This window comes from Bos javanicus, chromosome 14 (genome assembly GCF_032452875.1).
Source record: "Bos javanicus breed banteng chromosome 14, ARS-OSU_banteng_1.0, whole genome shotgun sequence".
Classification (NCBI taxonomy): Eukaryota; Metazoa; Chordata; class Mammalia; order Artiodactyla; family Bovidae; genus Bos; species Bos javanicus.
In genome coordinates, this window is record NC_083881.1 from 23,589,621 (window position 1) to 23,711,516 (window position 121,896).

At 43.2% G+C, this 121,896-nt stretch overlaps 1 protein-coding gene, 1 long non-coding RNA gene and 1 other non-coding gene across 3 annotated transcripts; 1 reads left to right on the forward strand and 2 right to left on the reverse strand.

Annotated features, from left to right (window-relative positions):
* Window positions 1–14,190: 14,190 nt before the first annotated feature.
* Window positions 14,191–33,371, reverse strand: SDR16C5 (short chain dehydrogenase/reductase family 16C member 5). The gene is made up of 8 exons (XM_061438785.1): window positions 33,189–33,371; window positions 31,156–31,852; window positions 26,371–26,717; window positions 22,473–22,604; window positions 20,302–20,401; window positions 17,044–17,188; window positions 15,883–16,008; window positions 14,191–14,490 (listed from the first exon to the last, which is right to left on the reverse strand). The coding sequence occupies exons 3-8, from the start codon at window positions 26,713–26,715 to the stop codon at window positions 14,397–14,399; spliced, it is 942 nt and encodes a 313-aa protein (XP_061294769.1). The 5' UTR covers window positions 26,716–26,717; window positions 31,156–31,852; window positions 33,189–33,371; the 3' UTR covers window positions 14,191–14,396.
* A 299-nt stretch (window positions 33,372–33,670) lies between these two features.
* Window positions 33,671–121,594, forward strand: LOC133260441 (uncharacterized). Its single transcript, XR_009740813.1, has 4 exons — window positions 33,671–33,750; window positions 49,981–50,193; window positions 50,346–50,461; window positions 121,533–121,594. It is a non-coding gene; the product is annotated as an uncharacterized LOC133260441 (long non-coding RNA).
* Window positions 55,115–55,186, reverse strand: TRNAC-ACA (transfer RNA cysteine (anticodon ACA)). The gene has a single exon. It is a non-coding gene; the product is annotated as a tRNA-Cys (tRNA).
* Window positions 121,595–121,896: the final 302 nt, after the last annotated feature.

The following is a 121,896-nucleotide window of genomic DNA, read 5'->3' on the forward strand; positions in this document are numbered from 1 at the left end:
TCATGCAATGCAAGAGATGGAAGATACTCGTTTAGGATCCCTGGTTGGGGAAGATTCCTTGGAGGAGGGCATGGCAACCCACTCCAGTATTATTGCCTGGAGAATCCCATGGACAGAGGAGCATGGTTGGCTCCTTTGGGGTCCATGGGGTCACAGAGCGTTGGACATTACTGAGTGATTAATCCCTTATGGATCATATCATTTGCAAATATTTTCTCCTATTCAGTAGGTTGACTTTTCGTTTTGTCAGTGGTTTCCTTTGCTGTGCAATGTTTTTAGGTTAATTAGGTCCCATTTGTTTTTCTTTTGTTTCTTTTGCCCTTAGGAGACCAGCCAGGGGGTGTGTGTCATGGTGAGAAAGGAGTTAAAGATGGGCTGCTGAGAACAGCAACATGTAGTGAGATAGTGTTTTAGGGACTGAGTGTGTCTCTCCTGGCTCCCAATTCATATGTTGAAATTCTGACTTCTCCCAAATGTGATGATGTTGGAAGTGGGGCCTTTGGGAGGTGACTAGGTCATGACGATGGTGCTCCCATGAATGAGATTAGTGCCCTTAAAAGAACAGACACAGGGAACCCCCCTACCCCACCCTCTCTTTCTATCTTCCTCTCCCACTCCAGGATTATTATTTTTCTTTAATAGTTGTAGAATGGTATCCCACTAGGTTGTTTTTTTTTTTTAATTGTAGGGTAATTACTTTACAATATTGTGATAGTTTTTTGCCATACATCAACATCAAACAGCCATAGGTATACATAGGTCCCCTCCCTCTTATACCCCCCTCCCACCCCTCTAGGTTGTCACAGAGCACTGGGCTTGAGCTCTCTGTGTCATACATGAAACTTCCACTGCCTATCTATTTTGTATATGGTAATGTGTATGTTTCAATGCTATTCTCTCAAATCATCCTACCCTCTCCTTCCCCTACTGCGTCCAAAAGTTTGTTCTTTATTGTCTGTGTCTCCTTTGCTGCCTTGCACATAGGATTGTCAGTACCATCTTTCTAGATTCCATATATATACGTTAATATATGATATTTGTCTTTCTCTTTCTAACTTCAGTATGTATAATAGGCTCTAGGTTCATCCACCTCATTAGAACTGATTCAAACGTGTTCCTTTTTATAGCCCACTCCAGTACTTTTGCCTGAAAAATCCCATGGACAGAGGAGCCTGGTGGGCTACAGTCCATGGGGGTCATAAACAGTTGGATATGACTGAACGCGCACACACACATCACTCTTTCTACCCTGAATCAAACAAACCCAGGCCCTGAAGATGTGGATTGGCTCAGTCAGGCAGGAAGGAGCCTGGGCTGAAGATTCCAAGTATCAGCTGCTAGGAATCCCTTGCAACAGCTAGGGTGGGTATATCAGGGCAAAAGGGATCTGAGTGGACTCCACTAGCATGTATGATATCCTCATTACCATTTGAGAGACACAGGAGAGAGAAGTAAAAAAGCATCACTGCGGTCACATTACCTGTGAAGGCTTACGGACATAAGCTTTTCTCCATATGATTTTAAATTGTTTTAAGTTTCCCTTTATGTAGTTATGATTCTGAACAATTTGTTTCCATGCTTTTTAAAGCCCTGGATCAATTGTGAGAAGCACTTCTCAATCATCATAAGAGTTTTTAGAAACATAATTTTTAATGTAATACAAACATAACACTTCTCATCATGATGAAAAATTTAAGAGTAAGTAGTACATATCTGATTTCATGTGCTATTTAAAAAAATAAAAGTCTGGATAGGGCTTGAATGAGTATCCAGGTTGACAGCTGTCACTGGTCAGGGGTGAGCAGAGAGCAGTGGTGCTGGGTTGGTAGGTCCAGATCTGTGGGACATGGAGGGTTTGTGCAGAGAACCTTACATTCTTTGGTGATGCATCCATCAAGACATCAAAGTGACTATATTCACAGGCAATATGACTCAGATGGTAAAGAATTTGCCTGCAATGCAGGAAGCCGGGGTTCAACCCTTGGGTTGGGAAGATCCCCTGGAGAAGGGAATGGCAACCCACTCCAGTATTCTTGCCTGGGAAAATCCCATGGACAGAGGAGCCTTGTGGGCAACAGTCCAAGGAGTCACTAAGAGTCGGACATGACTGAGCGACTGACATACACGTATGCCATCAGAATCCAAATTTGCATGTTTATATGGGAAGGCAGGTAACACAAACAGATAAATATCAGGTGAAGGGAATGGGTCCATGCCCAAAAGGGGAATTGCCAAAGCATATTATCATGCAACACCTTCTTACTGCTTCAGCAAGAATCCAGAAGAGAGAGTCCGTGTGTGTTTAATCCTAGTAAAAGAAAGTTTTGGAAAATTAGGAATAAGAAGCTCTTTCTTTACCTTCTGGTATTCCAGTTATGCATATGATACACATTTGAAATTGCCCCACAGTTCTTTAATGTTCTGTTCTGTTTTCTCCCCTCATCTTTTCCTCTTTGCATTTCAATTTGGGAACTTTCCATTGAATTGTCTTTTAAAAATCAATTTATTTTTAATTGGAGGATAATTGCTTCACATATTGTGTTGGTTTCTGCCATACATCAACATGAATCATCCATAGGTGTACATATGTCCCCTCCCTCCCACCTCCCACCCCATCTTACTTCTCTAGGTTGTACTGATCCATCTTTAATTTCATTGATTCTTTCCTTGGCTATATCTAGTCTATTAATGAGCCCATCAAAGACATTCATTTCTGTTATGGTACTTTGAAGTTCTATCTTTTTTTTTTTTTATCGATTCTTTCTTAGAGTTTCCATCTTTCTGTCTGCATCACTCTGATGAGTGTTTTCCAACACCACCAACTGCGTTGGGAAGACTTCCACACTCATAACGCTTCCAACATCAGATGTGTGTGTGTGTGTGTGTGTGTGTGTGTTTTATCCCCACATAAAGCAGTTTTCCAGTTCTCAGTGGACACTGACCGAGTGTCTTATAAATAGACACGTTCTGACACTATCTACCTGGAGCTAGCATCTGATTCTACAGGTTAGGGCTCAGTCCCATAAGACTGACCCCGCTTCAGATGCCAGTTGTAAGCACAGGTTGTCACCAGTGTTTCTGACCTACTGGCTTGAAATAAGAAGTTATTTGCTAGAATGGCTCACAGAAGTCAGAGAAACATTGACTTACATTTATGAGTTTATTATAAAGTGAAAGTGAAGTGAAAGTGTTAGTTGTTCAGCTGTGTTTGACTCTTTTGTGACCCCATGGACTGTAGCCCGCCAGACTCCTCTGTCCATGGGATTCTCCAGGCAAGAATATTGGAGTGGGTTGCCATTTTCTTCTCCAGAGGATCTTCCCAACCCAGGGACTGAACCTGGTTCTACTACATTGCAGGCAGATTCTTTACCATCTGAGCCACCAGGGAAGCCCTACAGAAGTCAGAGAAACACTTACACATTTAAGTTTATTATAAAGGATGTTATAAAGGTTACAGATGAAAAGCCAGAATAAGAGATGAATTGGGTAGAGGTGGGAAAGGTTCTGAGTGCAGGAGCTTCTGTGCCCTTGGGACTGGGGGTGCCCATCCTCCAGCCATGGGAAGCATTCACCAACAGGGACACTTTCTGAAGCCTGTCCTTCAGGTTTTACAGAAACTTCATTACATGGGCATGATTGATTGCATCATTGGCCATTGGTGACTGATTCAGCCTCCAGCCACTCTTCCCTTCCCAGAGGTTGAAAGTTCCAACCCTGTAATCATGATTGGCTCCCCTGGCAACCAGCCTGGACCCTCGGGGACTTTCCAAAACCCCCCCCATTAATCTAAACTCAGGTGTGAGTGAAAGGGACTTGTCAGGTGAGTACTAGGACATCCATTTTATCTTATCGCTCATCACTTAGGAGTTGCGAGAGTTTTGGGAACTCCATGCCAGCACTGGGGAAGAGGAATGTGTATGTCTTAATACAAATCACAGTATCACAATTACCTGTCTATTTGTGCATGTTATCTACTATTTCCATGAGAGCCCTTAATATATTAATGTATTTATTGTAAATTTCTTGCCTGCTAATGTGAATATCTGTGTCATATGTGAGTCTGGTTTCAATGATTACTATGTCTCTTCAGACTGTGTTTTTTCAAAAAGCATGCTTTGCAATTTTTGGTTGAAAGCCAAACATGTTTTATTGGGTTCTGGGAATGGGAATAAATAGGCTTTTGGTGTGAGGGTCTTTCCCAATGATCCCTCTTCCCAGAGCCAGGAAGGGATCTTTCTCAGACCTTTACTGTGAGAACCTACTGGGATTCCTGGAGAAAAAGCCCATTGAAGTGTGGGGGTCTTTAAAGATTTTAGTTTTCAAAAGTTTCTTGTTGTCATGCTAGTTCATCATCGTGGTTTAGTTGCTTGGTCGTGTCTTTCTCTTTGCAACTCCATGGACTATAGCCCACCAGGGTCCTCTGTCCATGGGATTCCCAGGCAAGAATACTGGAGCGGATTGCCATTTTCTCCTCCAGGAGACCTTCCTGAACCAGGCACCGAACCCACATCTCCTGCATTGCAGGCCAATTCTTTATTATCTGAGCCATCAGGGAGGCATATCTATAACTACCTATATCGTTCTTTTTTTTAGATTCTTTTCCTTTATAGGTATTACAAAATACTCAGTGTAGTGCCCTGTGCTGTACACTAGGTCCTTGTTGGCTATTTATTTTATATATGCTGCTAAGTCTCTTCAGTCGTGTCCGACTCTGGGCGACCCCAGAGACAGCAGCCCACCAGCATCCCCCATGCCTGGGATTCTCCAGGCAAGAATTCTGGAGTGGGTTGCCATTGCCTTCTCCATTTATTTTATATATAGTTGTGTGTATATGTTAAACTTCTAGGTTGTAGCAATGTGTCTGGTACCCTTGAAATTCTTTATAACCCATTTGCAATGACATTTTTAAAATATACATTTATTTATTTTAATTGGAGGCTAATTACTTTACAATATTGTATTGGTTTTGCCATACATCAACATGAATCTGCCACGGGTGTACACGTGTTCGCCATCCTGAACCCCCCTCCCACCTCCATCCCCATCCCATCCCTCTGGGTCATCCCAGTGCACCAGCCCCGAGCATCCTGTATCATGCATCGAACCTGGACTGGTGATTCATTTCACATATGATATTACACATGTTTCAATGCCATTCTCCCAAATCATCCCACCTTCGCCCTCACCCGCAGAGTCTAAAAGACTGTTCTATACATCTGTGTCTCTTTTGCTGTTTCGCATACAGGGTTATCATTACCATCTTTCTAAATTCCATATATATGTGTTAGTATACTGTATTGGTGTTTTTCTTTCTGGCTTACTTCATTCTGTATAATAGGCTCCAGTTGCATCCACCTCATTAGAACTGAATCAAATGTATTCTTTTTAATGGCTTGGTAATACTCCATTGTGTATATGTACCACAGCTTTCTTATCCATTCATCTGCTGATGGACATCTAGGTTGCTTCCATGTCCTGGCTATTATAAACAGTGCTGTGATGAACACTGGGGTACACGTGTCTCTTTCAATTCTGGTTTCCTTGGTGTGTATGCCCAGCAGTGGGATTGCTGGGTCGTATGGCAATTCTATTTCCAGTTTTTTAAGGAATCTCCACACTGTTCTCCATAGTGGCTGTACTAGTTTGCATTCCCACCAACAGTGTAAGAGGGTTCCCTTTTCTCCACACCCTCTCCAGCATTTATTGCTTGTAGACTTTTGGATAGCAGCCAAAGAATTAATCTCAAAAATATACAAGCAACTCCTGCAGCTCAATTCCAGAAAAATAAACAACCCAATCAAAAAATGGACCAAAGAACTAAACAGACATTTCTCCAAAGAAGACATACAGATGGCTAACAAACACATGAAAAGATGCTCAACATCACTCATTACCAGAGAAATGCAAATCAAAACAACAATGAGGTACCATCTCATGCCAGTCAGAATGGCTGCAATGACATTTTAAAACTTATATGTAAAGGGTATCTTAGTATTTCACTGCAGAAAGTAGAGTTATTTACAGATATGGATTTCTACAGAATATTCTTTTTCAAACTTTTAAGTTTTTACTTTGTATTGGAGTATAGCTGATTAACAATTTTGTGATAGTTTCAGGTGAACAGCAAGGGGACTCAGCCATACCTACACCTTTATCCACTCTCCCCCCAACCCCCATCTCATCCAGGCTGCCACATAATATTGAGTAGAGTTCCCTGTGCTGTACAGTAGGTCCTTGTTGGTTATCTATTTTGAATATAGCAGCATGTACCCAACCTTCCCCAAACTCCCTAACTCTCCCTTCCCCCCAGCAACCATTAGCTTGTTTTCTAAATATATGAGACTCTTTCTGTTTTGTAAGTTTGTTTGTACCATTTCTGTTTAGATTCCACATATAAAGGATATAGTGTGATATTTCTCCTTCTCTGTCTGACTTACTTCCCTCAGTATAAAACTCTCTAGGTCCATCCATGATGCTGCAAATGGCATTATTTCATTCATTTTTATGGCTTAGTAATATTCCATGGTATATACATACCACATTTTTTTAATCCATTCCTCTTCTCAGTGGACATTTAGGTATAGAATGTTCTTTTAATTCTTTGTAATCTAAAAGAATTTGCTATCTTTTGGACTACACACACACACACAAAGAAAACATAATGTTCTACTTTGATGTTTTTACTCATGTTACTATTCACTATACTCTATGTAGGCCACTTATATTGATATAATTTTGGATAAACTTTGGATCTTGACTATCTTATGGTTCCTATTTGTTCTCTCTTTCCTCCTTTCTCCTTTCTAACTTCTGTCTCTATCTCTTCCTGTCTTCCTTTCAAAAATATGTCCTGAATGTCCATTTTGTTTCACTTTGCAAAGTACTGTGTGTACAAAATGTATTAGGTGTGCAAATGTATGCTATAGGCTCTTTAAAAAAATTATTGATTTATTTATTTTTGGCTGTGCTGAGTCTTCTTTGCGGCACAGACCTTTCTTCAGTAGCGGCAGGCAGGGCTACTCTCTAATTGTGTTCTGTGGGCTTCTCATTGCAGTGGTTTCTCGTGTTGTGGAGCACAGGCTCTAGGGCCCATGGACTTCAGTAGTTGTGGCGCGTGGGCTCAGTAACAGGCTCAACAGTTGTGGCATATGGGCTTAGTTGCCCTACAACATGTGGGATCTTCCTGGATCAGGGATCAAACCAGTGTTTCCTGCACTGGCAGATAGATTCTTTACCAATGAACTGCCAGAGAAGCCCCAGTTACAGGCTCTCAAGTGGAACATTTTCTTGATACCTTGAACTTCTGGCAGAAGCCACAACGCTGAGGATGATAAGGATCTTTATATTCTGAAAAACCATGTTAAACTTAAGCATGCAGAACTAGCTGATAGATGCTAACTTCTGGTTTCAGATTTCATCTTCTAAACATCAGGTTTCATCTCTGACATAAAGTCATCATTCCAATCTTAAACAACAAAATCTAGATAAACCGAAAACAAATTACTTTTCTTTGACCCATCAGAAAACTGAAGGCAATAAATTAGGTGTTTGGGATTAACATAGGGGACACAGTAAAAATCTGGTGTGTATTGGGCATTGTGTGTGGGTGTTTTCATTGTGCAGTTGTGTCCGACTCTGCGATCCCGTGGACTGTAGCCTGCCAGGCTCCTCTGTCCATGGGATTCTGGAGTATTAAGCATTAGTAGGTACCAAACCATATGTTGGGCATTTAACTAACTGTCAGCTCATTTACTCCTTATGAGGAATTCAGTTCAGTTCAGTCGCTCAGTCATGTCCGACTCCTTGTGACCCCCATGGACCATGGCACACCAGGCTTTCCTGTCTTTCACTATCTCCCAGAATTTACTCAAACTCATGTCCATTGAGTTGGTGATGCCATCCAACCATCTCATCCTCTGTTGTCCCCTTCTCCTCCCACCTTCAATCTTTCCCAGCATCCGGGTCTTTCCAATGAGTCAGTTCTTTGCATCAGGTGGCCAAAGTATTGAAGTTTCAGCTTCAGCATCAGTCCTTCCCATGAATATTCAGGACTGATTTCCTTTAGGATGGACTGGTTGGATCTCCTTGTAGTCCAAGGGACTCTTCAAGAGTCTTCTCCAACACCACAGTTCAAAAGCATCAATTCTTCAGTGCTCAGCTTTCTTTATTGTCCAACTCTCACATCCATACATGACTACTGGAAAAACCATAGCTTTGACTAGACGGACCTTCTTTGGTAAAGTAACATCTCTGCTTCTTACTAGGCTCTCTAGGTTGGTCGTAGCTTTTCTTCCAAGGAGCAAGCGTCTTTTAATTTCATGGCTGCAGTCACCATCTGCAGTGATTTTGGAGCCCCACCAAAATAAAGTCTCTCACTGTTTCCACGGTTTCCCCATCTATTTGCCATGAAGTGATGGGATAGGATGCTGTGATCTTAGTTTTCTGAATGTTGAGTTTTAAGCCAACTTTTTCACTCTCCTCTTTCACTTTTATCAAGAGGCTGTTTATGAGGAATTACACCTGAGTAATTACAGTCATTTGCAGCATTGCAAAAGGGTTTCAGAAAGCCCACATCACTTGACCTAAGTTGCATAACTCAACTGATTTGAATTCCCATCTATGATCTGAGATAGCCTGTGGCCAAGATCACTGAGGCCCAGTTTCCCATGTTTAGAAATCTCTGCAGTTATGAAATGGAATCATTGCTGCTATAGTAAAAGCAACAACCCTCAGTCTCACTTGCATCTGACTAATAATGTTTGAGGAGTGTGTTGTGTGGCTGTTTCTAGAAATATTCTTAAAAGGCAAACTGTGCCTGTGTCTTTTTCATCCTTATTCCTTCCTACATCTGCTGCCTGGAGGGCTCTATGACAGCTGCCATCTTGCTGGAGATGCTATTGCCACACTATGGGCATGACCAAGTGAGGAGCTGTCTGTGGCCCAGATCACTGGAACTTCATGGAGCAGAGCCCACATGGAAGGAAGGCATGCTCCACTTACCTTCGGACTTTCCCGTGACAGAATACACTTATAGTTCCTAACTCTCTGTTATTTACAGTCACTGTTACAGCTGAACCTTATTTTAATTTTTTTGTACTTTATTTGTTATACATAATCTTGTTTGAGTTATATTCATTGTCTTAATATCACCCCCCCTTTTTTTTTCTCATGAAGCATCTAGGAAATAAATGTGAAAGCTGAAGTCCTAAAAATTTAACAATTGACTTACAAAGAAGTTTTGTTTTCAAACTTTAGAATTATCTAAACCCACTGATAGGCTTCCCTGGTGGCTCAGATGATAAAGAATATGCCTGCAATGTAGGAGACCCGAGTTTGATCCCTGGTTTGGGAAGATCCCCTGGAGAAAGGAATGTCTACCCACTCCAGTGGGCTTCCCATGGGGTGCTAGTGGTAAAGAACCCACCTGCCAATGCAGGAGACATAGGAGATGTGGGTTGAATCACTGGGTCACTGAACCTTGTTTTTAAACTAATTTATAACTCAATACCTTGCTCCTTGGAGGAAAATCTATGACAAACCTAGACAGCATATCAAAAAGCAGAGACATCACTTTGCTGACAAATGTCCATCTAGTCAGAGCTGTGGTTTTTCTGGTAGTCATGTACAGATGTGAGAGTTGGACCATAAAGAAGACTGAGGGCCAAAGAACTGATGCTTTTGAATTTTAGTGCTGGAGAAGACTCTTGAGAGTCTCCTGGACAGTAGGGAGATCAAACCAGTCAATCCTAAAGGAAGTAAACCCTGAATATCATTGGAAGGACTGATGCTGAAACTGAAGCTCTAATACTTTGTCCACGATGCAAACAGCCGACTCATTGGAAAAGACCCAACTCATTGAAAAAGACCCTGATGCTGGGAAAGATTGAGGGCAAGAAGAGAAGAGGACCACAGAGAATGAGATGGTTGGATAGCATCACCAACTCAATGGACATAAATTTGAGCAAACTCTGGGAGAGAGTGAAGGACAGGGAAGCCTGGTGTGCTGCAGTCCATGGGGTCACAAAGAGTTGGACATGACTTAGCAACTGAACAACAAACAATAACTCAATACCATGTTGAGCAATGCTTTGTATGGCAGAGATGAAAATATGTAAGTTCAAGTTCTCATGGGGGAGGTGGCAAGGGCTCATAATCATAGGGACTAGAAATCTGGTGATCCTTGTTTGGCATATGGGAACATTGGGTTCACATTGACCTTACTCTACCTTGAAAGTTCTGTCACCCACTAAGGGAGACTGCAGTGTGAGGAGGAAAGCTACTAAGACAAATTCATAACTTTGCTACAACTTGGATGTTTCTGCTGCTTTCAGCAATCTTCTGGAATTGAAGACTGGAGAACACCCATATGCAAGTGGAGGTTTAAGAAGATGAAAATCTGTTCCAGGAGGCCCTCTCTACATGCAGAGCAGAGCCTGGAATGGTTGAAGCAACCAGCACTCTCTGTGTCTGATGAGAAGTCCTGGGAAGTGTGGATTCAAGACAGTGGCCTTAGCAGAAATAAGACTGTGGTCCTAAGCCTTTCCCCAGCAGCTTCCATTAAAGCTTGTTTTCTAGACCATAGAATCCAGCATGGCAGCAAATATTACCTTTTACCTTCTTGGTCATCAGACTGAGAAGAGCCATTTCTGGACCTGATGCAGAGTGCTGCCCTGGTCCAGATGTCCTGGACTTTGCCTGAGATGCAGAGTGGGAAGGTCTTGAAGGCAGAGTGGGTCTGTGGTTTCCATCTGAGAAGAGGATACATAGCCATTTGGGGAAGCAGACTGTGACAGAGCTGTAAGTTGACATCAACAGGTGTCTTTATCTTTTTCCATAGTGCTATAACCCCTGATGTTTAGCTGGCTCATGCAGTGCAAGTCAGGGACCACACTCAGCCTCCATTGCAGGCTAGTTCAGTCATGTGACTAATTCTGGCTGATAGCATGTGGTGTTGGAAACCCTAATTCCTAGTGTGATGATATGTGGAGATGGAGCCTTGGGGAGGTAAGTAGGGTCAATTAGGTTGTGAGGATGGGGCCCTCGTGATAGCATTAGTGCCCTTATGGGAAGAGCATGGCCTCTCCCTCTCAGTGGTCACACACAGGGGAAGGCCATGTGAGGATGGGGAGAAGAGGGCTGACTGCATGCCAGGAAGAGCCTTCACCAGAAACTGAACCCACTGGCACCTTGGTCTTGGACTTTCAGCCTCCAGAACTGTGAGAAAATACACGTCTGATATTTAAGCCCTTCAGTCTCTGCTATTTTGTCATGGTGGGCCAGTCTGAGCTGACGAATACAGCTTCACAATATAAACTCCAAGCCAGGGACTTCCCTGGTGGTCCATTGGCTAAGACTCCATGCTCCCAGTGCAGGGGGCTGGAGTTTGATTCTTGGTCAGGGAACTAGATCTCACATGTCCCAACTAAAGATCCACCACAGCCAAACAAATAAAAAATAAAAGTAAATATTAAAATAATAATAATAAAAAAAACAAGCCAAAAAGCTGCCCCCAAACCATGGTGGTACGTATCTTCCCCAGCCAAACTCCTCCCAAGATCAAGAGTTCTTCCTCATTCTTGAGCGGTATGCTGACTACAGGATGTGAGGTGACGTAATCTGGAGGGCAGGGTGCCCATTCCTGGGGACAACTCTTGTCTCTGGCCTTTTGAGTCTTGAGGCCTCTTTGGGTGTTGGGCTTCATTAGGATTAAATTTCAGGTGGAAGCTTCCAGGAAACACTCTCTGAAGATGTTTGTTCCCCCATGGCGTTAATTCACCTTGTTATTTATCACCCTCTGGAATTCTCTAATTTACACGTGGTCTCTTCCCCTCTGAGTGCTTCGAGTAGATCCAAATTCATTTAGACAATTGTACAGGTACTGTAAAACCACAATTGAATTTCGGGCCTCTGTAGTCGTCCAGCCAAGATGCACTCCAATTAGAAATAATTGCTGTTAATGCTGTTATGAGGTGGTGGGTGTCCGCTATGCCCCAGACCCTTGTTCTACAAAATCCCCTTAGAGTCTCTTCTTTATTCTTCAGTTAAAAGACAGGCCCCTAGAATCTACGTGTTTGGAATCGTAATATGGGAGCAATATTGTGCCTCACTCTTAATTAACCTTGTTAGCCAAGGATTTGGCACAGGAGTTGGTCGATGTAAGTGGGTCTTTGATCCTCTGAATGCAGGTCCCTGGTTGAGGAGGATGTCACCCTTGTGAAATAAATGCCGTTTCTTCTTCAGCATCCATCAGATACCTTTAGGATTCTCATTTAATGAAATCGTGTGTGTAAGTGGCAAGCTTTGTGCCAGGCACAACAAATATAAGCTATTGTTTTTATGATCATAAAATAAGTTTTTAAAAAATACATAATACCTATATTGTTCAGGCCTATATTTCTTCAAAATCCTTACTTTGTTGAAGAATTTTCTTCTTCTCCAAAAAAAAAAAAAAGTAAAAAACAAAATATTTTAGCCCAGCACTTTTGCAGTTTACATAATCACTGACATATGTGTGTGCGTGCTCAGTCGGGTCCAACTCTTTGCAATCCCATGGACTCTAGCCTGCCAGGCTCCTCTGTCCATGGGATTTCCCAGGCAAGAATACTGGAGTGGGTTGCCATTTCTTTCTCCAGGGGATCTTCCTGACCCAAGGATTGAATCCACGTCTCTTACATCTCCTGCATTGGCAGGTGGATTCTTTACCACTAGTGCCTCCTGGGAAGCCCAAACAAAGTATTTTAAATAAGGAAGATACAGTTGCTTTGGAATATTGAAAATAATCACCCATTTTTGCAAAAAGAAAACATATTTTCAAATGTCTTTGTGGGCTAATTTTATGAAAAACGAGTTTTTTTAAAAAAGGCTTTCTGAAGGGAAAGGAAATACAGGGGCAAAATTGTCAGAATCCTACAGGCAGCTCAGGAGAAATCAGTCCCTAATAGATTCTAGATGCCACATTTCCTGAGATGGCCGTCCCTCTAAGAGCATTTTACCCACAAAATGACTCTCACAGGGACTCCCAAGGTGCTCCTCCCCATTCCCCACTCTCCAGTGACAGAGACAGAAGACAAAGGCTGCTGTTTCTCTGGCAAGGCAGGTGCTTCCTCCCACCCGGGGAAGGACCTCTGGGGTTATGGTAATTAACATATTTCTTTTAATCTTGCTTTTGTAGTTAATCTCCAAAGCGTGAAAAGAGTTGGCCAGTCGATTAAACCCTAAGCATGCAATACAAATGAAATGAAGGCAGCCCTGATGAATATAAATGGATAAATTTGTTCCTTCTGTAAAAAAAAAGTACCTTATGAGAAACCCAGTTTGAACTACTAAATGAAACACTTGAAATTACCCACAGGAATGGTTTCTGGTTTAATAGGGAACAGTTCATCTAACTCTGGAGAAGGTCATTTCTTCAGGGTCATAAGCAACCGCTCTTTGGTATCTTCTAGGAAAGCAATGTGATCCTATTTAAAGTTTGGTCCAGGATCACTAAGCCTTCCCAGATGGTGCTAGTGGTAAAGAACTCACCTGCCAATGCAGGAGATGTAGGAGATGCAGGTTAGATCCCTGGGTCAGGAAGATCCCCTGGAGGAGGGCATGGCAATCCTGCTCCAGTATTCTTGCCTAGAGAATCCCATAGACAGAGGAGCCTGGTGGGCTACAGTCCATGGGGTCTCAAAAGAGTCAGACACAACTGAAGTAACTTAGCACGCACTCCAGTATCACTGGCCCTTGGTTATGCAGGAATGTGCAGGAAAGCTCCCTGACACTGTGCCCCTGGGGAACCTTCAGCAGGTCTGGCACTTGCTCTCTGAATACCCACGGCTGTAGAAACAAGCATCTTTGTGGGGAGGAGGACGAGCAACTGTGTGGGGAGAAGGATGCGGGAGGCTGACCTTTCCATGCTAGATGGCACAGTTTCAACAAGTCCAAGTCTGAGAACAAGGTGATGGGGAACGAGCTCTGTGTCCTCAGGACACCCCACCTCCACATGCTGGGTGCTTCTTCTCAGCCCTCACTTCCCCTGTCCAGTGTATGTTCAGCCACAGACCCCCAACCAAAATGATGGGCAATTCACAAGAGAGAGAGATGATCTTACTTCCATACATGGGGTCACAAAAGGTCGGATGTGATTTAGTAACTAAAACAACAGCAACAATCACTTCCACAGCAGTTGCAAGCAAACACCAAACATGGACTTTTTTTTTTTAATTAAAAAAAACTCAACAGAAAAACAGAGCGCAACATTATTTTCAGAGGCACTGGTTGCAAATACTAGTCTAGACAGCAGACTGGTGCTTGTGGTCTCCAGGTACATTCTGTCAACAAAGACACTTCTTCATTGAAATAGATGTTGTGTAACTGTGGGTACCTGGGGATGTCAGCCACAGAATCGGTCTTCAGTTTTTCTTCTTGGCGCCAGTGAAGCCATCCATTAAATTAAAGGCCCCCAGGTACTCACCCAAAAGCAGCCCCAGCTTGAGGGGCAAGAAGCTAAAGAGAACACAAGAGGGAACATCTTGGTTATCATTCATGGAACATCTTTACGAGCTCCACTGAAAAGCAGGGCCGTTGACTTGCTGCAGAAGGCGTCAGTCACTCACGCCCACCTGAACGTCCCTGTCCTGTGGTCACTTGGGGCTCGTCCATCATGTGTGAGGACACCAGCCCAGGATCTCTGTGTTTCTCTTTGCTTTATTTACATTATTCACTCACTTCCGTGTCAGTCTCAAGGCCTGACTGCATTCTGTAATGATGGACAGGAAGCATGCAGCCTTGAGGAGTCTTGATCCTGCCTTGCAACCTCGCCCTGTTGCTCACAGTGCTACTGGGCTCTCAACACTCCGTTCCTCCCACTGTCCAAAGAGGTCATTGACCTTTCTTTCCTGGACAACAGAGAGAAGTCCATGCAATAGCCCCTCAGAGCTTTGGCAAGACCCAACTAAGACTGTCCATCTTCTCCATCCTGCTCGCCCCTCCTGACACTTTGATCCTGTCCATCATGACGTTCACACTGCAGGACGAGGAAGGGTACAGTCAGCCAACTGGAGACTTGTCCTAGGAGTGGGGACAAGAGAAGGGCCCTGGGCTCACGGTCCCTCTGGAGGCAGCCTGAGATATCCAGGGGGTTCCTGCCCTTCACAGGTTCAGGTCTCTGGTCAAACATTATCTTCTCCATGTGGCCATCCTGACGCTTAAATCAGGATGCATACTAGAGCCCTTGCTCCACAACAGGAAGAGCCACAGCAGTGGGAAGCCTGCTCACCCCAACTACAGAGTAGTCCCCACTCGCTGCAACTAGAGAAGCGCCCACGCAGCATGAAGACCCAGCACTGACAAAAACAAAGTAAATAAATAAACAAACATACAAAAAATGGTTATCTTCCCCACCCTGCCCCCAACACTGCCAGTTATCTTCTAAATGGCTCCTCTCATTCCACAGGGTTCCTTCCTTCCTGTCCTTGTCCTGAAATCCCCACCCCAAGGCTGGGCAGAGTTCCCCATTCTATGTGGACCCCAGAGAGTGCTGCCTTCTAACCGAAGAAGGAAGCCCTACTGCATCGTCTTCCATAGGAAATGTTTGCCCCACTAGAGGTTTCAACAGACTATTTATTGAACATATTTCCCTAATAAAGAAACAGCTATCATTATTGGCCCTGGGAGTTCCAATCAGAAAACTTGCTCATGTTGAGGAACGCACACCTGTTTTTTCAAATATGAAGACACTGTTTAATTTGAAACCAACCTCTGTGCATTATTATATATAAAGTAAGTGCTCCCAACCAGATTTTATTAAAAAAAAAAAAATGGCTCCTCTCTGTTGGCTGTGGAGTAAGCTGTTGACTGGACTGGCACGTTGAGAATTAATAGGAGCAGAAACATTACCTTTTTAAAAACACGATGAAGTATATAAACTTGGGCATATACAGGTACATGTTTTCTTGCAGGATAGCATCTACTATCTTCCTGACTGCATATTCTGGCTCCAGAATCGGTAAGAGAGAAGGACAGCTTGGGGAGGGGGAGGAGGGTTAAAAAAAAAAAAAGAAATTAGAGAAAGCAATTCTTAAAAAGGACAATAAAACAGTTGTGAGCTTCCCAGATGGAGCTAGTGGTATTGAACCTGCCTGCCAATGCAGGAGACATAAGAGACACAGGTTCCATCCCTGGGTCAGGAAGATCCCCTGGAGGAGGAAATGGCAACCCACTCTAGTATTCTTGCCTGGAGAATCCCACGGACAGAGGAGCCTGGCAGGCTATGGTCCATAGGGTCACAAAGAGTCGGACACGACTGAAATGACTTAGCAAGCATGCACACACAAGACATTATCGTTTATTGGCTTCTTTTCCTTCCAGATTTGATATTTTTCTGTACTTGCTGTCTTATTATCAATATGGTGAGTAATAACTAGAATTTGAAGTGGAAAACAGGGATTCTAATTAATACAATGATGTTATACTAGGCACATGTGGTGAAACCAAATTAAACAAATGGCCTAAATGTTGCAAAGCGCATCTTTGAAAAGTAACTGCCTGTCATCTGATGAGTGCAGACTGGATATTTATGCCTCTTCAACAACTTCTCGTTCTTCTGTGGAATCGGGATGAGAGCAGGATGGAGTTGGTGGCAGAAAGGGGGTGTGTGACAGCAGCGCCAAGGAGATGGGGGAGCAGGTTGAGGCCACAGGGTGGCCTTGAAGACGTGGGTATAGCCTTGATGTTTGTGTGTGGTGCTCATGCTTGTTTGAGTCTGACTCTTTTCAACCCCATGGACTGCAGCCCACCAGGCTGCTCTGTCCATGACATCTCCCAGGCAAGAATACTGGAGTGGGTTGCCATTTCCTTCTCCAAGCCTTGATAAACCATCACTATTAAACCCAGTGTCTTAATCACTAACACATCTAAGGAAATAAATTCTAAAACTGTTTATAAAGCAGGCTGAATGCTGGAAAAGTCTTTTTAAATAACTTCAGCCAGAACAAAATAAAATCGATGGTCAATCATTTTTCAAAATACAGTTCCTTTTTAATCAAACGACATGCTTACCCAGTAGTACATCCATCAAACATTCCGGTTTTTATAAAAAATGGACACACGATAGTGGTTTTGATCCCGTTCTGTCCCTTGGTAAATGATTCTAAAAATATCGATTCAGCAAATCCATAGGCTGCAAATTTACTTGCACAGTAATCTGAAAAGACAAACGATACTATTATATAGTGCAAAGTTTTAAAATGGCTTTATAGGAAGATTTCCTCATAACACGAATACCGGCAGAGACAAGCCATTTCAGAGTTCTTGTTTTGCATGATCTTGGTCTTCTCTGCCTGGAAGAGGTGATGTGTGAGTGGGAAGGTCAGTGATCACGTCAAGGTCAGATGACAATGGCCATGTGGGCTTGAGGAAGAGCAGGGCTGCTGGGAGTCACACAGTCGAACTTTACTCCCATGGCAGTGATGGTAAGGCACTTGTGCCCTGACATGGGGCACCAGATGTGGGTTCTGTCCCAAAGAACTCTGGCCCAAATGGGCAGAAGGACACATAGAAGAAGAAATAAAATAATAAGTCAAGGGACTTCCCTGGTGGTCCAGTGGTCAAGAATCTGCTTTCCAATGCAGGGGATGCAGGTTGGATCCCTGGTCAGGGAACTAAGATCCTACATGTCTTGGAGGTACTAAGCCCACCAGCCACAACTATGGAGCCCATGCACTCTAGAGCCCTTACTCTGTGACAAGAGAAGCCCTTCCATGCCAAAACTAGAGAAAAGCTCAAGTACCACCATGAAGACCCAGGGCAGGCAAAAAAAAAAAAAAAAAATACACTAATAATAAGTCAAGTGGGAGTCTAGGCGGTAGAGATCAGTGTTGGTCATGATACCTGTCAGAGCCAGTTTTCTTCCAACTCAAATTCTTCCACTTCCAGAAGGAAAATAAGGTTTTTCTTATTTGGGCTTCCCTGGTGGCTTAGACAGTAAAGAATTCACCTGCAATGCAGGAGACTGGGGTTTGATCCCTGGGTTGGGAAGATCAGGGCATGGCAACCCACTCCAGTATTCTTGCCTGGAGAAACCCATGGACAGAGGAGCCTGGTGGGCTATATTCCATGGGGTTGCAAAGAACACACTGCCCCTTCAACCTCGACTGCTTGACTATCTTCAAATGCAGGGGAAGTGGTATCTGGGTCAGTTTTGAGCTTTCTGTCCTCTGTTACACTCACTTCAAGTCAAAACCTGGGCATTCGGTTTGCTGAATGGAAATGTCAGGAGAAGAAAAGGCATTTAGGTGACTTATCCTTCCCTCTGCCTCACACAGCAGAAGACATACACCTTGGTGCTCTGCTGGGAAGCAGCTACTCCAACCAGCAAGAACCAGGCTGCACGTGCCAGGCATGGGATATCAGGCAGTTGCTGCCCCAGACGCTGGGAAAGACACAGAAGAAGTGGCAAGGGGTGCAGGGAGGTGACAGGAGGGGTCCTGAGCCGCCTCTGGGATCATATGAGTCGTCTGGTAGAACTATAGCTCACTGAGCTCCTCTACTCCCGAGACTGGCCAGGGAACCTGCATTCCAAGTAGCAGCTCCAGTGGTTCTGATTCTGGGGAGTTGCTGCCCATGCTGGGAATACTTGTTTCTAAGGGAGCCAGGGAGGAGAGACCTGCATTTGAAGACAGAGATGCTGTGTCTAACAAAAGGATTCACAGGCCCTCTAAATACACCTGTGGTATGTCAAGGACCTGTGACTTCTCAGATTTATGAGAGAGAGGGGTAATAATAATACCTGATGGATTCTAAGGAGGACAGAGGCAGGGAGACCCAGGCTATAGGGAGACATGTACAGACTGCTAATATTGGGGTGACAAGTGGTTCTGGAATCCTATCCGGCAGCTGAGAGGTACTTGCTGAGACCAGTGTTATGAAACTGGAACCAGCTATGAGTCAGCCAAGCTGGCTGGTCTGCTACCTGAGTGTTGCAATTAGGGTTCTGATGGATGAGCCTCCGGGGGGCACCCCAAGGGGAAGGGCAGGACTTCCTAGAGCCAGCTCCCCAGTGGGCCCTCTTCACTGAAGATCTTGTATGTCTCATCCTCTCCCCACTGCTAATGTCAAGTCGGTTGCAAGGGACATGGAAGTGACAACAAATTCCTGCCAGTCTCCAACCAATGGAACAGCAAAAGAAAGTTAATTTTAGGTTTCCTGGGGTGAAGATATTTTCTCCAAGCTGCCAGCCAGGGGAGACCACTTACGGAAAATTCATAGAGCAGAAGGGTCCTCTCTCTTTTTTGGGTACGCTGGATCTCATTGTAGTGTGCAGGCTTTCTCTACTTGCAGTGTGCTGGGGCTTCTCTAGTTGTGGAGCACAGGCTCTAGAGCGTGGGCTCCGTAGTTGTGGTGCATGGACTTAGTTGCCCTGAAAAGACTCTTGATAGTCCCTTGGGCAGCAAGGAGATAAAACCAGTCAATACTAAAGGAAATCAACCCCGAATATGCATTGGAAGGACTGATGCTGAAGCTGAAACTCTAATACTTTGGGCACATGATGCGAAGAGCTGACTCACTGGAAAAGACCCTGATGCTGGGAAAGACGGAGGGGGTGACAGAGGATGAGATGGTTGGATGGCATCACTGAATCAGTGGCCATGAGTTTGAGTAAACTCTGGGAAATTGTGGAGGACAGGGAAGCCTGGTGTGCTGTGGTCCATGGGGTCACAAAGAGTCAGACACGACTGAGCAACTAAACAGCATATGAGATCTTAGTTCCCTGACCAGGGATGAACCTGCAGCCCCTGCATTGGAAGGCAGATTCTCATTCATTGGACCACAAGGAAGTCCCAGAAGGATCCTCCTTAACACCCTGATTACAGTGTCAGGTGAGTCTGGGGGAAGGTGACTATGCTAATCACTTATGTAAGGAATTTATAAGTAGGGTCTCTTTCTTTTTTTTTTTTTAAATTGGAGGATAATTGCTTTACAATGTTGTGTTAGTTTCTGCTGTACAACATGAATCAGCTATATGTATATATATACTCCCTCCCTCCTGAGCTTCTCTCCCACCTCCTTATCCCACCCATCTAGGTCTTTTATTAATTCCAAGTGATTGCATAAGACCTAATGATTCTAAAGTGCCCAGTTCAACTTCGTGTAAGTATAGCAGCTGGGCAGTTTCGCTGGATGATAAAGTTCTCAACAACTTACCTTACTGAATATATGTCCTCATCTATTACCATTTATTGTTAATGCACCAAGTCAGTGCTGATTATTCAGAGCTGTTGCTCAAGCTGCGGTTGTGAAATACCATATTTCTCTTACCTGCCAGTCCATTCATTCCAATTAATCCAGCTGAACTTGAAATGCACACCAAATGTCCATGGTTATTAGCAATCATAGCAGGTAGAAAGGCTTTATAAGTCTAAGAAGATCAAGGTAAAATATTTAACATTTTATAGCACATTATATTTTTTTTCAGATGTTTATATAATCATCATGATTGAAAACAGTTGTTCAAGTTCAAAAAAATACCTGAAGGAAATGGGACATTCAAACTTAAATATCTGGCAAGTAACCATCTTAACTTGTTTAAACTGTGGATCAATATTTTGCTGGTGGTTATTCCAGTATTTTAATGGGAATTTAAATTATTAAAAATAATTTACTCAAACTTACATTTGCTCATATTTGACTTTTAAAAACACAACAAAAACAATAATTGAAACAGTACAGGAAAATCTTAATTGTGGTATCCACAGTCCACAAACCAGTAAGACCACTCAAAGATATGGTTATTTAGATTTATGGTGACTTTTTTCCTACCTTGGCTTATATTTGAATTTCAAATTTTTCCTGAACTTTGTTCACAGGACATGTGGCTGTTGGTTTCAGTTTTAAAATATCAGTTTGTTTTGAAACTCATCTGGCCTGTCAGGGAGACGTGGTCATGAGCAAGAGCCAGGAGGGGCAGAACGAGGGTGTGTGCGTGGCTGGAGAGGCTAATGTGACTGGTCTGTGCAAAGGCCAGGACAATGCAACTTGAGTGTGGGCACCTCTCCTTGAGAGTCAGGACCATGCCTTTTAATGTTCAAGGCACATAGTTATCAGGCTGCTGGTGGGCACGCTGTCCCTGGAAGAAAAGCTATGACAAACCTAGACAGTATATTGAAAGGCAGAGACATCACTTTGCTAACAAAGGTCCGCATAGCCAAAGCTATGGATTTTCCAGTAGGCATGTATAGATGTAAGAGCTGGATCACAAAGAAGGCTGAGGGCTGAAGAATTGATGCTTTTGAACTCTGGTGCTGGAGAAGACTCTTGAGAGTCCTAAAGGATCTCTGTGCTGCCCTTGATCCATCCAATCAATCCTAAAGGACAACAACCCTGAATATGAATTGGAAGGACTGATGCTGAAGCTGAAATTCCAATACTTTGGGGACCTGTTGTGAAGATCTGACTCACTGGAAAAGACCCTGATGCTGGGAAAGATTGAAGGCAGGAGGAGAAGGGGGCAAAAGAAGATGAGATGGTTGCATGGAATCACTCAATCAATGGACATGAGTTCAAGCAAACTCTGGGAGATAATGAAGGACAGAAAAGCCTGGAGTGTTACAGTTCATGGGGTTGCAGAGTCAGACATGACTTAGCAAATGAACAGCAACAACAAAGTTGACTGTGCATCTTCGTGTGCCCCCAAACAGACCTGCTGGATGTTTGCTTGTTAATTATGCCTCCTTTCACTTCAAGGGAGTTCCTGCCTTAGGCAAATGATGAGGTCACCTGGTCGTGTCTAAGCATGGTCACTTTTAACTTCTGTGAGCCCTTATCTCACTGGGCTGTTTGAAGGCTTATTCACAAGGTGCCTGGGATGGTACCAGACAGGACGCTGGCTGTCAGTACATGATTAGGACACAAGAGCAGCTGTGTCTTTGCAGGATTCCCTGAGCAGAGGTGTGGGGAGGTAGAGCTTAAGTTGGATCAGGAGAGGACAGCTTGAGCTAGAACTGAGAAGTCTGTGCTTTAAGACCAGTACTGCTGTAAGAGTCCACTCTGCAGTGGATTCTGTAAGAATCTGCCTGCAATGCAGGAGACCTGGGTTCAACCCCTGGGTCAGGAAGATCCCTTGGAGAAGAGAATGGCAACTCACTCCAGTATTCTTGCCTAGAGAATCCCACGGGCAGAGGAGCCTGGCAAAGAGTCAGACATGACTGAGTGACCAACACTTTCATTACTGTAAGAGAACAAGAGGAAGCCTAAGTCGCTTCAGTCGTGCCCAGCTCTTTGTGGCCCCATGGACTGTAGCCTGCCAGGCTCCTCTGTCCGTGGGATTCTCCAGGCAAGAGTACTGGAGTGGGTTGCTATTCCTTTTCCAGGGATCTTCCTGACCCAGGGATCTAACCCACATCTCTTATGTCTCCTGCACTGGCAGGTGAGTTCTTCACCACTGGCGCCACCTGGGAATGACATTTATAACGAGAAGAAAAAGTACTTACCCATATATGTGATTTGAAATTCACGTCAAGAGACTTTTCTATAAGCTCATCCGGGCAGTCCATGAACTTTCTGCCTGTTACGATTCCGGCATTGTTGATCAGGATGGAAACATCACCAACTTCTTTCTTCATCTGAATTGAATAAGGAAATCAGCACCACCAGGGCGGCGCAGGCAGACCCTGGAGATACACAGGTTCAGTGCCAGACACCCCTCGCAGTAAAGCTGACACTACAACATATTGAGTCATACAAATGTTTTGGTTTCCTGGTGCATATAAAAGGTATGTTTACACTATACTGTCATCTATTGAGCGTGCAAGAGCTTTAGGTTTAAAAAACAAGTTGCCTTAATGAAAAATGGTTTTTTTTGCTAAAAATGCCAACCATCATTTAAGCCTTGACTGATCTGTAGTAACAAAGATCACTGATGACAGCTCACCAGAACAAATATAATAATGGAAGTGTGAAGTATCATGAGAAACAATGTGATGCTGAGACACGAAGTGAGCAAATGCTGTCGAAAGAAGGGTGCCGTTAAGAGTTGCTCAAGGCAGGATTGCCACAAATGTTCAATTTGCAAAAAAAAATCTTCAGATGGTAGAAAAAATGCAATGTCTGTGAAGTGCCATAAAATGAGGTGTGCCCATAATTCTTTATGTGAACTGGATTTATTTTCCTGTGGTTTTAGATGCTTCTGTCCTTGTTAACTCAGACTGAGCTGCTGCTTGCTGCAAGGCACTCTAAGAACAAAGCATGTCTATTTCCTTTGCAGAGTTCATGGCACATCAGAGATCTAAGTCTAATGCCTTTCTACTCATCTTCCCCTCTTCTTATGATGGTTGCAACACCTGTAACACTACTTTCCTACAGGGAGAGTTATTCTGATACTCAGTAGTGACATGGTTAGTGACTTTGTCTTATGCTAAAATGAAGCATGCCAACAAAGGTCCGTCTAGTCAAGGCTATGGTTTTTCCAGTGGTCAGGTATGGATGTGAGAGTTGGACTGTGAAGAAAGCTGAGTGCCGAAGAATTGATGCTTTTGAACTGTGGTGTTGGGGGACTCTTGAGAGTCCCTTGGACTGCAAGGAGATCCAACCAGTCCATTCTAAAGGAGATCAGTCCTGGATGTTCATTGGAAGGACTGATGCTAAAGCTGAAACTCCAATACTTTGGCCACCTCATGTGAAGAGTTGACCCATTGGAAAAGACTCTGATGTTGGGAGGGATTGGGGGCAGGAGGAGAAGGGGACAACAGAGGATGAGATGGCTGGATGGCATCACCGACTCGATGGACATGAGTTTGAGTGAACTTCGGGAGTTGGTGATGGACAGGGAGGCCTGACGTGCTGCGATTCATGGGGTCGCAAAGAGTCAGACACGACTGAGCGACTGAACTGAACTGAAAATGAAGCATGAGCAGCACAGCCTTTTAATGAATGTGGTGATATGTCAGGCATGATACCATGCCATGTAAATCAAGCCCTGGCACTTGTAGCAACGAGGGTGGGACAGGGAGGGAACGAGGGAGTATAATAGTCATATGAATGTTTCAAACATACAGGAGCTCAGAACCTGTCTGTCCTGTTTTCATCCCTTGACTGATTCTCTTCTCCCCAGCACCAACGTTTAGGTGTAAGGTCTGTGAAGGGAGGATCAGAGGGGCTCCCGCCTGTTGCTGTTGCACCAGCACCAGCCAGACTAGATACTTAATAACTTTAATTTAAGAAATAAAAATCCTGGGAGTACCACTGGAGCCTTCCCTTTAGAGCAAACCGTCAGCAAGTGACCCGGGCTTGGTCAGATTTCTTTTTTGTTTTTGAGCACCGGGTTTTCCAGGCTTGATGGCAGGTGGGGCTGTCCCTTGGCTTGCCTTCGTTTGCACTTTCATTCCTGTAATTTGTATCACATAGCAGGGGCCCTGTGTCCCCCGAATCAGAGGGAACTGCTGGCCGCAGCACCACGTGCATCTGTCTCTGGCTCTGTGTGTTGTGCGCACTCGTGTGGGTGTGCAGATGTGGGTGTGAGCCTGCCTGTGTGGGTGGTGCAGCGGGGGAGAGGGGCTGGATTACTGACAGCAGACACCGCCACTCTTGCTCTCTCAGAAGGCATGAGTCCCAGCAAGGAAGGTGACGTGCTCGGTGTCCACTAGCCAATGAGATCCGTAGCCTCGGCGAAGTTTAGGATTGCAATAGACACCAAGGAAACCTCACGTTTCATGTTGAAGTTTTCGGATAGAAGTGCTGGAAACAATCTAACTTAAAGTCTGATATGGAGAGTGGCTAAAATATTAAGTCAAATCAAAGCTGAACAGCAGTCAAGGTACTCTTCCTGGGGCAAAATCACACGCTGAATGGGACTGTGTGATTTGAACAACAAACGACTCAACCGGATGCCAGTTGGCAAGGATGGACTTTCTGAAATTAGTCCCAAGCTATGATCTAGGGACACAAGATTTCAGTTACTGGGTTCTGTGGAAATAAAACACTGTCATATCAGCTCTAAAAATCCACGCCTTGATTATTCCTCTATGGGATAAAAATTTCCTGGTTACCTTTCTTCTATCAAGAACAAGAGGTGGAAATGGCTGGTTTATAGTAGGAACATCTTAAGGTCTTTTCTCTTTAAATGTGAACCAGTCACTGCTTAAGAGTGGCTCATAGCCAGAGAAGTGGCTCATAGCCAGGGGAAGTCAACCTGGCAGGAGATTGTGTTCCAAGTGCAAAGGGCTTAGTTTGCAAAAGTAGCTGCAGCAGACCCGCCCGCCCCCACCCACACACACACACTTTGAAAGGTGGTCCCCACACAAGCCCATGCCAGCTTGTCTGGTCTGGATCCCCAGACTTGCCGGGCAGCCTGCGATTGGTGATGGTGGTGGTAACGCATGTATAAGATGTAAAGACAAAAGTCACAACTTAAAAAAACTCACTGGCCAGAGACTGGCACACCCCTCCACTGGGAAGTCAGATGAGAAGCTGCAAGCAGAACCCAGTTAGAGCCTACAAGCTGGGCAGGAACCTTCCAGCAGGCACATCTACTTTCTTCCTTCTCCTGAAACCAGGGAACTCCGAGAGCCACAAAAAAGTGGTCCAGGAGAGTGATGTGTACAGTGCTTGTGCAACGAGCGGTTAGAGAAATCCTTCTGAGGGAAGACCAAGTGGCCACCGCAGAGGCGTGTGTCTCCTCAGGCCCTGCAAAATCCACTGGAGCTCTGGGCTCCTGAAAGTGTTCTTTATACATACTTCTCTACCATCACCAAAGGGGCAGCTGCAGTTAAGAGTCTTTAGGATGAATAACATACTCGCTTTTCATATGACCACGTGAGAGAAATGCAGGTTGAATAGAAATCACTGTTGGGGGTGGGGGAAACAGCTGGACTTGCGATCAGGCTAGATACGGCTTCACCTCCTGGCATGGTCCTCCCCTAGCTCTGTGACTCCCAGCAGGTTATTTAATAGCCCTGCTTCTCAGTTTTTGTTATGCCTCCATGAAGGGTGCTATGGCCTTTCTCTTACATGGCAACAGGGGGCCTGGACAACCAGCACATGAGCTGGCCAGAGGGCGTTCTTCAGAGTCAAGAGACTCGCATCCCACCTGCAGCTCTGCTACTTATTACCTAAACTTCTCAGTTAAGTCACCTGAGAAACTCACCTGCACTAAGTCTCCATTTTCTTATTTGTGAAGTGGAGATAATAAGAGGCCTGACTTTCCAGGAGTATAATTCAGAGGGTGCCAAGCATGGTGTGTGGCACATAGCAAGAACTCAAAAATGCTAATTCCCACACCCTGATATTTTTTAAAGAGAGGCAAATTAGCACTGAGGAAGGCAAATATGGATGGACATCAGAGACTACATCAAGTCCTTACTGCCCATAGGAAGAGCAAACACACAGGTTTACCTGATTGGCCACTCTGTATATCTCCTCCTTCCGGCTGCAGTCACAGGTATAGGCATAGACCCTCGTGGCTCCAGCTTCCACAGCCATCTTGCAGGTCTCCTCATTACTCTCCTGACTGATATCCCAGAGCACAAGCACCGACCCAAGCTGGGCAAATTTGAGGGCTAGGAGCCTTCCGAGTCCACTTCCAGCGCCTGTTATAAGTACGATTTCACCAGCAACATTCTTCCGTGGTTTTGGGATTATAGCAAAAACTACAGCCTCCACAAGAGCCAACACTGATTTTCCTAAGAAAATGAGCAATTTCTTGGCTGCCTTCGGCTTGAGCGCCATGTTCTGGCTCATACCTATAAAGCAAGAGGGACTCATGTAAGGACCTTATTCCATGGGGCCCATACTCCCTTGCAGAAGTGAAAGAAACTAAGAATCGTGATGTAAACATCCCTGTTGGTGGCAGACTCTGAGCTGAGAAAGGGGGGAGGGGGTCCACAGGGACCATCTTGACCAACTTGCATCACAGTGCCAAGCTCATCACATCCCTGAATGCCTGTTATGTGTTCTAGGTGACAGAAATGCTCGTTACCCAGAAACTGTAACCACGGCTACATTTAACCCAAAGCAGAAGCTCACTCTTTCTTATAGCTGGTTTTGCTCCATAATATGTCCTGTAGGTTGATTTCACCTTTAAGGTCTTGACCCTATCGTGTTGACACAACTGTTCCCTTCTGGTTTTATTTTTTGCCTCCTTTGAGGTTTCTGTTTTCTCATTGCACTGTTGTTATTTAAAATCTGAGATTCAAGAGAAAAATGTGAAATCCTGCTTGTATTAATGTACCTGAAGAGGAGTAATTAGACATTCTAAACCTTGGCCCCTACAACTTGCCGTCAGCACAGGGTACCCATTTTCCAGGCTCTGAGGCCCCCACGCCACATCCCTTACTACTTGGCCCTGCAATTGTATGACATCTGGGGAAGGGGTGAGATAGCTAGGCCCTGCCCCTGTCTGGCTGTGGAGCCTGCGGCAGGCCACGCCGGGCCTCGGTCTCCTTACTTCCTGGTCCTGTGCTCTAGGGTGGTTTTGCAAGTATAATGAGAATGTTTGCGCATGTGTGACCACAATGCTGCCTTGCAGCTAGCGCTTTATGATGTTACCTTGTTTCTCAGACTCACAGCACTACCCACAGGAAGGTACCCGACAAGTTTATCGAATGAATAAAAGGCAAACTTAAACAGGGCTCAATGCCTCCACCCTATCAGTCACTCACATTTTAGTGAGAATGAGCTTATAACATGCTTTCCTAACAAGCACCTGAGAAAGAAGGGAAGGTCTTATTCCCTCCAGACGAGGAGAGAAGGGGCATACTGTGCTGTGGGCTGGGGTTTCCCTGAATGGGGTGGCCAGCTGAGAGTTGGACGTGAGGACAGAAGATGGACTTCGTTAGTGAAGTGAAGCAGTTCCACACTGACTTTGAAGCTTGGCTGAGGACACACTAGTTCTCATAGATTCATTAAAGGATGGCTTGAAGCGTGGTCAGACCCTTAGGAAGTGGCAAACTAAATTGCTGCTTCTTGGCTTTCTCTACAGATGGAGTCTGGCAGGTTATAGTCCATGAGGTTGCAAAGAGTCAGACACGACTGAGTGAGCGTGCAAGCATGTGTAGATGGGACCAAGGACCAGAAAGAATGTGTGTGTGGCTTAGCCAGGATCCCTGTCTAGTTTGTGTAGGCCAGGTGAGCTCATTGTCACATTTCCTTGGCATGGATACTGTGCAGGTACAATGCTGGGCCATGGGGCTGAGTGAGTGGGTAGTCTCCCATAATCTCTGCCCTGGGGAGATAAGAATCTAATGAAAGAATGAATATACCAGTAAGAGCTGCAGTGTTATAAAGAAAAGTGTGTGTGTGTGGTGGGGGGCACTCTAGAGAGTAGCCAGGAGACCTGCTTTAGATGGGAGTCAACAGAGGAGGCAACAGGCGAGATCTGTGGAAAGTGACCTTTGATTGGACGTGCAAATGATGAACGGGGCAAGGGAGGGCTTGGGAGCAGCTTCCATCCAGCACAGGGATGGAAGAGTGTGAGCCTTGAGGTAGGTTTGCTCTATGTGTCCAGGAAACAGGCATGCTAGTGGGGGTGGGGGTGTGGGAGCTGGATGTTCCAGTCCAATGAGTGCTTCCTGCTGTGGAGCACGCAGCTTTACCACACTTTGGATGAAATGGCTCTCAGACTCTCTGTCGTCTTTGCTTCTGGATGATTGATAGAATCTCCCAGGCCCAAAGGACTTGGAGAGAAGGTACCTTAATGGGTGAACAGTGGTCTTCAGATTCTCATTTTAAACACACAGTCAGGGGATGGATTCCTTCAGACCTGAAGGAAGAGGATCAGACTTTGCACAGGGATGCCAACACCTTGGGCACCCTCCCTAGGAGGAGGCAGCCTTGGCATCATCCGCACTACTTCCATGAGAAAACCCACATCAGCTGGCTGTGCATGAAACACTCCTTCTGTGAGAAAACCCACACTGGCCGGCTGTGGACAACTCCTTTCAGGGACACCATGATGTATGTCCTCGCCAGGAGGACAATGCTCCACCTCTCTCCTCAGCGTCTCCAGCACCCTGAAGATAGCTGGAAGCCTCACCACTCTCCTGGTTGACGTGAAAGTTATTCGTTTCAGGGGTTCTAGACTTCAGTTTTCCCTTGTCTCCATGCTGGCGTGACACAAGCCCTAGGACAAGCCACTTCTTAACCGGATCCAGCAGATGCTTCCCAGGTTCTCTAGAGTTGGGCTTCCTGAGGCCCCCTCATTTGGGGTTTAGGGTGTCTGTGGGGTACCGGCACAGGTAGTGAGATCTAGAGACTGTGGGTTGGAAATCTCGATCTGCCACCGACCTCTCTGCATCCTTGGTAAGAACTGTTGCATCTCTTGTGTTTCAGTTTCCTTCTCTGAACAGGGGGATTCTACTAGTACAAGTTAACATATATGAAATTTGGAAGGTGTGGAAGTTATATGAGGTTAATGCATGCTGCATTCTAAGTCGCTTCAGTCGTGTCTCACTCTGTGTGGCCCCTTGGACTGCAGCCCGCCAGGCTCCTCTTGTCCATGGGATTCTCCAGGCAAGAATTCTGGTGCGGGTTGCCATGCCCTCCTCCAGGGGATCTTCCTGACCCAGGGATCGAATCCTCGATTCTTATGTTTCTTGCATTGGCAGGCAGGTTCTTTACCACTAGCACCACTGGTATTGAGGTGTGTAATATGATCTCTACGGCTCCTTATAAAGGGCTTCCCAGAAAATAATCTGTTACACTGCAGGAGACACAGGTTCGACCCCTGGGTTGGGAAGATCCTCTAGAGAAGGAAATAACAACCCACTCCAGTATTCTTTTTTCCCCCCCAAACTTCATTGTTGTCTTATTTTAAGAAATTGCCACAGCCACCCCAACCTTCAGCAGCTATCACCCTGATCAGTCAGCAGCGATCAACATCAATGCAATATTCTTTACCAGCAAAAGGACTATAGCTTGCTGAAGCCTAGGATGATGGTTACATTTTTTAGCAATAAAGTATTTTTTTTTGATTGACACTCCAGTATTCTTGCCTGGGAAATCTCATGGACAGAGGATCTTGGTGTGCTGCAGTCCACAGGGTGGCACACAACTTGAGTCATAAAAATTGGCGACTAAACAACAACAAACCCATGTGAAACTTCTGAGCAGACTGGAGGGAAAAAAAAGGTCCCTATTGTGCCACAGAGCACAGCCCTCTCCAGGAGGCAGAGAGTGAGGGTGAGGGTGGAAGGAGAGGAGTTGGGCTAGATCTGAGTGCTGCCAGGTTTATCTCCCATCCACACCCACCTACAATGTGCCAGAAGAGTGCCAGGCGCATAGTGACAGCAAAATAAATACCAGCTAAGGTTGTGATTGGTGTTCCAGCTAGCATATGAATTGTGATAATCGGCTATGCCAGAGAAAGAGGCTAATAGTAACTTTACTGAGGAACACAGGTAAATGTCTGGCTCTCTTTTAGTGTAAAGACTGCTCCTTAGGAAGTCAGGGAACATATGTGTTAAATTTCATCAGGCTAAGACTTCTTTGGTGTCTTCATTCCATGGCTTACCCACTTAGTCCTGCTGCTAAGTCACTTCAGTCGTGTCCGACTCTGTGCAACCCCATAGATGGGAGCCCACCAGGCTCCCCGGTCCCTGGGATTCTCCAGGCAAGAACACTGGAGTGGGTTGCAATTTCCTTCTCCAATGCATGAAAGTGAAAAGCGAAAGTGAAGACGCTCAGTCATATCCGACTTTTAGCCACCCCATGGACTGCAGGCTACCAGGCTCCTCCATCCATGAGATTTTTTTTCCAGGCAAAAGTACTGGAGTAGGGTGCCACTGCTAACTTGGTGCAGCATAAACAGATGAGGCCTGCCTCCCAGGCCAGGGCTCTGCTGCCCTGCTAAGGGGGCACGGGGTGAATTGTGTGTGTGTGTGTGGGGGGAGTCTGGAGAGGGGCAGCGACAGACTAAGGTGGGTGCACAGAGCAGGGGAGAGTGGGGCACCTGGGCACAATGTCCAGAAGAAAACGAGGACACCCGGGTGGGGTGGGAGGCTGGCAGCTCGGTTCTCGGGGACCGGGGAGCGCGGATCGCCGACGCAGTGCGGGCCTCTGGGGCCCTGCACCCAGCCGCCGGGTATCCCCAAACGCGCACGCTCATCGCCGCCACCCCCATTAACCTTAACGCCGCGGGCTGGCCTCGCATGACCCTGGCCTCCCGGAGACCTCGGTACTCACCCGGGACAGCTGCCGAAGAGAAGCCAGCCTGTTCCGCCGCGGGCACCTCGTCTCTGGCTTCAGCTCGGTGAGGTTCGGGGTTTATCCCTGGCGCCACCTGGAGACCAAGGCCAAGGGCGGGACGGCCGCGCCCGCGCGGGGGTGGGGCGCCCGCGGGCCTCTGCGAGCCCGGGGGGCGCGTGCCTTCCTATTTTTTTCTTCCCAGGCTGCTATATTTGGAAGCTGACAATTCTGTCTGGTGGACCCGACGTATACCTAGATTCCGGGCAAGTGCATCCCCCGGGGACGTTTAACATTTGCGATGCCCATGACTGCAGCTTGGATTATCAAGTCAGAATGGCTGGGTTGACAGGGGGCCCTGGCACCAACAATTAAAAAATTCCCCAAGCGTTTCATAAACGCACATCGAGGCTGGGACCCTTGGAGAGAACACGGGGGAGGCAGATGCCGGGTCCGTGCGGAGAAGGAACCAGGTACTGTCCTGTGGCCTGCAGTGTGGAGCAGAGAGGCGAGAACTGGGCTGTGTTTGGCTGCTCAGATTCCGGCCTGGGCCTTGGCATGTGGGCATGGCACAGCTCAGGAAGCTGGTGGTTGCAGAGCTGGCAGGGGGCCTGGAGAAGTCCGAGAAGTTAACAAACGCTGACCCCTGTTTATTGAACATCTTCTCTGTGTACAAAGATCCAGAGACATAGCAATGCTACATATGTTGGGAAGAAATAAGAGATAATAATCAGCGAATAACCTTTGGTCATCATTTACTAGGTCACCAGTGCAATGAGTGGGGGTGTGGAGTTTCATGAATGGCATGAGAAGGAATATCAGATTATAGGGTGCTAAAGGAAGAACTGGGAGTCAGGACAAGATTGCGTTTGGAGTTTACTGAGGGTTAAGTGGGACACCCAGGAGTGCCCAAGGTGCACAGGAGAGCTGCTTAGCCAACATGTATCTGGGACAAACCTGGCAGTGTGATTAACTCAAGTCCGTGTGCTGGGTGCACGGTGAGGCCAGACACACTGGCATGTTGGAGTCTGGAGCAGAGAAGTGTTTACTGCAGGGCCCTGCGAGGAGATAAGGAGGCTCATGCCCTGAAATGTTCCAGCAGCTGGAAGGGTTTTGGCAAAAATTTTCTTTTAATATATATAATTATATTTCTTAATATTTAATTGGTTGATGGTTGCTTTACAATATTGGCTTGATTTCTGTCATGCATCTGTTGAGGGAGTTTGTAATTTCTTTGGTTCTGTCTCACTGACATGACAGACGGACTGGTGTTATTGCCCTCGGAGGGACCAGGGTCACTGTTGTACCCACGCGTTCTGGGAAACAAACTCACTCAGAAGGACAATGCAGATAGTGGACTGCTGTTTATAACACCATTTACACCAGAGAGCCCAAGGCAGAATCTCCTCTTAGCCAAGGACCCCGACCAGTTTTTGTGAAAACCTTATATACCCTAAGTGTACGTGCCCAAACCCACCTCCCCAAATTCCCTGAAACTAGTCTGAACAATTGAAAAGAAAGATATAATCAAAGTTAACCCGTGATTCATATGCCTTAAGCCTAGGTAGTTAACAGTGGACAATTATCAATAGGCCTGTGGTCATACTCCAATAAGCATAATAGAATGTATCATTCTATTCTGTTACACAGATAACTAGGGTATTCTTTTAGGCAATGGAGAGTCTAGGTAGGAGCCCTGGGGCTCTTCCTTCTGGGGACCTGGTTTTCCAGCTGGTATGTCGTTTCCATAGATACTGGGCATATAGCTCAAAGTCCACATTCTGGCCAAGATGGAGTCCTGCTTTCAAGACAGAGCCTGTTCTGTCTATTTCTTCCTTCATTATGGCTGTGTGTTACAGCTCAGTTTTATTTGGAAAGCAAAGGGAACTATATCCTTGAGTCATGAGGGCGGGCCAACCCTAAAGATGTGAAAAGAAGCCAGACCAATTTTGGCTCCTCTTTTTATGTTTTTTCTCCTCCCCCTGAGCCTACCCTGTGTAAACTGGGCTAGCCAGGAGGGCTGTTTGTTTTACCTGAGGTTCTCACTCCGGTCCTTGGACCTTCCTTTGTTCTGTTTTCCTGGACTTTCCCCTTCTTTGTCTTTTAGCCACCGCCCTTCTGGACTCCTTTTTCCTATTCTACTACCTAACACATCAACATGAGTTAACCATAGGTGTACATATGTCCTCTCCCTCTTGAATCTCCCTCCCACCTCCCAGCCTTTCCCACCCCTCTAGGTTACTGTGGAGCCCCAATTTGAGTTTCCATTGGCTATCTATAAAGGCTGGTGGGGAGAGGGGTCCCAGGATGATCAGCTTGAGCACAGTTCTCTGATGGGCTAATGGTGAGGTCACAGGGTCGTGTCACAGAGGTTAGCGAGATCAGTCCTTGGGTTCCAGGAGGCCTGAGGCTTGTGTGCTCATGGTGGTTAGGTACTTAACATCTATTTGGTGGGGATTTTCACAAATGCAAAACAGCTCAGAAAATTTGCATCCAATACTGTAGTCTGGGTCCTTCAGACGGAGCTACAGCAGAGGATATGGGGGAAGGCCTGTTCCAGGCAGGCTTCATAGGGTCCTGCTGGGTTACAATGTGGTGAGGAACTGCACATTTGTTCTTTATTTGGCTGTGAGAAGAGTCAGGCGGGTGGTTGAAACCTGGAGGAGTAGATGTAGGGGAGAGCCTTGAATGCCTTTTCAGTGCTTAGGGGGGAATGGTGTGTTCTGGAGGTGGTGAGGAGCTGTTCTATGTGAGGGTGAATAGGGCAGGTGTGTGTGTTGGTTTCATGTTGGCAGGCGTCACCCAAGGACATGTGCTGTAGGGGGCTCTATGTGGCTGGGGGAACCACAGAGCTTTTGGGGGGGCAGTGAGACACAGTTAGGAAGTACACATGTGCAGGTGATAGAGACAGGCAGGGAGGTGTCCCAAGTGCATGGAAGGGGGGGGTCCCCTCAGCCTGGATGAGGAGACGGAGTTGGCCAGAAGAGCCTTCCTAACTCAGAGACAGAACCCATCAAATGAGGAGCTGACTCAGTGGGGAGTGAGAGCGGGCTGTTACCAAGTCCAAGCTTGCTCTGCTTACTGCATGGGAAGTCAGTGATTCTGAGACGAGGCATTGGGACTAGGAAGAGACTTTATATGGGAGCCAGTTGACTGAGAAGATGGTAGGCTAGTGCCTCAAAATAACCATCTTGTTGGGGCTTGGTTGCCAGGATTTTTATGGATCAGAGATGGAGGGGTGAGGGAACAAAGTAAAAAGACTATTCAGTCCTTGCCAATATCCCCTAGAATGGCAAGCTTCAGGCAGGGGAATGTGTTAGTTTCATTTCCTAACAGTCCTTCACAGGTGAGTGGCTTAGGTTATCTCCCTGCCATTATGTATGCTTGCAGTGACAAAAGTGGCAAGATGAGGGTAAAGGTCATAGAGACAGATCCAACATAAATTCAAAATTAACCCTTCCGGCTTACAGACCAGGGCACAGAAAAGTTGGGTGATGGACTCCAGGTCACATAGCCGGCCTGCAAAAGTTCAGAGGTGGGGTGAAACCATTGGATGACATTTCAGAAGACTATGAAGAGCCCTTGGTCCTCTATGTCTCAGCACAGAAAAAATTTGGCAAGAGGCAAAGTGATAGATAAGAAGCAATTTATTAGAATAGGACGCTTGAGAGGCCTACAAGTAGGTGGAAGAAAAGGTATCAGGCTGAGAACTTACTGGGCTATAGTTCTATAATCAAAGGAAAAGGGAAGGGGGGAGACTTTTTTGACTTTCTTGAATAGATGTCATGCTTCCATCATCAGCTTCTCCTCCGGGTTGGGCAGGGAAGATTTCTTGCACCTACATGGTCAGGCTAGGGCTGCAAATGATTGTTTTTTAATGTGTGCAGGGAGCATGTCCTAGCTTACTGAGCTCACTGGGCAGGATGTGGGGCTCATGTCATCATCGTTTTATTGTTTGGAGGTACAGCCTGTGCTTCTGTGTCATGGTTTTGTTGCTAAGCAAGCCTGCTTGGTTTTGTTGTTAAACTAACCTGCTTTTGTTGAGTAATCATTAACTTAAAGGTGTCTCCCGTATCTTTTCTACTGCCAATCCCCTAGTGGGATCACTTGTGTGTGTTAGTTGCTCAGTCGTGTCCAACTTTTTGCGACCCCACGGACTGTAGACTGCCAGGCTTCTCTGTCCATGGAATTCTCCAGTCAAGAAGACTGGAGGGGATTGCCATTCCCTTCTCCAGAGGAACTGCCCAACCCAGGGATCGAATCCTGGTCTCCTGTATCACAGGCAGATTCTTTACCATTTGAGCTACAGGGAAGTCCATAAGTGGGATCACTTACTTTGCCCCTTTACTCTGTCCCTATCAGGGGGACATTGGGAAACGCCAGCCTTCTATCATCTTCATGGTTTCTCTGCACTGTCCCTCTTCTTTCTGGTCAGTAGTTCACAGTAGACCTCAAGAAAAAGTCTGCAGCATTATTAGAAAGCTCATTAAAACAATATGAATGTGAAGCAGTGGGCTCCCCTGATGATGCCTTCCAGGGAACTAGAGGCGCTGCCTTTGGAAACGGCCTCCTTTTGACTTGGTATGGGGAGCACTCATAGGTGACTGGAAGCCTGAAAACTATAATTACCTTTAAAGGGTCCTTCATGCCAAAGTCTAGGAACAGACAGTTTCTGATGGTGGATGTAGAATGGCTGATGAACACATGAAAGAAAATGCTCTAACTTTATTCTTCAAAAAATGCATATTAAGTTATTTCTTGCCTGCCAAATTGACAAATATTTGAAAAAAAGAGAGAATGTCTTCATATGGCAGTAATGTAAATGAAACATTTCTGGAGAGCAAGTATGTATCAGGAGCTAGAAATATATGAACCTCTCATCCCATTCCATCCATGACATTAATCTTTACAGAATAATTGGATGTAATTTGTTGATTCCAGGAAGGAAAACTGGCCACTGGGAAGAGCATTTTGACTGCTTTGACTCATGGAAATATATTACTTTTTCTGGAAACACATATATTATTAAAAATAAATCGATCTTTAATTTCTAAGAAATATGTGCAGATGGAGTACTTATAGTCATTTAAAAAAATAAAATCCTACTCTCAAGGATATAGAAAAATACTCTTCATGTGATATAAGTTTAAATATCATAGTATAAGACTCAATATATGATATGATCCTATTTTTCTATGAAAACTTTATCTACATGCATTAGAAATGCTGGTAGTGAATTCACCAATGTCTTCACATTATTTTTATTATTATTATTGAATAGTGGAATTTTGGTTGATTTTATTTTTTCTTTGTGTCTTTTTGTATTTTCCAAATTTTCTATTATGTGCTTTTATTTCACAGTAAAAATTTTTCTTAGAACAGACACACACAGATGTTTCCATTCAAGATGGCAGGATAAGTATAGGCATTTATCCCTATTTTCTTCCAAAATTCCTGTGAAATGAAGGGGAAGATGTTAAAGTGAATTTGAACATAATAGTGTTAGAAAAAAAGAAAGGCTGTCTCAGTGGGAACTGACTAGAGGTCAGTAAGCAGATGGATCCTATTTCCAGAAACCAGAGCGAAAGATACCTTAAACACACTCAGGGAAGGCACTGGAGAAATGAGTCATTCTTCCCAACAAAATCCCTGAGTAACTGCAATCCAGTAAATAAACACAAAGAGTGGAAATAGGATATAGATCATCCAGATGGAGTATGAGTCTTGATATAACAAGAAAAACAAAGCACTAAAAGTACTGAAATAAAATATACAAACATTGTTTTGTTACTTCTGCCACTGGAAACTAACAATTTTTTATCTGACTCCATAAAGAGTATGAACTATCATACAGTAAAAAAATATCATAAGCAAAGTAAAATAGCAAGCAACAGACTATGGAAAAATATTTTCACATAAAGAATTGACAATTAGCCATAATTTATAGACTTTGTATAAACCACTCTGAGTAAGGCAGTAGAAAAAAATGGGTAAAGATATGCACAGAAAACTCATAGGCAATGAATACAAGTGACTGAAAACTTCTGAAAAGATGCTACATTTCACTAGTATTCAGGAAAATGCACGTTGAAAAAGAATATCCTTTTGATTCATCCATTGATATGGAGACATTACAAAGTTAGGTGGAAACCCAGAAATGATGCTGGTATAGGAACACAGGTATGCTTATGGATTTGCTTTGAGGGCAGATGCTGATGTATCCTTTCCAGAAGGCAACTGGGCAGCAGCTTTCATGCCTCTGACCCTGTTCTTTCACATCTATGGATCAATCACATAGGAGTATTGACACTTGCTCAGAAGGAATTCTCAGTGAAGCTTGTTTGCAGTGGCAAAAAACAGAAACTCCTTAAATACACATCTTTTCCAATAATTATAGCATAGTCATATAATTGGAGAAGGCAATGGCACCCCACTCCAGTACTTTTGCCTGGAAAATCCCATGGACAGAGGAGCCTGGTAGGCTGCAGTCCATGGGGTCGCTAGAGTTGGACACGACTGAGCGACTTCACTTTCACTTTTCACTTTCATGCACTGGAGGAGGAAATGGCAACCCACTCCAGTATTGTTGCCTGGAGAATCCCAGGGACGGGGAGCCTGGTGGGCTGCCGTCTATGGGGTCGCACAGAGTCGGACATGACTGAAGCGACTTAGCAGCAGCAGCAGCAGTCATATAATAGAATTCTTTGAGGCAGACAAAAAGAATGAAGTTATCTTTGAAAAGATAAACAAAATTGACAAACCTCTAGCCAGACTCATCAAGAAAAAAAGGGAAAAGGATCAACAAGATTAGAAATGAAAAAGGAGAGGTTACAACAGACAAGGAAGAAATACAAAGGATTATAAGAGACCATTATGAAAACTATATGGCAATAAAATGGATAACCTGGAAGAAAATGGATAGATTCTTAGAAAAGTTCAGTCTTCCAAGACTGAACTAGGAAGAAATAGAAATTATGAACAACCCAATTACAAGCACTGAAATTGAAGCTGTGATTAAAAAAAATCTCCCCAAAGCAAAAGCCCAGGACCAGATAGCTTCACAGGAAAATTCTGTCAAACATTTAGAGAAGAGCTAATGCCTATCCTTCTAAAACTCTTTCAAAAAATTGCACAGAAAGGAATACTTCCAAACTCATCTGTGAGGCAACCATCACCCTGACACCAAAACCAAAGACAACACACAAAAAAAGAAAATTACAGGCGAATATCACTGATGAACATAGATGCAAAGATCCTCAACAAAATTTTAGCAAACAGACTTCAGCAACACATCAAAAAGCGTATATACTGTGATCAAGTTGGGTTTATTCCAGGGATGCAAGGATTCTTCAGTATACATAAATCAATCAATGTGATATACCATATTAACAAATTGAAAGATAAAAACCATATGATGATCTCAATAGATGCAGAAAAAGCCTTTGACAAAATTCAGCACCCATTTATGATCAAAACTCTTTAGAAAATGGGCATAGAAGGAACCTACCTCAACACAGTAAAGGCCATATATGACAGGCCTACAGCAAACCTTATTCTCAATGGTGAGAAACTGAGAGCATTACCTCTAAGACGAGGAATAAGACAAGGGTGTCCACTTTGACCACTATTATTCAACATAGTTCTAGAAGTCCTAGCTACAGCAATCAGAGAAGAAAAAGAAATAAAAGGAATCCAGATCAGAAAAGAAGAAGTAAAGCTTTCACTGTTTGCAGATGATATGACACTCTACATAGGAAACCCTAAAGATAGTATCAGAAAATTTCTAGAGCTAAAATTTAGCAAAGTTGCAGGATACAAAATCAATACACAGAAATCATTTGTATTTCTATATACTAACAATGAAAAATCAGAAAGAGAAATGAAGGAATCAATCCCATTCACCACTGCAACAAAAAGAATTAAATATCTAGGAATAAACTTACCTAAGGAGACAAAAGAATTGTACATAGAAAATTATAAGACACTGATGAAAGAAATCGAAGATGACATAAACAGAGAGATACTCCATGTTCCTTGGTAGGAAGAATCAATATTGTGAAAATGACTAAACTATCAAACACAATCTACAGATTCAATATGATCCCTATCAAATTACCAATGGCATTTTTCGCAGAACTAGAACAAAAAATTTCACAATTCATATGGAAACACAAAAGACCCCGAATAGCCAAAGCAGTCTTGAGAAAGAAGAATGGAAATGGAGGAAGGAATCAATCTTCCTGACTGCAGATTATACTACAAAGCTACAGTCATCAAGACAGTATGCTACTGTCATAAAAACAGAAATATAGACCAATGGAACAAGATAGAAAGCCCAGAAATAAACCCATGCAACTATGGGTACCTTATTTTTGACAAAGGAGGCAAGATTATACAATGGGGCAAAGACAGCCTCTTCAATAAATGGTGCTGGGAAAACTGGACAGCTACATGTAAAAGAATGAAATTAGAACACTTCCTAACACCATACACAAAGATAAACTCCAAATGGATTAAAGACCTAAATGTAACATAGGGAGAACACTCGATGACATAAATCAAAGCAAGATTGTCTATGACCCACCTCCTAGAGTAATGGAAATAAAAACAAAAGTAAAATGTGGGACCTGATTAAGCTTAAAATCTTTTGCACAGCAAAGGAAACTATAAGCAAGGTGAAAAGACGGCCTTCAGAGTGGGAGAAAATAATAGCAAATGAAACAACTGACAAAGGATTAATTTCCAAAATATATAAGCAGCCCATACAACTCAATGACAGAAAAACAACCCAATCAAAAAGTGGGAAAAGGCCTAAACAGACATTTCTCCAAAGAAGACATACAGATGGCTTACAAACACATGAAAAGATGCTCAACATAGCTCATTATTAGAGAAATGCAAATCAAAACAACAATTAGATCACCTCACACCAGTCACAGTGGCCATCATCAAAAAGTCTACAAACAATAAATGCTGTTTATTTATTGTGTGGAGAAAAGGGAATGCTCTTGAACTGTTGGTGGGAATGTAAATTGATATAGCCACTATGGAAGACAGTATGGAGACTCCTTAAAAAACTAGGAATAAAACCACCATATGACCCAGCAACCCCACTCCTAGGCATATACCCTGAGGAAATCAAAATTGAAAAAGTCACATGTATCCCATCATTCATTGCAGCACTATTCACAATAGCTAGAATATGGAAGCAACCTAGATGTCCATTGACAGATGAATGGATAAAGAAGTTGTAGTACATATACACAATGGGATATTACTCAGCCATAAAAGGGAATGCATTTGAGTTAGTTCTGATGAGTTGGATGAACCTAGAACCTATTATACAGAGTGAAGTGAGTCAGAAAGAGAAAGATAAATGTCATATTCTCATGCATATATATGGAATCTAGAAAAATGGTACTGAAGAATTTATTTGTAGGACAGCATTGGAGAAACAGACATAGTGGATAGACTTATGGACATGGGGAGAGGAGAGGGTAAGATATATGGAGAGAGTAAAATGGAAACTTACATCACCATATGTAAAATAGATAGCCAATGGGAATTTGCTGTATGTCTTAGGAAACTCGAACAGGGGCTCTGTATCAACCTAGAGAGGTGGGATGGGGAAGAAGATGGGAGGGAGGTTCAAAAAGGAGGGGATATATGTATATCTATGGCTGATTCATGTTGAGGTTAGACAGAAAACAACAAAATTCTGTAAAGCAATTATCCTTCAATTAAAAAATAAGTTAAAAGAAAGAAAAAAATTGGGAAAAAAAGCATGCACCAATTTCATATCTCAAAAATTTCTGCTAGGGTAATTCTCCTCTCCACACACAAAGATATTTATTTCAGCCTAGGTTAACAGGAGAAAACTGGAAACAAACTAAAATATCCAATAGAAAGAAAAATGCAATTTGAAAGAATGCAGGAAAACCTACACATAATGATGTATAAATATTTCCATGATATATTGTTGAATAAAAAAGTGATGTAAAGATAAAAAAAAAAGAATGAAGTTAGAACTCTATATAGGAGAAGGTGATGGCACCCCACTCCAGTACTTTTGCCTGGAAAATCCCATGGACGGAGGAGCCTGGTGGGCTACAGTCCATGGGGTCGTGAAGAGTCAGACACGACTGAGCGACTTCACTTTCACTTTTCACTTTCATGCATTGGAGAAGGAAATGGCAACCCACTCCAGTGTTCTTGCCTGGAGAATCCCAGGGGCGGGGAGCCTGGTGGGCTGCCGTCTATGGGCTCACAGAGAGTCGGACACGACTGAAGCGACTTAGCAGCAGCAGCAGAACTCTATATCCTGGCAGGGAGAGATCTCCAGGGTATGTTACATGAAAAAAAAAAATACAGTCTTATTCCATGAAATTCAAATTTAAGATGGCACTGTTTGTGTGCACGTGTGTGTGTATAAATACAGATGGAAACACATACAGGAATGCGTCTGAGAAGAAGCACCAAACTGTTCACAGTGGTTACCCCTAGGAGGGGACCAAATCAAGTGAGGGCCATTAAGGGAGGTTTCCTGAGTCAGGGTATATGTTTCTTTCTTTTTTTAAATTACTTCTTAGTGGCGTATAGTTGATTTACAATGTTGCATTAGTTTCTGCTATTCAGCAAAGTGACTCAGTTATATATCCTTCTATATCCACGCTTCTTTAGATTCTCTTCCCATAAAAGTCATTACAGAGTACTGAGTAGAGTTCCCGGGGCTATACACTATGTTCTCATTAGTTATCTATGTTATATAGATAGCTATATATGTATATATCTCATTATATATCTATGTCTATGTAGTAGTGTGTATATGTCAATCCCAATCTCCCAATTTATCCTCCTGCACTTCTCCCTTGATAACCACAAGTTTGTTTTCTACATCTGTATGTTTCTTATCATTAGACCTTCTACAAATGCCATGCATTATTTTGTAATCTTAAAAACCAAAATAGTGACTGAAATGGACATACTTTCTGTTTAGAAAAGACTCATTTTAAGAACAGATTGTCAACTGAACATTGTAAATCAACTATGAGAGAGAGAGTGATAGTGTTGGTCATTCAATTGTGTCTGACTCTTTGCAACCTCGTAGACTATAACCTACCAGGCTCCTCTGTCCATGGGATTTCCCAGGCGAGAATACTGGAATGGGTAGCCATTTCCTCCTCCAGAAGATCTTCCTGACTCAGGGATCAAACCTGGGTCTCCTGCATTGTAGACAGATTCTTTACCATCTGAGCCACCAGAGAAGCCCCAAATCAACTAAAATTTGAAAAAAAGTTTTAATTCCAAATCTCCAAAAAGAGAGATAAGAGATTGCCTTTGGAGATTAGGTGACACATTCAAAATATATTAGTATTGCCAAAATGTACTATTTTGGGATACTGCCTGGAGTTGGTCGAAGGAAATTATAAAATTCTCAGAGAACAAAATTAGCTTCTAAATACATTGGCTTGTTCCATGAAGAGAGAAAAGCAGTGTCAGCCAAGACCGAAGTAGGCAACAAGTACGTTTGACTCAGTGAATGAGTAGGAAGAACAATACATGTGGATAAGCATCCCAAGATGGAAGGAGGTGGGGGACAGTTGTGCTGGCTTCTGGCTGGGCAGAGGAACTGTACACCACAGAAAGTCAGAAGTTCCAGAGAGCCAGGACTGGGAAAAAAAGACGGTGATAGAACAGACACAGGACTGGAATCCCCTGGTGCCACGTTTCTCAGAAGGGCTGATCACACAGCCAAACGCTCCTCAGACCCCTCTCACAGAAAAAAACAAAGAGGTGAGTTGATACCAGTTTGTTTTTGCCCTTCTATTTATCCCAAGATCATAATCACCTCCATCCTGCCCCTTCTTTTCCTCTGAGTAAACATGGTATGGGTGGCATTGTGATGAGTTTATGTGGGTTTGACCTGGTTTGCAATAATAAGGCTTCTTGTGTCATGTTGGAAGGCAGTTCAGACACAGTCAATGTCTCATGACACTGATACGTCTTCTCCTCTTCATTTTGCCGTTCTCTTCTTGGATTTCTTTCCCCTTTTGATTCTATCTGTGGTCAGGAAACTGCTAGTGAAGGGCATTAGCTGCCTGTATTGGCTATAGATGGCTCCCCAAGTGGCTTAGTGGTGAAGAATCGCCCTTCAATGCGGGAGACCCGGGTTCGCTATCTGGGTTAGGAAGATCTCCAGGAGAAGGGAACGGTTACCCCCTCCAGTATTCTTGCCTGGAGAATTCCATGGACAGAGGAGCCTGGCAGGCTACAGTCCATGGGGTCACAAAGAGTTGGCATGACTGAACAACTGAAGTTGCACGCAACTCTTTCCTAAATCAATCTGCCCCAGACTAGCCTGTGCTCTGTTGGTTCTCTCAAATCAAGCTGGCCCTACTGCATGAAAAGTGGGGGTGCTTCTCACCCTCTCTGAATTTTACTCATGTTTTGCCCTGGGATGCTGGCCCTTCTGGGCTGACAGTTGGATAATTCTAGAATGGATAGCCCCAGAGGAGGAGATGCTCAAGGGCATAGGAATGCTAGCACAGTGCGGAAGGGGGCAGTGCCTCTTTATCCAGGTGCCTGACTCCTGATAATGGTTACTGCCTTCTCTACCTTAGTGCTAGAATTTAGAAGTGAGGTTTTGTTTTTTAATTTTAGTTTCGTATTGGAGTATAGTTGGTTAACAATGTTGTGTTAGTTTCAGGTGTACAGCAAAGTGATTCAGTTACACATATACAAGTATCTATTCTTATTCAAATCCTTTCCCATTTAAGTTATTACAGAATATGGAGCAGAGCTCCTTGTGCTGTATATCAGGCCCTTGTTGGCTATCTGTTTAAATATAATGATGTGTACATGTCAACCCCAAACTCCCAATCTATCCCTCCCCCTATCTTTTTCCCTCTGGTAAGCATAAGTTCAGTCTCTGAGTCTATGAGTCAGTTTCTGTTTTTTTAAAATAAGTTGATTTGTGTGTGTGTGTGTATGTGTGTGTGTGTGTGTGTGTATATATATTTAGATTCTGCATATAAGTAATATCACATGATATTTGTCTTTCTTTATCTGACTTCACTTAGGATGATAATTGCCATTATCATCTATCATCATAATCTCCATTATCATCCTAAGTGAAGTAAGTCCCTTCAAGGCTGTATATTGTCACTCATTTATGTGACTCATATGCAGAGTACATCATGTGAAATGTCGGGCTGGATGAATCACAGGTGGAATCAAGATTGCCGAGAGAAATATCAACAACCTCAGATATTCAGATGATACCACTCTTATGGGAGAAAGTGAAGAGGAACTAAAGAGTCTCTTGATGAGAGTGAAAGAGGAGAATGAAAAGTTGGCTTAAAACTCAACATTCAAAAAACGAAGATCATGGTATCTGGTCCCATCATTTCATGGCAAATAGATGAGAAAACAATGAAAACAGTGACAGACTTTGTTTTCTTGGGGTCTAAAATCACTGCAGATGGTGACTGCAGCCATGAAATTAAAAGACACTTGCTCCTTGGAAGGAAAGTTATGACAAACCTAGACAGCACAGTAAAAAGCAGAGACATCACTTTGCTGACAAAGTTCCATCTAGTCAAAGCTATGGCTTTTCCAATAGTCATGTACAGATGTGAGAGTTGGACCTTAAAGAAGGCTTGGTTTTAAATTGTGGTGCTGGAGAAGACTCTTGAGAGTCTTCTGACACTTGAAAGTCAGCAGGGAGATCAAGCCAGTTAATCCTAAAGGAAATCAATCCTGAATATTTATTGGAAGGACTGATGCTGAAGCTCTAATACTTTGGCCCCCTGATATGAAGAGCTGACTCACTGGAAAAGACCCTGATGTTGGGAAAGATTGAGGGCATGAGGAGAAGGGAGTCACAGAGGATAAGGTAGTTAGATTGCATTACTGGTGGATGTGAGTTTGAGCAAACTCTGGGAGATGGTGAAGGACAGGAAAGCCTGGGTGCTGCAGTCCATGGGGTTGCAAAGAGTCAGACACAACTTAGTGACTGAACAACAATCTCCAGGTCCATCTGTGTTGCTGCAAATGGCATTCTTTTATTCATTAAAATGGTTTAATACTATTCCACTATATATATGTACCACATCTTCTTTATCCATTCCTCTGCTGATGGACATTTAAGTTGCTTCCATGTCTTAGCTCTGGTAAACAGTGCTGCAATGAACATTGGGGTGTGTGTATCATTTTGGACAATGTTTTTCTCCAGATATACGCCCAGGAGTCAGTCTGAAGGATCGTAACTCTATTTTTAGTTTTTTGAGGAACCTCCATACTGTTCTCCATAGTGGCCACACTGATTTATGTTCCCACGAATAGTGTAGGAGGGGTCCCTTTTCTCCACACCCTCTCTAGCATTTATTGTTTATAGATTTTTTTTATGCCCATTCTGATTGAAGTGAGGTGATATCTCATTGTAGTTTTGAATTGCATTTCTCTAATGATTAGCAGTGTTGAACATCTTTTCATGTGCCTCTTGGCCATCTGTATGTCTTCCTTGGGGAAATATCTATTTAGGTCTACTGCCCATTTACCTGAATGATAACCTTGCCAAACAGAGTATTCTTGGTTGTAGGTTTTTCCCTTTCTTCACTTTATTATTATTTTTTTTCTTTCATCACTTTAAATATTACATGTCACTCCCTTCTGGCCTGCAGATTTTTGCTGAAAAGTCAGCTGAGAGTCTTATGGAAGTTCCCTTATATGAAACTTATTTTTCCCTTGCTGATTTTAACATCCTGTCTTTATTTTTAATTTTTGCCATTTTGATTACAGTGTGTCTTGTTGTGATCTTCTTTGGCACTCTTTGTGCTTCTTGGACCTGGATGTCTGTTTTCTTTTCTTTCCCAGGTTAGATAAGTTTTCACCTATTACGTCTTCAAATATGTTCTCTGCCCCTTTCTCTCTCTCCTCTCCTTCTGGAATCTCTGCAATGTGCATGTTAGTATGCATGATGTTGTCCCAGAGGGCTTTTAAATTGTTGCCATTTCTTTTTATTCTTTTCTGTATTTTCAGTTCAACGTGAGTGATTTCCACTACTCCATCTTCCAGTTCATCGATCCATTCCTCTCTATCATCCAATCACTACTGATTCCTTCTGGTGCATTTTTCATTTTGGTTATTGTATTCTTCATCTTTGGTTCCTCTATTTTATAACTCTTTGTTAGAAACATAACTTCTCACTCTGCTCATCCCTTGTTCTCAGGAGTTCTTTGAGCACCTTTACTATCATTGCCTTGAACTGTTTGTCAGGTAGATTGTTTACTCCATTTAGTTCTTCTGTGGTTTTATCTTGTCCCTTCTCTTGGAACATATTCCTCTGTTGCCTCCCTTTGCCTAATTCTCTGTATTTGGTAAGTTGGTTATCTTGATCTTGGAGAAGTGGCTGAATGTAGATGTCCTTTGGGGCCCAGTGGTGCATTTCTCTCTGGTCATCAGAGCTATATGCTCTAGGGGTGTCCTCTGTATGGGCTGTGTGGACCCTTCTGTTGTGACAGGCTGACTACTGTGAACATGCTGGTAGGTGTTGGTGTTGGTCTGGTTAGTTGTCAGGTCCTGACTAGTGCAGAGGCCACTGGTCGACCAGTGGGTGGGACTGGATCACTTGCTATGAAGCCTGCGTCATCCTAGGGCTAGTGCTGATCTATTGGCTGGTGAAGCCAGGTCCCAGAGTGACTGACTGTGGGGCAAGGGGTCCTGAAGCTAGTGTTGGCCTGCTAATGGGTGGGCAGGGTCCAGACATAGCTGGCTGCTGGGCTGCTATAGTCCTGGACTGATGCTCACCCACTGATAGGTGAGTCTGGATCCTGGGGCCTCTGGCTATGGGGCCCAAGAGGTCCCTGAGCTACTGTCAAGCTGCTGGCAGGTGGGACCTGTCCTGGCAGTAATGAATTAGAGGAAGGGTTCCAATATTGTGCTTGCTTGCTTCCATGTCCTTGTGATAGAATGAGCTCTGCTGCCAGAACTTGTGTCCCCAGTGGGAGTTGCAGTTGCCCCCTGCCTGTCCAGGAAGCCCTCCAGGATCAACAGGTGAGTCTGACTCAGGCTCCTGTCAACTGACTGCTTCTGCCCTGGGTCCTGGAGCATCTGAAATTTTACATTTGCCCTTTAAGAGCGGAGTTTCTATTTCCCAAACCCTTTGGCTCTCCCAGAAGTAAGCCCTGCCGGTCTTCAAATCCAAACATTCCAGGGGCTCATCTTGGTACAGGACCCTAGATCTGGGGAGTCTGATGCAGACAGGACTCCGACCTCTTGGTCTATAGGGAGAACCTCCACAACTATTATTATAATTATACTGCATGTCCACCACTCCTACCCATCTCCTTGTGGTTCCTTCTTTATGTCTTTAGTTGTAAATCTTTTCTGCTAGTCTTCAGGTTGGGCTCCTGATGGTTGCTCTATAAATAGTTGTAATTTTGGTGTACCCATGGGAGGAAGTGAGATCCTCCTCCTGTGTAAGGAGGGTCTTACCACTGTGCCATCTTGACCACTTCTCAGGATAAATAATTTAAAAAGTTTTTGTTGTTATTGAGTTGCTTAGTCATGTCTGACTCTTTGGGACCCCGTGGATTGTCGCCCAGCAGGCTTCTCTGTCCATGGGATTCTCCAGGCAAGAATACTGGAGTGGGTTGCTGTGCTGTCCTCCAGGGAATCTTCCTGACCCGGGGATCGAACCTGAGTCTCCTGTGTCCTGCCTTGGAAGGCAGATTCTTTACCACTGAGCCAAATGGGAAGCCTTTAAAAGTTTTAGGGGTTGTTCAAGCAAGTTTGAAGACCATTGACTTATACCAATCTTTCTTTCTTAATGTTTTAGTATTGTCAAAACCAGCAATACTTATCTTTGGTGTTAAAGGTCATAATGGTGGTTACCTAACTGGAGTAAAAACAGAAATGGCTTGAAGGCGATTCTAGAGTGCACTCTATTGTCTACAACATCATGATCTGGATGGAGGTCACACAGGCGCATTCACTATGAAAATATATGTCAAGCTATATGCACTGGCTGTACCTTGCTGAATATATGTTCTATTTCAAGAAAAAGTTTACTTAAAAAAATATTGTGATTCTTTCACCCAACTAAAACCATGGCAACTCTTTTATGTTATATATGCATTCTCTTTTTATTGTTGCTGATAATAGTGACGATGTTCAGGGGAATATTTTGTCACTTATCAGGGGTGCCCAACCTCCGGGATCTAATGCCTGATGATCTGAGGTGGAGTTAATCTGATGATAATAGAGATAAAGTAAATGTAATGTGCCTGAATCAGCCTGAAACCACTCCCTGTCTCTGGTCTGTGGAAAAATTGTCTTCCACAAAACCAGTCCCTGGTGCCAAAAAGGTTGGGGACCACTGAGTAGCTTTTAGACTTTAGCCTGTGGAGAAGACGCAGCTTGGTGTTATTCTTTACCGGGTTCTATCTTGTTAAGGATTCATAATCTGCAGTTTTTTTGGCTGACGAAATCGCTGAGAAGCAGGAGAATTCTGAATCTCATCATATGTCGCAAGCTTTCACTTGTGCTCGGTTTCTTGCAGTATTTCTTATTTTTGGCAGGACTGAGGCAGGGTATGAAATGCCAGGTGCACAGGAGGATTTTTTCATCAAATTGCAAAACCCGGTGCTTGACAGGGACCCTGTGAACCTTCCCTGTGGGCCCGCCCACTGGCTTCCAGAGGTGCACAGACGGCGCCCCCATGCAGGGGCACTAGGGAGCCCCAGCTGATTATGTGATGTCTCTAATTGCACCCACACCCAGGCTTTCACCACCCCCATCCCATGTCATTCCATCCTCCACACCCATTCCCACCATCTCCCAGGTATACCCCTCACACATAGACAGAACCTCAAGTTCCAAGACAGGCAGTCATTTCGGCTTTAGGCTTAACTGACTCTTTGAAAGTTTATCAGTAGATTCACATGTTCTTCAAGAAAGTCATTCACAGGCAGCTTCCATGTTATCCAATTCATACTTGTGGGTTTTACACATTGGCTGCTACAATTTTGTCTCTACAGTGTGAAAAATGACAATAAAATGTGGAGAAGCACCTTTTAGGTTTACTAGGTGGAGAGCCCTCTCTCCCAGAGTGGGGACATCCTAGCTCCTGTGAGGACCAGCTGTTGATGTGAACCTGACTTCTCTCCCACCCTAAGGGGCCTTCCTTTATCCTATCTCTGTTCCCAGCCACTGGCCGCTTCTAGGTACACTAGGAGCCCAGCCTGGCCTCTGCCGCAATATGGCTGTTTCCGAGGAGGGGGTTTCCAGGGAAGGAGAGGGAGCAGAGCAGTGGGTACAAGTGACCCTGGACCCCGGCTCCACAGAAACAGAGGAGGAAATGGACTTCTTCCTCTGGTTTGCGTACAGAGACTGACATTGTGTGACAACAGCACAGATCACCACATGTTTGTTGATCTGTTTCCTTGGTCTGGACCAGTTCAGGGATGTCAGCCTATATGGTGGAAACTGCAGTGAAATTAGATAGCAGAAAAGTCCACAGGTGATGTTATCCAGTTTTGACCTGGGTTTATAAGATGTTGGACTTCCCTGGTGGCTCACACTGTAAAGAATCTGCCTGTAATGTGGAGATCTGAGTTCGATCCCTGGCTGGGGAAGATCCGTTGGAGAAGAGAATGGCTACCCACTCCAGTATTCTTGTCTGAGAAATCCCATGACAGAGGAGTCTGGCGGGATACAGTCCATGGGGTCACAAAGAGTTGGACGTGACTGAGTGACTAACACACTAGCTGGGAAGGATGTTGGAAATCAGTTAAATCCAAAAGTTTTTGACTTCTGGTTTTGCAGATATAACTTAGGGGCTGTGGGCCCCTCACCATCCACTCAGCAAGGTCAGATATGCATTGTATTCATTCGGGAACAGTAAGTGTTTTTGAGTTTGGGCCTTGAAATCAGAAGGGCCACAGCCAGGCTGAGACCCCTGTCCACCCCTCTGTGGCAGTGTGATATTGGGTGAGCTGCTGCTGAACCTACTGGAGCTTCAGTTTTCTTCTCTGTAAGGTGAGCATCATAACACGTACCTGTCCTGGTTGTTGTAAGAAATAAATAATGGTAATGAGAGATATTCAAAGCTAACACTCATGCAATGCTTGCAACTTGCTGCGTGTTTGTCTAAGATCTTTCCGTGTATTAATTGAGGACTTGTGTTACAGACAGGACACCTGCAGCCTAAGAGGAGGACTTGCCAAGAGTTACAGTTGCAATCGGTGGCACCAGGGCCAGACTCCACACAGGGCCACCATCTTGACAACAGTGTCTGCCTCTCGTCGTGAGTAATAAACTATGGAGAGCTGGAATTAACTGAGCTTTAACTGTGTTCTAGGTGCTGTGCTAAGAACTCTCCATGCGTTATTGCAATGTAGTTCTTCCAGCAGTGTGTGGAGATGTGCTGTGTTACTACACTCGTCTTTGTTGTTATTGTTTAGTCTCTCAGTCGTGTCCAACTCTTTGTGACCACATGGACTATAGCCTGCCAGGCTCCTCTGTCCATAGGATTTCCCAGGCAACAATACTGGAGCAGGTCACCAGGCTCTCCTTCAGAGGAATTTTCTGACTCAGGGATCAAACCCGAGTTACCTGCATTGCAGGTGGGTTCTTTACCCTCAGAGTCTCTTATTTTCTTTTTCTCATCAAGTCTTAATTGTGAGTCAAAAGTATGCTCAGTAATTTGACAAATATTTGTGCTTTGCACATAGGATCTCAATAAAGATTAATTATGAGTCCTAACTAGAGATTTATTTTTTTTAGAATTGGAAGGGATCCAGATAATTTAGTCATTATCTTTCTCTGGTTTTCAGAAATGGGAAACTCCATCTTTCAGGAGTCACACTGAAGTCGTTTTTATCTCAATCCACTGTTATTATTATATAGTTCTTTGTTATGTTAAGTCAAAATCTACCTCCTTTCCAATATCAAGGAGAATAAATGGCTACTTTAAAAAATAAACTTATGAAAAAGAAAATGCTTTCATTTTCCAAACCCATGGAGGATTCTAGCTATCTATTTTAGAATATCAAAACTTCCATCTCTTCAGCCTGTAAATTTTCTCAAGCATTTAATCTGTGCTGTTTCAAATCACTTCAGTCATGCCTGACTCTTTGTGACCCCATGGTCTGTAGCCCGCCAAGCTCCTCTGTCCATGGGATTCTCCAGGCAAGAATACTGGAGTGGGTTGCCATGTCCTCCTCCAGGGGATCTTCCACACCCAGGGATGAAACTCGTGTCTCCTATTTCTCCTGCATTGACAGGTGGATTCTTTACCACTGGTGCCACCAGGGAAGCCCCAAGCATTTAATTTTAAAATGGCTAATTCATAATTAACACTGTTTTCATATATATATATATATTTAACATTTTAACATAACTATTTTTATTGCCTTGGATTAGGAAAACTTTTCTTCCTTGATGGCTCAGATGGTAATAAATCCACTTGCATGGCACAAAGACAGAAATATAGATCAATGGAACAAAATGGATAACCCAGAGATGAATCCATGCACCTATGGACACCTTATCTTTGACAAAGGAGGCAAAAATATACAATGGAGAAAAGACAATCTCTTTAACAAGTGGTGCTGGGTAAACTGGTCAACCACCTGTAAAAGAATGAAACTAGAACACTTTCTAACACCATACACAAAAATAAACTCAAAATGGATTAAAGATGTAAATGTAAGACCAGAAACTATAAAACTCCCAGAGGGAAAAATAGGCAGAATGCACTCTGACATAAATCACAGCAAGATCCTTTATGACCCATCTCCCAGAGTAATGGATATAAAAGCAAAAATAAACAAATGGGACCTAATTAAACTTAAAAACTTTTGCACAACAAAGGAAACTATAAGTAAGGTGAAAAGACAGCCTTCAGAATGGGAGAAAATAATAGCAAATGAAGCAACTGACAAATAATTAATATCAAAAATATATAAGCAGCTCAAGCAGTTCAATACTAGAAAAATAAATGACCCAATCAAAAAATTAGCCAAAGAACTAAACAGATATTTCTCCAAAGAAGACATACAGATGACCAACAAACACATGAAAAGATGCTCAACATTGCTCATTATCACAGAAATGCAAATCAAAAACCACAATGAGGTACCATCTCAAGCCAGTCAGAATGGCCACTATCAAAAAGTCTACAAACAATAAATCCTGGAGATGGTGTGCAGAAAAGAGAACACTCTTACACTATTGGTGGGAATGCAAACTAGTAGAGCCGCTATGGAGAAGAGTGTGGAGATTTCTTAACAAACTGGAAATAGAACTGCCATACGACCCAGCAATCCCACTGCTGGGCATACACACCAAGGAAATCAGAATTTAAAGAGACTCATGTACCCCAATGTTCATCACAGCACTGTTTACAATAAACGACCTAGATGTCCATCAACAAATGAGTGGATTAGAAAGCTGTGGTATGTATACAAAATGAAATATTACTCAGCCATTAAAAAGAACACATTTGAATCAGTTCTAATGAGGTGGATGAAACTGGAGTCTATTATACAGAGTGAAGTAAGTCAGAAAGAAAAACACCAATACTACTGTATATATAACAGTATATATATACTAACCCAAAGAAAGGCAATGCCAAAGAATGCTCAAACTACCTCACAATTGCACTCATCTCGCTAGTAAAGTAATGCTTAAAATTCTCCAAGCCAGGCTTCAGCAGTATGTGAACCGTGAACTTACAGATGTTCAAGCTGGTTTTAGAAAAGGCAGAGGAACCAGAGATCAAATTGCCAACATCCACTGGATCATGGAAAAAGCAAGAGAGTTCCAGAAAAACATCTATTTCTGCTTTATTGACTATGCCAAAGCCTTTGACTGTGTGGATCACAATAAACTGTGGAAAATTATGAAAGAGATGGGAAATACCAGACCACCTGAACTTCCTCTTGAGAAACCTATATGCAGGTCAGGAAGAAACAGTTAGAACTGGACGTGGAACAACAGACTGATTCCAAATAGGAAAAGGAGTACGTCAAGGCTGTATATTGTCACCCTGCTTATTTAACTTCTATACAGAGTACATCATGAGAAACGCTGAGCTGGAAGAAGCACAAGCTGGAATCAAGATTGCCGGGAGAAATATCAATAACCTCAGATATGCAGATGACACCACCCTTATGGCAGAAAGTGAAGAGGAACTCAAAAGCCTCTTGATGAAAGTGAAAGAGGAGAGTGAAAAAGTTGGCTTAAAGCTCAACATTCAGAAAACCAAGATCATGGCATCTGGCCCCATCACTTCATGGGAAATAGATGGGGAAACAGTGGAAACAGTGTCAGACTTTATTTTTTTGGGCTCCAAAATCACTACAGATGGTGACTGCAGCCATGAAATTAAAAGACGCTTACTCCTTGGAAGGAAAGTTATGACCAACCTAGATAGTATATTGAAAAGCCAACAAAGGCTATGGTTTTTCCTGTGGTCATGTATGGATGTGAGAGTTGGACTGTGAAGAAAGCTGAGCACTGAAAAATTGATGCTTTTGAACTATGGTATTGGAGAAGACTCTTGAGAGTCCCTTGGACTGCAAGGAGATCCAACCAGTCCATTCTAAAGGAGATAAGTCCTGGGTGTTCATTGGAAGGACTGATGCTGAAGATGAAACTCCAATACTTTGGCCACCTCATTCGAAGAGTTGACTCATTGGAAAAGACCCTGATGCTAGGAGGGATTGGGGGCAGGAGGACAAGGGGACAACAGAAGATGAGATGGCTGGATGGTATCACTGACTTGATGGACATGAGTCTGAGTGAACTCCAGGAGTTGGTGATGGACAGGGAGGCCTGGTGTGCTGCAATTCATGGGGTTGCAAAGAGTTGGACACAACTGAGCGACTGAACTGAACTGAACGTATATATATGGAATTTAGAAAGATTGCAATGATGATCCTATATTCGAGACAGCAAAAGAGACACAGATTTAAAGAACAGTTTTGGACTCTGTGGGAGAAGGTGAGGGTGGGATGATTTGAAAGGGTAGCGTTGAAATGTGTATATTATCATATGTGAAGCAGATCGCCAGTCCAGGTTCAATGCATGAGACAGGGTACTCAAAGCCAGTGCACTGGGACAACCCAGAGGAATGGGATGGGGAAGGAGGTGGGAGGGAGGTTCAGGACGGGGTGACACATGTGCACCCATGGCTAATTCATGTCAGTGTATGGCAAAAACCACCACAATATTGTAAAGTAATTACTGCTAAGTCACTTCAGTCTTGTCCGACTCTGTGCAACCCCATAGATGGCAGCCCACCAGGCTCCCTCGTCCCTGGGATTCTCCAGGCAAGAACACTGGAGTGGGTTGCCATTTCCTTCTCCAATGCATGAAAGTGAAAAGTAAAAGTGAAGTCACTCAGTCGTGTCCGAGCCTCAGCGACCCCATGGACTGCAGCCTTCCAGGCTCCTCCATCCATGGGATTTTCCAGGCAAGAGTACTGAAGTGGGGTGCCATTGCCTTCTCCAGTAAAGTAATTAGCCTCCAAAAAAAAAAAAAAAGAATCTACCTGTGATGCTGGAGACTTGGGTTCAATCCCTGGGTTGAGAAGATCCCTGGAGAAGGGCAGACAGCCCATTCCAGTATTCTGTCTGGAGAGTCCCATGGGCAGAGGAGCCTGGCAGGCTACAGTTAATGGAGTCTCAGATGACTGAGTGACTTTCACTTTGCAAGGAGAGAGTAACTATCAATTATAAAATTTTCCTGTTGCAAAAATGAATCTTCACTTCTCAAAGAAAGTAAGTGCTCAGTCGTGTCCAACTCTTTGCAACCCCATGGACTGTAGCTTGCCAGCTCAATTGTGGCTGACTCTTTGCGACCCCCTGGATTGTAGCCTACCAGGTTCCTCTGTCCATGGGATTTTCCAGGCAAGAATACTGGAGTGGGTTGCCATTTCCTTCTACAGGAGATCTTCTCAACCCAGGGATTGAACCTGGGTCTCCTGCATTGTAGGCAGATGCTTTACCAACTGAGCCACCAGGGAAGTCCATTGGCAGGTTGGTATAAACCTGTCAGGATTTCTGCCATAAGCTGTATGAGGTCACCGTGGAACCGCAATGCAGGGTTCCTCACTTGCTTCCCTCATTTGCAGGGCGTGTCATTCATTCACACAGGCACACTGTAGAGTTAGTAAAGTACAGCAGAAAGCATGTTTGCTAGGAGAACAAAGAACTAGAGCTCCTAGCATCCTTACCTTGTCCTGAAGAATCCCGGATGAGCCCCTAACATGAAAGGTTGCTGCTGAACCACAAAAGACGCCAGGATTCTTGGCCTCTGGAGAAGAAGAGTTCAATCTGAGGTCAGTGATGAGGCTTGATCGCTCAGACCTTTTGTGTAATAAAGTTTTATTAAATTATAAAAGAGATAGAGAAGGCTTCTGACACAGACATCAGAAGGGGATGACATGCTTACATGAATCTTCACTTCCCAAAACATCCCGATGAAGTGTTTTAAGTACAGGGAAAGGGTGAGGGGAGCCATCATGTGAAAAGGGCTAGGGTAACTGTGGTTTTTGAGAACTTGGTGGAAGGAAATAATAGATGTGACCAAATTTCAGACTCAGTAATCTATTCAGTTTTGTTGCTTCTACTGGACAGATTTCATTGCTCTATTTGAAAATGTGGAACATAGTTACATGAACAATTGTTATATATTCTCACGTTTCAGAAAGCAATGAAATAGGAAGAGAAAGTTCAGTGCCTGACCCCACCCCCCATGCCCCCAGAGAATCCTTTAGTTTCAACTCCACCTTCAGACTCAGGGGACAGGGGTCCACTCTGAGGCTGAGAGGAGGAGTGGGAAAGGGGTGGCAGTCCCCCAGTCCAGACAGCCTTGAGCACAGACATCAATAATCTTGTGGGGCCAGCTCTGGGGTGGGGAGATGCAGACAGGGTGAGTATAGGACTTAACAAGGTCTTTGCCCCACAAGAGCCGACATGGGCACTGCCTACAGCATCCCACATACCAGATTCCCCTACTCAGCCTCAGGGAGTCATCCCTCCCCATCACGCCCTTAGGATGCATTCACAGCTCCTCTCAGTCTGCTGCAAGTTACCAATCGGTGATCCTTTTCCTCATAAGCAACATTGCTTAGAAACATATATGACATTTGACTCTTAACCAGGTTGCCAGGGGAACAGAGCTAGGATGTCAACCTCAGGGAATAGTTTCTTGAAGAAAAACAAAACATAGGTTAGCATTTACCCACAACCTAAATGCAAGAGCACAGAGAAACAGACTCTGCAGTTTCTAAACCTTGTCAACCTACAAGATGAGAAGCTAGATTTCCGACAACTAGGAAACAGGCAAGACCAAGCAAAACCGAAGCCCCTGTGTGGCTGAAAGTTGTCACAAAGATCTCATCCCTGACTAAGTGACTGCCTTATTTGCTGCTGTGTTTCTAGTGCCACACAGAATGTGTGTGGGGTGTGTGTGTGTGCTCAGTCACGTCCAACTCTTTGTGACCCCATGGACTGTAGCCCACCAGGCTTCTCTGTCCACGGAATTTTCCAGGCAAGAATACTGGAGTGACTTGCCATTTTCTTCCCCAGGGATTGAATTTGTGTCTCCTGCACTGGCAGGTGGGTTCTTTATCACCGTGCCACTGGGGAAGCCTGCCGCACAGAGTAGGTACTCAGTGAACGAGGCAGAATAAATGAACAAGAGAACTCATAAAAGACCCTCCTGAAGCTTGACAACTGAAAATAAGAGGAGCCCGATTAGAAGTAGCAGGACCCTTCCTCGCTGAGTGAAGTGGAAGGTGATGCCCAGTAGGGGTGTGGGGACTAGTTTACTTAGAGATAAGTGCCATTCAAAAGCCACTCCCGGGGTCAACCCAGATAGACAGAAATATGTTAATTCTCCTTAGGCATTAAGGAAAATTAGTGGAAATTTATGACAAGGAAAATGTATATAGTTGTTTGAATACTTGGTTTAAGAAAGCAGAGATGTCAAAAATTTGTGAAGATTTTTACCTACAGAACTGTTAAAATATAACTCATTTCCTGAAAACTATTGCATTTTGGAATTTTTATTCTTTTAGTTCAAAAATTTCCTCTAGTTTATTGCAAATTAAACTTTCTTTGCATAAATGTAGAAATCAGATCAGATCAGTCACTCAGTTGTGTCCGATTCTTTGCGACCCCAGGAATCGCAGCACGCCAGGCCTCCCTGTCCATCACCAACTCCTGGAATTCACTCAGACTCACGTCCATCGAGTCAGTGATGCCATCCAGCCATCTCATCCTCTGTCGTCCCCTTCTCCTCCTGCCCCAAATCCCTCCCAGCATCAGAGTCTTTTCCAATGAGTCAACTCTTCGCATGAGGTGGCCAAAGTACTGGAGTTTCAGCTCTAGCATCATTCCTTCCAAAGAAATCCCAGGGCTGATCTCCTTCAGAATGGACTGGTTGGATCTCCTTGCAGTCCAAGGGACTCTCAAGAGTCTTCTCCAACACCACAGTTCAAAAGCATCAATTCTTTGGTGCTCAGCCTTCTTCACAGTCCAACTCTCACATCCATACATGACCACAGGAAAAACCATAGCCTTGACTAGATGAACCTTTGTTGGCAAAGTAATGTCTCTGCTTTTGAATATGCTATCTAGGTTGGTCATAACTTACCTTCCAAGGAGTAAGCATCTTTTAACTTCATGGCTGCAGTCACCATCTGTAGTGATTTTGGAGCCCAGAAAAATAAAGTCTGACACTGTTTCCACTGTTTCCCCATCTATTTCCCATGAAGTGATGGGGCCAGATGCCATGATCTTGGTTTTCTGAATGTTGAGCTTTAAGCCAACTTTTTCACTCTCCTCTTTCACTTTCATCAAGAGGCTTTTGAGTTCCTCTTCACTTTCTGCCATAAGGGTGGTGTCATCTGCATATCTGAGGTTATTGATATTTCTCCCGGCAATCTTGATTCCAGTTTGTGTTTCTTCCAGTCCAGTGTTTCTCATGATGTACTCTGTATAGAAGTTAAATAAGCAGGGTGACAATATACAGCCTTGAAGAACTCCTTTTCCTATTTGGAACCAGTCTGTTGTTCCATGTCCAGTTCTAACTGTTGCTCCCTGACCTGCATATAGGTTTCTCAAGAGACAGATCAGGTGGTCTGGTATTCCCATCTCTTTCATAATTTTCCACAGTTTATTGTGATCCACACAGTCAAAGGCTTTGGCATAGTCAATAAAGCAGAAATAGAAGTTTTTCTGGAACTCTCTTGATTTTTCCATGATCCAGCGGATCTGCAATTTGATCTCTGGTTCCTCTGCCTTTTCTAAAACCAGCTTGAACATCAGGAAGTTCACAGTTCACATATTGCTGAAGCCTGGCTTGGAGAATTTTGAGCATTACTTTACTAGCGTGTGAGATGAGTGCAATTGTGCGGTAGTTTGAGCATTCTTTGGCATTGCCTTTCTTTGAGATTGGAATGAAAACTGACCTTTTCCAGTCCTGTGGCCACTGCTGAGTTTTCCAAATTTGCTGGCATATTCAGTACAGCACTTTCACAGCATCATCTTTCAGGATTTGAAATAGCTCAACTGGAATTCCATCACCTCCACTAGCTTTGTTCGTAGTGATGCTTTCTAAGGCCCACTTGACTTCACATTCCAGGATGTCTGGCTCTAGGTCAGTGAGCACACCATCGTGATTATCTGGGTCGTGAAGATCTTTTTTGTACAGTTCTTCTGTGTATTCTTGCCACCTCTTCTTAATATCTTCTGCTTCTGTTAGGTCCATACCATTTCTGTCCTTTATCGAGCTCATCTTTGCATGAAATGTTCCTTGGGTATCTCTGATTTTCTTGAAGAGATCCCTAGTCTTTCCCATTCTGTTGTTTTCCTCTATTTCTTTGCATTGATCGCTGAAGAAGGCTTTCTTATTTCTTCTTGGTATTCTTTGGAACTCTGCATTCAGATGCTTATATCTTTCCTTTTCTCCTTTGCTTTTCACTTCTCTTCTTTTCACAGCTATTTGTAAGGCTTCCCCAGACAGCCATTTTGCTTTTTTGCATTTCTTTTCCATGGGAATGGTCTTGATCCCTGTCTCCTGTACAATGTCACGAACCTCATTCCATAGTTCATCAGGCACTCTATCTATCAGATCTAGTCCCTTAAATCTATTCCTCAGTTCCACTGTATAATCATAAGGGATTTGATTTAGGTCATACCTGAATGGTCTAGTGGTTTTCCCTACTTTCTTCAGTTTAAGTCTGAAATTGGCAACAAGGAGTTCATGGTCTGAGCCACAGTCAGCTCCTGGTCTTGTTTTTGCTGACTGTATAGAGCTTCTCCATCTTTGGCTGCAAAGAATATAATCAATCTGATTTTGGTGTTGACCATCTGGTGATGTCCATGTATAAAGTCTTCTCTTGTGTTGTTGGAAGAGGGTGTTTGTTATGACCATTGCATTTTCTTGGCAAAACGCTATTAGTCTTTGCCCTGCTTCATTCCGTATTCCAAGGCCAAATTTGCCTGTTACTCCAGGTGTTTCTTGACTTCCTACTTTTGCATTCCAGTCCCCTATAATGAAAAGGACATCTTTTTTGGGTGTTAGTTCTAAAAGGTCTTGTAGGTCTTCATAGAACCATTCAACTTCAGCTTCTTCAGCATTACTGGTTGGGGCATAGACTTGGATTACTGTGATATTGAATGGTTTGCCTTGGAAACGAACAGAGATCATTCTGTCGTTTTTGAGATTGCATCCAAGTACTGCATTTCGGACTCTTTTGTTGACCATGATGGCCACTCCATTCCTTCTGAGGGATTCCTGCCCACAGTAGTAGATATAATGGTCATCTGAGTTAAATTCACCCATTCCAGTCCATTTCAGTTCGCTGATTCCTAGAATGTCGACATTCACTCTTGCCATCTCTTGTTTGACCACTTGCAATTTGCCTTGATTCATGGACCTGACATTCCAGATTCCTATGCAATATTGCTCTTTACAGCATCGGACCTTGCTTCTATCACCAGTCACATCCACAGCTGGGTATTGTTTTTGCTTTGGCTCCATCCCTTCATTCTTTCTGGAGTTATTTCTCCACTGATCTCCAGTAGCATATTGGGCACCTACTGACCTGGGGAGTTCCTCTTTCAGTATCCTATCATTTTGCCTTTTATGTTCCAAATAATAGGATGTGCATGCATGCTAAGTCTCTTCAGTCATGTCTGATACTTTTTGACCCTATGGACTTTCACTTGCTAGGCTCCTCTGCCCATGGGAGTCTCCATGTGAGAATACTGGAGTGGGTTGACATTCCCTCCTCCAGGGAGGCTTCCCCACTCAGGGGTCAAACCCACAACTCTTATGTTTCCTGCATTGGCAGGTGGATTCTTTACCACTAATGCCACCTGGGAAGCCCCAAATAATAGGATAGATTTTATATATTGAATGCTCCCTTGTTGGTTAACAAATAAAGGTGAAAGTCACTCAGTCATGTCTGACTCCTTGTGACCCCACGGACTATACAGTCCATGGGATTCTCCAGGCCAGAATACTGGAGTGGATAGCCTTTCTCTTTTCCAGGGGATCTCCTTAACCCAGGTCTCCCGTTGTGGGCAGATTCTTTACCAGCTGAGCCACAAGAGAAGCCCAAGAATACTGGGATGAGTAGCCTATCCCTTCACTAGTGGATCTTCCCGACCTAGGAATCAAACCGGGGTCTTCTGCATTGCAGGCAGATTCTTTACCAACTGAGCTATGAGGGAAATATATACTTGATATTTCTTTTTTTTTCTTTTTTTGGTTTTGCTGTTATCACTAGCTCTTGACCCATCAGAGATAAAGCTAGGTTACTATCCTGTGATTCAGCTCAATCAAGTACATTTCTGAACTCACAGAGTCACTTGGGAGTGTTTGCCGGGGCTGTCAGGTGAGGTGCACATTTGAATTAGTACATACATTTTTAACAGGGTTGGCTCATGTCGTGTATGCAAACCCATCATAGTTAAGGTTAATTTATTGACTGAATTATAAAAATAAGTCTCTTCTTCAAACCAGCAATACAGAGTCTAATATGTACTTTTTTTTTCCTTATGGAGTAAGGAAGAAGAGGGCTTCCTAGCTGGCACTAGTGATAAAGAATCCGCCTGCCAGTGCAGGAGATGTGGGTTTGTTCCCTGGATTGGGAAGATTCCCTGGAGAAGGAAATGCAACCCACTCCAGTATTCTGGCCTGGAGAATCCCATGGGCAGAGGAGCCTGGCAGGCTACAGTCCACTGGGTCACAAGAGTCAGACATGACTGAGCACATGTGCGTGCTGTATGCTAAATCACTTCAGTCGTGTCTGACTCTTTGTGATCCTGTGGACTGTAGCCTGCCAGGGCTACATGGAATGGTTTGCCATGACCTTCTCCAGGGGATCTTCCTGACCCAGGGATTGAACCTGAGTCTCTTATGTCTCCTGCATTGGCAGACGGGTTCTTTACTGCTGGTGCCACTAGGAAACATCATAACACAAAAAAGCTAAGAATTACAGGCATATTCAGATACAAACAAACATGATTAGTTGTGGACTTATTTTATTGAATAAACAGATTCAGTGCCTCCCTAAGGATCTTGATATGGTCATCCAGCTCCAGTAGGAATTAATAAGCACACAGAAAAGTGTTATTTTTCTTAACAGCTGTACTAAAAATTTTCTTTACATATAATATTTAAAAATTATCAGCCTAAAACTGCAATTTAAAAAGTCTATTTGTAGTTACTCTTTTTCTAAAAGTATCATCTACTCTATTTAAAAATTAAATTAAGGTTAATTTGCATTAATATGTTTTTATTAATACACTGTATTCTCTGAGTTCTCTGACATTGGAACAGCTGCAGTGTTGTTTTTTTTTTTTAATCAAACTAAAAAGTGACAGGAAACTTGAGTATGTAATGTGAATGCCTAGGGAGGTTGTGAGAGTGTCAGCTATGTCCCAGTGAGCACTTCTGGAAGCCTCGGTCATTGCTGGAAGTCTGGAGTGCTCTGAGCATGAACAAGACTTCCGGTGGCTGCTCCTCATGACACTTATTACCACGTCTGGAGCTTTAGCTACTGTTGTTTCCTCTCGGTTTTGGTCTGAACTTCCCCTGATTTCTCTCGTTCTATAAATGAAGTCAGGGAAATGTCCATTCCAAGGTACTCAGCCATGGTCATCATCATGTTTGTAGATATTATTCTAGAGAAAAGCAGAGGGAAAAAATTCAGAATGCTTTAGAAGGAGTCAAAGAGACATCTTCAGGGAATTCCCTGGCGGCACAATGGTTAGGGCTCCGGGTTTCCACTGCAGGAGGCATGGGTTCCATCCCTGGAGGGGGAACTAAGATCCCGCATAACACGTAGTGCGGCCAAACAAATAAATAAATGAACAAAAGAGAAATATCTTTGTAAAGATTACTTGTGAATTCTCGTGGCTCACACTGTGTGCTTGTCACTGCTGAGAGGGACGAATGTGGAAATGTTGCATCACGGGCACTGAATGCTGTCTACAGAGCTTTGAACAGTCCCAGTGCTCAGGCCACAAAGTGTGTGTTCGTTGTTCGGTTGTGTCCAACTCTTTGCGACCTCTTGGACTGGGGCCTGAGGGCTCCTGTATCCATAGGATTCTCCAGCAAGAATACTGGGAGTGGGTTGCATACCCTTCTTCAGGGAATCTTCCTGACCTAGGGATCAAATCCGGGTCTCCTGCCTTGCAGGCAGATTCTTTACCATCTAAGCCACCATGGAAACCCCATTAGTGGTTTAATCCTGCAAAAATGACTAATGGTCTTTAAGCCTCAGTTACTTGAAGTGTGATAAACCACGCAAGGCTGTCATGCAGAGTCTGGCCCAGGTAGACACTTGATGAATCTTACACGTTGTTCTCTCTTCTCTTCAGAGAAGATAGTGGGCCTGGCCTAAATGCACTCACAAAAACTCTGGAACTTTAAGCGTGAAGTTACAGGTCCTCTTTCACCAGAGGAAGTGAGAAACTTGTCAAAAATCCTTAATATTTTTCTGGCAATGCACTCGGGTTTATTGGCCCTTTGTTTTCAAAATAGAATTTTGTGTCAGCTGAACTGATAGAATTCACCTCCCGTCATTGAGGTTCTATTTGTTTTTCTTGAAATTAATAACTTTTATTCTCTAAGAGGGCTTCCCAGGTGGCACTAGTGGTAAAGAATCCACCTGCCGACATAAGAGATGTGTGTTTGGTCCCTGGGTCAGGAAGATTCCCCTGGAGAAGGGAATGGCAACTCACCCCAGAGTTCTTACCTGGAAAATCCCATGGACAGAGGAGACTGGCAGGCTATAACTATGTGGTTATAAACAGTCAGACACGACTGGAGCAACTTAGCACTCTGTAAGAACCAACAGTTTCTGAATTTTCTCAGGGTCTGGAATAACCAAGCACAGCTAGAATTAGTCCAATAAGTTGCCCTGGCATTGTTTAGATATTATTCTTCCTTCAACCTTAAGAAAGATACAAGGTTGCTTTCTGGTAAAAGAGGTAGCAATGATGAGAGCAATTTGTTCACAAACAACCAAAATGATAGAGAAGTCATTATTCACTTACTGTTTCAGGAACAATGCAACATGCGAGAATCTGGGCATTATCAAGTACAACTGCTCCTCTAAAATAGCATTTAAAATACTTTGGGCAGCATACTCCTGATTCAGCATGGGCAACAAAAGTGGATACCTGGAATAAAAAAAATCACAAAAAGTTATATTGTTAAAGTGGTATTTTTTTGCTGCCATCAGTCAGTTCAGTTCAGTTCAGTTGCTCAGTCATGTCCGACTCTTTGCAACCCCATGATTAGCAGCACGCCAGGCCTCCCCGTCCATCACCATCTCCTGGAGTTCACTCAGACTCACGTCCATCGAGTCGGTGATGCCATCCAGCCATCTCACCCTCTGTTGTCCCCTTCTCCTCCTGCCCCCAATCCCTCCCAGCATCATAGTCTTTTCCAATGAGTCAACTCTTTGCATGAGGTGGCCAAAGTACTGGAGTTTCAGCTTTAGCATCATTCCTTCCAAAGAACATCCAGGGCTGATCTCCTTTAGAATGGACTGATTGGATCTCCTTTCAGTCCAAGGGACTCTCAAGAGTCTTCTCCAACACCACAGTTCAAAAGCATCAATTCTTCGGCACTCAGCTTTCTTCACAGTCCAACTCTCATATCCATACATGACCACAGGAAAAACCATAGCCTTGACTAGACGGACCTTTGTTGGCAAAGTAACATCTCTGCTTTTCAATATGGTGAGCACTAATTATTAAATTTTAGATATCAAGTCATCAACATATGTCTATAAATATGCAAATCATGTGTAAATATTAGAAAAAGCCTTGTGTTTTCTCTCGTGATCATATTGGGACCAGTGCTAACACGTTTCCAGCTTCCCCAGTGGCTCAGTGGCAAAGAATCCGCTGGCAATGCAGGAGCCCCAGGAGATGCATGTTCAATCCCTGGGTCGCAAAGATCACCTGGATAAGGAAATGGGTACTCATTCTAGTATTCTTCCCTGGGAGATGTAATGGATGGAGCAGCCTGGTGGGCTACAGTCTGTGGGGTCACAAGAGTCAGACATGACTTAGCGAGTAAACAAAAGCTAACGTATTTCATTTCCTGGAGTGAACTCCTGGCCTTTATTGATTTTCTCCTCTTTGATGGTCTAGATCTATGGAAGGAAGTGCTTTGAGATTTTTTTCCATATTTTTCTTTTCTGTCTTTCAGCCCAAACATCAGATAGCTGTATACTATTAAGAAGTGAAACTGCAAAATTATTTTACCCAAAGGAAAGCGCTCCTGAGCATGTATAATGTGGCTTTATTTTAGGCACATTATTGTTACTACAGTAAGCAAACTCAGATGTTTGCAAAATCAATTGGAGTTGAAATGGGATGAGCATGTAATGAAGCTCCCATTAGACATTATTTTGACATTTTATACTTTTATATTATGCTTCTGCGTTTCTTGAACCACACCTCTTCAAAAATTCTATTTTTGTGTGTGGGCTCAATCACTTAGTTGTGTCTAGCTCTTTGCAACTCCATTGGCTGTAGCCTGGCAGGCTCCTCTGTCCATGGGATTTTCCAGGCAAGAATACTGGAGTGGGTAGTCATTTATATGTAAATAATGTTTTTCATTAAATTTGGGAGGTTTTCAGCATCATTACTTTAAATGTTTTATTTTATTTTATTTTTAAACTTTATATAATTGTATTAGTTTTGCCAAATATCAAAATGAATCCGCCACAGGTATACATGTGTTCCCCATCCTGAACCCTCCTCCCTCCTCCCTCCCCATACCATCCCTCTGCGTCGTCCCAGTGCTCTAGCCCCAAGCATCCAGTATCGTGCATCGATCCTGGACTGGCATCTCGTTTCATACATGATATTTTACATGTTTCAATGCCATTCTCCCAAATCTTCCCACCCTCTCCCTCTCCCACAGAGTCCATAAGACTGTTCTATACATCAGTGTCTCTTTTGCTGTCTCGTACACAGGGTTATTGTTACCATCTTTCTAAATTCCATATATATGCATTAGTATACTGTATTGGTGTTTTTCCTTCTGGCTTACTTCACTCTGTATAATATTTAAATGGTTTTTTTGACCATTTCTCTTATTTCTTTGTTACTCTCCTTGTGTATATGTTGATGTGATTAAAGGTGTCCCAGCATTCTCTGAGGATCTGTTCCTTTTTTTCCATTTATGTTTTCTCTTCCTTCTGGTTGCATATTCTCTGTTCATTTGTCTTGAGGTTCACTTTTTTTTTTCTACCAGCCAAAATCTACTGTTGAGCTGCTCTAGTGTATCTTCCTTTTCATTTACTCTTCTTTTCCAATCCCAAAGTTACATTTGCTTAAAAAAATCTGTATTTATTTATTAATATTTGATGAAACATCTCCATTCTAAAAATATGGATTTATTTAGCTCTTTGAATGGATTTAAAATAGCTTGCTTTGAAGTTTGTCTGCTAAGTCCAACACCTGGGTCCTTTTCAAAGCAATTTCCATTGCCTATGGGTTTTTCTCATGTATGGGTCACACTTTTCTGTGTATTTGCCTATCTTACTTTTTTATTAAAAACTGAACATTTTAGATGATATATGGTAGCAACTCTGGATAACTGTCCTCTGCAATTGTTTGCTTGTTTATTTCCTCAGTCACTTGGCTGAAACTAGTTCCATGAGGTCTATCTCTCCTCCAAGGTGTGGCTTCTGATGTCATTCCTTGAAGGACTCCATCCAGGGAAACTGTGTTTTTAACCAGGCAATCTTTGACTGCCTCTTTCTCTTAAGCCTCTAGCTGGTCTGCCTCTATTTGTATCGTATCTACCTCTTATGCTGTAGTTTGCTAGCTGGTGGTGCTATGTTTTTTTTGAAGATGCTCTGATTTATGGTTTTATCCAATGGCAGAGGGAGAAAGATGCCAGTCTTTGCTGCTGACTGTGACCTTGTCTGTCAGAACCTCTGTTATGAAGCAGGAGTTGGGTGATGATAAAATGACTCTTTACTGGGTTTCTCACCCTACTTATCAAACAGAGTCTGGGGGAATGGTAGGAAGTAATGCTGCCACCCAGCTGCTGTTACTAGCCTGTATGGATCTTCCAGCACCCAGAACCTGGGGCTTGGGGTCTGCTCATTTTTACTGTCGGGTAAGTCTACCACACATAGGTTTTTTTGCCACATGACTGCTGCTCCAACAACAAAGAGCTGTGGAAAGAGGAATTGGCTTTCTTCAACAATAGCCTCTCCCCAGGTCTTTCCTACCTTGGAGGTGGAGGAGCAAGCACTGTCTGACTGAGTCTATCCATTCATTATAGGCCTTCTACAGAAATCGGGATCTTTGAGTATTCACCTGTTGCCAAACTGCCCAGCGGAGTTCTCCTTCTCTGGGGACTGGTGTGTGTGTGCACGCTGCATGCTCGGTTGCTTTTTGTGACCCTACAGACTTTAGCCCACCAGGTTCCTTTGTCCATGGGATTCTCCAGGCAAGAATACTGGAGTGGGTTGCACTTCCTCCTCCAGAGGATCTTCCCTACCCAGCGATCGAACTCGAGTTTCTTGTGGCTCTTGCATTGGCAGGCGGGTTCTCTACCACCGAGCCACCTGGTAAGCCCCTCCAGAGACTGGGGGACATGGGAATTACCACTGGTTTGCCAAGCCCCTGAAACAGCTGTTCTGCAAGGCAGAGCTGTTGTGTGGAGGATGAGTGTAGTTCCTGGTTCCAATGCCAAGGCCTCTCAGAGTTCTTACCGAATTTCTGTAGGTTTTGTTAAATAAATACTTCTCAATGGATTGCATGCTCTTTGGTCAATCTCCAAATATTTTAAATGATTGTCTTTGCTAATGTTGACTTGCATGGTAGATGTTTCTTTGTGAGAGTTTTTCCCCTGCAGTACTGTCAACTCCATCACCTGTTTTGACACTTTAAATTTAATCTTACGATTTCCCTAGACTCTAAATAGCCTCATTGCTTTTTAGACAGGCTTTTTGTTGGCTGTCTCTCTTTCCTACAGATATAGCTGATCATAGCATTTGGTTCCTGTCAATCCCCTTTTTAGCAATTGTAATGACTACACTGGCCCTAGACCATGTCTATATTTCTCAGTATACTCTACTGATTGGCTCCTTTGTATAAAAGTCTTCGTATTTCACTTGTTTCTTCCTTGGTCTATTCTACCAAATATAAACGTATATCATCCTCCAATACTTCCCCACATATATTAGTCAGTCTTTCAAAATATTTTATCTTTTGGATGATTTTTACTTCACTATTCTTTTTAGAAAGGAAATTATCTTCTCAACACAACAATGCTAAAGATTTTAATAACTTCTCACTACCAAGTTTTCTGTTATATTGTAATATTCTGATTAGCAATTTAAGTTTATGTTTTCACTATACCATATGCTCATAACCATATTATTATCCTTAAATGGTGTAAACTCATTAATTTAATGCAGGTTGAAAGTTTTCTTTGACTAACTCAGGCATTCTACCGATGTCTTTTGTTTTACTTTTCATATTTCAAAACTTCAAAATGAAAGATGATAATTACCTATATGGAAGATTATCATAAGAGTGACGATTACTGTAAGATTTCACTTACTTGGTTGAACAGCCCTCAAACATTCCAGTTTTGATAAAATATGGGCAAACAATGGTGGTGTTAATTTTGCTTTTTAGTAGTAGCTTTAATTCAAAGTGGAGAGACTCCGCAAAGCCATAAGCTGCAAACTTGCTGGCACAGTAATCTGAAACAGAGTGAGGAGCTGTTAGCAACAGACTTTGACAAGTTAATTCATGGAATTGTTTTGAAAATGGAAACTCCCTTCCCTTTCTTTGGCTTATTCTGGGGGCAAAGTGAAAGTGTCAGTCACTCAGTCATGTCCTAAGTGCGTGATTCTCCACGCAAGAATACTGGAGTGGGCTGCCATGCCCTCCTCCAGGGGATCTTTCTGACCCAGGTATCAAACCTGAGTCTCCTGCATTTGCAGGCGGATTCTTTACCATCTAAGCTACCAGGGAAAGCATCACTTAAAGTCATTTTCTGTGGCCACTCCACTTCTATAGCTCTATACAGCATACCAACAACAAAATGAAAATGATTTCAATTTCTCTTAACCCAAGAAGACTACAAAGCCAACTGGTTCTTTTTTTCTCTTTGTGTTATTTTTTATTAAGAAGAGAGTGATTTTATTATTTTAAAATATATGTATTTGGCTGCCTCAGGTTGCAGTTACATCATGCAGGATCTTTCCTTGTGGACTCTCTAATTGTGGTGCATGGGCTTAGTTGCTCCATGGCATGTGGGATGTTAGTTCCCTGACCAGGGATCCAACCCACATCGCCTGAATTGCAAGGCAGATTCTTAACCACTGCACCACCAGGGAAGTCCCACCACTGTTATTTTATATAGAGGAGGGGAGCAGCAATATGAATGGACCTAGAGATGGGCATACTAAGTGAAGTAAGCCAGACAAAGACTAATACCATACGATATCACTTATGTGTGGAATTCAAATTTGGGAAATGGGAAGGAATCCTGGCGTTACAAACAGAGCCAAATGTACTAGAGACTTCCCCTTGGTGCAGAAGAGTTTTCCATGCCTTAGAAGAGTCCTGACTTCTGGGTGCTGTGAGCTGGAGATACAAAGTCACGGGTGGAGCACTCACCTGACAGTCCGTTGATCCCAACGATTCCTGCAAAACTTGAAATGCAGACTAAGTGACCATGGTTAGCTTCAAGCATGGCAGGAAGGAAGGCTTTATAAGTCTGGAAGATATAAACACACTGTGTCAATATTCATTACTCATTTATTACTCTTTCTGCTCAAGTATGTGATTAACTTATAAGCTTACTTAATAAATATTTATTTAACACCTGATGTTTGCATGTTGGACTCTTTGCGGCCCCATGGACTGCAGCCTGCCAGGCTCCTCTGTCCATGGGATTTCCCAGGCAAAAATAGTGGAATGGGTTGCCATTTCCTTTCTCCAGGGAATCTTCCTGACCCAGGGATCCAACTGGCATCTCTTATGTTGCTAACATTTTTCTGTTTCCAGTTGAAAATAATGTTTTCCTCACAGGGAAAAGGTGACTGGATATTTCAAGGGTCTGTTTGTATTTCTAGCCCTATGTGTCAGTGGAGGGCTTTTTAAAGACATTCTAGAAGATAAATTTATATTATAAAGACATTATTTGTTCTGGATGTACAGATTCCCAGCATTAAAGGGAAGAGAAAGGAATGCAAGTATGTGTTGAGGAAGCATTTAGTCATCAAAAACATATCAATGAAACTTTGGGAATATAATTTAAACCAGAGACATACATACGAATCCAGGTTTACATATATGTACAATCAAGGTAACTCTGAAATAATGACATGTGTTTGATAAATAGGTATATCTATTTTCCCTGATTTGATCACATGTGGGGTGTAATACAAACAAGTGTCAGATTTGCTTGTCTTTATTTTATTGTATTTGTTGTAAGATTCCATTTTTCTTATGCAAAAGTTCAATGACTGAATTTCCTAAATGTTTTCCCCCTGGTTATAGATTAAATCAGTTATCACTATTTCCATAAAATAGCTCAGTTTATGAAGATGGCAAATATGTGTTCAGTTGAATTGCAACAAATGATGACTTTATTGTTAAAAAAAAAAAAAAGAACTAGTATTTTTGAACTTTGGACAGGTTTCCAGTTACTTGGACTTTGTTTCTCTACCTGCATTGCCTTTTGCAATTTAAAAAAATTACCTTTTGGACAATCTTTTAATATCAACAGAAACTGTGTTACTCTGTAGTGTCAACTTAAAAGACTTCAATACTTTAGAAGAATATTCAGTTGGGTCAATTTACAAGAAATATTTGGCTCCCCATAAAATTTTAAAAGAAGTTCAAAGTCATAAGCAAAAGCATGGAGGCACCTAGCAGACTGTGGTGTGGACAAGGAATGCTGCCTTCCACCCTTGGACATCAAGGAGATCAAGCCAGTCAATCTGAAAGGAAATCAAACCTAAATATTCATTGGAAGGATTGATGTTGCAGCTGAAGCTCCAACACTTTGACCACCTGATGCAAAGAATGGACTCATTGGAAAAGACTTCATTGCTGGGAAAGATTGAAGGCAGGAGGAGGAGGAGGAGGTGACAGAGGAGGAGGAGGAGGCGACAGAGGATGAGATGGTTGGATGGCGTCACCAACTCAGTGGACATGAGTTTGAGCAAGCCACCAACTCAGTGGACATGAGTTTGAGCAAGCTGCGGGAGATGGTGAGGTACAGGAAAGCCTGGCATGCTGCAGTCCATGGGATCGCAGAGAGTCAGACATGACTCAGCAATTGAACAATAATACCAGTAAACAAAGGATGTTTTGGCCATCAAGCCCATAACCACCTCTGCCTCCAACTCTGGATAGGCCAAGAGTTCTGCTTAGTCTATCAATGGGAACTCACAAATGGTCTATCAACAGATAAATGGTTGACTAATTGTTTATAGAATTCGGGCTTCCCTTGTGGCTCAGCTGGTAAACAAGCTGCCTGCAATGCGGGAGATCTGGGTTTGATCCTTGGGTTGGGAAGATCCAGTGGAGAAGGGAAAGGCTACCAACTCCAGTATTCTGGCCTGGAGAGGCCAGAATTCACATGGACTATAGTCCATGGGGTCACAAAGAGTTGGACACGACTGAGTGACTCTCACTTATAGAGCTACATGAAATTCTCATATTCACCAACAAAACAAAATGAAAAAGAAAGAAGACTTACCCAGAAGTGAGACATGACGTTGACAAGAAATGATCTTTCCACCATGTGGTCTGGAGTTTTGAGGAACTCTCTTCCTGTCACGACCCCTGCATTGTTAATGAGGATGGTCACATTGCCCACTTCCTTCTTAACCTGTGCAGAAGTGAGGCAAATAATTCATTTACGTTAGGTTACTTATTTTTCCATGCCATTATTATTATTATTTTTTTTTTTTAACTTTATTCAGGTAGTTTCTTTAAACATAGCTATTTTATCTCTCTCATAGAAATTCAGCAAGTTTAAAGTAGCTTTATGATTGATTGTGTAAAAAAACACATTGATTTGCCAGTTTTGCTTATCTTTGTGTGTGTGCAGAGAGGACTGGGTGTTGCAGTGTGTTTTCTCTGCCTCTATTTTTGTCATGTTACCGTCCCTTTTTGCCAGAGGTGAATGCCAGGGGTACTGCAGAGTGCTGTCTCTATTTCCCTGTGTGGCTCTCAATGTCTCCCTTTGGATGGTGCTTGTGTCTTTCTTCAACCAGGTGTGTGTGGCAGTTACTTCTGTAGGTGCCCTCTTCCTGACTCCTCTGTGACAGGGTGCAGGAGCTCATCCCATCCCTGTAGGGCATGGCCAGTCCTGAGCACAAAGACATCCCAAACACAGGTATGTTGGATCCCACCTGTGGGATCACAGGTGTCTGTGGGCCTGTGACCTCTGTCAAAAAGACCTCCCCAGGTCTGATAATTGTCTATGCCCAATTACTTCCCTGAGTTTCCAGCTGTGCTACCACTGCTGCATCCTGAGGGTCTTCCTTCACCCTTCCTTCTGAATTGCTTACCTCATCTACTTACAGAACCTACTACCACCAGCCCTGCTCGGAGGAAGCTAGGCTCCAGGAAACACTGCAGTGACCTTGATAAAGCTGGTTTGGGGTAAAATATGATGTAAAGCATGATGTATGTTCAAACGACGATTTGAAGATGTTTTTGCCCTGAACTGTATCTTTGGTGCTGTCATGACAATCTGTTCTTTTTTCCAAACAGGAAGTTTGGAAAAAACTTGACTTGGTTGTCCTGGTCCCACCTACTGCTCTGTGTGGAGGCTTCCAGATCACATGGTGGGAGATATTAGGGAAAAACTGCTCCTGATGTCATCAAGTTGAACAGGCTCTGAAAGGAAGAATTACTGTTGCTGCACCGATGTTGTGCAGAGGGAGTAGGCCCTTCTGCTTTGGAGAGGGGCAGTACAGGGACAAACACCCAAGAGATGTGAGCTTTTGGCTTGATGAGGGAGCCAGTGTGAGCAAGTGCTTGATCTTAGACCAACTTGGGGAGGAACTTGGGTCTCTGGAGGATGGGAAATCTTTGGTGTAAGGCATTCTTAAATATTTAAGAAAAATTCTTTGCAGCCAAAGATGGAGAAGCTCTATACAGTCAGCAAAAACAAGACCAGGAGCTGACTGTGGCTCAGATCATGAACTCCTTATTGCCAATTTCAGACTTAAATTGAAGAAAGTAGGGAAAACCACTAGACCATTCAGGTATGACCTAAATCAAATCCCTTATGATTATACAGTGGAACTGAGGAATAGATTTAAGGGACTAGATCTGATAGATAGAGTGCCTGATGAACTATGGAATGAGGTTCGTGACATTGTACAGGAGACAGGGATCAAGACCATTCCCATGGAAAAGAAATGCAAAAAAGCAAAATGGCTGTCTGGGGAAGCCTTACAAATAGCTGTGAAAAGAAGAGAAGTGAAAAGCAAAGGAGAAAAGGAAAGATATAAGCATCTGAATGCAGAGTTCCAAAGAATAGCAAGAAGAGATAAGAGAGCTTTCCTCAGCGATCAATGCAAAGAAATAGAGGAAAACAACAGAATGGGAAAACTAGAGATCTCTTCAAGAAAATTAGAGATACCAAGGGAACATTTCATGCAAAGATGGGCTCGATAAAGGAGAGAAGTGGTATGGACCTAACAGAGGCAGAAGATATTAAGAAGAGATGGCAAGAATACACAGAAGAACTGTACAAAAAATATCTTCACGACCCAGATAATCACGATGGTGTGCTCACTGACCTAGAGCCAGACATCCTGGAATGTGAAGTCAAGTGGGCCTTAGAAAGCATCACTACGAACAAAGCTAGTGGAGGTGATGGAATTCCATTTGAGCTATTTCAAATCCTGAAAGATGATGCCGTGAAAGTGCTGTACTGAATATGCCAGCAAATTTGGAAAACTCAGCAGTGGCCACAGGACTGGAAAAGGTCAGTTTTCATTCCAATCTCAAAGAAAGGCAATGCCAAAGAATGCTCAAACTAGCGCACAATTGCACTCATCTCACAGGCTGGTAAAGAAATGCTCAAAATTCTCCAAGCCAAGCTTCAGCAATATGTGAACTGTGAACTTCCTGATGTTCAAGCTGGTTTTAGAAAAGGCAGAGGAACCAGAGATCAAATTGCCAACATCTGCTGGATCCTGGAAAAAGCAACAGAGTTCCAGAAAAACTTCTATTTCTGCTTTATTGACTATGCCAAAGCCTTTGACTGTGTGGATCACAATAAACTGTGGAAAATTCTGAAAGAGATGGGAATACCAGACCACCTGATCTGCCTCTTGAGAAATTTGTATGCAGGTCAGGAAGCAACAGTTAGAAGTGGACATGGAGGGGTACTCTTTCTACCCCCTTCTGATGCCTATGTCAGAAGCTTTCTCTATCTCCTTTATACTTTAATAAAACTTTATTACACAAAAGCTCCGAGCGATCAAGCCTCGTCTCTGGCCCCGGATTGAATTCTTCTCCTCTGGGGGCCAAGAATCCCAGTGTATTCGTGTGATTCAACAACAACCTTTCATCTTGGGGGCTCATCCGGGATCCTTCAGGACAAGGTAAGGAAGCTTGGAGCTTTAGTTCTTTGTTCTCTTAGTGAACACGTTTTCTGCCGTGCTTTACTAACTCTACCATGTGCTTGTGTGAATGAATGGCATGCCCTGCATCAAGCAAGTAAGGGGCCCTGCTCTGCGGTTCCATGGTGATCTCATACAGCTTATGGCAGAAACCTGTCGGGGCGTTATACTGACCTGCCAATGCCAAGAGGCACCCAATGTCTCCTTCGGGAACTGACCAGAAATGGGCAAAGCGTGTGGACTGAACTCTCCTTTCTCGGTCAAACTTTTCGGTCTCTTTGACCATTTCATAACCCCTTGGGAATTAGAAGTACTAACCTAATCTATCGGATCATAGACTTTCAAGGGACTTGTGATCTATACTGTTATTGTGTACTGTGGCTTAGGTCCCAAACTTGGATTGGTAGTCAAGAAAGTGTCTAGCCTCTCTAGGAATCTAAAGTTTGTAAGCTAGATGGAGCTCTAGCTCCCAGAACATCTCTGAGGTTAAAGGTTACTCAGATTGGGACTGCGATGGGTTTTTTTTTTTTCTTTGGTAACGCTGGCTCTTAGTGGATCAGAAGAGGCTGTTATACTGGTGTGGTGATGCTTGGAAAGAACATCTCAGTTTTATGTTTGCGTCGGTCTTATTGTGGTCAGGAAATACTCAGGGTTGTGCACAGGCACTCAGGTGATGAATGTTTCCCCTAGTAGTCTTAGCTTGGGAGGCATTCCGGAAGGTTACTCTGATTCACCCCGGGTGACATCAGAGGCAAGCAAGGTTAAGGGTGAAGAGCTGGACGTCAAGTAGGGATGCTATCAAGTCTACCCCTGGTACATCCCCACCCCATCTCGGTGGTAGAACCGGGAGGGACGAGTACGGCGCCTGCGTCGGTAAGGGACAGACTAAGTCCGACCAGGAAGGAAAAGCTTTTGGTGTAACGTCTGTCTAAACCCCCATCTAGAGCAGGGAGGGACACCTCCGGTAGAAAAATGGCCTTGGTCATTTTTTTTCTCTCTTACAGATGGGAGCTAACAATTCCAGCCTCACTCCTTTGAACTGTATCCTGAAAAGCTGGGATAGATTTGATCCCCAGGGCTTAAAGAAGACACACTTGGTCTTCCTATGTGATACTGCATGGCCACGGTATCCATTGGAGGACGGCGAACGGTGGCCAGTTGGAGGGTCTCTTAAGTATAATACTGTTCTACAACTAGACCGGTTCTGTAAGGAACAAGGGAAATGGGTAGAAGTAGCATATGTGTTGCCCTTTTTCTCTCTGCGAAATATGCCAGACTTATGTCCTAAGAGTATAGATTTGGGCATGAAATCTTCAGCTCCCTCCTGTCCTCTTACTTTGCCCCCGTACTGGGGACTCCAAACTGGGATTCAAACTGCCCACATGGAGGTCCAAACAACTCCTATCTCAGTACGACCTCAGACTACTCTGGTTTCAGTAGAAACTCAGACCATCGAAGTAAGAGATGAGATGGAGGACAGGAGACAAAGAGAAGAGAAAAAACAGGTTTCTCCAATCTATCCCTGGGATCATATGCACAGAGCAGCCAGAGAGACTGAGGAACAGCCACACAAGCTGTTGCTTCTTTATAAAACACCCACCAGGAGAAATAATCAGTCTGTGAGAGTTAATAAGCCTTTCTCTTACTAAGAAATACAAAGAATCAAGGAGGATCTGGGAGACTATTTAGAGGATCCAGAAAAATATATTAGAGCCTTTAAAGGTGTTACTCTGCTTTATGACCTCACTTGGAAGGATGTGATGTATATCTTGGGACAAACGCTGACTCCTGAGTCAAAGACTCGAGTTTTGGGAAAAGCGGTTGCTTATGGAGATGAATGGCTTGGTAATGAATCAGTAGAGAAGAGGGAGAACAAGATAGCGGCCCTCCCCACTGGGAATCAGAAGGTCCCAACTATAGAACCAGACTGGGACTACAACACAGCTAAAGGAAGATGGAATCAGAGTCATTTTGTTAGATGTATTCTTGAGGGACTTAGGCAGGCGCGTTCTAAGCCTTTAAACTATGGCAAATTGGCAGACATAGAACAGGAGGAGAAAGAAGCTCCTGGTAAATTCCTAGATAGACTGAGAGAAGGCCTTCGCAGATTCACTGAGATTGATCCCGAAAGTGAAGAGGGAAAAGTGATCTTAAAGTATAGATTTCTCACTCAGTCGGCTCCAGATATCCGCCGTAAGCTATTAAAACAGGCGTATGGACCAAATCAGTCTTTAGATACTCTGTTACAACTGGCTCAGACAGTCTATTATGGTAGGGAATATGAGGAAAAGAAAGAAAGGCAAAAAAAGACAAAGGAAGCCTTCGCCATGGCTATGAAAAACGTTCTTAAACAGCCTGAGAAAAATGCCTAGAGGGGCCCAGGTGAAAAGTGATGGGCTTGCTACTGCTGTGGAAAGGAGGGGCACCTCAAGCGGGATTGCCCTCAGGCATCTAAGCCGCCCCCGGCTCCATGTCCGGTCTGCAAAGGACCACACTGGAAGAGAGACTGCCCCCAGAGGCGTAGGTCTCAGGGGTCGGACTCTCAAGACAATCAGGACTGAAGGTGCCCGGGGGTCCCCATACAAGCTCCCGTCCTAATTACACTTGAGGAACCCCGGGTATTAATAGTTGTGGGGGGCCAATCCGTCGATTTCCTTTTAGATACTGGGGCAACTTATTCTGTGCTTACTGAAGCCCCTGGCCCACTTTCTTCCCGATCTGCTTCCATAATGGGACTGTCTGGACGAGCCAAAAGGTATTATTTCAGTTATTCTTTATCTTGCAACTGGGATTCTGTGCTGTTTTAACACGAGTTTCTGATCGTGCCAGAATCTCCCTCACCCCTTTTGGGAAGGGATATACTGAGCAAGGTCCATGCCTCTGTTTTCATGAATATGGAGCCCTCCCTTTCTCTCCCTTTAGTTGAACAAAATGTAAATCCTACAGTATGGGCTGATGGAAAATCTGTGGGTCGAGCACAAAATGCTATTCCTGTAGTTGTTAAGCTCAAAGACCCACACATATTTCCACATAAGAAGCAGTATCCACTGAAACCTGAAGTTAAGGAAGGGTTAAAACCCATCATCATCGAAAATTTAAAGGAGCAGGGACTATTAATTCCCTGTAACAGTCCTTGCAACACTCCTATTTTGGGTATAAAGAAATCGAATGGTAAATGGAGACTAGTTCAAGATTTATGAATAATAAATGAGGCTGTAGTTCCTTTACACCCCGTGGTGCCTAATCCTTATACTCTATTGTCTGAAATTCCTGAACGGGCCAAATATTTCTCAGTAATTGAGATGCCTTCTATTCAGTGCCTTTGGCGGAAGAAAGTCAATTCCTATTTGCCTTTGAAGACCCTACGCAGCAGGCTTAAGTATCAGTCATTGTTGTTAGAAGGACCAGAAGCTAAGCTTAAAGTTTGTGGAAATTTAAATCCTGCCACTTTCCTTCCTGAGAAGGAAAATGAAACACCTGATCACGATTGTTCTCAATTCCTAACTTTAAACTATGCAGCTCGGGAGGATGTAAAGGATACCCCATTAGACAATCCTGACATGGAAATATTTACAGATGGCAGTTCTTTTGTTCAGGATGGAAACCGTAAAGCAGATTACGCCTTGGTGACTGCTGAACAGGTTTTGGAAGCAAAATCTCTCCCCCCAGGGAACCAGTGCTCAGTTAGCGGAGCTTGTGCCCCTGACCTCTCTAGAATTAAGCAAAGGGCAGCAGATGGGCCTGATAATCTATGTGAGTCTACTTCTGCTGACTCCAAATATCCTGAGTCTGCCGTTGGATCCTCAAGACAATGTCCTCCTGTCCTGGGCTCACTCCTATGCTGCATTCCACAATCGGTCTAACTGCTGGGTCTGCAGAGAGCTCCCCTCTTTGTCAGTGGAAGGCTTTCTGTGGTGGACATCCCCACTTCAAGAAAAAGACTTTCTCCAAGTCTGTGAATACCTTCGACAACAATCACATGCGATGCCTCTTCTTCATCTGATGACATCTACCAACCCTAAAATGGACTGGTGCAACTTTGTACTCTAACTATGGACATAATGTGACTTATAATTTTGATTCCTCAATTGCCTTACTTTGGGAGACATTAACTAGTTCCCCATGGTGGACAACTATCTTAATTACAATAATTCTGGTTGTTTTGTTTTTGCTGTTTGCTCCCTGCATCTGTAATTGTATAACTGGATTTGTTTCTAGCCGCATGAAAGCTTTTAAGTTACAAATGGTTGCTCAAACTCCTGCTACTGCTGTAGCTTCCTCCAGCTACTATTTGGGGCCCCTGGATCAGATATCCTCAATATGAGGATTAGGAGAATATGTTGCCTCACCAATTTAGGGACAACGCCCCTTGTCAGCTAGGAAGTAGTTATGGAACGAGAACGACGCCCCTTTTCCCTAGGCAACATAATTCTCCTAAAAGAAAAGGGGGAATGAGAGAGTCAGTTCCTAGGCAGGTTGATAGGAAATCTAGGGGTCCCCAAGGAGAGAGGGGTCTGGAATTCTCAAGGAGGAAGAAAGGACAAACTTTTTTTCTTTCTCCACATTCCTTAGGATTATATACCAATAATGTATCCTGCCTAAGGACAGTCTTTGGATTCAACCTTCTGTTATCTTAAAATGTTAATTATGGGAGTAGACCTGGTCTTTACAAGGATGTATCTTGCCTGAGGACAGTGTTATCTTAAAATGTAAATTATGGGAGTAGGTCGGAGGAGGTCTTTACAACCTCCAGACATTCTTTGGATTCACTGGAGAGTATATAACTTCATTGTTAACACTAGCAAGCGGGTACTCTTTCTACCCCCTTCTGATGCCTATGTCAGAAGCTTTCTCTATCTCCTTTATACTTTAATAAAACTTTATTACACACACACACACACACAAAAAGAAGTGGACATGGAACAACAGACTGATTCCAAATAGGAAAAGGAGTACATCAAGGCTGTATATTGTCACCCTGCTTATTTAACTTCTATACAGAGTACATCATGAGAAACGCTGGGCTGGAAGAAGCACAAGCTGGAATCAAGATTTCCAGGAGAAATATCAATAACCTCAGGTATGCAGATGACACCACCCTTATGGCAGAAAGTGAAGAGGAACTCAAAAGCCTCTTGATGAAAGTGAAAGTGGAGAGTGAAAAAGTTGGCTTAAAGCTCAACATTCAGAAAACCAAGATCATGGCATCTGGTCCCATCACTTCATGGGAAAAAGATGGGGAAACAGTGGAAACAGTGTCAGACTTTATTTTTCGGGGCTCCAAAATCACTACAGATGGTGATTGCAGCCATGAAATTAAAAGACACTTACTCCTTGGAAGGAAGGTTATGACCAACCTAGATAGCATATTCAAAAGCAGAGACATTACTTTGCCAACAAAGGTCCATCTATTCAAGGCTATGGTTTTTCCAGTTCTCATGTATGGATGTGAGAGTTGGACTGTGAAGAAGGCTGAGCGCCAAAGAATTGATGCTTTTGAACTGTGGTGTTGGAGAAGACTCTTGAGAGTCCCTTGGACTGCAAGGAGATCCAACCAGTCCATTCTGAAGGAGATCAGCCCTGGGATTTCTTTGGAAGGAATGATGCTAAAGCTGAAACTCCAGTACTTTGGCCACCTCATGCAAAGAGTTGACTCATTGGAAAAGACCTTGATGCTGGGAGGGATTGGGGGCAGGAGGAGAAGGGGACAACAGAGGATGAGATGGCTGGATGGCATCACTGACTCGATGGACGTGAGTCTGGGTGAACTCTGGGAGTTGGTGATGGACAGGGAGGCCTGGCGTGCTGTGATTCATGGGGTCGCAAAGAGTCGGACACGACTGAGTGACTGAACTGAACTGAACTAAATGGTCCCCATCATCCTGTCCAAGAAGATCCCTCAGTCTTAGGGACCCAGAGCTAAGAGGAACTTCATCTAGGTAATAGGATTTAATTTTCACTGCGAGTTTAGGAAAGCATTCCAATCTCAGTTTATAGATCAGGAAACAGAGGTTCTCAGAAGTTAATATTTTGCCAAAGGACAGCTTTTGGCTTTTGAGAAGAATCACAGTGGTTCTCACTCAGTTTTCGACACACATACAAGAAAGTAAAAGCTCTCTTTTACTTTAAATCTATCTCTGTGGTCAAAATGATTACTTCTGTAACTAACAAATCTCACGTATGTGAACATGCACACAGACACACTAACAAATATAAATAAGTAATTGGACCTGGACATTTGGGAATAAAGCATGACGCTGGTTATTCTAACAAAAAATTCATTTGTGTACTGAGTCTCTGTGGTGGAGATGAGAAAGTTACCTTAGTCAAATTTTGGGAAATCACTGAGCCCTTTATTTAAAAAATTTTTTTAATATTATCATTGTTTTTTTTTTGGCTATGCCCCATGGCATATGGGATCTTGGCTCCCTGACCAGGGATCAAACCCAAGGCCCCTACAGTAGAAGCCTGGAATCTTAACCTCTGACCTCTAGGAAAGTCCCATTACTGAGCCCTTTAGAATGCTGTTATTGAAGTTTCCTATGAATTTCAGGGGTCTGGATAATGTCCATGGCTTGTTGACATTCTGGTAGATAAAGTCTAACATTAGTATTAATATTTGGGTTTCTTGGGAGTTGATAAGTAATTAAAATTATACAGAACAGTCAATATTAATAAAATGGTTGACTTAGAAGAATTCTGTTTACAGGACTGTGAGAAAAGAAAAGTCCAAGATACATTCAAATGGTGAAAAGACAATATTTGATTAAAGTTTTTGGCCTCGTTTTCTACTATACAGCAAGGAAATTTTAAACAAGAGGGAAAGATTCATTGGGGGTGATGGAAATTACAGTGCTTTTGATAGAAGGAAGAGGACTGTGAGGGAGTCTTTATTGCTGACACATTGGTGGGTCACTGCTGGGGATGTGGCAGGGGTCTTGATTCCAGGCAGATGGAACCTGGTTCTACTCTGTCACTAATTTGCTCTATGCCTTGGCTTCCTGTCATCAGTAGAGGAGACAATGTAATTGTGCCCACTTTACTATAAAGATTATATATGAATCCAGAGCCTGTTATACAGAGTGAAGTAAGTCAGAAAGACAAATACTGTATATTAATGCATATATATGGAATTTAAAAAGATGGTACTGGCAATCCTATACTCAGGGCAGCAAAGGAGACACAGATGTAAAGAACAGACTTTTGGACTCAGCAGGAGAAGATGAGGGTGGGATTATTTGAGATAATAGCACTGAAACATATACATTACCATATAGAAAGTAGATGACCAGTGTAAGTTCAATGGATGAAGCAGGGCACCCAAAGCTGGTGCTCTGGGACAACCCAAGAGGGATGGGGTCGGGAGGGAGTGGGGGATGAGGTTTAGGATGGAGGGGACACGTGTATACCTGTGGCTGATTCATGCTGATGTATGGCAAAAATCATCACAATATTGTAAAGTAATTATCCAATCAAAATAAATTAATTGAAAAACAAAAGATTATATATGATGATGCTGCAAATTTCAGAGTCCTGATCTGTGATTTAGTGGTGGTCCTGGGACTGCCACTCCCCCACAGGCTCCTTCCCTGAGCTAGCCCCAAAGACCTCCATCTATGAACCTTTCTTGCCACATTGCTTTGGCAAAATAAGACCTGATTTTGAGCCCGCTTGTTCTGTTCTACAATATCCCTGGGATCTATATATAATTACACAATAAATACCTATTATAATTAAAGCATTTATCAGTACTTAGTGACAGGTGCTGCAGTCCATGGGGTAGCAAAGAGTCAGACATGACTTAGAGACTGAACAACGACAAGTGTGAAGTTAGAACGAATATCCATAAGTTAAATCTAAGAGGAAATGTAGTCTAGAAATATGCTTCTTCCCCATCCTCCCGACTTTCTACCCTCAGAACTAGGTGACAGTGGGTGTACACTGGAATCATACAATACAGAGACCTAATACTGTGTCCCCTTGAAGATCATCTGGTCCAGTCTTTTCATTTTACTGATAAAGGAACAAGGACCTGGAGAGGACAGGTAGCTAGGCAGGGCTAGTTCTAGTTTCTACAGACTTCTGGTGGCAATGAGTCACCAGAAAAGCAGCTGGCAACAACTCAAAAGGCTCATCAAATTTACAGTTGCATTGTTTTCTTGTTTCCTTTTCTGGAGGCCACAAATTCAGGTTCTTTTTTTTTTTTTGGCTTCAGTCCCCGACTAGGGATTGAACCCACGACCCCTGCACTAGAAGTGGAGTCCTAACCACTGGACTGCCAGGGAAGTCTCCACAAAGTCAGATTTCTGACATGCAGACTCAAGCAAGAGGCATAGGAAAAGAAGTATATGACAAAATTTCTCCTCTTCTTTTTGCAAAAGCACATATTAGATGCAGTACTTTTCTTGGGCAAAGAACTAAGAACACCAGTCAGCTTACCTTATCAGCAACTCTGTAGACATCTTGTCTATTACTACAGTCACATGTATAGGCAAATACTTTTGCATCCCTCTCTTGTTTGATCATTCTACATGTTTCCATGTTGCCTTCTTCGTTAATGTCCCATAGAACTAAAATGGCTCCAAGACTGGCAAATTTGATAGCTAATAACCTCCCAAGTCCACTTGCAGCTCCTGTTATAAGGACAATCTCTCCCGTAACATCCTTTTTCTTCTTGGGAATTATCTTGTAATATAAAGATTCTAAAAAATAATATAGAAATTTCCCCAAAAATATGGAGGTGTCGAGAAGCACATTCATATTGATTCACTGAAGAAAGTAACGTCCTAATTAGGAAAAAAGGTAACTGATAAATTCATGACATTATCACAATTGCAACACATATAAAACACTTAGTCCAAGGGAATTTACCTTTGAGACATCAGTTCTTCAAAATACATATTTTGGCAACAACTGCTACCATCGTTGAATGTTTGAATTATATAAGTAATGAGCATGAAAACATTTTATGTTGACAAGAATCTTTCCAACTTGCAGGGTACTTCCTTACAGGTAATCTAATTTGATTTACAGGTAGATCTCAATTTACTAGGAGAGCTTCATAGTGAAAGACATACATTGCATGACTCCTAAACCAAGATTCTGGACTCTCACATGGTCGTTTTTCTGTTATATGAACTCAATTCATGATCTTATATCTAATAGAAATTAATATAGAAGTAATATTTCTTGCAATATAAATCTTTTTATATTTTCACATGCATGTGTGGGTGCCAAGTCTGTTCAGTCATGTCCAACTCTTTGGCCTATGGACTGTAGCCCGCCAGGCTCCCCTGTCCATGGGATTCTCCAAGTAAGAATACTGGAGTGGGCTGCCATGCCCCCTCGAAGGGATCTTCCTGACCCAGGGATTGAACCCATGTTTCAGTCTTCTTTATTGGCAGTCGGGTTCTTTACCACTGGCACCACTTGGGAAGCTCTATATTTTCACATAATCCTTATAATATCCCTCTGACAGAGTCAAACCAGGTACAGTTACTGCTGGTTTATAGTGAGGGGGTCTGAGACAAAAAAGATTGAGTAGACTTGTTCAAGGGCTTCCCAGGTGGAGCTAAAGGTGAAGAACCTGCCTGCCAGTGCAGGAGACCTAAGAGACACAGGTTCAATTCCTGGGTCAGGAAGATCCCCTGGAGGAGGGCATGGCAACCCACTCCAGTATTCTTTCCTGGAGAATCCCCACAGACAGAGGAGCTTGGCAAACTACAGTTCATAAGGTTGCAAAGAGTCAGACATGACTGAAGCTACTTAGCACACATGCACCCAGACTTATTGAATGTCATATAGCCAGCTAATAAAATAGGAAATGTCAAGATTGAGGACAGAGGTCTCTTGAATGAAGTCTAGACTTTTAACACTCGAATGGGCTTTTTCCGGAGCTAATGTGCCCTTTTCCCAGACCTGTCTTTTAAAAAATAAAATAATGGAGCGTTTTTTTTCTTTTTGATGATGTGTCCTTGATTTTTGATAATCATTTTCTGTTATATTTGAACATTCTTACACAATTATTTCATGTAGAAGTTTAACGTGGTCATCCTTAAAACCCACATTAAAACAGACCACAGCTCCTACACTGTTGGTGGAAATATAAATTGGTTCAGTCACTATGGAAAACAGACTGGAAGTTCCTCAGAAAGCTAAACAGAATTATCATGTGATCCAGCAATCCCACTCCTCAGCATATTCCCAGACAAAACTATAATTCATAAAGATACATGCAACCCTATATTCATAGCAGCAGTATTCACAATAGCTAATAAATAGAAACATCAATAACCTCAGATATGCAGATGACATCACCCTTACGGCAGAAAGTGAAGAGGAACTAAAAACCTCTTGATGAAAGTGAAAGAGGAGAGTGAAAAAGTTGGCTTAAAGCTCAACATTCAGAAAACCAAGATCATGGTATCTGGCCCCATCACTTCATGGGAAATAGATGGAGAAACAGTGGAAACAGTGTCAGATTTTATTTTTGGGCTCCAAAATCACTGCAGATGCTGATTGCAGCCATGAAATTAAAAGATGCTTACTCCTTGGAAGGAAAGTTATGACCAACCTAGATAGCATATTCAAAAGCAGAGACATTACTTTGCCAACTAAGGTCCGTCTAGTCAAGGCTATGGTTTTTCCTGTGGTCATGTATGGATGTGAGAGTTGGACTGTGAAGAAAGCTGAGCACCGAAGAATTGATATTTTTGAACTGTGGTGTTGGAGAAGACTCTTGAGAGTCCCTTGGACTACAAGGAGATCCAACCAGTCCATTCTAAAGGAGATCAGCCCTGGGTGTTCTTTGGAAGGACTGATGCTAAAGCTGAAACTCCAATACTTTGGCCACCTCATGTGAAGAGTTGACTCATTGGAAAAGACTCTGATGCTGGGAGGGATTGGGGGCAGGAGGAGAAGGGGACGACAGAGGATGAGATGGCTGGATGGCATCACCAACTCGATGGACATAAGTTTGAGTGAACTCTGGGAGTTGGTGATGGACAGGGAGGCCTGGTGCGTGCTGTGATTCATGGGGTTGCAAAGAGTCAGACACAACTGAGTGACTGAACTGAACTGAACTGAAGTAAATAGAAACAACCTAAATGTGTGTTGACAGATGAATGGATGAAGAAAATGTGGTACGTATATACAATGGAATACTGCTACTGCTAAGTCACTTCAGTCGTGTCCGACTCTGTGTGACCCCATAGACAGCAGCCCACCAGGCTCCCCCATCCCTGGGATTCTCCAGGCAAGAACACTGGAGTGGGTTGCCATTTCCTTCTCCAATGCATGAAAGGGAAAAGTGAAAGTGAAGTCGCTCAGTCGTGTCTGACTCCTAGCGACCCCATGGACTGCAGCCTACCAGGCTCCTCTGTCCATGGGATTTTCCAGGCAAGAGTACTGGAGTGGGGTGCCATTGCCTTCTCCTGAGAAAAGATAGAAAAGAGCATTACTGCCAGAACACTGTTATAAATATTTGTGTGTGTTTTCCAACGGACCAAAAAAATCCCCAGGAAAGCGTCAGGGCCTTTGTTGAATTCAATGAGTATGTTGAATTGAAGGGTAATTGCTTTATGATGTTGTGTTGGTTTCTGTCATACACACGTGAATCAACCGTAAGTATGCATATGTCCCCTCCCTCTTGAACCTCCCTCCCACCCTCTACCCCATCCCATCCCTCTAGGTTGTCACAAAGCATTGGGTTGAGCTCCCTGAACCAAACAGCAAATTCCCACTGGCTATCTACTTTACATATGGTGACATATATGTTTCAATGCTCCTCTCTCAGTTTCTCTCACCCTCTCCTTCCCCTGCTGTGTCCCCAAGTCTGTTCTTGTTTGCATCTCTATTCCTACCCTGCAAATAGGTTCATCATTTTTCTAGATTCCATACACATGTGTTATTCTATGATATCTGTTTTCCTCTTTCTGACTCACTTCACTCTATATCACAGGCTCTAGGCATTGAGTTTTAAAGATGCTAAGTTATGATCCCTGGACCTGAGAAGCAGGGAGTCCAGTTCTGGGAGATAACAAAGAAACACAGGGTTGCAGAGTGAAATTGCTGCAGATAAAGCTTGGTCCCAGGGTTGGGGACAGGGAATGTGGTTTTCAGTAGAAGATAAGAAAATGGGCAGAAGCTTTGGCATTTGAGTTCTGCTGCTGCTAAGTCACTTCAGTCGTGTCCGACTCTGTGCGACCCCAGAGATAGCAGCCTACCAGGCTGTTCTGTCCCTGGGATTCTTCAGGCAAGAACGTTAGAGTGGGTTGCCATTTCCTTCTCCAATGCATGAGAGTGAAAAGTGAAAGTGAAGTCGCTCAGTCGTGTCCGACTCTTCGGGATCCCATGGACTGCAGCCCACCAGGCTCCTCTGTCCATGGGATTTTCCATGCAAGAGTACTGGAGTGGGGTGCCATTGCTCAAGTGCAAATTTGAAGTCTGCCTTTCAGACAGAGGAAGAGAAAGGGCATTCTAGGTCTTTCCTGTTAACAATTTGGATTTATTAAGAATACTAATTATATCCCAAAAGGTATCATCCTTGGAAAAATTTAGAGACTTCTACTTACCTTAACGTTCACCAAGAGTTCATGCAGATTTCAAGTGTTCATTCAGGAAAGAGTTTAAGCTATGGAAAATTCTTGCCTGGCCAAACTTATATAGACTTTTTTTTGGCTCAGGTGCAATCCTGGCAACATGTAGTATGTTACAATCATGAGCGGCAATCTTATCTTATAATCTATTATGAATAAACACAAATGGAGCAGAGTTGGGGTTCTGCATCACATAATTCTTGCATGGAGAACAAAATTTCAACTTTTCTCATCCTTTTTCTTTGGAAGGAAGTTTATCCTCAAAGTAGATGATTTATCTTGAAGTTCAAGTAGCTTTCTCTGAAAATTATTAAAAACTGCCACAGATTGTTACGCTTGAGGACCATTCTGAGGACAGGAGTTTTGACATTTCTCCAATCATTCATTGTTTAAACATTCCTTGAACTGACTAACAGACTGCACTCTCCGGCTGCAGAAAGCATTCAGATATGCAACAAAGGGAATAAGTACAAGTAAAGTATATTCTTCCTTCTGGATGTAGGAAGTACTGGTGAGAAAAATGATTACTCCCAGGTGGTGCTTGGGGAGTCATGGCAACCAGGTAGTTAGAAAAAACTCATGAAGCGTTATAATGAGCAAACACTTATCAAGTTTAAACCACATCACATCTTTCGATTACCTTGTTTTTTGTAAGTCCCAAAATGGTCCTGTGGAGTGAGTAAGCGACTCAGGTAGTGACAGCAGTCGAGGGCACACAGTGTATGAGTTGAAGTGGGATTTGAGTGCAGGATGTGTGCTCCTTTGACTACATGCATATAGTTTCTCGTTCAGTAAACTGGACTTGGAATCACAAGGATCTTCTTTCATTTTTTCAGGCCCTCCTGAGCCCTTCGCATTAGAGTGTTGGCTGAGAGCATGGAAGATGTATTTGTAGAAATAGCTGACTCTCAAAATGTTAAAAATATTGAAGAAGCGCATATAACAAAGCATTCTGTAAACTGTAGAAGTGTCATGCAAGTATTGATTTTTATCACTTGCACCCGCAACTCTTGGGTGATGACAGTAAGTCTGCAGCTGGGCCTCCATAAGGAGGCCCACTGAGGCAGAATGGAAAGATTTTCTGTGCTGTTGAGACTGTGCCTCCACTGTGACACTGTTGAGGGGGGTGTGGGAGCCAGGTTTGCGCAGGGATTAAGCTAAGTTGCAATCTTGGTGTCAGCTGTTGCTAAATGAGGCGCCCTGTCACAAGGTCAAATCCGTGCACTCACAGGTGTGCACAGTAGTGCCCCAAGCATCTTAGGCTCCTTCTTGGCTTTCTCCCATGTCCTTTCACCACCTCTTCCCTTACGCCGCCCAAAGTAAGCAAAACCAGAAAAGATCAAATAGACCCTAGAGATGACACAACCTCCAGCCCATAGGTGGGGGGCAGAATAAATTACACCCAGAGAAGCTGGCTCTGAGCAACAGGTATGAACATTTGCTCCCAGGTCATTTCTGCAGAAATACTGCCTTCCAGTGGAGTCCTCCTTACACAGGATGAAGCAAGAGAGCTCAGATCAACAGCTACAAGCTGTTCTTTGTGTTTTCAAGTCTTCCCACACCTTCTGTGGCCCCTATGAGTGTCAGATAATGGAGCCTGTGCTTGATCTGTGTGTACATTACCAACAGTGGGCAACCTACATCCTAAACTTTCAAATCCCACAGTGGGCTGGAGTCAAGGTGTAAGTCCTGTGAAGGCACACATTTAAGCTGACTTGCAGGCACAAGCCCTTATGAGAGTGTCCTGAAATTTTACTTCTAGGTCAGTTAGGAAAAACTAGGAAACAGTGGTTGACTCATCTCAGCATGTTGATGATCAGGATACATCATTTCCCCCAATTTTGTTTGTTTCTTTTAAAAAAAAAATTAATTTGTTTAATTGGAGGCTAATTGCTTTACCATATTGTGGTGGTTTTTCCCATACATCTACACAAATCAGTCACAGATGCAAATTCATTTTTGGTTTCTCTGGATCTTTGTTGCTATGCTTAGGCTTTCTGTAGTTGCGGTGAGCAGGGACTACTGTTCGTTGTGGTGTCTGGGTTTCTCATTGTAGTGGCTTCTCTTGTGGAACACAGGCTTTAGGGCTCAAGGGCTCAGTAGTTGTGGCGAAGAGGCTTAGTTGACCTGCAGCACACGGGGCCTTCTCGGATCAGGAACTGAACCCATGCTGCCTGCACTGGCAGGCGGATTCCCAACCTCTGGACCACCAAGGAAGTCTTCCCTCAATTTTTATAATGAACAGTTTTTCAACACACATAAAACTTGAATAGTACATAAGTGTTCCAAGAACTTATATGTATCTCTTTTGCTGTCTCGCATATAGGGTTATCGTTACTATCTTTCTAAATTCCATATATATGCGTTAGTATACTGTATTGGTGTTTTTCTTTCTGGCTTACTTCACTCTGTATAATAGGCTTCAGTTTCATCCACCTCATTAGAACTGATTCAAATGTATTCATTCTTTTTAATGGCTGAGTAATACTCCATTGTGTATATGTACCACAGCTTTCTTATCCATTCATCTGCTGATGGACATCTAGGTTGCTTCCATGTCCTGGCTATTATAAACAGTGCTGCGATGAACATTGGGGTACACATGTCTCTTTCAATTCTGGTTTCCTCAGTGTGTATGCCCAGCAGAGGGATTGCTGGGTCATAAGGCAGTTCTATTTCCAGTTTTTTAAGGAATCTCCACACTGTTCTCCATAGTGGCTGTACTAGTTTGCATTCCCACCAACAGTGTAAGAGGGTTCCCTTTTCTCCACACCCTCTCCAGCATTTATTGCTTGTAGACTTTTGGATCGTAGCCATTCTGACTGGCATGAAATGGTACCTCATTGTGCTTTTGATTTGCATTTCTCTGATAATGAGTGATGTTGAGCATCTTTTCATGTGTTTGTTAGCCATCTGTTATGTCTTCTTTGGAGAAATGTCTATTTAGTTCTTTGGCCCATTTTGTGATTGGGTCATTTATTTTTCTGGAATTGAGCTTCAGGAGTTGCTTGTATATTTTTGAGAGGTACAGGGAGGGAGGAGGGAGGGGGTTTAGGGATGGGGAACACATGTATACCTGTGGCGGGTTCATGTTGATGTATGGCAAAACCAATACAATATTTTAAAGTAATTAGCCTCCAATTAAAATAAATAAATTTATATTAAAAAAACTTATATGTAAACAATTTAAACATTTTACCATATTTACTTTTTATTTCTTTCACTCTGTAGGTGAGCTCTTTCAAGGTACATTGTAGGCGTGAGCCTTCACTACAAGTATCTTACACTCATCTCTTGAAGAGGAAGTTATCATACAAAACCACAGTAAAATGATCACACCGCATGAGATTAATGTTAATTCCAAACATTATCTAGCACTGATCTATATTTAAGTTTCCCCACTTGTCCCAATGCTTAGTTGCTCAGTCATGTCTGAATCTTCACAACCCCGTAGCCCACCAAGCTCCTCTGTCCATGGAATTCTCCAGGCAAGAATGCTGGAGTGGGTTGACGTTTCCTCCTCCCAGAGATCCAATTAAATGTCATGCATTGTCATGTTTTCTAGAATGTCCTATAATTCCTTATTTGTCTGTCTTCTCTCTTGGTGTCATTTAACTTGACTTCCATTCCCTGTTTTTTTTTTTTTTTTGAAAATTTTATTTTATTTTTTAAAAAAGATTTTTGATGTGGACCATTTCAAAGTCTTTATTGAATTCATTACAATATTGCTTCTGCTTTATGTTTTGGTTTATTTGGCTGTGAGTCATGTGGGATCTGAGCTCCCTGACCGGGGATTGAACCCACATCCCCTGTGTTGAAAGCTGAAGTCTTAACTACTAGACTGCCAGGGATGTCCCTTTGCAGATTTTAAGTTAGATTTCAGTTCAGTTCAGTCACTCAGTCGTGTCTGACTCTTTGTGACCCCATGGACTGCAGCACACCAGGCTTCCCTGTCCATCATCAACTCCCGGAGCTTACTTAATCTCATGTATGTGATGCCATCCAGCTAGATTTAGAGCCTTGGTTATATACAGTTTAAGTATTTTTGGTAAGGAAATATCATACCTACTGTTGAGCACGTCCTACCACAACTGGCATAATGTCTAGTGGCAGACTGTTTCACCACCAGAGGTGCTAAATTTGGTCCTTTAGAGAGGGTGGACCCACAAGCTTTCTCCACGGAAAAGGCACCTTTCCCCTTTACAATTCCTAGTGGTGTAGGTGGGGCACCTGGTCACCCCAGGACTATATTGCTCCCAACAATCTTTCACTTCATGATTTTAAAAATATGTAGATTTTATATTTTTAGAGCAGTTTTTGGATAATAGAAAAATTGAGCAGAAAACACAGGAAGTTTCCATATACTCCTTTCCCTTTTACTATCAACACCTGCACTAGGTAGGGTGTTGGTTACAATTGATGAGCCTACATTGACACGTCATCACCCCCAGTCCATAATTTACCTTAGGGTTCATTCTGTTCTTAGGTTTTGATGGATGTATAATGACATGTATCCACTATTACAGTACCATTTGGAGTAGTTTTACTGTCCTAAAAATCGTCTGTATTCATCACTCCCTTCTCCAACCCCTGTTCTTTTCATTGTATTCATAGTTTTGCCTTTTCCTAAATGTCATATAGTTGGAATCATACAGTCTGTAGTCTTTTCAGATTAATTTCTTTTACTTAGTAGTTTGCATTTGAGTTTTCTCTTTGTGTGTGTGTGTGGCTTGAGAGCTCACTTCTTTTTTATGATTACTTTATTTAAAGTTTTAAATTTTATATTGGAGCATAGTTGATTAATGATATCATGTCAGTTTCAGGTGTACAGCAAAGTGACTCAGTTATACACAGACATGTATCTTTCTTTTTCAAATTCTTTTCCCATTTCTTTTTTATTGCAGACTAATATTCCATTGTCTGGGTATACCACAGTTTATTTATCCATTTACCCATTGAAGGACACCTGAGTTGTACCTTAGCTGGCAAATACGAGTGATGCTGCTAAAAACATCTGTGTGAAAGTTTTTCTGTGGACAAAAACTTTCAGCTCCTGTGGGTAAATGCCAAGCAGCGTGATGGCTGGATTGTATGGTAAAAGTATATTCAGTTTTGTGAGAAACTGCAGGACTATACCATTTTGCATCCCCATCAGCAATGAATGCGAATTCCTGTTGCTCCTTGTCTTTGTCAGACTGAGTGTTGTCAGTGTCTGCATCTTAGCCACTCAAGTAGGTGTGGGTGCATTCAGTAATTTTAACATCCACCCATAACCCTTGCCTGAATCAGTGATTATTCTGGAGCTTGAAAAATGGTAAATTCCTAATTTAGCATCCTTACCACATTTATTAAATAGTCTTTTTCTGTAACAGGAAAAGTTTTGCTATTAAAAAAAAACGAAGTCTCTCTTTCACAGTGGGGAATCTAAAGAAAAGAATGACTCTCTTGCTCATCTAACTTTAGCATGCTTTGTGCCCTTTTGGGACTCAGAAAGCTGCATGAAGATTAATTGTTATCCCTTCATTTTTTCGCTTTCCCTGTAAAACCTAGACCAATGCCTGGCATAGAACAAGTACTCAGTAATTATTTGTTGAATTGAATTGAATAGTGTGCTTCAAATGTTATTATGACTGTAGTCAATAAGCTCTCAGTGTATTGTCAAGGTCTTGGAAAATAGAAAATGACATGAAAGAAAGGTATTATGGCAGAAGAGATATATTTTGAGATCTGATAACTATAGAAGCTCAGCATTTGTCATATCTTTCAGACTATTTATCATGCCATAATTGCTGATTAACACGTTTCTGTCTTCCACTAGACTATGATGTTCTTAAGAGAAAGGATATGATAAAGGATGCAGAAGATGAAGAGATAGAGTGAGGTCTGGGAGGGTCCTGAGGGCAGGTACTGTGGTGTATCACTCTCCCTGGAAAAGGGAATGGCAACCCACTCCAGTATTCTTGCCTGGAGAATCCCATGGACAGAGGAGCCTGGCAGGCTACAGTTCTTGGGGTGGCAAAGTCCTAACATGACTGAGACTGGGACTTAGAAAGTACCTACCTGGGACATGACTCTACCCACCTGGGATGTGTTAATCCACCTGGAACTTCCCTGAACTTGATATTTTGGGGTTTTATGGAGGCTTCCTGACATAGGTATAAACAATGATTATTAATAACCCCATTTCCAGCCCCTCTCCCCTCTCTGGAGAATGGGGGTGGGGCTGAAAATCCCACCCTTCTAATCCTGGCTCTGTCTTTCTGGCGATCAACGCTCATCCAGGAGCTTACCCAGAACCACCACCACAGAACCAAAGGTGCACTTCCTGCTCTTATCGTTTGGGAAATTACAAGAGTTTCAGGGGCTCTGTGCCAAGCACTGGGGGCAGCGACCAATATATGTTTTCTATTATCTCACAGGACATATGCAAAAATGTTTTTATCTAGACAAATGATAGGAAGTGTGCAATTTGTATTGTATCACATCAGGAAATGTAAATATCTGTGACGGTCTGCTCCTTGGTGAAATAAACCTCTGGTTACTTCTTTAGATGGTTACATTTTCCCGCTTACGAGTAGTTAAAACACACCTAATATGTTTAATATTGGCATCATTTTGGTATGAGTCAGTATTCTTGTTAGGTGTTACCAAATGATGATTTTCTAATTCAGTCATTCCTTCTAAATTGTTAGTTAGCTTTTTCTGCAAAGATCAGTCTTCATTTGTTTTCCCTGAAATACAGAGCCTGCTGGAAATGCTTAAAAAATGAAGCATTAAAGAGAATTATTTCTCTTTAGTTAACAATTTTTTGGAATTGATTTTTGATTGAGACAATGGTAGGTTCATATTCAGTTATAATAAATAATACAGAGAGAATCCTGAGTATCCTTTACTGAGTTTACAACCATAAAAACTACAGTACAATATTGTAGTTGAGATATTGACATTAATACAGTCAACCTCCTATCAGATTCCATGAATTTTGCTTGTATTCAGTTGTGAGTGTGTGTTTATCTATTTTTTAGAATTAATTAATTAATTTCAGCTGAGTTGGATTTTAGTTGTAGCATGTGGGATCTAGTACTCTGACCAGGGACTGAACCCAGGCATCCTGCTTTGGGAGCACAGAGTTTTGGCCACTGGACCACCAGGGAAGTTGCTGTGTTGTTTTGTTTTACACAGTTTCCTCACATATATTTACACCACAGTCCAGGATCCCTTGAGATTGCCTTTTTGTAACCACACTCTCCACAGTCCCACACCTCATCCCCTCCTCCTGCTCATCCACCCGTGACAACCACTCCTCTGGTCTCCATTTCTAGAATGCTAGCATTTCAAACACATCTTATCAAGAAAGTCATACAGTAGGTAACATTTGGGGACTTTTTTTCACTTAGCATAATTCATCCAACTTGTAACATGCATAAATAGTTCACATTCTCTTATTTTGGGGGAATTATTATTATTAAGTCTTAAATTTTCATTGATTAAATGCACTCGAATCAATTAAATCCATTAAAATTTTTTAGGCTGACACTGTCACAACTTTGATGTGTGGGGTCACCTTCCAACTGATGCCTAAAAACTTTTCCTATGGCCCCATCATTTTAAAACAATAAATTTATTTATTAAAGTATGTTGTTATTGGGGCTTCCCTGATAGCTCAGTGGTAAAAAATCTACCTTCAATGCAGGAGACATGAGTTCTATCCCTGGGTTGGGAAGATCCCCTGGAGGAGGAAATGGCAACCCACTCCAGTATTCTTGCCTGGGAAATCCCATGGACAGAGGAATCTGGCAGTCTACAGCCCATAGAGTTGCAAAGAGTTGGGCATGACTGAACGACTGAGCACACACACATACACAAGCTGTTATTATCAAAAAGTGCACATCATAATTCAATGGGTCTTCCAAAGGATTCAAAGTTAAGGTCAGGAAAAAGAAATTACCAGTCCTCCAAAATCCTCTTTGTGTCCCCTGTCCACTGAAGCTCTGCCTACTTCTCCCCCATTTTTTCTGCTTTCTCTTTACACACACACATATACATATGTTGTACACACACACACACATATACCTATAAATATAATTTTTTAGCATTTTCTTTTATCTTGATCTGATGCTCTTGAGAGTCCCTTGGAGATCCAACCAGTCCATCCTCAAGGAGATCAGTCCTGGGTGTTCATTGGAAGGAAAGATGTTGAAGCTGAAATTCCAATACTTTGGCCACCTGATGCGAAGAGCTGACTCATTTGAAAAGACCCTGATGCTGGGAAAGATTGAGGGCAGGAGGAGAAGGGGACAACAGAGGATGAGATGGTTGGATGGTATCACCGACTCAACGGACATGGGTTTGGGTGAACTCCGGGAGTTGGTGATGGACAGGGAGGCCTGGTGTGCTGTGGTTCATGGGGTCTCAAAGAGTCGGACACGACTGAGTGACTGAACTGAACTGATGTTCATTTTTATAAATACTAATATTTGTATGTGCCTGTTTCTATATATTCATATTCTGAATTCTCACTTGTTCCACACACAGAATAGCACTGTATATAATGTTTGATGCTTTGATTTTTTTTTCCTTTAGAAATATATCCTGATGATACTTTTATATTAGCACATAGAGACCTTGCTCTTCTTTGTTTTTCATGCTTCATAGTGTTCAGTGGTGTGGATGGTTTGCAGCCTTTTGTTATTCCAAACAGTGATGAAATGAATGCAATGAATTTCAGTGTATACCCTTGTAGGCTACCTGGAGGAGAGATGACTAGATATGGGTTTATTGGGTCAAAGAAGAAATTGCATAACTTGAGCTAATGCCAAGCTCCTGCCATTACATTTACTCTCTTTCTGTTCTGTGTATAAAGGTGCAGCTCTTGGGGTGGCCAACACTCTCTGTTGTTAACTTTAGGGATTTTAAAAAATATGATGAATGAACACCAGGTTTCGGGAGTAGTTTTAATTTTCCTTTTTCTAATAATCAGTCGGGAATTTTATCATTTGTTCAAGCATCATTTATAATTCTTTTTTGTGAATTGTAATTTATGCTTTTTGCCTATTTTTCTGGGATATTGTTTTTTCTTCCTGATTTCTACTAGTATATATACATATATATGTATGCATATAGATACTAGTCAGATTCACCCTTTAAATGTGACAAGTGTACTCAATATTTTCTCTCAGTTCTCTTTTTGCTTTATGATTGTGATATTTTTTGGTCATACATACTTTTTAAAAAATAGTTGAATTTATCCATGTTTCCTTTCATGGTTTCTGAATTTGTGTCATAGTTAGAAAAGCCTGTCATAGTCCAACTTTAAAAGTGAAGGAATTCACACGTGTTTTCTTCTGATGATGTATAGTTTTATTGTTTACTTTTAGATCTTTGATTATTTGGATCAAGTGATAGGACCCCTCCAGCTTAGAACTCAGCAGTTTCTAACCACGCTTAGCATGCATGCATGAAGCGTGCTTGTTGCTTCAGTCGTGTCTGACTCTATGTGACTCCATGGACTGTAGCCCGCCAGGCTTCTCTGTCTATGGGATTCTCCAGGCAAGAATACTGGAGTGGGTTGCTGTGCCCTCCTCCAGGAGATCTTCCCCACCCAGGGATTGAACCCATATCTCTTACATTTCCTGCAGGTTCTTTACCAGGCAGACAGGTTCTTTACCACTAGAGCCACTCAAAAAGTCGCTTCGGCTCCACAATCTCCAGTTTATATTCATGGTGCGCAGTGTGGGTTCAGTTTTACCTTTTTAAATGATTACCAGTCAAACCCACCGGAGAAGGAAATGACAACCCACTCCAGTATTCTTGCCTGGAGAATTCCAGGGACAGAGGAGACTGGCGGGCTACAGTCCATGTGGTCACAAAGAGTCGGACATGACTGAGCAACTAACGCACACACTTGTCATACCCATAACATTTCTTTCTGAAATCCGTTTTAATGGACTCAGTTGAAATTTTGCCTTATCATATTCTAAATTCTCAAGTATATTTGTGTGTTTCTTTTTACTTTGTTTCTTGGTTTGCTTGTTTGCTTATGGGCCTTGATACTTTTTATCTCTGATTTACTATCTGGTAAGGCCATGGGGTTGCACAGAGTTGAACACGACTTGGCAACGGAACAACAATGTAAAGGCCACTCTTCAGTATTCACTCTCCTTTTCCACTGTTTTCTTTCCTTTCCTTTCCCCACCCCCGCAACCGAGAGTTTACTTTTTATTTTTGGCAGGTAAATTTGAGCTCCTGGAGCAGAGAAAATGTTCAAGCTCTTCTTGTTTTTTCTTTTTCTTAATGAAAAGTATTATTTTCAGGATATATGCAACGGTGGTTGTATAAACCAGTATTCATCCCTTCCTTGATTCTCACAAGGGTGTTTTTCAGGGATTCTTTCAGGAAGCAGGTTAAAATCTTGCCACAGCTGAGGCATAGACAGAAAGCTCCAATGCTGTACCTAGTTCTCTTTCTCTGTCTTTTTTACTCGGGAGGACAGGGCTCTGAGCCAGGAAGCTTAGCTGTGACCCTGTAGGCTGTGGGGAGGGAGCTAGGGAGCAGGGCTAGGTCAGGCGGGGTTCTCCGAGGCCTCCCAACATCTGCCCTCATATTGGTGCTGCAACCAGTACTGGGGTGTGTGTGGCCTGCCCTAGCCTCTGCCGGCCATAGTACAGACTCCACTTACCCAGCACCCACCCCACTCCATGTCTGGTGTGAAGGAGTCTTTTGGGCCTAGAAAAGAAAACAGTCTCAAAGGCCCTTGCTGAATCATCTAACTTTGGAGAAAACAAAACAGAATTTTAGGTCCCGCCCTGATGCTCCAGGCCAGTTGCATCTATCTGGGACTTATCACCCCCTGTCCAGAAACCTTCCACCCCCTACACCTGCCCAGAAGACTTATCACCCCCTGCCCAACTACAAATGCCATCTCAACTAAATAATACCTAAAACATCCTGCCTGATTAACGTTTCCCTTACGCTTCCACAAACCTCCCTATAAATATGGAGCCTCTCTGATCCCTCTCTGTGCTCAGCCTTGTCATTAGCCCAACTGTCGCCCCTGCTTGCCTGAATAAAGGTAATCTACTTCTGTTGAGGTCATCTTCCTCTTTCTGCCTCAGCCTGAACTATACCTTACATTCTTGGTGCCGAAACCCAGGAAGGGGCCAGGCACTCGTCTCACTCTCCCTTACTCTTTTACTCTCCCTCTCTCTCATTGTTTTCCCTTTTCCTGGAGTCTGGGAGGGGGAACATCCACCGAGCTCACTTTTCTGCCAGGGCTCAAGTTCCCCTCGGGGATGCCTAGTGACTTCGTGAGCGGTGCAAGCCTTGGGTTAAGGCTTTATTGGTGCTTTGCGTACCCCCAGGCCTCGGCTCTACCCTCTTTCCGTCTCTCTCTCTGACGATCTCTGGAACAGGAAACTCTTGCCATTCGACTACTGTACATGCAATACTTCACTCAAGTCGGCCCCTAGATTAAGGTAAGATCCAGACGGTGTTCTAGAGGTGCCCTAGAACTCAGTCCTCTCCGGGTCCTGGGGACCCCTGGCCCAGGGCCACTCTGTAGGCGAAGTTGGGGGATGCTCCGCCTCAACACAGAGCTCTCTTCTCATAACTCCTATTGTGACTACGGGTGACAATTCAAACTCCCAATAGGAGCCTCTGCTTGCCTTTCAATTATGGGTTCTGGACAATCTGTCCCAAAAGATTCCCCTCTGACCTGTGTTCTCAAAAATCTCAAAGCACTCTCACTCACTGAACTCAAAGCTAACCATTTAAAACAACTCTGTACACAGCTTTGGCCTCAATACCAATTAGACAATGAAGACCACTGGCCTGAAGTCGGCACATTTGACTTTAACATTCGTCAAAATCTCACCGATTTCCTTAAATGGAATGGCAAGTGGTTGGAGGTCCCATATGCCCAAGCCTTTTGGGTCCTTCGGAGCAGGCCCTCCCTATGCAAGGCCTGCTCCACCCACGAGGTCCTTCTATGCGCCTTGCCTCTGTCAGGTAGGTAGAATAGGGAAAAGGAGTCCAAAATGGCAGTGGCTAAAAGACAAGGAAGGTCAAAGGAAGGTCCGAGGACCAGAGTGAAAACTTCAGGCAGAACAAACAGCACTCCTGGCTAAGCCCAATTTGCATAGGGCAGGCCCAGGTGGAGGAAAAAACATAAAAGGAGGAGCCAAAGCGCTTTCTCACGGACTCTCTCTCCCTCGTGCGCACTCTATCTCTCTCTCTCTCCCCCTCCCTCCCTCCCTTTCTCCCTCCCCACGCACTCTTCCACTCTCTTCTCTTTGAGTCTTGGATTCTCCTGCTATCTTATAAATAAAATGGAGCTGTAACACTGATTTGCCTAAGAGCTGTAACATGGTTTGTCCAAGACCCAAGAGCTGTGACGCACCGAGGGCTTTAATGTTTGTCGCTCCAAATCTTTGTTGTGACGAGACAAAGAACCGAGGAACATACACTTGCGTGACACCTCCCAAGCAAAAGGGCTCTTCTTCCTCAACTAATCACAGACTGCGACCTTCTGCACCCCCGGAGTTCGACCCCGCGGACGAGCCCCCTCCCTACTCACCACCCCACCAACCCTCTCCTTCCCCTTCATCCAACTCACCTATTGGCCCAGAAACCTCTCCTGAATCCCCCTAGACCCCGCTACCCCATCTCCCCGACCCCCCTCCCCCCTCCACCCCCCTCCCCAGCACGGTCACATACCCAACACATGTTTCCCCTGAGAGAGGTGGCAGGACCAGAGGGCCCCACCCACATCCATGTGCCATTTTCATTGTCAGATATGAGCCAGATAGAAGAAAAGTTAGGGTCATTTTCTGAAAATCCTACCAGATACAGAAAAGAATTCCTGGGACTCTCCCAGGCCTATAACATCACATGGGAAGACGTATATTATATCCTAAATGCCACTCTCACCCCAGATGAAAAAGACTATATCTGGCAAGCGGCAAAAGCCCATGTCGATCACTTACATAACCAAGACCAGGATAGCCCAGTTGCTGATGAGGCTGTGCTTCAGTTAGATCCCCACTGGACTTACCGGCCCCGGACCCAGGTATCAGGAGACTCAATCATATGATTACCTGCATTCTAGAAGGAATGCAGAAAAATAGTCATATCCATGTCAATTATGATAAAGTCAGAGAATTCATCCAAGGGGCAGATGGAAATCCGGCCTTATTCTTAGCACGCCTTACAGAGGCAGTCCAGAAGTATATCACCACCCCTGCTGGGTTACTCTACCTTCACGTTCAATTCATCAGCCAGTCCACCGCTGACATCAGACGTGAAGGTAGAGTATTCACAATCAAGGGGATCTCTGGAGTTCCCCTAAGGCCAAAAATCAGCCCTCCATTACTCTGTCAATTTGTAACATCGACCCCTATACACTCATTCCTCATAATGTCTCAGTGCCCGATGGCACACCTAGGGAGAGACTTGTTATCCAAATTGGGGGTCTTTATTACCATATCCCCCTCCTTGATACAGTCTCTATATTCTGCATGCAGATGGCACCTGGATGGTCCCTATCCCTCATCCCTGACCTTCCCTTGGATCTACCCACCTTAGACCCCCAAGTCTGGGACACTGATCACCCATCCATAGCCAAACATCATCCCCCAGTCCACATTACCCTAAAAGACCCCTCGACTATAATCTCCCAACAGTACTCGCCACCCCGAAGACCCACAAGGGACTTAAGCCTATCATAGATCGTCTTCTTCAAGCCTCTATCCTAATTCCTAACCATTCACCACACAACACCCCTATTCTGGCAGTAAGGAAGGGACCAAACTCTTGGAGACTGGTCCAGGATCTGCGAAAAGTCAATGAGTCCGTCACATCGACATTCCCAGTAGCCCCTAACCCTTACACCCCTCTGTCTACCATACCACCGACTGCAACCCATTTCATGGTATTAGATATCAAAGACGCCTTTTTCACCATCCCCCTCCACCCCCTCTCCCAACCCCTTTTTGCCTTCACCTGGCAAGACCCCGAGACTCATGTTTCCCAACAACTAACATGGACAGTTCTCCCCCAGGGGTTCAGAGACAGTCCCCACTTTTTTGGACAGGCTTTACAAAAGGACCTACGGACACTCGACCTAGCCCTGAGTCATCTCCAAAACGTAGATGACCTTCTTCTTTGTAGCCCAACCCGAAAACTCTGCCTCCAACATACTGCCAAACTCCTTGGGACCCTGGGATCCTGGGGTTATCGGGTGTCCCAATCTAAGGCCCAAATAGCCCAGACAAACGTCACCTACCTAGGGCTCTCCATATCCCACCAACAAATAACTATTCCCCCAGATAGAATCCAGGCCTTGATTAACTGTCCACTTCCAAAAACGAAAAGGGAACTCCTGTCTATCTTCGGCCTCCCAAAATTTTTCTGTATCTGGATCCCTAATTTCTCCCTCATTGCAAAGCCGCTCTATGAGGTAACTAAAGAATGTCTGGATGAGCCCCTCTTTAATCCCTCCTATCTGGCCAATCCTGTTCGCCAGCTCACCCAGAGCCTCCTCCGACTGCCAACTCTCCACCTGCCAGATCACACCAGACCATTCTTTCTCTTTGCACATTCCAACCAAGGACAGGCCCTGGGACTTCTGTGTCAGTGGGCTGGAGACACCTGGGCTCCCATAGCCTATCTGTCAAAACAGCTTGACATGGTGACCAAGGGGTGGCCTCCCTACATACAGGCCATGGCTGCTATCGCAGCCCTCATACCCGAAGCAAATAAACTCTCTAGGTATGCCCCTTGAACAGTCTGTTCTCCACACACCTCCCAAGACTTACTATCACATCAGGCTTTCCTCTCCCTTCCCCCTTCGAGGGTACAGGTCCTACATGCATTTCTCCTTGACCCTCAGCTCTCATTCTCCCCCTGCTCTCCCCTTAACCCTGCCAGCTTATTACCCATGTCCTCTACAACAGACTCCCTCCTACATAGCTGTAGCCTAACAGTAGATCTTACCCAAAACCCCTTCCAACATTTAACAGATCAGCCCATCCTAGACCAAGACACCCCACACTGGTTCATTGATGGCAGCTCTCAAAAATCCCCACCCTTTGCAGCAGGATATGCCATCATCCAGGGAGACCTTCGTCACAATCACAGAACCCAGACAACTGAAGGTTCACCTCTGCCACCTCACACCACCTCCCAACAGGCAGAACTAATAGCTCTCACCAGAGCTTTAACTCTGGCTAACAATCTAAGGGTTAACATCCACACAGACTCCAAATATGCCTATAACATACTTCACTCAAACATCCTAATATGGAGAGAAAGAGGTTTCCTAACCCAAAAAGGATCCCCCATTATTAATTCAGACCTGATCCACAAACTTCTAGAGGCAGCACTCTTATGAAACAAAGCCGCCATCCTCCACTGTAGGGGACATCAAAAGGGAAGTCTCATATCAGCCTACAACAATGCTGCAGACCAGAAGGAAAGGAGATAGCACTGTCCCATCCTTCCCTCCAGTCCCCTGTTATCTTCGCTCTGACTCCACCCGACCCTCCCACCACCAGAGAAATCTTCTCCTTTCTACACTCACTTTTTCATCCCTCATCCAAGACACTCCAACAGTTCCTCCGTAACCACGTCCCCATATCCAATGTTGACCAACAATATTTAGATAATCTTATTCACCCCTGTCAAACATGTCAACGTACTAATCTCAATTCCAACCTTAAACCTACATCCTTCCAAGCCATCAAATGCGAGGCAGCCTCCCAGCACAGGATTGGCCAATAGACTTTACTCATATGCGCCGGGTCGGGAGAGCCAGATACCTCCTGGTCCTTGGGGACACCTTTTCGGGATGGGTAGAAGCGTTTCTCACTACAAACAAAAAAGCCCACACCGTGGCCCAAATCCTCCTCACAGAAATTATCCCCGGGTTTGGCCTGCCTTCATCCCTACAGTCTGATAATGGCCCGGAATTTACGTCCAAGGTCACCCAACAACTTGTCCAATTCTTACAGATGCCCTGGAAATTTCACATTCCATACCGTCCCCAGTCCTCAGGAAGGGTAGAAAGGATGAACAGAATAATCAAAGAAACCCTTACCAAACTAACCCTCGAAGTACATCTGGATTGGACTAAACTTTTGCCAATTGTTCTCCTCAGAATACGGGCTTTGCCCAGAAAGCCCCTGGGGCTGAGCCCCTTTGAGGTGATGTATGGAAGGCCCATGCTCCCTCCTGGACTCTCCCCAGAACTTCCTCCCATACCAAGCTTCCTATACTCCCCTCTGCTGGTGGAACTCCGCAATGTCCTCTGGAAATACATCAACCACAACTTGGCTGCCCCTGACTCCCAAGCCTCCCTGCCCCCTTTACAAATTGGGGACACGGTCTATCTGTCTGATAATCCCCAGGGTGACCTAACCCCAAAGTGGCAGGGACCATTCAAAATCATCCTCCTTACCCCAACTGCTGCTAAACTCGAGAAGGTCACCTCCTGGGTACACCTGTCTCATCTAAAACGGGTCACCTCTGATCCTGCACTGCCCTCCTTAAATGACAGGTCTCCCTTACTGGACCTACCTCCTTAAAATTCACCTGGTGACAACCTCTGTCAGCCATCCAGGAGGACACTGAATTATCTGGACACTCCTTAACCTACAACTGTTCCCGACCGAACTACTACCAGACCTCTGGACCAGCACCCCGACAGGAACCTCCTTCAAAACCTGACTACACTGGTATCTCAACTGTGGCTCCAGGGAACCTTCTACAACCTGACTGCAGACGAAATTGATTTCTTTACTCTCATTCTCTACATCATTCTACATCCTAATGAACACTGTTCCTCCTCAGATTCAAACCACCACCAACTTGGGGCCTTTTGCCCCTCACTCTGACTGGCCTCTCCCTGTCTCTCTAACTATAACAGCACTCTTAATCTTAATCCTTGCTATAGGCCTAGTAACTGTCTCCCCTCAGGACTGGCCACCTATCCTTCGTCTTTCCATGGGTATCGCCTGCGTTGCTACGTTGCTAGATGTGTTCTACTCCTAGGGTGCTATTTCCTCTGCACTGCCTAAATAACAGCCCCATGACTCCTCTGTTCCTCATCCTTGCTGCACTCCCCAGCCTTCTGGCTACTCCCTGCCCCTGCTCAGACATTTATTCCTGTGTACATTCCTCATGTTATAATACAGCTCCAAAACCATGCACCATGAACCTCAGGGGCGGGAAGTCCAAATCCCTACTCACTGTTAGAGTACAAAAGAGAGGGAGTTTCATGAGTACCTGCCATAAGCCAAATGGAAGAAACATATGTTTCTATCCCATTACCTACTGGGGGTACTCAGATGGGGGCAGGGTACTAGATCAAAATCGGGAAAAGAAACAAGAACAAGTCATAAAGAACATAATTTCCCAGTTACAGGCGACCCCTGAGCCTTATAAACGCCTAGACCTCCTTTCCCAATTATAGCCTCTCCTAAAATCTCCCTCTGACAACCAACACCTTACCCGCCTTCTCAACTCTTCCTTCCAATTCTTCCAGTGCACACAACACACATCCCAATGTTGGATATGCATGTCACTGTCTCCCTCACCGCACATAGCAATTCCTTTACCTTCAATCTGGCTGTCACAGGGCAACTATACCTCCCCTTCCCAACAAAAAACTGCACAACTCATTGGGCCAGTCTCTGACAATGTCCTACTCTTAGCCTCTTCAAACCTAACCTGTATCAACTACTCTAGTCCCAACTACACTGGTCTTACAAACTCTGCTCCCTCCTTCTTTTCCACTTGTGTCCACAGCACAAATAATTGCACCAATCTGGAAATCTTCATTCTCTGCGGGACCTATGCATATTCATGTCTCCCCTTGGACCCCCCTGGAACTTGCATCTTGGTCTTCCTGACCCCAGGCCTAACATTCCTCAAAGAAGAGGTAGAACAAATAGTCTACCCCCAAGGGGAACTTTCCCACAGGAAAAGAAGCGCTGTCATAGCCCCCCTGCTGATTGGGACTGGCTTAGCAGTAGCCCTAGGCACCAGGATTGGAGGCATCTCGACCTCTGTCCATTTCTACTACAAGCTGTCCCAAGAACCTAATGAAGACATGGAGCAAGTAGTGGAGTCCTTCGTTTCAATCCAAAGACAAATTAACTCATTAGCTTCTGTGGCCCTACAAAATACGCGAGCCCTGGACCTTCTCACCGCAGAAAAGGGAGGGACCTGCCTTTTCCTAGGAGAGGACTGCTGCTATTTTGTTAATGAAATGGGCACAGTCCAGGGCAGAGTCAAAGAACTTAGAGACAGAATTGAATGCCGCAGAAAAGAGTTACAAAACCTTTACAGTCCCCAAAACCTGTTCCAACAGGCCCTCCCTTGGTTGCTCCCTTTCCTGGGACCATTGGTACTTATCATTCTGTTCCTCTTATTTGGACACTGTCTCTTCAATCTCTTTCAAAGGTTTCTCCAAGAACGGATTCAGGCCATCTCTCGAGATTATGTCAAGACCATTCTTCTTCTCGAGAGCCTCATCCCAAGCTCAGAAAAAGGAGACCCTGGGCCCTAGGATTATCCTCCATTCCAAACCCAAAACCGTCACCCCATCCAGCAGGAAATAGCCAGAGAGATACGGCACTCTTTTCCCCATTTTTTATGATTTCAGTGTCTGGAGTGAAGGAGTCTTTTGGGCCTAGGAAAGAAAACAACAGTCTCAAAGGCCCTTGCTGAATCATCTAACTTCGGAGAAAACAAAACAGAACTTTAGGTTCCACCTTGATGCTCCAGGCCGGTTGCATCTATCTGAGACTTATCACCCCCTGTCCAGAAACCTTCCACCCCCTACACCTGTCCAGAAGACTTATCACCCCCTGCCCAACTACAAATGCCATCTCAACTAAAGAATACACAAAACATCCCACCTGATTAACATTTCCCTTATCGCTTCCACAAACCTCCCTATAAGTATGGAGCCTCCCTGATCCCTCTCCGAGCTCAGCCTGGTCGTTAGGCCGACTGTCGCCCCTCCTTGCCTGAATAAAGGTAACCTCCATCTGTTGAGGTCGTCTTTCCTTTTTCTGCCTCGGCCAGAACTATACCTTACATGGTGGGCACACCTCTCTCAGTCACTATTTTTTCCTTTTTTTTTTTCATAAGAGTATACTTGCTTTATGCCAGCACTGTTTTATTCAGTGCCCCTGACCCCACTGCAGGCCACTGTCGCCCCACACCTCCACCAACAACTCCTAGACACTCACAGGCAAGTCTGGCTCAGTCTCTTCCTGTGGGGTCACTGTTCCTTTCTCCTGGGTCCTGGTGTGCACAAGGATTTGTTTGTGCCCTCCAAGAAGACAACAGTGCTGGTATAAGTCCTTCTGAAGGATGTCTCCAAAGATGGAGAAGCTCTATGCAGTCAGCAAAAGCAAGACCAGAAGCTGACTGTGGCTCAGATCATGAACTCCTTATTGCAAAATTCAGGCTTAAATTGAAGAAAGTAGGGAAAAATCACTAGACCATTCAAGTATGACTTAAATCAAATCCCTTATGATTTTACAGTGGAAGTGACAAATAGATTCAAGGGATTAGATCTGATCGACAGAGTGCCTGAAGAATTATGGATGGAGGTTCGTGACATTGTACAGAAGGCCATGATCAAAACCATCTCCAATGAAAAGAAAAACAAAATGGTTGTCTGAGGAGGCCTTACAAATAGCTGAGAAAAGAAGAGAAGCAAAAGGCAAAGGAGAAAAGGAAAGATATACCCATTTGAATGCAGAGTTCAAAGAATAGCAAGGAAAGATAAGAAAACCTTCGTCCGTGATTAGTGCAAACAAATATAGGAAAACAATAGAGTGGGAAAGACTAGCGATCTCTTCAAGAAAATTAGAGATTCCCAAGGGAACATTTCATGCAAAGATGAGCACAATAAAGGACAGAAATGCTATGGACCTAACAGAAGCAGAAGATATTAAGAAGAGGTGCCTAGAATACACAGAAGAACTATACAAAAAAGATCTTAATGATCCAGATAACCATGATGCTGTGATCACTCACCTAGAGCCAGACATCCTGGAATGTAAAGTCAAGAGGGCCTTAAGAAGCATCACTACAAACAGATAGTGGAAGTGATGGAATTCCAGTCAAGCCATTTCAAATCCTAAAATATGATGCTGTTAAAGTGTTGCACTCAATATGCTAGCAAATTTGGAAAACTAAGCAGTGGCCACAGGACTGGAAAAGGTCTGTTTTCATTCCAATTCTAAAGAAAGGCAATGCCTAAGAATGTTCAAACTACCACACAATTGAGCTCATTTCACACGCTAGCAAAGTAATGCTCAAAATTCTCCAAATAAAGCTTCAACATTGTGTGAGTCAAGGACTTCCAGATGTTCAAGCTGGATTTAGAAAAGGCAGAGGAACCAGAGATCAAATTGCCAAAATCTGTTGGATCATAGAAAAAGCAAGAGAATTCCAGAAAAACATATACCGCTTTATTGACTATACCAAAGCCTTTGACTGTGTGGATCACAACAAACTGGAAAATTCTTCATGAGATGGGAATACCAGACCACCTTACCTGCCTCCTGAGAAATCTGTATGAAGGTCAAGAAGCAATAGTTAGAACCAGACATGAAACAACAGACTAGTTCCAAATTGGGAAAGTGTATTGCAAGGCTGTATATTGTCACCCTGCTTATTTAAATTCTATGCAAAATACATCATGTGAAATGCGGGGCTGGATGAAACACAAGTTGTAATCAAGATTAGTGGGAGAAATATCAATAACCTCAGATATGTAGATGACACCACCCTTATGGCAGAAAGTGAAGAAGAACCAAAGAGCCTCTTAATGAAAGTGAAAGAGGAGAGTGAAAAAGCTGGCTTAAAACTCAACATTCAAAGAATGAAGATTATGGCATCTGGTCCCATCACCTCATGGCAAATAGATGGGAAAACAATGGAAACAGTGACAGACTTTATTTTGGGGGGCTCCCAAATCACTGCAGATGGTGATTGCAGCCATGAAATTAAAAGACGCTTGCTCCTTGGAAAAAAAGTTATGACCAACCCAGACAGCATATTAAAAAGCAGAGATATTACTTTGCCAACAAAGGTCCATCTAGTCAAAGCTATGGTTTCCCCAGTAGTCCTGTATGGATGTGAGAGTTGAATCATAAAGATAGCTGAGCGCTGAAGAATTGATGCTTTTAAACTATGGTGTTAGAGAAGACTCTTGAAAGTCCCTTGGACTTCAAGGAGATCAAACCAGTCAATCCTAAAGGAAATCCTGAATGAATGATTGAATATTCCTGAATATTCAGTTGAAATCCTGAATATTGATTGAAACCCTAAATATTCACTGGAAAGACTGATGCTGAACCTGAAGCTCCAATATTTTGGCCACCTGATGTGAAGAACAACTCATTTGAAAAGACCCTGATGCTAGGGAAGATTGAGGGCAGGAGGAGAAGGGAGCAACAGAGGATGAGATGGTTGGATGGCATCACCAACTCAACGGACATGAGTTTGAGCAAGCTCTAGGAGTTGGTGATGGACAGGGAAGCCTTGTGTGCTGTATGTAGTCCACAGGGTCTCAAAGAGTCGGACATGACTGAGTGACTGAACGGAACTTACCGCAAATATAAAATGTTAGGCTGTACTATGAAAAAAAGTAAGCCCTACAGCTTAGTCACAAAAATAGAGTCAAGACCTGTCTATCACTCTTGCAAAGACCTAGGTGGGTCAGGCAACTCAGCAGGCCAGGCTGATTCTTTGCAATGGTATCACCATCAATAAAGTCATGCACAGTTGACCTTGCACTAGAATTAGTCCCCTGGCCTTGCCCCGCTGTGGAACAGCTGGGATGTCTAGTTTTCCTGTGTGAGGCCTGTATTCTCTTAGTGATATCTTCTAACAGATTTTATATTATAGTATAAATTTCTCTACATTAACTTTATATCCTTTTTTCTTAATGACTTTCCTGTCACTTTTCGGTTGACATCCGTGCGTTTCTTTTTCTTTTTTTTAATATTTATTTGGCTATGTGAGGTCTTGATTTTGACACACAGGATCTTCATGGAGGCACATGAGCTTCTCTCTTAGTTAACCCAATGAATGTGGGATATTAGTTCCCCGACCAGGGATCACACCCGTGTCCCTTGCATTGCAGGGTGAATTCCCAACCACTGGACCACCAGGAAAGTCCCTTGCATTTCTATCATCTGTAGATAGGCATAGTTTCATCTCTTTCTTATCAGTCCTCACACTTGAGATTTCTCTTGTCAAATGCACTGACTGCTGCCGCCAGGACAATGGTAAATGGTGGTGGCACTAGTAGGCATTCTTGTCTTGTTCTTGCTGTCTGTGCCTTCCTATTCCACTGGGTAATTTGCCAACATCCCTCACCTGTGCAAGCTTGTCTCTGATCTAAATTAGGGGTCCTATGACCTCCTGGGGGTCCATTGCCTAAGATTCCATACTCCCAACGCAGGGGGCTCAGGTTCAATCTCTGTTCAGGAACTAGATCCCACATGTCACAACTAAAAAATAAATAAAATAAATCTGAGATTTGAAATAAATAAGTAAGGGGTGCCTGGTAGCCATTCCCCCAACCCACACGCGTGACATGTATCACTATCCAGTAGCTACTGAACCCTGGTATGGCCTAGATCTTTTCAATGCTTACTAGTTTTTTTTTTTTTTTAATGTGGACCTTTTTTTTTTTTAAAGTCTTTATTGAGTTTGTTACCATATGCTTTGGTTTTTTGATGAGAGGCTTTTGTGGGATCATATTATAGTTCCTTGACCAAGGATCAAATCCACAGCCCCTGCACTGGAAGGTGAGGTCCCAACCCTCATTAGATATTAATCACACTTGACGCCTGGGCTGACATCTATGTGCCATCCCACACTTAAACGCAAGCTGTGGCTTCAAAATTGCACTTAAAGGGTCATCTTTATAACCCAGAAGACACACTGAAGTACAGTTTTGATAATGACACAAATACTGAACTTATTTAAAAAATACCAATTCTTGGTGCTGTTTGGGTGATGTTTCCTGTAATAAGCATAATCTACTTCCAGAAGTTAGGATGGACCTCTATGACTGAAAATACTTAAGACTTAGTTACATGAGACCCAGGCCAGATTCTCTCACCAGCACCCACCCTGCCAGCCCCCCAATCCACATCCCAGGATGGATAGGTCCTCTGTCCAATCACAACTCAGGTTCCATCTCCCTCATTCAGCCCATGGGTGATGCCTCTTTTTCTGAATTGTTGTCTGAGCCCATCATTTCCCCCTTTGTATTGATAATTAACTCTAAATATAAGTGGTCAACATCCTCCCAACTAATTTGTAAGTCATTCATTTATTCAACAAGTATTTTCAAACACCTGTTTGTTTGAGACCTGTGTGTAGGCTCTCAGACACAATTATATCAAAGCACCAAGCATTGTATTTTCTTGGCAGTTGAGTGGAAGTCAAATAGAAAACAACATGAATTGAGCAAAAATAATTAAATGCAACAGAGGAAAGAAGCATGATATTCAGAAACTCTAAAACAGATCTTCCCTGGTAATATTTATATACTTTGCTATTCTGTAGCATCTTTCACATGATAGTATTAATAGCTGTTTATAAATTGATTAATGAGTGAATCAGAGTTTGTATCATCCACAAAGCATGGAAAACCTAATTCTGGTTGATAAATAGAGAAAAAAAGATGATAGATTTGAAGATAAACACTTTGAGAATTTCTTATACTTGAAAGTTTAGTATATGTGGGTGTGTGATTTGCTTTTTGCCTTCAGGAATTTACTGAAATACGTCCTGTGATTCTAACTGGAATTATAGGACAGAGATTGGCCTTTTGAAGATAATCTGATTTTTTGCCACAAATTTAAAAAATCAGGTTAAAGTTCAATAGTCAGATAAGAAAAGATAAGTCAGATAAAGTTCAATAGTCACACGAAGAAGAAAATAGAAGTCTTGGCAGAACACTCAGCATTTGAGGAAGCTGTGTATTTTCATGACTGCACAAGTCATTTCTGAAATTCTTACAACTAATAGGTCCAAAGTTAGTTATAACAAATGTATTTTGCTCAAGTTAAACTGATAGTGACAGCAGACAGTTTCAACAACTCATTTTCAAGAAGCATTTTTTAGCTGACAATAGAAATATACATCTGACCCACTTTAAACAATCTACAAAGGAATCCTCCCTTACCAGAATACTAGGTTTTGCATTTACACAGAATCCTATTTTATGCAGAATACGAGGAGGAGCGAGTGGAACTAAAATGAAGACGTTAGTGTAAGAATGTTCAAAATGAGTCTGACTGCTGCCATCCATCCCTAATGGGCCATAAGAAACCTGGAGCTTTAGGGCATTCGAGAGCTGTTTCATTAAAATAATCTACTAAAATGACCACATATGTGTTTTTATTCAGAAAATAGGATCTTTTTCCTGGAGTTGAGTATTCCTCCCCCTTGTTTATTTTGATGCCTTCTAAGAACCTGAGAATTGACTCAGAGTGGGTTTCTGAGTCACTCAGTCATGTCTGACTCTTTGCAGCCCCATGGACTAAAGCCTACCAGGCTTCTCTGCCCATGGAATTTCCCAGGCAAGAATACTGGAGTGGGTTGCCATTTCCTTCTTTCAGGAATCTTTTCCATCCAAGGATTGAACCCTTGTCTCCTACCTTGGCAGGTGAATTCTTTACTGCTGAGCCACCAGAAGATTCTGAGTGTTGGACGAATTTCAAATCTCCTCTAACCCCACAGTCATCTCACAGTCACGTTTTTCCCAGGTTCCTGATTAGCACAGTTATGGAGATGGCGAACCATAGAGTCATACAGATTGCTTTGTTCTTACTGCAGTGCCAGCCCTGTCATGAGAGCTGCTTCTGTGTTGTCTTTTCTGCAGTCTCTGGATTTCTTCCTTCCTCCCCTTCCCACCCGCCCCCGACCTCCTCCAGTCTTTCCTTTCCCCGCTTCTTCCTTCTTCTTCTTCTTTTTTTTAAACATATTACTTCATTTTTTTTGGTCACATTTATTTTTGTATATCAGGGCTTTCTATTTTCACACCTTTGCAGCCTGGGTACCAGCAACTGCATGGTTAAAGTCCCAGCAGGAAATGCTCAAAATTAGGATACTTCAAGGGGAGTTGAATAAAAAGCCTGTTTACAGAGATATGGGCAGGGTTTGAGAAAACCATGTGGCAGAGTGCAGAGTTCAGTGGTTGCAAGCAGCAGGCAGCACTTTGTACCCTGAGATCTGAAGGAGCAAGGGAGGGAGGTTACCAGGGTAGGAGGCAGAGACCCTGGGAGAGGGCTGAATTTTGCCATCTGAGACCTTTAGCCTGAGGAAAGGAGGAAGCTGGAGGTGTGAATCATCCACCTCTTACTCTCAACACCAGGTGCTTCTGCTGGTGAAGCCCAGCAGGAAGCCAGGGAGCAATGCCTCCCAGGGAAGGAAGGAATCCATTCAGCTGGCCTCCAGAGTGGAGAAGGTGGAGGGGAAGGGGAAATAGCTAGCATGGAGGATGTTTATCAGACAGTTGTTGCAGGGAGAAGTCAATTCTGACTCTGCTGGAACTGTTCCTTTGACTTGCTTTCCGTTGGTTTTGTTATTATAATTACATATAATGGCCTGCTTCAGAGAACTCTGCCTGACTGTTGAACTAAAGTGCCATTGTTCAGAACCCTGTCCACCTGTATATGGCAGGAAAGAAGAAATTAACACATCCCCCTGCCTGAGGCTTGCCATTCTAGGCGAGACTTGCAAGATTAAATGGCCTTTTTACTTTGTTTCCTCACCAACCGCCCCCCTCCACCCTGCACCGCGTCTCTGATCAATAAAAGAATCAGGCAACCAGACCCCAGAAGATGGCTGTTTTGAGATGTTAGTCTTCCATCTTCTTGATGTGCAGGCTCCCTGAATACAGTCGTATTCTTTGCCTCAATGCCTCATCTCTCGTTCAGTGACTTAGTAACACAGTCAGGCACATACCCGCAGCAAAACCTGGCAATTTGAAGAGATGCAAGTTGTGGCCATCAGATTGGGCAAAGCTTGGTGTTTCAACAGAATGGCTTCTGAACTCTGAGACACTGTGCTCTGCCTTGGTTCCAGCTTCTGAATCTGCCTTTGCCCTACCATCCCCATATCTGTTGAGCAAGCATAGTTTTAATTTTGCACCCTTGTGCAATTGCTTTGAATTCCCCTCCAAGTAGGCACAACTTAGAAGAGTACCTAATAAGCATTTGTTAGAGAAATGAGTGGGCATAATCAGCTTAGTCTTGTCTTGACTAATTCTCTGCTCAGCCTGTAACTATGATCAGCACTCTTGGTTCTTGTAACTCAGTTTCTTCCTTCGTTGCTGATGGTCCTTGCTGCTTTCTTTGGGCTCTATGTTTTTATTCTGTCCCTATCTTGATTGGGTGGCAAGCGATCACTCTGGGCAGGATGCACTTGACAAGACCAAAGTCCTAGAAACATTGGCTTTTCTCCCTCCCCCCTTTTTTTCTATTCTTTTAAGATTTTTTGCCTACTTCCCCAGATTCCCACTTTTGGAAGCCCATTTTCAGTGTAGCAATTATGTTAGTATCTTTGTATGGAAGATGCTGCTGCGGCTGATATTGAACTTTTTCCTATACATCTTGAGTCCTTTTTTTCATACATACTTTCTTGTTCCAGACAGAATCTCCTTTCTGAACTTTTAAAGTGGGACAAATATCGAAATATGTCTTAAGAAAGAAGGAGGCAGATATGGATTTTAACATGGAATCCTCACATTTTCTGATACAGGATTTAGTTTGTTCATGGTAATGAACTTGAGGAAAAGTCTAGAGTTGACTTGGTGGTGGGGAGGTCATGGGCTGAGCCACACTTCTGCTCTTCTTTCAGCTCTTCCTGGTAGCCCACCAGGCTCCTCTGTCCACAGGATACTCCAGGCAAGGATACTGCAGTGGGTTGCCATTTCTTCCTCCATACAGTAAGTATGCTGGCACTCTTATCTTTCTTCTGAATATGTCTTTTTTCCTCTGCCTGCCTTTCATTTGACCTCCATGTATTTTGGTGTTTTTCTTCATTTTTATTGTGATTGGCATTTGTTGCATTCAGTGACACTATGGGTTTATAGTTTTCACCAGAGCAGGACCATTTTTGGCCAATGTATCTTCAAATATTTTATTATGACTGCCCCCGATCCCTGCCACCCATCTTCCTTTGGAAACTCCAAACAAACATACATCTGTCTCCTTGAAGTTGTCCCACAGTTCACTGGGGTTTTTTCGGGATTTTATCTCTGTTAGGCACTGAACCTATATTATCTTGCTTTCTCTCATAACAGGCATTCAAGTTAGGCAATATTATCACCCCTTTTATAGCACTTAATGGTAGGTAACTTGTCAAGATGACGCAGATTTAGTCATTGGAATATGATCACTCTAACCTAGGTGGTCCACTTCCAAGGCTTGTGATTTCTTTTATTCATAGCAAAATAGAACACAGACCACATCTAGTATAGATGTGGAAATCAGCTGCTCCCTACTTCTCTTCTTTGCCTTGGATATGTTTCTCTTCCAACATACCTTGGAAGGGAAGTGTGACCATAATGCATAAGCATGCTTTCCAAGCCTCTGTCCTATTCTTCCTGAAACATTCATGGTGTCTTGGCTTCTCTGGTGGCTCAGATGGTAAAGAATCCACCTACAATGCAGGAGAACAGGGTTTGAATCCTGGGTTGGTTCCATGGGTGGGAAAGATGTTTCAGGGAAGGGAATGGCAACTCACTCCAGTATTCTTGCCTGGAGAAATCCATGGACAGAGGAGCCTGGTAGGCTACAGTCCATGGGGTCACAGAGTTGGCCACGACTGAGCAACTAACACTTTCATTTTCAATACTAACAGCATCATATACGGACTCCAAACCTTCCCTGGTACCACTCTCAGTCCTCATCCCAGATCAGACATGACTGAGCAGCAGCAACAGCATCTTTCTTGTAATAACATGTGTCCTGAGCACTGTGAAGTGATATCTTTAAAACTCCTTAAATATGTTCAGTTTATTGTTATCAATTATATGCCAAAAAAGCTTTCACTATTTTTATTAATATTTCTGTTAGTCAAAATGTCTCAGCTTCATACTCTTAATATTAATTTAATTAAATATAGGCTGTTGGTTTGAATTTCTTCAATCCTTCCCCAACACTGCTGGTAGTTTTTAAAAGTTATTTTCTGATGTCTCCTAGCATACATTATGTCCTATATAGAACCTTCAATCTGCCTGTTATTCCTTTGTAGATAATTTTCCTTTTCCTGTGGTAGTTTTTTAAGATTTCTTTTTACTGATGGTGTTGTACGTTTCACCATGGTGTAGTTAGATATGGATTTACTTTTATGTAACCTTGTTGGCACCACCTTCATGCTTTCTATTTTTGGATTAAAATCTTTCTTCAATCCCATGAAATCTGCAGCCACTGTATTTTTAAATAACATCTTTATTGAGATATAATTGACAAGCCTTAAAATTCATTTTTTACGTGTATAGTTCAGTCATTTTCTGTATGTCACTAAGTTGTGCAACCACCTTACTATTCAATTCTGGGACACTTTCATCAACTGGAAAATGAACCTCAGACCTTAGCAAACTCATCTATTCTGGATATTTAATACAAATGGAATTATACAATATGGGACTGCCGGGAGCCAGCACAGGAGATCCCACCCATGACAAGGTCATGCGGAAGAGACCTGACAGGCAAGGCGGATCAGGACTCGAGGGACTCCCTGGACCTGCTCGAGCATCGACCCCGAAACCAAAGTCTGTCTGTCTACTGTTTACTATATTTTGCCTTTCACCAACTCTTCTGACATTAACAGGGGGCTATCCCCGACCACCTTCCTCTGAAGAAAATCAACTTAGGGCTCTAATTAATAAGTCTCCTGGGCTTGAAAGGAGTATTTCAGTTCTAACCCCTCTGTTAGCATTTTAGCTTGCTTGGCAGGTTTATCCATCCTCTTGGAACTAACACACATGATTGTTCACAACACCCCAAGTATAACCTCTGAGCAATAAAAAAGCTTTATTAGAATAATATTGCATTGTTGAGCCAATGTTTGCTACCAAGTTTCCTTATCCCTTACCCAGTGTGCACCTGGGGGTGCATTAGCTAGTATAGTTGGTGTGCAAGAAAAACAAGCAGTAGCCTTGACATTAGCAACATAAAACCCTTGAGTTAATAAGTTCTTTCTTTGTTGTAACCCACTGCACCTTTGCTCCATAAGAATGTAACTTTATTTAACACTTTCTGAGGGAGACACAGATTGAAAAATAAAGAAGAAACACTTTAAGGGAAAACAAGTTTTCTGGCTGACCAACCTTTATCAGAAAAAGGTCATAAAATGTCAATAGGCCTCAGGGCCAGAAGAAGATAATGTGCATAACACAAAGACCCTTGTAAATGGAAAGGTATGCAAAAAAACATCCTGGTCCCGATGAAGGTCAAACTGATGTAATGTTGAGCTGACTCTGCATGACTCTGTATCTTTCACTTCTGGAAATGTGTAATTCAGGGTATAAAAGCTCCTTTTGAAAATAAAGCTGCAGACCCGGCTTCATCAGAGCTTGGTCTCCCCATGTCATTCTTTCTTTCTTTCCTATTCTTTCTTTCTCTCTCTCTTCTTCTTTCAGGATGACTCCTTGGGAAACAGGGGCTCTCTGAGTTCACTTTTTTGCCTGGGCTTCTAAGACCCGATCTGGAAGGCGCCCTGCATCTTCACAGGGGAGAGGGCGTCCTGCGTCCTCACCCCACCGAGAAGGCACCTGCGGCCTCCGTGAACAGAGCAAGTTCTGTGTCAGGAGCTTTATTGGCTTTCTGTGTAAACCAAGGAAGATCAAGCCTCTTTCTCTCCCCTTTTACTTTCCTTATCGCCGATGCCGTCATCCTGAGGGATTCCCTGGATCCTGCAGGGGCTGGACCCCGGTATGGGACCTTTTGTGTTCTGCTTCTGTCACGTCACCTAATGTTTTCAAGCTTCATCATGTTGTAGCATGCATCTGTGTGTCATTCATTTTTAAGGCTGAATAATATTCCATTGTATAGAGACCACATTTTATTTAATCTATTCATCAGCTGATGGTATTTGGGTTGTTTTCATTTTTTTTGATATTATGGATAATGTTGGTATAAACATTTGTGTTCCTGTTTTTCGTGCAGTCATATGTTTTCAGTTCTCTTGTGCATGTACCTATGAAATGAAATGTTGGATCATCAATATGCCAGCAAATTTGGAATACTCAGCAGTGGCCACAGGACTGGAAAAGGTTAATTTTCATTTTAATCCCAAAGAAAGGCAATGCCAAAGAATGCTCAAACTACCGCACAATTGCACTCATCTCACATGTTAGTAAAGTAATGCTTAAAATTCTCCAAGTCAGGCTTCAACAGTACATGAACCATGAACTTCCAGATGTTTGAGCTGGTTTTAGAAAAGGCAGAGGAACCAGAGATCAAATTGCCAACATCCTCTGGATCATCAAAAAAGCAAAAGAGTTCCAGGAAAAACATCTGTTTCTGCTTTATTGACTATGCCAAAGCCTTTGCCTGTGTGGATCACAATAAACTGTGGAAAATTCTTCAAGAGATGGGAATATCAGACCACTTGACCTGCCTCTTGAGAAAAACCCGTATGCAGGTCAGGAAGTAACAGTTAGAACTGGACATGGAACAACAGACTGGTTCCAAATAGGAAAAGGAGTACGTCCAGGCTGTATATTATCACCTTGCTTATTTAATTTATATGCAGAGTACATCATGAGAAATGCTGGGCTGGATGAAGCACAAGCTGGAATCAAGATTGCTGGGAGAAATATCAATAACCTCAGATATGCAGATGACACCACCCTTATGGCAGAAAGTGAAGAATAACTAAAGAGCCTCTTGATGAAAGTGAAAGAGGAGAGTGAAAAAGTAGGCTTAAAGCTCAGCATTCAGAAAACTAAGGTCATGGCATCCGGTCCTGAAGGAGGAAACAGACAGAACAGGCTCTGTCTTGAAAGCAGGACTCCATCTTGGGCTGGACTATGGACTTTAATCTATATGCCCAGTATCTATGGAAATGACATACCAACTGGAAAACCAGACCCCGGATGGAAGAGCCCCAAGGCTCATACCTAGACTCCCAAAAGAATACCCTAATTATCTGTGTAACTGAATAGAATCATAAATTCTATTATGCTTATTGGGGTATGACCACAGGCCTATTGATAATTGTCCTAGGCCTAAGACATATGAATCATGAGTTATCTTTGACTGTATCTTTCTTTTCCTTTGTTCAGACTAGTTTCAGGGAATTTGGAGAGGTGGGTTTGGGCACGTACACTTAGGGTATATAAGGTTTTCACAAAAACTGGTCGGGGTCCTTGGCTAAGAGGAGACTCTGCCTTGGGCCCACCAGTGTAAAAAACTGCACTCCACCATCTGCATTGTCCTTCTGAGTGAGTTTGTTTTCCAGAATGTGTGGCTACAACAATCCCATTACTTCATGGCAAATAGATGGGGAAACAGTGGAAACAGTGGCTGACTTTATTTTTGGGGCTTCAAAATCACTGCAGATGGTGACTGCAGCCATGAAATTAAAAGACACTTACTCCTTGGAAGGAAAGTTATGACCTTGGAAGGAAAGTTATGCTAGACATCATATTGAAAAGCAGAGACATTACTTTGTCAACAAAGGTCCGTCTAGTCAAGGCTATGGTTTTTCCAGTGGTCATGTATGGATGTGAGAGTTGGACTATAAAGAAAGCTGAGCACAGAAGAATTGATGCTTTTGGCCTGTGATGTTGGAGAAGACTCTTGAGAGTCCTTTGGACTGCAAGGAGATCCAACCAGTCCCTCCTAAAGGATATCAGTCCTGGGTGTTCATTGGTAGGACTGATGTTGAAGCTGAAACTCCAATACTTTGGCCTCCTGATGTGAAAAAGTCCCTGATGCTGGGAAAGATTGAGGGCAGGAGGAGAAGGGGATGACATAGGATGAGATGGTTGGATGGCATCACTGACTCAGTGGACATGGGTTTGGGTGGACTCTGGGAGTTGGTGATGGACAGCGAGGCCTGGCATGCTGCAGTTCATGGGGTCACAAAGAGTCAGACATGACTGAGTGACTGAACTGAACTGAATTGATGGTAAAAAGTTTTACTTTTTGAGGAATTTCCCAACTGCTTTCCATCAATGTGTGAGGGTTCCAACTTTTCGTTATCCTTAAGAACATTTGTTATTGACCATCTTTTTTTAAAAAAAAAAGTATTATAGCCATTCCAGTGAGAATAAAAGACTACTATTTCTTCTCTGTCATTTTTTGCAGTATCATCTTTATTTTTAAATTGATTTTTATTGGAGTATAGTTACTTTACAATGTTGTGTTGGTTTCTACTGCATAGTAAAGTGAATCAGCTATATGCATTTATTTGATTCTTGTCAGTTAATTTCATTTTCAATTTTTAATAAAAAATTTCTGTGTTTTGTTGTGAATGAATTCCTTATTGTTAACTTTCTGTTACATAAAGCAATTTTTAATTGTATCTGGTCTAGTATCTATCCTGTTTAATTAGTTTTTTCCTAATAACAATATGCCTCATTTATTGCTAACATATTTTAATTTCAAAATTTCTTCCTCTTTTTTTATGGAAGACCTTCCTGTCTTTATCTCTTTGAAAATCTTGAAATGCTTGTAAAATTCCTTTTTAGGTGGTCTTAATATTTGCTTAATATTTGCTTGAGAGTGAAGTGATAGTAGTTGCATTTGTTGGCTTTCTTTTTCTTTTTTAAAAATATTTATTTTTAATTGGAGGATAATTGCTTACAATATTGTGTTGGTTTCTGCTATATACCAACATGAATCAGCTCTTGGTATTGCATGTTGGCTTTCTTCATGTTATTTTCTTTATATATTGTAGAATTTTGTAGTGCTACTCATGTCAAACCAAAGTATTTGTTTCACTCACTTTCCTTATTCTTACTTGTTTACCAGTTTTGGTTCAGAAAGAGAATTTACATTGGAGGTTTGAACCACTTCTCCACCATAAAGTCAATCTTATTTCAATAAATAGGTGGCTTTGCCCAGATACTGGTTCTTCCACTGCATCTACTTGCCCTTCCCACCTCAACTATCCAGCAGTCCTGGTCAGCAGTCTTGGCTTTTTTTTTCTTTTGGCCATCTTCAATAGATGGGTGAGACCTGCCCCTACTGAGGTCCTTGCAATGGACCCGGATCTCACACTCCCCTCCTAGCCCCAGTTATCATGAGATAAAGAGGAGGCTGCCTCCACCAGACTCCAGACTCAGAGCCTGGGAGCTCAGTTTGCAGCTCCCACTTCATGCAGTGTCTCTAATATGGTTCTAAGTTACATACAGGCTCATAATTTTCTGAGCATAATTATGTATTTAAATTAAAATGATTTACATATCTTTGCAATGAGTTTGGGCTTCCTGGGTGGCGCTACTGGTAAAAAACTCACCTGCCAACACAGGAGACTTAAGAGACATGGGTTTGATCCCTAGGTCGGGAAGATCTCCTACAGGAGAGCACAGCAACCCACTCCAGTATTCTTGCCTGGATAACTGTCTACTTGTTGAGACAAAAATCAACCACACAAATTAACAAATAGTTATAAAATGAAACAACATAGGGGTCGAACCCATGTCTCCTGCACTGCAGGTGGATTCAAGACAGAGCAGGCAGAAGTTTCAAACCTTGCCCTGGAGCAGTAGAGTGCTATATTAGACAGTTACTACTACATGCACACATGTATACATGTTTTTTTGTATAGTATAGGACAGACAGTGCATGAATATAAGAGTTAACTGCAGCATTTGTTCCAATGTGAAAAATTAAATTTCTAGTAGAACTGTTAAAAGAGAGCAAAATGTACATGTTATATAATATTATATAGTGAAGAAAGATTTACATGTTGATGTAGAAATACTGCCAAATATAGTACGTGAAGAAAAGGTGATGGAATACATAAAGAATTATTTTGTTAATACTAACAGTTAAAAAAAACACAACTGTGTATGTCCATGCATGTGTGTGTATATACTCATTAATGAAAAAAATGTTAACTTAGGGTAAACATAGGACTTTTAATAATAGTTAAAAGTTATGCAAGTTATAGGAGGTGAAAGAAAAATTTCACTTTTAATATTGTACAGTTCTGCATTTGCTTGAATTTTCTTACAAAGGACTAGTCACACTTAGAACTACCTGAAATTTCCCCTCTTCTTTTTTTGTGGTTGATTGCCTCACTCTACACATTAGAATATAAGTTTTGAGAAAGCAGAGAAGTAGATGACTTCTTACTTTCTATAGCTCCTGGGCCTAGAATACTGTATACGCTGTAGAATATGCTCCATAAATGCTTGATGGATGAATAACTTGAGAAATGAAAAGGAAAAAAAAAAATGTCTTGCTGGGTAAATTCTCTATTTCCCACCCAAATTCACCTAAGCTCCTGCCATCTGGCAATTCTTTAGCCAGAGTTGAATCTCTATCATCTTGATGCTGATTTTTTTCTTTTTCCTTTTTTTTTTGGCTGTGTCCACACAGACATGTGGGATCCTATATCCTCAACCAAGTATCGAACCTGTGTCCCCTGCATGCAGTCCTAACTAGGGGACCACCGGGTAAGTCCTTTAATGCTGATTTCAAAGTGTGTATCTCTTCATGGCCTCTTCCCTAGTCTTAGCACTTTTTCTGTCCATAGAAGATCTAGCCTTTTACAAGAATGAGAAATTGAAAGGGGATTTGCAGAAGGTTGGCTCTTTTGGTTCCTGTCCTCAACCCCCCGTTCCGATTTCTTTTGTAGATCAGTCCCTCGACATGGGGAGACAGAGACCCTTGAATTGTCTGGGGTTCTCCAGGGAAGACAGCAGTGGAGTCTTCTGTCACCCAGCCTGGGTGCGAGGCAAGC

What these genes read in the sequence shown, in the direction of transcription:
- SDR16C5 (XM_061438785.1), bottom strand. Translation starts at nt 26,715, where the DNA reads ATGAGCCAGAACATGGCGCTCAAGCCGAAGGCAGCCAAGAAATTGCTC. An exon ending in TATACAGAGTGGCCAATCAG is followed by an intron (nt 22,605 to 26,370) that starts GTAAACCTGTGT and finishes TATTCAATTCAG; the next exon opens with ATGAAGAAAGAAGTTGGTGA. An exon ending in TTCATCGTGTTTTTAAAAAG is followed by an intron (nt 14,491 to 15,882) that starts GTAATGTTTCTG and finishes TGTTCTCTTTAG; the next exon opens with CTTCTTGCCCCTCAAGCTGG.